General features: G+C 42.9%; 1 protein-coding gene across 1 annotated transcript; it reads left to right on the top strand.

Annotated features, from left to right (window-relative positions):
- Positions 1-2,016: 2,016 nt before the first annotated feature.
- On the top strand, positions 2,017-58,806 carry SDC1 (syndecan 1). Its single transcript, XM_082248873.1, has 5 exons — positions 2,017-2,119; positions 51,649-51,730; positions 52,866-53,968; positions 54,387-54,504; positions 58,631-58,806. Exons 1-5 carry the CDS (start codon positions 2,063-2,065, stop codon positions 58,795-58,797), a joined length of 1,527 nt encoding a protein of 508 aa, XP_082104999.1. The 5' UTR covers positions 2,017-2,062; the 3' UTR covers positions 58,798-58,806.
- The last annotated feature ends 85,373 nt before the right edge of the window (positions 58,807-144,179 follow it).

The raw sequence follows: 144,179 nt of genomic DNA on the forward strand, positions 1-144,179 counted from the left end.
ACCTTTATTCACTTAAGAGGACTTCACTTATTTATGTTTTTAGCACTGTGCACTTCACATGGTTGTTTCTTCATTATTTGTTTTTTGAGTCTATGAATTTTTGTATGAAATTTTTGCAAGCGCTGTTTTTTCTTGACTACAAACTTTTAGCACTGATTACTGTAGTAATGTCACTGGTCCCCCCCAAAAGTTTCAAAAAGGTCCGATCTGTCCGCTGCAATGTCTCAGTCCCACTAAAAATCGCAGATCGCCGCCATTACTAGTAAAAAAATAAACAAATAAATAAAAATGACATAAATCTTTCCCCTAGTTTGCAATCAAAATACGCTTCGTTTTTTTTTTACAAAAAATATGTAGCACAATACAAATTGGCCTAAAAGAATGAAAAAAATGTGATATTTATATTTTTTATTTATTGGGAATGTTATATAGCAGAATGTGAAAAATATTGTTTTTTCAGAATTGTCAGAATTTTGTTTATAGCGCAAAAAAAAATAAAAATCGCACAGGTGATCAAATACCACCAAAAGAAAGCTCTATTTGTGGGAAAAAGGGACATCAATTTTATTTAGGGTCCTTTCACACGAATGATCCGATCTGATCCGCCTGTCAGTTTTTTAGGCGGATCTGATCGGATGCTCCATGCATCCCTATGGGGCAGCAGGTGTCAGCGGTGACATGTCTGCTGACACCCACTGCCATCCGATCCAATCCTGTCCGTGAAATCCGGATGGATGGAAACCCTATTTTCCATCCATCCAGGGGATCGGATCGGATGAGAGCGGACAGGCAGTCTGTTCTCATCCGATTCCCCCATAGAGATGCATGGGGCTCTGACATCTCTCTATCTGCACACAGAGCGGAGAGGGAGCTGTCACCTTCCTGCTCAGCGGGGATCTATGTATCGATCTATGGAGGCGGACCATGTGAAAGAAGCCTTAGGTACAGTGTCGCACGATAGCGCAATTTTCCATCAAAGTAACGCAGTGCCGAATCACAAAAAATGGCCTGGTCATTAAGGGGGCAAATCCTTCCGGTCCAGAAGTGGTTAAAGAGGTCTAAGTCCCGGTTCACACTAGGGCAACCTGTGAGGCGACCTGGTCGCCTCACAGGTCGCCGCAGGTCGCCTCCCATAGGGAAGCTGCGGACCCGTTCTAATAGGAGCGACACAAGTCGCTCCGACCTAGAAAAAGGGTCCGGAGCTTCTTTGGGGCGACCAGGAGGCGACCGCCATAGACTTCAATGTTATGAACTCCGTGGCGGCCGCTCCGAGGTCGTGGCGCGCTGCTCGCACAGCGACCTCGGAGGTCGCGGTGCGAAGTAACGTCGCCCCTATGTGAACGGGGCCTTATTCACACAGGTTCTCTGTTATGTTTGTGTCCACTAATAAAGATTTTAGTGTTTTTAGTGAAAATATTGTCTTGATATATTTGGGGGGGGGGGGGCTGTACGGGGCCCCGTGGTTTCTAACAGCAGCCCTGTGTGCATGTATACAATGTACATAGTTGTAGCATGCTAGTTCGGGGTCCAAGGGGTTAAAGCAGGCTGCGCAGAGGTGATACAACGCCTTTCAAATGCTCTCTGAACAGCGATTCCAAAGCGGAACGCTCTTCAGAGACTAAAGCATATGTGAATGAGGCCTTACATTTTCATTTCCTACTCTAGGTAGGTGGAGAAAATAAAAGATGGAAGCTGATTGGTTGCTATTGACAACAGCACCAGCTGACCTAGACCTATCTCACTGATTGTGACTGAGCCCTATGATTGCAGGCAAACTATTGCTCCTGAATTGTAATAAAAGAAACTCCTTGTTAATGCTGATATTTTATATAGAGGAGGGAGCCGAGGCACTGCATGGTGCACTACCAGCCCCAGCCTGCCCTGTGTGCGGGGACTCAGTGAGCACACCTGTGTGCACCCTGCAGGTGGCGCTGTGCGGTTGCTGTAGGCAGGCTGGGGGTGTGCCCGGTGGGAAGTCTTCCCTCCTCCTTGGACGGTAAAGGAAGGGATTGGGATCGGCAGTGTGAGCGGAGAAGAGCCAGGAGGAGGACGGAGCGCAGACATGGACCTGTTAGCATTGCTCTATATACTGGGGATCAGCACCTCATTATCCTGGGGGGTAAGAATCGGCTCTATTACTGGGGGGAGAGAGGGAGGAGAGCACTGAGTTCTGGAGGGAAACTTCACAATGGTGGGCTCACCTGGGAGAGGGGAGGGGGGAGCTCCGCTACTGCACCTGTGTGCGCCATCCCCCATCACTGGGCTCCCCTAATATGTAATCTACATCACCCCACCCGGGATGGGAAACTTTATATCTCTATTCGTTTTATTAGACTTTTATATTGTATGGAAGTGTGCAGTCTATGTACTCTGTGCATTATTTATTGTGTGTATAGGAAATGGGTCCGGGGGGTGCTTTATTATTATTATTATTATTATTATTGTGTTTTGGTCCCCCCTCTTTATGGTGTGTAGACACGAAAGGGGCACACTATTTTATTGTCATTCTTTTAGAAGAGAGAATGCTTTACTTTATCCTTTTAGAAGGGCTTAGCATTCATTTTATGTATTTATTTCTCACTGAGATATATATATATATATATATATATATATATATATATATATATATATATATATATATATATATATATATATATATATATATATATATATAATTGAAAGGGGCAAGCGTTGCTTTTTACACACTAATATATATATATATTGTATATCTCCACACAAAATTAGGTTTCCCCCTTCTAAAAGGATAGTGTGTGTGTGTATGTATGTATGTGTGTGTGTATATATATATATATATATATATATATATATATATATATATATATATATATATATATATATATATATATATATATATATATATATATAATCTTTTTAGAAGGGGGAAACCCTAATTTTACTGTGTGGATATATATATATATATATATATATATATATATATACACACACACCTCCACACAATAAAATTAGGTTTCCCCCCTTCTAAAAAGATTATGTGTGTATATATCCTTTTAGAAGGGGGAAACCTAATTTTGTGTGGAGATATATAATATATATATTAGTGTGTGTAAAAAGCAAGGCTTGCCCCTTTCCAAATGTGTGTGTGTATATGAGAAAAAATTAGAAAGGGCAAGCCTTTCTTTGTGTGTTTTTTTTTTTTTTGTTTTTTTTGTTCTCCTCTTTGTTTATTAATAATAATTTAAAATTGGCAAGCAAAAAGTTTTTTTGAATGTCGTGTAGTTCTGCTGCACGTGGTGCCTCTTAGCCCCCCTGCTCTGTGATAGAGGGAATAATGGGGATCAGTGGGGATGGCATAGATGTGCCGTGTGATGGAGTATTAGGAAATCTTCCAGCAGTCACTTGTCTGCCTCTTGCTGAGGGTGGTCTGGGTCTGTGGAGGGTCGTTAACCTCTTCTGTGCAGGATAAGTGTAGCAAAACCTACTCTGCAAGTGCTAAATTAGGCATGGACCCCCCCTATATTGCTGGATGGGCATATATTTCCATTTTGTGCTGGATTTCAGTGGGGAAGTAATAGAAAGTTGGATTAATGTATATGAATGTTTACTGTGCTATGATCAGAGTATACTGTGCTATGATCAGAGTATACTGTGCTATGATCAGAGTATACTGTGCTATGATCAGAGTATACTGTGCTATGATCAGAGTATACTGTGCTATGATCAAAGTATGTTGGTGTTTTGCTGTTGTACTGGTGCAGCTCCTTATTGTATGCTCGGTGTGCCAGCATCTGTCACGAATGGTTTCCATCCTCACCTGCTGAACAATTAAGAAGTCATTAAGAATCTTTTGTGGTGTGGGTTTTTTTTTTTTTTCTCTCCTTTTACCTTGTTTTAGGTGTGCGGGGTGTGTTTGTTTGTTTTTTTTCCTGCCTATTTAGCCATTCCTTTGTAAATGACCTGACCATCCTATGATTGTCTTTACGTTAATTTTTTTTCACTAGACACTTGCCATTGGTGGTGTTTTTTTGTTTGGAGACCTCACGCGGTTGAATGCTGTGTATAATTCTCTATGGAAAGACTAAAGCATATCCATCTGCTTTTGGGAATCCTATTTTGCCGGATCTGGCATGTGTGCTGATACTGCTATTCTCGGAAGGGAAATGGTGGAATAATTTCATGCGGGGCCAGCTGTTCTTTCTGTGTGTGGCCTTAAATCATTTTGTGGCATGGATTACCTGTATGTGTCCAGATGTGGGGTATTTGTTGACCATGATCTTGGTTGCCTATGGTAAAAAGGGTTGATCCTTGAAGTACAGGTGAATGCTGGTGGTCTTAAGGTGACCATATAAGTATCGTATTTTCCGGCGTATAAGACGACTGGGCGTATAAGATGACCCCCCCCTAACTTTCATCTACCAGTAATACTTATACTTAGGTTACCTTGGAGATATTATACTCGGCGTATAAGACGACCCCCCCCCCCCCCCCCCCATTTTTGGGCGATTTTTTTTTTTTTTTTTTTTTTTTTTTTTTTTTTTTTTTTTTTTTTTTTTTGTTCAAAAGTAGTCTTATACGCCAGAAAATACAGTACAGTAAAACCTTGGTTTGAGAGTAACTTGGTTTAAGAGCGCTTTGCAAGACAAGCAAATTTTTCAAATAAATTTTGACTTGGTTTACAAGCGATGTCTTGATATACAAGTAGCCTCAAGTCACAGCTGAGTAGAAAAGAGAAGAGAGGCGCCTCTAAGTGTAGCAATATGGTTAAATTTAATGAAGGTACAAACTTTAGCAACTCAGATGGTTGATGATTGGAACAGGCACATCTAAGGATGCAGGCATCCAGGCTAAAGCTGTCCACATAGACCATCCTCCGCACCGCCATCTACGTCATCCCTTCCATGCTGCCCCTCGCTTTCAGATCGCTTTACTGCAGGGTGGTCTTCCCGGTCAGGATTACAGACTGGCAGCCGGCGGTGCAGAAGATGGTCTATGTGGACAGCTTTACCCCGGATGCCTGCATACTTAGATGTGCCTGTTTTATTCATCAACCATGTGAGTTAAATGGAACCATATTGCTACACTTAGAGGCGCCTCTCTTCTCTTTCATACTCTGTAGCTCCTGCTGGATTTTGCTTCTAAATAAAATGTGGAAGCGGCTATTTGTGGATGGACATTTTATGGTTATATAACCTCTCGCAATGCTATAATCTTTTTATATGGACTATAAACTGAAGGACTTATGAATAAATGGTTGTGGAACGAATCATCTGAGTTTCCATTATTTCTTATGGGGAAATTTGCTTTGATATAAGAGTGCTTTGGATTACAAGCATGTTTCCGGAACGAATTATGCTCGCAATCCAAGGTTTTACTGTAGTTATTTGGAACGATCCCAAACAAGAGATTTATCCTCAATATAAAAGCTTCAACAAGGCAACATACTTGGTATTCTGTATTTTGGTCTGTGAAATAATTGATCAGTTATAAAGGTAATCAAATAGATGATTGGTTCTCCCAAGAACAGAGATTTGTGCAATCAATCAAAAGTGATGATCAAAACTCCACCACAGCGGATATCTTGCTAGTCTAAATCGAAAGCTTACTAAATCAGTTGAAGGGAGACTCTTTGGTTTTGATATTTTCATTCATGTTGCTCATTTTTCGCTGTTGATCATTTTTCGCTGTATCGGATGACTATATGGTAATGTTTTGTGTAGCCACCTAGTTCACACTGCTGTTATTCGATTTGACTTTCAGTGTGATTTAGTGCTACTTGGCTGCAACTTTGATAAGGCTTGTGTATTCTATGGGGGCAAAATCCCACTGAAATTGCACCAAGTAGTACAGGAGTCTCTTCCTAAACTGCTCTATGCTGGGTCGCATTGATGTGAATGGACAGCATTAAAAACAATGTGATTTCCATTGTCATGTGATTCTCTGATTCTCTGCAGCTCAAGTCACATCTTAAATGACACTAGTGTGAACAGAGCCTTCACCAGGGACCCGAAGGCTTTTATGAAATGTCCAGTGATGGAATCTAAGGTTTCTCCCTGACTTGGTGAACTGATCAATGCAGCCAAGGGCTGGTGACTGAACTTTGATGAGCCCTTCTGATGCTTATAACTGCATGCATGTGCTTTAATTGTTGGGCCCCGTAGATGCTGGCAGATGGGTTTGGCCAGCCTCCATGTCCCTGATCACCTTGGGTTTGGCCCAACCTTTCTGCTTGAAGGAGTTTCTTCAGTTGCCCCGCAAACAAATTAATAGAATTGGGAGCCATTCTGTCCAACCAAGGCGCCATCTTCCCTAACAATTATAACATCCAAAGTTAGATGCCTGCTGTAACTTTTGAGCAGCATTGGCTACTTGGTGCCTGGGATTTGTCCAGCTTTGATCCATAGAAATGGTGTCCTGTCCCGGTGTCCTTGGTTCCTTTCTGGTTAAAGTGATGCTAAACACATGCTTTTTAATTTAATCGCCCCTTACATTTCTGTATGTGGTTGATGTTGCTGTAATTATGTTAATAAAGAAGAGAAAAATCAAAGTAACTTTTTCATATGTGTACAGCCGTCACATGACCCAGCGCCTCTGCAGGGAAACCCAAGTAGGAGGAGCTGCTAGTGCTTTGCTGCTGGTCACATGGTCAAAATAAAAACAGCATTTCGATTGGCATACAAATAATTTTAAAATGTAGTAGATGGCTTAAAATTGTCAAACATACAAATTTGAAATCCAAACCTTTTATTATTTTTTGGCAATAACATGGTGTGGGTGGCTTTCTGCCAGTCACAGCCCCCCCCCCAAGCCTGTGTCTTGGAATAAGAGGGAGGTGAAGCCACCATTGATCTACATGTAATCCCTCCCCCCCCCCCCCCATTGCGTTTTGCTGGTGTGTGGGCTATCCTTTACCATTTTGTATACACCCACATGTGAGAAATAGTTACATGGGCTGATCAGATGTGGTAGGAAGGAAATGCTCAGCTTGGAAGCTCACTGAAAACGGAGCATTTGCCACCACAGCTGCAAAATCTCTAGCTGCATTGGGGACATGAACAGAAGGGGGAGATGGGAGAACAACATTTATTGATAGGGGTTTTTTTTTTTTTTTTTTTGTAGATTTAATGAGTGAAATAACAAAAATGGTGAAGAATGTCTGTCTGTTTTTTGATTGCCATGACAGGCTGGCCCCTGGGAGTTATTGGTTGGCTTTGAGCACGTGGTGGGTAGTTTGTGTAAAGCAATTAAAGCGCACGTCTTTCCTCTCTGGTGACTATCTGGCTGCTTTGTGTAGTCAGATGACATTAGATGAGGCTTTAGATAATCTCATTGGTGAGGATAATTTAATTACTAATCTCGTTAGACGTCAGATAATCGCATTGTTGTGGTTAACTTGATTAGTTATCCAGGTAGACCACAGCTGATCTTCAGCTGGTTTAAACTCTGCACTATACTGGTTTTAGCTCTTCTGCATATTTTCCCCTAATCTCAACTGGCATGGTTGTGTTTTCTGCTGTTTGTGTGTGGTAATCCAGTAGCAAAAACACTTTGTATATAAAATATACATGTCACTGAACTGTATTGTTCACCATGTGATCTTTTGTGACTGTTCAGAGTCACCTGGAAAATCCCCAGTTTGGATGTAAATGTGTCTTTTTCATGTAAATAAAACTGTCTGGTGGGGGAGGGGACAAGGTCGTCTGTTATTGTGGAGCTGACTTGTATGGCGGTCTTGGGTTTAGGTTCAGAGCTTTAATTGGGCATCCACTTCGTAATGGGTGATCTAATTTGTCCAAAACAAACTTTCTTTTGAACGTAATTTTGTTTTTTACATGCTTTCATGCCCTTTTTTTTTTTTTTTTGTAACTGCCTAGATCCATATTGGGGAGACTTCCTCTCCCTTCTTGTCCTCACACCCCCCCCCCCCAAACGAAAAACAAAGTTGGGCTATTTAACTAAAGTAAAAAAAAAAAAAAAAAAAATTACTGACTTAAGTGGGGTACACACACCAGTAGAAAATTCCCGTACGAGGTAAAATCGTCCGATTTTCGCCTAGTGTGTACACAACTTTCAGCAGCCGATGCCGACATTTTGAACGAAAAAAAAAACGGAGGGACAAACACCAAAATTTTTTTCGTCCGTCCCCAGACGACCGATTTTCGTTTAATGTGTTTTCAGCACGTCCGTGAAAAATTGGATATGAAAGACCGCGCATGATCTGAAGTTGCTGACAACCCGGAAGTCTAGGAACAAATGTGCCAAAAAAAAAGAAAAATCGGCCGAGAAATTTCATGAACATTTATGCACTGTCAACTATAAACGGTTATGAACGCTGAGAAGACAGAGAAAAATCTGAGGATATTTTGTCCAATTTTCGTCAAGTGTGCACGGCCCTTTAGGGTTTGTACGGGTGCCCCTTTTACCAGTGTCCTCCTAGTCTACATCAGTGTCTCTCAATTGGGGTTCCTTGAGTGAAGAACAATTTCTGTGTCTCAGATAAATCAGTTATGTCAGTGGGAACTTATTGGGTAATTCTTCCCAATGACCACAAGTGTACGGAGCACTCTTCCCACTGGCCATCACACTAATGTATCCCGAGTTGTAGATAGTCATTTTTAGCAGGGGTTCCCTGAGACCGGAAAGTTAATTCAAGAGTTCCTCTGTGTTGAAAAGTTTGGTGTTTTTTTTTTTTTTTTGGGGGGGGTGGGTCTACATGCTAGGCCAGTGATGGTGAACCTTGTCACCCCAGATGTTTTTAGAACTACATTTTCCTTGATGCTCGACTAACTGCAGCGTGCATGAGCATCATGGGAAATGTAGTTCCAAAACATCTGGGGTGCCAAGGTTTGCCATGCCTGTGCTGTGCTGTTTCAAACTCCCAAAGAAAAGTGAATGAAGACCATCATAATCCATGTGTCTGATTCATTTTGTATTGTCCCTGCCCAGTATGCCCAGTTCTGTCATGTGTACACACCTACACTTCTCCATGCTTGAGGGTACAAATGTGGGGAGGAGGAAATGGTGGCTATATTGATGGTACATTGGAATCCATATGAACTTTCTTCAGTGTGGGCTCATTTGAGGACTCGGAGTTGCTTTGTTTGTGGGCACATGTAACAGAGTTGGTGACACACCTGCACATGTTTTTGTTCTCAGGTTGAATGAAGGCCTCTGATAAACTGATGTCTAGAACATGCCGGACACTCTGTTTTATCCCATTTTAAAATGAACAGCTTTTGTGTTCTCCCATCCTGTGATCAAGGCCAAAAAAACTCTAGGCTACTATGGCAAAATTTTCCTCCAGTCCCACCAGAGGTCCATGTTTATGGGTTGGCACCATGAGTTTGTAAGTGAGGATACCATGTAAGGCCTTGTACATGCCGGCTTCAGCTTGTACATTAGCCGTACAAAGCCAGATTTTGAAGATTTTTAAACAGCGTTAAAATGGAGGTGTTGACCGTTACTTTATATAAACTGTTAGCCGGCTTTAGGCATGCTTGGGGGCAAAATCGGACCTCTCCAGTGCAACGGGGAACCTGCAGCAACACGCATGCGCTGTAACTGTTCTAGGGCAGTGCACAGTAATCTAATGTATAGTCAGTTAAAGAATCCACCTTGGGCTGCAGACAAATGGGATGGTGTGGTATATAAATTTAATATAGTGGAAACAAACTGTTTGACTTCTTCATACAGCCTTAAAGAGGTTGTAAACCCTCTTGTATAACTTTTACCTATAGGTAAGCCTATATTAAGGCTTACCTATAGGTGCTATAAATATCTCCCAAACTTGCACCGTTTAGGAGATATTTACAGCGCAAACTGCCGATGACGTCATCGGCGCAGGCGCTCTGAGGGAACGGCCACCCGTGCCGTTCCTTCAGAGCTCAGTGCCGTGAACGGCGGCTCCCGCGCGCATGCGCGGGAGTGATGTAATCGCACCTCCGGCCAATCAGATGTCCGGAGGACGCGAACCCGGAAGCAGGATGGCAGGACATGTCGCCGTCCTGTCGCTGAGGTAGCGGCACGGCGGGGGCTTCGTTTTAAGGTAAGTACTACATAATGAGCTAGTATGCGATGCATACTAGCTCATTATGCCTCTCTCTTTACAGGGCTTTTTTTTTCTCAGGTTTTTTTTTTTTACTTCCTCTTTAAGGAAAACCATGTAAGGGCCGGTTCACACTAGAATCGCATTAACAGATTCCTTAATCCATGCTATGCAGCATGAATTGATGAATCCCAAATGCTGACTGAAAGTATCGGCCACAAACTTGCCAATATTGCTTCAAGTGGTTGTATCGGCAGATTTGAATAAATAAAAAATGACCATATTCAGACCAACCAAACTGGGCGTTTTGAATGCTTTTAAGTACAGAAGAGGGGTTTGGAGTCTTACAGACTCCAGATCCCTCCATAAAGAGTACCTGTCACTGCCTAGTACTGTCACAAGGGATGTTTACATTCATTGTGACTGCAATAAAAGTAATCAAAAAAATTAAAGGACAGAGTAAAAATTAAAAAAAACTTTAAATGTGCAGAATATCGGCCTGAAGGGTGGCCGAAAAATCGGTATTGGCCCTGAAAAAAAATTGGTCGATTCCCTAATGTATAATTGAACTGGTTCTGATATCAATGTTTTACTAATCTGACAGCTGCTTATTTCATTTTGTTTTCAAACCTTAAAAGATTAATAATTTCTTACATTTAAAGAGCACCTGTCATTTCAGATCCATCTGGGCAGCGCCTGTTAGCAGGCATCCACTCACCTGCTGCCGCCACGTCTCTGACTTTCAGCATAACCAGCCGTCCCGTTAAAGTAAATGTCAACAGTGGGACAGAGATGACCGTTGCTCTTTAAACATTTGATTTTAAATCAAGCCTTTTACTAGTGCTTTAAATCGACTTTAAATCCAATCCACACTGGTGGGCGGCAAGCCTGATGAACGGCACACATTACTGTAAATGGGAAAGCCCCGCAAACTCCCCACAACTGCGCGCAATGCATGAGGTTACTGCGCACTGGTTGGCAAATATAGGGTTAAAACGGGCAGTGAGGTGCTGTCACTTCCTCAGTCTTAGTTGCCTCAGAAGCATGATCCCAATGCTGATAAGTTTCAGAGGGAAGGGAGATTTAGATAAGTCCCCTTAAGTTATTGATCATGCCAGCATGATGCATTGGAGCAGTCTGAATGGGCCCATAAACTTATTTTAACTTCTATGCTGAAAGTGGCATGTTCAGTAAGGATGCTGATTGCATGGTCTTGCCTGAAAAAGGCACTTTAAATCTATGAAATGCTCATCTACAGACATCAATGCCATTGACTTGAAGCACATGCTGAGAATACCTGAAGGTTTCCCTTTAACTAGGTAAAGTGAGCCAGGGATTGTGGCATGGGGTGAGACTTGTAAGGGTATTATTTCAGTGTTGGTAGGGATCTAATTACATCTGTTGTCTTTGCGCTCCACTTGTTCTCCAAATATATAGAGCTGATCGGACAGGGAGGGATTTGCGCAGGTCGCTGGTGATTTATACCGCAGTTCCATCCTTTGACCACGCAGTCAGCACTTGCCTCTCGCCCTCTCCGGGGCAGGATGTTTGCTCTCTGATTACAAGGCAGGCCACAGGTCCTGTTTGTTTTCAGGTGATGTGCAGAGAGCGTCTGTTCTGGAGATTGGGAACTGGAACATTCCCTGTTGGTATGAAATACAAGTGATCTTTTGATGTTGGCCCTGCAGAGCTAAAACACTTTCCAGTAACATGCCTACTTCATACTGGAGCTCAGTCAGGATAGTCCCCGAATGATTGCAGCAAGGCCTGTAAAACGAAACTTCTAGGAAATGTTCAAACACTTATAAACGGCTAACAATAATGGCCTCTTAAAGCGGTATTCAACCCAAAACCAGGAATGTAATATAGGGCAGCTTACCAACACCTTGGATGTGGTGGATGTGTTCATTTTTTGTTTGGAGCCACACCATTTATTTGAATGGGCCTCCCTCCGCACCAAAGAAGCTCAAGTAGCAAATCTTGGTACAGAGCCAGGAGCATTCTGCATTGTGGGGTGTTTTTTTTTTTTTTTCTGCAATTTTAGCATGTTTTTGTCACTTGACAATCGTGGCAAAATTGTGCCATGATTGGGGTGCCATTAAGAAAGAATAGCACTGCAAACTATTCAAAGGTGTCAATGGAGCCTCCCTCTGTCAAGCCAGGAACACGCCTGCCTGTATTGGAGTGCCTCCACTCTGGATGAAAGAGAGCACCTTTGGACAGCAGCATGTCAGTCTGGGGGGGGGGGGGGCGGCAGCGGAGTGTTAGATGTACTAGCAGATCTAAAGCAGCACCAGTTTTTTTGTTTTTTTTTTTTTTGGAATAAATGTTAAAGCAAATAATTTTTAGGCACCTCTGTCAATAATGGAAATGCAACAAGCAATGTGGCGCTAATCCTAAAAACATCCCAAAATAGCTGGACTGAAAAGTCTGTGAAATGTCCCAAACCGCCATAAAAGGTGCAAAGCTGTGCATCCGGGAAACCACCACCAGACACCCTGTTCACACCGCCTCTTACCAGATGGGGATGATCCCCATAACAGAGATCGAATACGCCCAAATCTTAAAAGAGCCCAAGGCGATCCTCCTCCCGATAAACCAGGATTCAGAAATATAACCATGGATTGGTGTGGGACAAAAAAAAAACGCCATCCTAGCGCAGACCGTATTATTTTTAATCATAGCACATAAGGATTAAGAACACTTACAAATTAGCAGATAAAATCGAGCATCTCAGCACATTTCCAGTGCTCCTCTCCGTATGTCCCGCTAGGCTCCACAAAACCACCCAAAAGATGGCCACCACGTCTCCTCCGTGTAGGCGTGCGTGAAGGTGAGCACCGCCCGATGTACATTTCGTCGTAATCAGACGTCGTCCAGGGGTGTACTGACCTCTGTCAGTACTAAATGGGTTTCTCATCCCTGTAAACTGATACATCTGGAAGAAAGGTTGTTCATTTTTGAAAAACAGACTTACTGGCTGGATCATTACATGAAAATGGAGAGCATAAAAAAAAAAAATGCATCCATCACATCTAAGCATTAGTTTCAGTATAGTATTTGCTTTTGGGTTTACTGCATTAAGAGACTGTAACTAACTTGAGATAATAAACCGTCAACATTCTTTAGCTTAGACATAGAGCACAATTTAAAAGAATAATCTCCAATGCATCTTTTTAAATGATCAAAACTGCGGGTGGCTCCTTCTGTCAGTGCTGCTCCCCTGAATGTCTGGTCTGTACAAGTTAACAGTGGACAGTGCAGTCTCCAGTCAGTCTGTCAGCATTAAGAAGGGAGGAGCAGAGGAGTGCCTTACCTCCTAAGCTATGGCTTAGCTTCTGTTGATGCACACTGTGTAGACACAACTCTAGTCCCTGCATGGAAGGGTGGCTCCATAGAATGGTGCAAGAGAAAGGAGTCACCCTAAATCGGGAGACCTGGGGCAGTGATAATGGCATCAACTTAAAGCGGAACATAGGAAAGGATTAAAAGATCAGGAAGCTGCATACTCCAGTAAGTGATTAAATCGGCTGCTGAAAGGGCTTAAAAACTGAAGATTTAATCTAGCTTTAAAAAAAATAAATAAATAAAAACTGCTGTTTAAGGTACAGGATATTTTGGTGCTTTTTACAAGATTAACTTCCACCTCGCAGTGAAACTGCCCTTTATTTTTTCCAAGTACTTTTTGATGTACTGCAAAAACTATTCTAAGCCTGGCATTGCACACCAATCTCCTGCTAGAGGTCCTGTCCCATGCCACCGTCTTGTGCTCATAGGGGACCTGGCTGTCACTTTCTAGCTTTTGCAGCTGACCATTTTGCTTATGTTGCCATCCTGCAAAATTTCTCAGCAGTTTATGAATGGTGGAAAGTAATCCCTCATGGGCTATGTGACCGCGGTAGCCCGGGAGGCAGCAGGGCTATGTGACCGCGGGAGGCAGCAGGATAGTGCGCATGTTACTCACCTAGGCAAAGAATGAGGAAGTGGAAGGGCACTAGAAGAAACGGGGGAGAAGGGTATTTTTAATTTATAAAATATCTGTCAGTATTTGGTAAGGGAGAGGAATAATGGCAAGTCTACATTATATTTTTTGCAAAATTGGGTAATTTTTCCCCTGTAAAATGTTTTGATCTTGGCATAAAAAATAATCGGAGGCAGTTCCCTAGCACAACCCATTCCCTCCTTGCATTTCAAAGCTTTCCTCTACTAAGAGTGCCTATTTAGTCTGTGCTGGCCCAGCTCCTTACTCCCCTCCCCTTTTTTTTTTTTTTTTTTTTTTATTATCTAGCTACCAAGGGGGGAATGAAGCGGAATACTATAGTGTTACTTGAGTGACAGCTCAAAGCCTGTTCGGACTTTGGGCAGAACGAAGAAGAGGAGCTTTCTGTTCTGACTATGCAATGTTAGTACAGCAATCTTCTCCCCACTGAGCTGATGTGTACTGACAGGTGGAACTGCTTCCCTCCCAACCAGAACACACTGGTCAGCTCTTTACAGCCATTGGCTGCCAGCACTGCTCAGGTGCTGGTTTTCCAGACTGATGTACACACAGCCCGTGTGTGAAAGTGTATGTAAACTCCATTCATGAAGTTTGACCTGGGCACTTATATCTGTAGTGTTTACTTATCTCACTTCAAAGTCCTAAGTCCTGTAGCTTTCTCCTGATCAGGTCTTCTGTTCTCAGGATAACTTCTGACAAGTTCTCTGTCAACTGTGATAAAACCAGGCTGAAATTTGTGTCGGGGTGGATGGTAAAGATTTCCAGAGAGCTGGTCTATTCACAGCACAGCTCTGCATGTTTTTCTTACTCTGCCTCTGTGGAGGAGGGTGTGTGCCTTTCCTCCAATCGTCTGTCTCCGTGTATGGCAAGACTACACTCCCAAGACCGCACATATACAAATAAAACTTATGCAGGGAGATTTGTTTAATCTGTGTATCATCTAAGGCTGTTCACTTCACTGGGGTATAAGGGCTCTTTCAGACGGCCGCTCCGTGGAAAAAAAAAAAGTCCCGCAGCGGACACAACAGCGGAGCGGCCGTCTGAAAGAGCCAATTTGTGTCATCCGCTCCGTATACCCGCATATCATCCCATCCGTTTGCGGATGATATGCGGACATAATGTAAGTCTATGGCATTGCGGATGTCAGCGGATGACACCACTGACATCAGATTTTCCTTCCTTTCCGTTTTTTGAACGGATGAAAAAATAGGATTCTGTTCCGTTCCAAAAAACGGAACAGAACTGAAAGGAAGAAAATCGGGTGTCAGCGGATGGTATTCCGCTGACATCCGCAGTGCCATTGACTTACATTATGTCCGCAAATCATCCGCAAAAAAATAGGATGATTTGCGGACAAGCGGAGCGGCCGTGTAAAAGAGCCCTAAGGGTTTACATCCATTTTAAGAGAAGCTTTGACAGGTAAATGCCATGCCTAAAATTATTAAATGCATATATGACCTTATGGGAAACTTTTTTTTGTTGAAATGGTCTGGCGACAGGGTCTCTTTAAGGGGGGGAAAAAAAAAAAAAGTTGCTGTTCTCCACCCTGAGAAGACCAAAAAAAGTCAGGAAAGTCAGGAATCAGTCTTTTTTACATCTGTGTGCATGAGGCCTTATTTTCATAAACCACTTGTCGCCCGTCATATAGCAAAATGACGGCAGCAAAGTGGTTGCCCTATCCTGAGTGGGTGTCATATGACTTCCAGCAGGATAGACCGTTCTGCGCGGCGATCGGTAGTGCGGTGTGTCACTAACACCGCATCTCTGAACCCAGTAAAGAGCCTACGTCTTTATGTGACCAGCTGTGTCCAGGTGCGAGTAGAGGGTAGCCGATCGGCGGCTCTCCTGACGGGGGGGGGGGGGGTCTGTGCTGGTAATCGGAGCATTGATTACCAGTGCAGACCCTTGGGGGGATGCCACTAGAGCCACCAAGGATTGCCCACACCCATGGCCACCAGGGATTGCCGATCAGTTCAGGGAGCCTGCCATTGCCCATCTATTAATGCTGCCCATCAGTGCCCACCAATGCTGCATATCTGTGCCTGTCAGGGGGGCCTCATTGGTGCAGGAAAAAGCATTTATTTACAAAATGTTATAATCTAAATAATTTTTTTTTTGTTTAGAAAAAGAAAAAAACCTTGCAGTGATCAAATACCACCAAAAAGCACTATTTGTGGGGGAAAAAAATGACCTAAATTTGGTTTAGGTACAGTGTTGCATGACCACGCTGTTGTCATTCAAATTGCAACAGCGCTGAAAGTTGGCCTGGGCAGGAAGGGGGTGAAAGTGCCCTGTATTGAAGTGGTTAAAATGGTCTCCTCCTGTGCCCTTTCTCTCTAGTTGCAGGCAGCTTGATGTGGTAGGGTGTCCTGCATGGAGAAGTCCTTTTATTTCGTGAATTTAAAGGCCAACTTTACAATGACTTACTGAGAATTTTTTGTTCTTTTCAGTGTGGGGATCCTCCCTTTGCCTCTCCCAGAAGTCCCTGACATGTATGTGTAGATCCTGAATTGCAGGGTGTGAAGTCGGTGATTCACATGGCTCGACAGAACACGTCATGTGGCCGACTGAGTGAAACTTTCCCATGTTTGATAAGATTGTGATGGCAATATTGTCCGCCCTTGGGCTTTCTCTTTAGTTGTGTTCTGTGTACCAGCGTCCATTTACTGCTGAATGACTAAAACTCCTAGCCTTTAGGCTGATGTCACAAGGCTGATCTGGATGCTGGCGCCAAATGGAGATCCTACCTGCCCCTATGGAACCGATCCTTTGATCACTGAGCCACGTAGATTTTGTTCCAAGGGTATGTGACAGGGGGCGCTCTTGATGGTGCCCACAGGCATTCTGAACAGAAGTTTGTACAGTATATAGCTGATCTCCCGTAGTATGTCAAGGATTCGTTGAATACTCTTATGTCTGTGGCTTGGAATTTATTTTCAGCGCTCGGCATATTGCGATGTTGTTTTATAGCAGATTATAGAGATGTACAAAGACTAAGTCCCGGTTCACACTACCGCGACTGGGCAGCCTGACATGTCGCGGTCCATTCTATGCTACAGGAACCGTTCTAATAGTGACACAAGTCGCTCCGACTTAGAAAATAGTTCCTTTACTACTTCGGGGCGACATCGGAGCGACTTGCATTGACTTCCATTATGTGAAGTCCGTGCAAGTCGCGGTGCACATGACTTCACAGGTAGCCCCCCCGAAGTCAGATCGCCATAGTGTGAACCGACACTTAAATGGTTTCCCTTTACTGGTTTGTCCACTTTCTCATAAAGCCGTAAACTGCAAGCTTCTAAATGGCTGCCAATGTGATCGGACATTCGCAAGCTGCCTGCCTACTACTGGCAGGTGAAACCCAAAAGGAAAAGTTCTTTCAGGGTGAGTGATGGCATGGAAACGAGAAGAAATGGGCACTCTGATCTATAATCCTGTTGACCTGCCTAGTTTTCCGATATGAACATTTTGAAATCTTTTGGGCAAATGGCTGAATGTGTAATTTTTAAAATTAAACGTATGTGAACTAAATTAACTTGCCAATTGCAAAACTTGTAATTGTGGAGAAGCCTTGATCTCTCTAGAGCAGTGGTCTCCAAAATGCAGCCCAGAGGCCAGATGTGGCCCTTTGCTTGGCATTCTCCGGCCCGCTGGGGCCAGCCCTGCCTCCCGCAAGTCAGGCAATAAACTGGCCCTTTGTTTAGAAAGTTTGCAGACCCCTGCTCTAGAGGTTTGACATGCCCCATAGCCAGAGCTCTCCAATCAGGGGGAGCTTAAGCATTCCTGATCGCTGAGCTATAGTTCTGACTCAGGAGGGGGTGTGTTGGACCTCTGCAATTATGAGACCACTGCGTACTCGGAGAGCATCGGTCCTACTCTGCAGCTGCTGGCAGGGGGCAGACTTTTCTTCTGCATCTGTGGCTAGTTTAGAAGAACACCTAACTGGTAGATGTGTTTTGTTGCTCCTGGCATGAATTTACAGTAGCTGATTTAAAATGACGGTTCATTACGGCTTTAAGAAAAAAATCCCCTTCTTTAAATCTTCCTTTCCCCTGCATCTTATTGACATACTGTAGAATGTCAGGCGTCAAATGACTTCTCCGTCATTTTGGACAGACTTGGGACAGTTCTGCAGAAACTCCCTGTTAGTTGTTCCTCACATGATACCACTGTAAAAGGAACCACTTGGCTTTCAGATTTTATAAGCTATTTTATTTGGTAAAAAGTAGGAAATGCGTTCTTTCAAATAATGCTTTTGTTGTCGAGGTGGCCAGAATCTTTAGTGAAAAAAGGAAGTAATGCACGCTCTGGCTAAGTGAGGCTGTGTGCATCAGCATTTTGGAAAAAGCATGAACTCTGGGAATTTGTTAAGTTATGTTGCAAGCTGGACTTTTTATTTATTTTTTTTTTTTTTTTCCTGCTGCACAGACCCACGCTTGTGTGTGCAGATGGGTAATAGACCTGCAAAGTAAGGCCCCTTTCACACGGGCGCACCACCCGATGCTGTCCTTTCTGCTCAGTGGGGATCGATTCGCCAATTCCCCACTGAGCAGGCGGATGACGGCTCCGTCTCTGCTCTGTGTGGGGAGACGGAGCTGTCAGATCCCTGCTGTCCTCTATGGGGAGATCGGAGGAGAATGGTCTGCCTGTCCGTTCTCATCTGATCCTCCAGACGGATGGAAAATAGGGTTTCCATGCGTCCGGATTTCATGGACAGGATTGGATAGCAGCGGGTGTCAGCGGAGATGTCTTCGCTTACACCCACTGCCCCATAGGGTTGCATGGAGCATCCGATCAGGTCCGCCTGAAAAACTGACGATCGGATCGCCTGTGTGAAAGGGGCCTTAGAGTTGAAGTAGAACTATGTCCTTCCACTAAGCCCCTGTTCACAGCAGTGTGACTTGTCATGCGGTTTCACAGTTCCAAATCGCATGACAAGTCACACCCCAATATCGCCGTGACCCATGTCACAGAACTTATGAAAGTTTCCTGCACTACTTTTTACAGATTCCATTGCAACTTGCATAGACTTCTGTTAAATCAAGCCGCAGGCCACAATGAAATCGGCAGTGCAAAACTGCAAAAGTCTTGCGTGCCCCCCCCCCAGGTGTTGCATGGACCAGTGATCCACTGAGATCCTGAGCCAGCCCTCTCTACAGCCCAGCACTTCAGTGAGGGACGGGGCAAAACGGAGCAGGTGACTGACCATCTCTGGTCCTAGTGGAGGAGAGAACTGAGAAATCTAAGTGATTGATCGCTTGTTCTCACTGCAGAGCACGAATGAATGCTTCATCCACCTAGGAGTATGAATGGGGTGTTGTTTGTTTTTTTTCTTTAGGCTTGTATCTTGTTTGTCACACAGGAGCCTTTGGTTAGACTTTTACTATGGTGCCAAAATACAGTGTAAACTCTGCTGGTCTAAACATGACAACTGGGAAAGTATTGTAAATGACCGTATACTATAATGCTAAACATTATTTTATATAGCACCGACAGTTTAGTGTAGAATTCATGGATTTGTACCCACTGGATAATCTTATGTAGTGAATGATCCTGTCATTTGTTTTAGATTTTTTTTTTTTGCTCCAAGTAATGGACTCCTATTTGGCACTTTATGAATGACATGCTGGCTTGAAAAGTGATCTGTCTAGTGCGGTGTCCTCACCTGGTGTTCTCTGTAAACAGGTCCCAGGTTCAGTATTGTTTGCCCATCAGATAAGGTTTCCCGTTCATTTCTTTCTTGTGGTGGTTGAATAGAAGCCTCCCAGCTTACAAGCTTGTCAAGCAAGGTTTACTACAAAATGTGCTATCTAATATATACGTTCTAAAGTGTATCTATACCCCACCTCTAAATGCCCCTGTGTTGTCCTATTTGTATTTGCACACAGGCTTTTAGCAGCATTTTGTGGCTGGAACTTTTTTGTAGGTAGGGAAAAAACCCACTGGCAGTGCATCCAGGAGCAGCAGAGGTTGTTTGTTTTTTTTTTTTTTTGTTTTTTTTTGGGTGGGGTACGCTTGACACTACTAAATGCTGGTGCTTGGGCAATAATTTAATTTGAATGGGCAGAATAAATTATTCTGGCCCAAGAGCTTAAAGCCTAAAAAGGTGTGTGTGTGTTTTTTTTCTTTGAAAAAAATCCTGTGTGCATGAAGCCTAAAATTGCCTAACATACTTGCCTGCTCTGTGCAGTGGTTTGGCACAGGGCAGCCTCGATCCTCCTCTTTCTTGAGTCCCCAAATGGCTCTTGGCACCTCCCTCCTGCCTAGTGGCACCATAGCAAGCACCTTGCTATGGGGGCACCCGAGCAGGCTCACTCCCGAGCTGCAACTCGGTGTTCATTCAGTGTGGTTCAGCCCCGCTCTCTCCTCATTGACTCACTGGCTGTAATTGACAGTAGTAGGAGCCAATGGCTACTGCTGCTGTCTCAGCCAATGAGGGGGAAACCCGGGAGAGCCAAGGCTCTTCTGCACATTGCTGGATTGAGGTGGGGCTCAGATAAGAATTGGGGGGGGGGAGCTGGGGCGCTGCTACACATGTGGGGTGTGGTTTTGTTTTTTTTTTTTTTTCCTTCATGCATGAAGGTAAAAAAAACCTTGAGCCTTTACCACTTTAAACCTAACCAAAGGAGCAGAATCTGTTGGAGCAGAACGTTTAGCAACAGCCCAAACATGTATCCTTGGTCAGCAGAGATGTAACGTGAGCATGAAGCTGCAGGGGTTAGTTTAATGTTTGATCGGTTTAAGGTGTAAGTGAGCTGAAACTGACTGGTAATACGTTTTTGTGTTTTCAGGATAGATTCCAATGTACACCTTACAATGACCATATATCTGCAGGCATTTGCAACTGCTCAGGAACATACTATGCCAGAGCTTGTACTTTGGTGTGACAGTCCTCTGTGACTCGAGGCTCATATGGTATTGTTGGGGTATACCTCTGTGCTGATACTATCTGATAGTGGTCTGCTAACTTCTGCCATATTTCTCACTGGCAGCGGATTGTAGATGCCATTGAACTTCTAATCTGGTCTGATGTTCTCTGTGGAAACCTTGATTCAGACTCCTATAGAGGCTCATGTGGTGCTGCTAGACCACCATGAGAAGGTATCCTGCCAGCTTCCTGTTACCACTCTATGTATTAAGATACTAATAAACTGCTCTGATGTGGTGGTCCTTGGGCAGTCTCCCTTGGTGTAATTGTCCTTTTTCATCACTATATTTCAAGGTATTTTTTTCTATGGCGGGTACTTTCTTGTAAGCTGGCTTTGCTGAATGGTCTCAGGTTTTAGTGGTCACTTGGCTTCAACATTTTATAGTGTTTTTTTTTTTTTTTTTTTTTTCTTCCCATAAAAAAAAAAAAAAAAATGTGAGCAGTTCAAGTCCTGGCAAAAAAGTACAGAATTAAAGGGGTTGTAAACCTCAGATGAAATATGAACAAGGCATACCCCTCTATAGTGTGTGCTTGTCCTAATTAGGAGCACAAAGTGTGATTTCTGTCTGCTGCTTCATTCCTCTTATCAGTGTGAATCCCTTCTGACAGGTTTTCCTTACCCTGAGAAAAATGGTGACTGGGGGGACCTCCAGATTGACAGCCTCAGCTATGTTCCTGTGTGAAGGGGGTGAGTCCCTTCCGTCCGATCGGCTCCCCTCACTGAGCTCTGCAGAGTAGCTATCAGCACCCCCCCCCTTATCTTTTTTTTTTTTGTTCTTTTCCCCCCCCTCCACCCAGACAAACATTATAAATTCTTGCCTTTGAACAGATGTAGAGAACACTGCAGATAAACAAACAAGTAAAACTTACACAGATTAAACACCTTCTCCTGCATATCACCTGAGGCCATTCACTTAGGTGACTTAAAATTTTCCAGAACAACTTTTGCAAATCAACAGGCTGGTTACCTGGGGACGGCTTGCATCTTTTGAGATGAGAGCAACAAATGGAATGTGGCCTCTTTTTATCTGGTAAGAACAGTTGCAGATATGCCTGGAAAGTTAAGTTATTTTTAATTTTGCCGTTTAGAAAGAATGAATAAAATGTTACGCTAATACCTGCCATACAGCTTTCACAAATACCCTGAAACTTTTTTTTTTTTTATTGCCAAAATATAAAATGAAATGCTGTCTCCAAATGTGTGCTTGGGTGGGTTTTCTCCCCCCTTTTTTTTTTTTTTTTTTTTTTTTAGTGTGTAAAATTGTACATGTTTTGGCTTCAAGATAGTTGTAAGGCCTTCTTCACAGCTCAATAAAACCAACATCCAAGCAAACCTATTGTCTTCATGCAAGCAAAAACCAATTCACAACATAATTGCAACCAATTCTGGTATAATAGTACCCTTTTTATAACATCCAATGTGGGGTTTGAGACCCTGCAAATCAGAAGTCAAAGAATTAAGTGCCCATAAATCTGGGACAAATCCATTTTTATGAGAGGTAGTCTCCCTCCCATCCAGGGGACAGAGTCAATGTTGACACCAGAGAATGGAGGTCATCCACTTCAGGTAGAATGTGTTCTGATTCTGTTGCACTTTAAGTGGTTTGTGCCTAATGGCGTGGTTAACTCCTGTTGGGAATTGCAGTTTGTGTCCTTGGATTCTCTGGCTTCTTGGCTAGAAGTAATATGTTCCCAAGGTGGGTTCTCCTGAATACGAGTGACTTGTGGCTTCAGTAGTTGAGATGCAGTCAGTAGCAGTATTATGCGGTCGTGGAAGCCTGCAGTCTCTGCTCTGATGAAAATGTTTGCTCTTCTACACCCCCTGTGATTTGTCTTCTTCTATACGGACATGTCTTTCTATGTAGAGTTTGCTCTGCCTTTGTGCTCTGTTGAGGTTTACATTTTCCAGTTTGTTTAGTGTGAAAAAGCCATTTACACAGTCAGTCAATCGTTGAGTAATTTGCTCAGTTCCGTAGCAGATTAAAGGGACCTGCCATTTTGGTGTATTTATCTTTGCTGTATCCTGAACCTTAACTTTAAAGGCAGAAGACCCTCCAATTAACATGTTTCACTATGTGATGGTTTGTTCATTCATTGAAAAAGTTCCCACATATCCTGAGCTCATGGGAGGCTGTGTTTACTTGACATTATTCAGTGATGGTGACCTAGTTGCACTAGCGAGTGCAGACACGATGGTGTATGAAGTTGGCTCTGTAATCTTTGTTTAAATGTTCCTCCGGAGTGCTGACATAGGGTTTAATGTAGGTGCAGTTGAAGATTTTATTTTCCTAGGCTTCTGCATTTGGATGCAAATTTGTCCTAGCTCTGGCATTTTCGTGCTGTATGTGGGGTGTGTTTGGGTTGTGTGGTGTTTTTTTTTTTTTTTTTTTTTTTTCCCCTCCAAAGCGGAACTCCATGCCAGAACTCCACTCCAGAAACTCCCCAGTTCTGTAAAATAAAACCTATGTATGCCTTTTTTCTAGCTGGTCCACTGACATGAGAGCTTCCTCTTCTTCCACAGTGGGGATGAGGGGTGGGTAGGCATTCCACCTGCACTGAGTAGCACTGCTGTAATATGCGAGGGCCACTAAGTCCTTAAAGTGATTTGTAAAGGTAATTAAGAAGGAAAAAAAACACAACGTCTATTCCCACCTGCTCTGTGCTCCTGGCCCCTCCACTCTGTCTAGTGCCCCCATGGGAAGCCACATCCCATGGGGCCACTCATGTGGGCTCTGAACCAAGCCGCACTATTTTGTGTGGCCACCATTATTTCCAGAACTGCCCTAACCCTCTTGGGCATGGAGTTCACCAGAGCTTTATAGGTTACCGCCGGAGTACTCTTCCACTCCTCCATCATGACATGACTGAGCTGGTGGATGTTGGAGACCTTGCTCTCCTCCACCCTCCAATTGAGGATGCCCAACAGATGCTCAATAGGGTTTAGTTCTAGAGACATGCTAGGCCAGTCCATCACCTTTACCCTCAGCTTCTTTAGCAATGTGGTGATTGTCTTGGAGGTGTGTTTGGGGTCGTGATCATGTTGGAATACTGCCCTGGGGCCAAGTCTCCAAATGGGAGGGGGATCATGCTCTGCTTCAGTATGTCACAGTACATGTTTGCATTCATGATTCCCTCAATGAACTGTAGCTCCCCAGTTCAGGCAGCACTCATGTAGCCCAAGACAATGACACTCCCACCACCATGCTTGACTGTAGGCAAGACACACTTGTCTTTGTACTCCTCACCTGGTTGCCACCACACATGCTTGACACCATCTAAACCAGTTAAGTTTATCTTGGTCTATTAGACCACAGGACATGGTTTAAGTAATCCATGTCCTTAAGTCTGCTTGTCTTCAGCAAACTTTTTGCAAGCTTTATTTGTGCATCATCTTTAGGAGGGGCTTCCTTCTGGGATGACAGCCATGCAGACCAATTTGATGCAGTGTGCGGCGTATGGTCTGAGCACTGTAAGGTTGACCGCCCCCCCCAAATCCCTTAAACCTCTGCAGCAATCCTGGCAGCACTCATACGTCGGTTTCCTGGATATGACACTGAGCACTTGCACTCCACTTTAGTCGACCATGGTGGGGTCTGTTTTGAGTGGAACCTGTACCGTTAAACCGCTGTATGGTCTTGCCCACCGTGCTGCAGCTCAGTTTCAGGGTCTTGGCAATCTTCTTAAAGCCTAGGCCATCTTTATGTAGAGCCACAATTCTTTTTTTTTTCAGATTCTCAGAGTTCTTTGCCATGTTGAACTTTCAGTGACCAGTATGAGAGAGTGATCACACCAAATTTCACACCGGAGACCTTGTAACGCTAATGAGTCACATGACACTGGGGAGGGAAAATGGCTCATTGGGCCCAATTCGGACATTTTCACTTAGGGGTGTACTCACTTTTGTTAGTAGTTTAGACATTAATGGCTGTGTTGTTTTGAGGGAACAGCAAATTGACACTGTTATACAAGCTGTACACTCACTACTTTACATTGTATCATTTCTTTAGTGTTGTCACATGAAAAGATATAATAAAACTTACTAAAATGTGAGGGGTGTACTCACTTTTGTGAAATACTGTATGCATTTTCCAAACCAGTTTCTCTGGGTGTTTCTGCTCCCCTTCTGAATGTGATTCTTCTGTATTCAGGAGAGGAGCTTTTGACTGCTTCTAAACTCTGCTGCCCCTAAACTCCTCCAAGAGCCAATGTGTGCACGGACAACGTTGGCTTTTGAGATGCTTTAAGGGGCTTTGGACAAAAGCCCCAAAAATGTCAGTTTAGGAACAGCAGTGTGTAAGGCCTTCTAGGAAAGCTAAATAACTTCTGCCTAACTTCCCAGGGCATGCATGTGTTCAGTCATGGAATGGAAGTTTCCATATTCAGGAACTAGGAAGTGCTTCCACTGACAATACAGAAGGTTTAAGAGGCGCCCAGCCTCCTTCCTTTTTTTTTTTTTTTTTTTTTTTTATTTTCCCCTCGATTTCATTTTCATTTGCATTTTGTTTCTCTGAATGGTAACCAAAAGCTACAGCTACTGTTTTCCCTCCTTGCCTTTACACGCTGTAAATTATGCTAGGAATTTTGGCTTGGCATATTTTTAGCTGGGTTTCTAATAATCATTTACAGTTCAGCGAAAGTTTTGCATTACATATTGATGAAAGAATTTTTATCCAATCATCCAGTTCCAATCCTGACTTCCTTAAAGGGGGGGGGGTAGTAATTATACTGGTTAAAAAGGTAAGATTGTAAAGTGACACCTTCAGGTGTTAGAGCTTTGAAGTCTGGGAAATAACCATTTGTGACTCATGATTTGACTTGGCTAGACACATTACAGTAAATCTGCCATTGGAAGGATTGGGGCCACCATTGCTGACCACCTTAAATTGCTTGCTGCTCATGTTTATCCACTAAGGCTGGCCATTCGGTATGCTGCCCTTGTTTTTAAGTGTTGCTGTAATGGGTTCAAGACTCCCCCGTGGGGCATGCAAGTGTTTGGTGTGTGTAGAGATTGATACCCAAAACATGGTTGTGGTGGCAACTGTTGGAGACAAATTTCCCCCTGTAGAGATTTTCCTGTTGCACCTCCTAGAGAAGGAAGGAAGAGAAATCTCCTCCCCAATAGAACAGATGGCAAAACATAAACTGACAGGTTGTAACCCTTCCCTGTATTACTTTTTTAAAGTGCTTTGAAACCCCCACATACCCGGTGAAGTGACTGGCCTCAGGTGATGCAGAGATGAAACAAATCCTACTTAAGTTGTATCTGTTTATCTACAGCAGTCTGTCCTCTACATTCTTTCGAAGAGCAGGATCTCTCGGCTCTGAAAAGCAGGGGGCGGAGAGCTGGTTACATCAGAGAGCTCTGAGTGTTAATTGGAGGGAAGGGACACACCCCCTTTACACAGCACTTGAGCTGAGGCTGTCAATCAGCTGGGGCTCTCTCCCTGCTGTCACTTACTTTTTTCATGACACCAAGACAAAAAAAAAAACAGATGGCTCATGCTGATAGCAGAGGAAAGGGGCAGGGGACAGAAATGACACTTGGGTCTCTTTAAAGTTTGTATGACTTGTCCTGGGACTTGAGACTGCAAGTCGCATGACAATTAGTTTCATATCTGTGCAACTTTAAAGTAGTCCCTGCACTACTTTTGTCCAACTTTGATACAACTTGAGGTCCATATAGACCTCAACATTACACAGGTATTGCTTCCAAATTGTGTGACTTACAGGTTGCATAAGGTGTGAAAGGGGCCTAAGTGCTTTGGATTGAGACAAGTACACTTTATAGAAGGATATGCTTTTATATTTCATGTCTGGGGTTTACAACTGCTTTAAATACAGGATTTATGGAGCAGAGGTGGCCCAGCTGTAGTTGGGCAAAAACCATTTCCCTAAGCATTATTCTTATCACCCCTTCCTTGAAACCAGCCTGTGGTGGTTTTATTGGGCTCTTTGGTTGTTTAGCTGGAACTGGCACATGTATTGCTTTTCCTGGAAAAGACTGTGACCCCTTGGTGCCATAAAAGACTTGGGCACTATCGCATTCAACCAAATTGTGGCTTTTGCCAGGGAAGAGTTTGGAAATGTTCAGCCAACAGTTTATTGTTGCGTGATTTTTGTGCCTAAGGTCATGACAGTGTTTTTTTTTTTTTTTTTTCCCTGCCTTCTGATGTGGTCTGTATGATAAAGCAATTATCAGGCTGCTCCTGTGAATGTAAGGCAGCCATTTATCAAGGAATTGGACCATACCATGGGATGTCTTGTGTGTATTATGGGTCGGGGCTCAATATGGCCTCCGCTTCTGTTGGCCTGCCCATCACCTTTACTTTGTATGTTGGAGCACCTGGGGTTTCAGAGCAATCTGAAAGATGGTGAAAGTTATAGGCAGGTGCTTGACAAAGCCTAAATATTTAGGCATCTACTTCTCCAAGTGATTTTTAATTTTAATATACTGCTGTTAATTTGGGCACTTTTGTGCAGCTGTTGCCTCCATGCACAGTGCTATTTGCCCATCGACCTATATATAGGATTTGCCCATCGACCTATATATTTAAGATGAGTATCTACATAGCTTTTGAAGGTCCTTTTCAAAAGTTTTTGTATTTTCTTATGATAAATGGGTCCACCAGTATTGCATGTGTCTGCAGCTGATATTGTACTGGATGCTGAAGTACCTTGTCTTTCTGCCAGGTGTTTACATTGAGGCAGCCATATTGGTAGAGAGCGGGCTTTTTTTTTCCTTGTCTTGAGTTTTCCCCACACCCTGAATAAATCTAATAAGAAAGCCGAGATCCACAAGGCGGATGAACGGGGAGATGCCACTTCAGGTACAGTTTCCTCTCTAGCGTGGCTATACAGACAGTTGTAATCACCAAATCGTGAGACTGGCAGTCAGAGGCAGCAGTGCCTTGCGTGATCTTGCACTGCTTAGGCAACATTACCTTTTCTACATGTCTACTTATTTTTTGTACTTTTTATATCTGGGGGGATTGTATGATTGTTGGTAGGAATGGCTCTGTGTACTCTTTATAGGGTTGCATGTGCTGGCACAATAGTCTTTGCATAGAAATCTTAGTGTTACACATCATACTGACTGTTAGTTGCAGATCAGTGGCAGCTTAATAGGCATCACCTGAATTTTCTGTTTGCTTTCTACGCTTGCACTTTCTCCAGAAGAAGACTGGAGTACTTTCACATTAACTTGGGTGTGGCTTAATTGTCCCCATTCTAGTCATTTGTCTGCCTGACTAATTGCCCGGTGACCTACAGGTAGCAGAAGGCAGTTATTACTGTTGCTAAAGTTGCACTTTTGGTTTATTGGAGCCCAATTACCAGTTTCTAAAGTTTTTTTAAAAACTTTTATTGCCCATTTTCTCCAAGGTTTATGCCTTAAATGCACGTATGTCATAAGCTTTATGCAGGGTCATAGACCTGGAAATAAATATGCAGATTTGGGGGGGGGGGGGGGGGCGCGCGCGACCTTCTCAAGTTGCTCGTGTCTGCTCAACTACTCCTAGGCAACTGTCTGCTCTGCTCCACCCCTCCTTCTTTTTTTTTTTTTTTTTTTTTTTTTTTTTTTAACTAATTGCTGCCAATAATGCTAAAGAAAAAAACAAACCTAAATGCTCTTTACTTGCCTAAATCCACACTCTTGTGACTTTTTTTTTTTTTTTTTTTTCCACCATTTTACAAACTTTTCTAACAGAGGGGAAAGCGACAAGCAAGATATTTTCTTATTGTACTGATTTTTCTATACTGCAGTGCACTCGTGTACATCACAAAAAGCTGCGAGGATCAAACTACAGTGCAGGGATCCTGTCTCCGACATCGGGGATCCCTCTGTGCATTCTACTTTCTAAAATTAGCTATTTGGAATTTGTAGTGTTTGAAGGTCAGGGTTTGACTAAATTAACACAGCCTCTGCCCGCTTCTAGCAGTTTGTGATCTCCAATGATTGCATGACTGCATTGCAACAAAGAGATCACCATTTCTGCCTAAAGATGTAGTAAAGACGTTGAATTAGATATGTGAATTACATTTAATGGTTAGTGTTGCCCAGGGCCTCTGATCACCCAGCTTAAAGCAATCGTTACCAGGGAGGTTGGCTGAATTTTGCACTACGAAGGGTGCAGTAGTTGGTACCAAGAGTTTGGCAATTGCAGGTGTTACAGGTACATAGACGCTGGCAGGTTGAATTTGCCACTGGCTATTTTACAGCTTGGAGAAATACTAAGCGTGTGTATTTTATGACTAATATATAAAGGCCCCATTTGGTGTTTGGTCAACCAAGCAATGTAAACAGGGAAAATGTCCTCTTCAAAAGGTTGGGGAGCTTACACAGGGAAATTTGATTAGGGTAGATTAAAGGGATTGTAAGTCTCGTGTGTGGAGTTTATTTTTTTAAACATGTTATACTTGCCTCCTCTGTGCAGTTGGTTTTGCGCAGAGTCGCCCAGATCCTCCTCCTTCTCGGGTCCCTCAATGCTGCTCCTAGCCCCTCCCCTCCTGAGTGCCCCCACAGCAAGCAGCTTGCTTTGGAGGCGCCAGAGCTGCAGCTTTGTCTATTCAGACACGGAGCTGCTGTTTTTTCCCCACCCCCCCCCCCGGTCTCTCCAGATTGGTTAACTAACTTTGACGTCTCAGAAGCCAATGGTGTCATGGCTGTGTCTCAGCCAATCAGTAAGGAGAGTCCCGGACGACCGAGGGACTTGTGGACATTGCTGGATACAGTTTGGCCTCAGGTAAGTATTAGGTGGTGCTGCAGGGGCTGCTACACCTAGAAGGCTTTATCTGTATGCATAGAATGCATTCAGATAAAAAAAACTTCTGGCTTTACAACTCTTTTTTAGGTCTATTCTGCAGCACCCCTTACATGTCATTCTGCAGCATAACTTTCAGCATGCTAAACAAAAATCTTGACAATCTCAAATAACGTACATGTCTCTAGGCTTGGGTAGAAGAAAGGTTGATCTTTCCTTTTCGTTTACATGATAAATTGTTTGGTTTGAAGTGTAAAATGGTTGCCCATGGGCTAAGTAATGTACAGTGATACCATGCTGCATCAGCAGCTGCACTAAGCTCATGATTGGACATGCACAATATAGTATAAAGTTGAAACCTATAATATTTCAGACTTTGAGACCATAGGGAAAAGGAGACACTACCTTTCACATTCTTCCTTGGGGGTGGGGGGGGCCACCTCATCAGTGAGGGGGACAAGAAGTCCCATTAGAACCATTGCTTGGGTTTCTTGTCACTTCGTTGCAAGGAATTGCTGTCCCTCCTTTCATGCTCCCTGAGTGTAAAGCAAGGCCAGGTAAATCCAGGTATTTGGGCGACTCTTTAAAGCAGTGTGAAGTGTTGGATAGTGCATTGCAGGCTAGTTATGTTAATACTGTCTGTCCGACTCCATGTGAAGCTTTGATATTTAGCACAGGCCGCATCTGACGCTCTGTGCAAAGTTTTAGGACTTAACAAAATGAGCAATAAAAATGCATGAAACGCTAAGATTAGGAGTCCTGTAAAGATCGTGCCCCTTTCACATGGGGTGGACTTGGTCCAGCAGATCCGCCTACTCAGCAGGGAATCACTCCGCTGAGGAGGCTGATGACAGGTCTGTGTCTACTCCGCTATGCAGAACGGACACCGACCCTCTCCTCAATGGAAACGGACCGCCTGTTTCTATCTGATGGTTATCCTATTCGGTTTGCCAGATTGATGGTGAAGTATCCCCGTCTGTGTTTTGTGGTGGGGTGTTTTTTTTTTTTTTTGGGCCCAGATTGGATGCTTGCAGGTGTCCGCTGACATCTGCCGCTCCATTGAGAGCAATGGATGGTCCGATCAAGTCCACCTGTGTTTTTCAGATCAGAACATTCGTGTGAAAGAGGTCTAAATTGGATCAGGCAGGAAAGTAGCCACAAATGTAAACATTTAGGGGCCAAGGAACAGGAGTGTCCATTGACTAGTCAAAAAAGCTTTAAAATGTTGGGTGCCACTGGGAAATGACTCCATGATGGTCTCAAGGGATTTCCTCAGCCCTGATTAAAAGGAGCGTGTGAGGATGGGAATGTGAAGTTGTATTTGCAGATATTTTTTTTCAAAGGGACGGGGAGATGGGCTGTCACCTTGATCTGTCTTTAAAGCCGAACTGCAGGTATGGCTTTGATTGCATGGTTACATTGGTCCATCTTGGATTAATATTCATATTTTGTACCTGTGGGTGTGCTGTGGAAACGGAGAATTGCTGTTGTGTTCGATGTTTAAACAGTGATCCCCATGATGTTCTAGGCCAGGCATGTCCAACCTGTGGCCCAGAACTGCAGGCAATTTGGCCCACTGCCCCCAGACAATTTTTTATTTTTTTGCTGGGGAGGAAGGAAGTCAGGTCGGGGACATGGCCACAGCGGCTTCCAACTAACTGTAGGCAGAGGCTGCCTCGGAAGGGATCATCCCCTAGTTGTGTTAAATTAGTGCTGGGGGGGCAGCAGCGCGGGAAGGGCGTGGCGGCGGTTTATTACTTGTATACCTCAACTATAGTATATATTTTGTATGCGGCCCGAAAATTTCTCTACACTCAATGTGGCCCAGAGAAGCCAAAAAGTTGGGCACCCATGTTCTAGGCCCTCTTCTGCCATATGTTTTAAAAGGAAAACAAGACCACCTATGATAGGACGATGTAGAAATTGTAATGTAGTTGCCCCTCCTCACCATCTCATCCAATCAGAAATAAAAAATAAAAAAAACTTTAGCATTTCACACGGGATGATTCTTAAGCATTGTACACGGGACCACTCTGAATTTCTGACACGATTGACAGAATGAAAGGGGAAGCAAATGTATTGGTTTATATTCTGTCTTGGCTATGGATGTTAACATTTTACATATTCCGAACAAGCTGTAAACCAGCTAAAGTGGCTGCTTCTTCAATATACTCATTTTGTCATGGCCAGTGAAGGAGTAACTTACTGATTAACTCATCTGTGCAAGATACTTCTTGTGTTGTGTGTTGGTGTTTTTGTTCTTTCCAACAACACTGTGCAATGTAGTAAAGGCTGGCTTGTGATATGGTCCCTTTTTTGGCTCCTAGATTTCAATTCCTATAGGTTTAGGAGTGTGTTCATTAATGCATAGAGCTGCACAATTCTGGATAAAATGAGAATCACAATTTTTTTTTTTTTTGGCTTGGAATAAAGATCATGATTCTCGGCATAACATCTTTTACATTATACAATAAAGGGATAACTTTACGGATTCGTTTTAAATTAAAGTGTGTTTTTTTTCCCCAAAAAAGCTGCGTTTGAAAGACTTCTGTGCAAATAGTGTGACATAAAAAAATTGCAACGATCGCCATTTTATTCTCTAGGGTCTCTGCTAAAAACAAATACATAATGTTTGGGGATTCTAAGCAATTTTCTAGCAAAAAATACAGATTTTTAGCTTGTAAGCAACAAGTGTCAGAAAAGTTTAGTCTTTAAGAGGTTAAACTGCCCTCACAGACTGAAGTTCATCTTTTATCTAAGTCCCGGTTCACACTTGTGCGATGCGGGAAGGCTGTGAATTCGCAGCCTGTTCCCGCATCGCAAACGCACCTCTGGCAGTTCACACTGCCATATGCGATACGCAGGGGGTGTCAATTAAATGTTAACGACACCCCCAGTTTGATCGCATATCTCAGTGCAATCTGACAGTTCTCACAGGATCGGATCGCACAAGTGTGTGTATATTGAGGAAACCTAGTTTCCTCAATATACAAGTCAGAACTTAGGCATCCCCTGCAACAAAAAATGTAATTTTGGTGAGATACTCCTAATAGGAAATGACCTCTAAAAGGATGCAGACCTGCAACTTTTATCATTAGAGCCCTGCAGGTCAGCAGCTGATTTAGAATTATGAAACCACTCCCATTAGATACTTTCCACATGGACACAGGCAAATGCACAGGGATTTCGTCAAATAACAAAAGGTAGGCATCTGCAACAAGTTTGGTAAAATCCTTGTAATGTACATGGATCACCAGAGGGTGTTTTTTTTTTTTTTTTTTTTATCCCCCCCCCCCCCCCCCCCCAACAAAAGTGGAGTTGCTCTTTAAAATTGTTGCATATGCTCTCTAAGTCTTCATAAATGTAAGGGTGATAAATGGCTCCTATGTTCTGTTTTCTATCACTTGTACAGCCTCTGCCTTTTTTGGCTGAAAGTTTTGTGGTGATGCTAAAGGGAACTAATACTGTTGTGTGCACTCAGTAAGATTACAGTTAGAATAGAAGAACTCTCATCCACTGTCCTTTGATCATCTTCATGTTAGCAGAGGAGGGATATCCTGTAGAACCCCCCCCCCCACCTTCATTTTTCTAGCTGGGAAGGGATACCCTGTAGACCCCCTTCCATTTTTCTAGCAGGGAAGGGATACTTTGTAGACCCCCTTCCATTTTTCTAGCTGGGAAGGGATACCCTGTAGACCCCCTTCCATTTTTCTAGCTGGGAAGGGATACTTTGTAGACCCCCTTCCATTTTTCTAGCTGGGAAGGGATACTTTGTAGACCCCCTTCCATTTTTCTAGCTGGGAAGGGATACTTTGTAGACCCCCTTCCATTTTTCTAGCTGGGAAGGGATACCCTGTAGACCCCCTTCCATTTTTCTAGCTGGGAAGGGATACTTTGTAGACCCCCTTCCATTTTTCTAGCTGGGAAGGGATACTTTGTAGACCCCCTTCCATTTTTCTAGCTGGGAAGGGATACCCTGTAGACCCCCTTCCATTTTTCTAGCTGGGAAGGGATACTTTGTAGACCCCCTTCCATTTTTCTAGCTGGGAAGGGATACCCTGTAGACCCCCTTCCATTTTTCTAGCAGGGAAGGGATACTTTGTAGACCCCCTTCCATTTTTCTAGCTGGGAAGGGATACTTTGTAGACCCCCTTCCATTTTTCTAGCTGGGAAGGGATACCCTGTAAGACCCCCTTCCATTTTTCTAGCTGGGAAGGGATACTTTGTAGACCCCTTCCATTTTTCTAGCTGGGAAGGGATACCCTGTAGACCCCCTTCCATTTTTCTAGCTGGGAGGGAGTGTGCAGTAGTAGGATTTTTTTGTTCTTCCAGAAATTTCTTTGTAAGATTTCATACAAATATTATTAAAAAAAGTGTAAGCAATAAAATTTGACTAGTATATTACTTTTTTACATTGGACGTTTGTATCTGCATGATTGTTGTTCCTGTAAGTCGCTGGCTTCAGAAGCTGTGTGGGAAGGGATTTGCATGGACTTGTGACTGCACCTCTGCCCCACTAAGTACATCTGTACCCATGGAAGTGTACATGTGAGCCAGAAATCTCCTGCCAGCTGTTTGCACAGAGGAGGAATGAGGTGGGGTGAGGGAGTCCTCTTCACTTTTTACACACAAGTCTTGGAAACTGTTTGCTGTACAGTCACCATAGTAACAATTTGCCCAAATCTCCTAAGTCACCCACAATTAAATACTTAAAGCCCAGTTTGTGAAAACCTAACCTTAACACAGTGAAAATTCAGATTTACATTTCTGATAGGTGCGCTCAATACATTTCATTTTGCAAAGAGCAGTGTTAGGTATTGTACTCTGCCAATCTAAATCCATCTTGAGCATGTCTACCTGTAAAGGTAATGATTGGCTGATGTGTAACTTGCTTCACTCTGGGCATTGCTGTTTAACCACTTAAAGCTCCACCCAAAAGGACTCCCTCCCCTGGCACATTTTGGCACTTTTCAGGGGGGTTATGTAAGGTACTCACTCCTGGTGATTGCAGCGGCAATCTGAGCCGGAACTCACCCCCCCCCCCCCCCCCTTGCAGTCACCATCACAGGTCCCAGAAGACTACGGAACCATTTAGCATTTAGAAGGCGCAGCACGACTCGTGCAGTAGGAAACAGGCTGTGGAGCTGCAAGGCCTCACTTCCTGTTTCCCTTACTAGTGATGGCAGCGCATGCACCCCCAAGCCAATTGAAGAATCGGGTCAGGTAAGGACATCGCTGGATCCTTGGACAAGTGTCCTTTGTATTAAGAGTTGTCAGCTACACAATTTGTAGCTGCTGGCCTTCAATTTTTTTGGGGGAGCCTGGAGCTCCTCTTTAAAGACCAATGCTGTTCTGACACTTTTTGGTTTTACAAGTAAGTCAGTAAATTTTTGCTCGAACAATTACTTGGAACCCCCAAACTATTAATTATTTATTTTTTTTTTTTCCCAGCAGAGGCCCTAGAGAATAAAATGGCAGTCTTTACATGGTTTTAATGTAACATGGTATTTGTGCAGGGGTTTTTCAAACGCTTTTTTTGATTTGAAATCTTTGAAGTCTTTGAAAGACTTGCTCCAAAGGTCGCCCCAAAGTAGTACAGGACCCTTTTTTCTATGTCTGAGCGACTTGTGTCGCTCCTATTAGAACAGGTCCTGTACTACTCAATGGCGAGCGACCGACCGCAACTTGTCAGGCTGACAAGTCGCGCTAGTCTGAATGGGGTCTAATGCTTTCCAAAAAATGTTTTTGTTTTAAATTTGCTGTGCACTTGAAGTGATGTCACTCCCAGCCTCCTAGGTCAGAGATGAGGTCCCCTCCTTCCTCTCCTAAAAGTGACCCAGCAGCTAATTATCAGCTCCAATCACTTTTAGGGCAAAAGCAGCAGCTGAGAAATTTTATTTTCCCAGTTACTCTCAGCAAGTGTTAAAATAAAACCCCACTAAAATGCTCCTAAACACCAGCACAAAAAACACTTTTTTGTTAAAAAAAAAAAAAAAAAAGTCAAATAGTGTTTTTTACTATTGGGGAATCCCGAGCAGGCGCCCTGCCCCTGCTGTATCCTTATTGGCTCACTGGCTGTGATGAGTGGGGGGCAATGTCTCCTGCAGCTGTTGTAGTCAATGAGGAGGAGAGCTGCTACTGCTGGATCAAGATAGGGCTCTGGTAGGTATTAGGGGGGCTGCTGCACACAGAAAACCTTACAACCACTTTAAGCCCAGTGTGAATGGACCCTCAAAGATTTAAACTATTCTACCACTAGAATTTGTCCAAGCCACTTCTTGCCTGACCTACATACCTTCACAAAGGTAAACCTAGTAACATAAACATTTTAGCTGTAGTGAAGATTTTTATAATTGCTCGTCTTTTCTTTCTATGCAGAGGATAAAAAATCCACACTTGAAGCGGAGCTCCAGCCCTCCACCACATAAGTCAGCAGTTACAAATACTGTAGCTGCTGACTTTTACGGTTAGGGCACATAACTGTCCAAGGACCCCGCGTTGTCTTCACCCAAGCAGTTTCTTGAATCTGTTGTCAGGTGCTGTCTCCGCCAGCTTGGGTAAGGGAAACCTTTACGGCTTCACAGCTGGTTTCCTATCGCACTGCGCTTCCTCAATGAGCCGGCTGTGGTGGGGCTAAGCTTCTGGCAGAGTAAGCCACAGAACTCCTCCTAGGGAATTTAACACTGGAGGGGAGGGGGGCAGACAAGCGGAGATTCACCTTTTGGTTAGAGCCCCTCTTTAACAACCAACTTTTTTTTTTTTTTTTTCTTTTCCCTAGTCCTGTATAAAAACTATAGTTTGGGGTATTTAATTATGACCCCCCCCTATTGAGATTGATATGTAAATTGAAGCTGTGTCCTCTCTACGTGTACGCATTGCAGAATTCCAGCATCAGACAATATCTGCTCTGTAAATTTGGTATTTCTTAAATGGAACAGTGAATGATTATTCAATTATAAAGTTAGAAAGCTATGTAAAACAAGGACATATGATCAGGGTCACAAATTTGCCTTGTGACTGCTGGTCGTCTGTGTAACTGTTTGGAAACCAGACAGTTCAAGGGCATTGCGGATTTTCTAGCTTTATTTCGTCTCCTGGTAATGCAAAGTGTATTCTTCCCTGAATACTGCAGTTTACAAGTATGGAGGAAATTAAATAGTATCCAGGACTGAGTGTATAAAAATCAAACCCATTTATGGATGTGCTCAAGTTTGAATACCCTTGGAGAATTGATGATGATCAGTGTGTATCTTTTTTTTTTTTTTTTTTCCTCTTATGGGATTCATAGAACTGTAGGCCATAACAGAACGACAAAACTCTAAAACAAAACATGGCCGCAAGTAAACAAATGCGATGACCCCTGTTCAAAAGTCTGCATCCCCCTAGTCCTTAATACTGTGCATTGCCCCCTTTTGACATTGACAGCGTGAAGTCTTTAGTAATGTTGTCTGAAGCCAAGAATTCTTGCAGGTGGTATGGCTGCCCATCCGTCTTGGCAAAATGCCTCCAGGTCATGTGAAGTCTTTGGTCGCCTTGCATGAACCACACGTTTTTGAGATCTCCCCGTTGTGGCTTGATAAGGTCAGGAGACTGTGATGGTCACTCCAGAACCTTCCCATTTTTCTGCTATAACCAATGTGTGATCAAATTGGCCTTGTGCTTGAGGTTGTCATGCTGGAAAGTCCAAGAGTATCCCTTGTTCAGCTGCCATGCAGAGGAATGGTAATTGTTTGTTTGCCAGTAGTTTCTGATAACATGCTGCATTCATCTTGCCACTTTCACAAGATTCCCCATGCCGTTAGAACTCCGACACCCCCAAAACATCTGCGATGATTCAGTGAGGAAGGTGGTATTCCACTCCAAACATAGCACTAATGGTTGTGACCATAAAGCTCTTTCTCCTCTCACCTTCCGGGATGGCAACACGAGATGAGGCTCCACCCTACAGGAAACCCAATCAGTTCACAGCTGTTAAAAGGCGCCATCCTTCTCCTTGTCCATTGTTTCTCCTACAGTGAAACATATTTTTTTTTTTTTTTTTTTTTTTTTCTGACCAGAAGACCTAGAGTCGGATGGTACTCCTGTGAGGCAGGTTCAGGAACGCCGGTGAGGGCCACACTCTACCTGCATGTCTTTTAGGCCTCTCACAGGTCGCCCCTTGTGGCACAGGCAAGTCAGACAAAGCGTAGTTGCCCCACTCAGCAGCTCGGGTCTCCTCCTGTCCTCCCCTGCAAACAGTGGGCGACACACTGTAAAAGGCCAGCCGCATAACAGCAGCAGCAATAAGAGGAGGACCCAGTACGCTCCAAGCCGTATTCTGACACCAGAACGTCCCGTCTGAACAGGGAAGAGGCTGAGCACGCACAGCGCGACCCGGGAGGGGACCTGCAAGAGGGTCTGTCAGGGAGCCTCCTGTTAAATCATGCTCCTGAACAGAGTAGTCATCAAGCCAGATCCACTTTAATGAAGTAGTGTCTTTGTTTCACAGAACAAGTCTTGGATTAGTCCTGTCAGTGGCTCTAAGAAGTGGTACAGACAGGATAGATTACGATTGCTAGATGATTTAGACAGTCAATCTTGCTAACCTACTAATTTCACAGGTTTTTCTTATTTCATCTTTAAGTTCCACTCCAGATAGGTCCTGCATCCGAAGCAGAGAAGGCGGAGACTTCGGAGGGAAAAAACCTGCTGATCAGCCTTTTGTTCCATGATATCTGCATCACTCTTAATAGAGTGGAGGTAAAACTCACTGCAAGCCTGGCATTTGGCAGTAGGATCTTGCAGGCAGTGGTCCCACCCTAAGGTAGGCCTGTGGTTTACCTTATTATCCTCTCGGGTTGCCATCCTGGAAGGGGAGAGGAGAAAACCATCCGTTAGACTTACCGTTAACGGTGTTTCTACAAACCTTCCAGGACGGCAGGCCTACTTCCCGCCTTGTTAAAAGGGTGAGGAAAGAATGTAAACAATAGGTGGTAAGTACCTAAGTGACTATTCATCCCTTGTGAATCGGATGGAGAACTACTTTTTTACAACTTGGGGACAAGGGAAGGGTGGGGCCTTGTAACAGCTGTGAACTGATGTTTCCTGTAGGGTGGAGCCTCTCATCTCTCATGTGTTGCTGTCCTGGAAGGTTCATAGAAACACTGTTACCGGTAAGACTAAAAGATGGTTTTTGGTCTCATCACTCCATAATAGTTTGCCAGAAGCTGTGAGGTGTATGAAAGTGGCGTTGGGTGTATTGTAACCTAGTTATTGGTGCAGTAAAGGCTTCCTTTTTGGCAACTCAACCATGCAGCTCATTCGTATCATCGATTGTGCTCTTTGAAGCAACCACACCGTCGTTTTCCAGAGCAGCCTGTATTTCTCCTGAGGTTACCTGTGGGTTTTTATCCTGAATAATTCTCCTGGCAGTTGTGGCTGCAATCTTTCTTGATACCAAGCCAAGGTCAGACCTAAGAGATCCGTGAATTTTCCACTTCCTAATAAATGATTGAACAGTACTGACTGACATTCAAGGCTTTGGATATCCTTTCATTTACTTTTACATCTTTTTATAAAGTTCCATTATCTTGTTAACACAGGTCTTTTGGCAGTTTTTCTGCTCCCATGGCTCAGTATCAGGACTGGTCAGTGCATGCATGTGAGAGCTAACAAACTCCTCCACTGTTTATACACAGACCCTAATTTCAATTTAAAAAGCCACAGATTTGGAAATTAACCTTTTTTATTTATTTTTATTATTGCTATTTTAATCTATGCGTTTCACCTTGTGTGTCTGAACCAAGGCCAAGCAACTGATGATCAAAGAGCAAATACTGCTCCAGGTGAAACATGTAATGTAATCCCCTTTCTGAATCACAGGGTGCCGGTCCAGTCTGTGACCTGGGCGTAGCAGAGGATATCAAAGGAGGGTTAAGTGCACTCCAAACTTCAGAAAAAAAATTAGCTTAATTGTAAAAAAAAAAAAAACCACGATACAAAGATAGCAGCATGGTTAACGCGTTTTTACAAATTTTGGAGTGCAGTCAACCCTCTGATATTCTCTGTACCAAGACCAAACAATGTCACTCCTGTGCATGCTTGCCTGAGCCCTCGGTTGCCGCACAAAGCTTTGAAGGTCCAGCAAGGTATGCTGGACCTTCGCAGTGCATGCATCGGTGATCTAACTGGCTGCATGTAGGGTGAATATCTCCTAAATGGTGCAAGTTTAGGAGCTATTCATTTTAACTACTGGTAAGCTTTCTTATAGACTTGCCTGTAGGTAAAAATCATACAAGGGAGTTTACTACTACTACTACTACTTTAAAAACTACAAGCCGAAAGCCATGTAGGGGTTTGTGTAAAGATTTCTCTTCAGCATGGAGAACCATGGGCAGCACGGGATTGACCACAACAACCTTTGGGTCTTATTGGGTGTAAATGGGGCTACTGAACAGGAATGCCTAGGCAAAATGATAAATCGCATGTCAGTAAGTGTACTGCCAAGTTGGATTTCATAGTATTGCTTGGGCTAAAAAATACTTTCTACACAATCCCTAGAACATGGCAAAGCTTTACTTTTGAGTACAGTTCTAAGTTTAAAATGGGCTTGAACCTTTTTTAAATGGGGTTTTTTTTTTTTTTTATATTTTATTTGTAGATCTTCCATTTAGTGTAGCTTTCTTTTCACTTGCCAGTCTGAGCACAGAATTTTATGGTTGAAACTTGGAACAATATCAGCAGATTGCATGTGAAGAGAACTTTTAGATTTAGTGTTTGTTTTTACATGTCCTCCTTCCACTGTATAATTACAGGTCGCTTCCTCATGGAGAAAGTGAAGGAAGAAATCATGTAGGATGTCACAATAAAATTGCATGACTCTGACAGCTATTCCGGCTTCTGCAGGTTTTAAAATGCTAAAATAACAATGCTGTGTTCCTGAAATGCTAATCTCCGATGGTGGGTGTGTTGACTGTGAGCAGCAGCAATGCCTGCAAGCCTATCTGTGCAACTTGTTGCAAATTTGTAATAAAGGAGTGGGGGGGCCTGCATTGATTTATGCAGATCAACACCTTAACGGTCATGGTGTGAACAAGCCCTAAAGCTGTACTTCCGTTTTTCATGGAAAGTCTGCTTTAAAATATGAAATGTAATATAGAGATTTTGGTAGGCTCTGACCGTTTTAGTACTTTAGGACATTAGAAGTGCCATTTCTTGAGTGTCAGTTCTCCTGCAGGGCCAGTTTGATAGTGAACGTCTCTTATGCCCCGTACACACGTGTCGATAGTTGGCCGTGAATTTACGGCCAACGTCCGATCGGCCGTTTTTCGGCTTGTTAGTAAGATGCTTTCGACAACCGACTCCAGATTTTATTCGGCCGAAAAGTCGGTGTGCAGGCTATAAAATTTTTGTTGGCCGTCAACACAACGGCCGATTTTTTTTTTTTTTTTTTTTGTAAGTCAGTACAGATTTCGCCAGACAAAAATCTGATGAGCAAGACTGGGCATGCTCAGAGAAGAAAAAACACACGGAAAGTAAACCAGCACATGACATCACTTCTGAAGTAGATTTTTGTTGGCCGAGAAAATTTGTGTGCAGTCTAGGCACATTCCAACCAACAAAACACAACTTGGACAAAAGACGGCCGATAATCGTTGCATGTGTACGAGGCATTAGTCTGAATTATGGAGATTCTATAGTGTAAGCTTCATATCGTTTTATGTGATGGTTGGGAATAAATGGAATAAAAGTTGGATATCCTAACACTAGATTTCCAAGGTTGCCATAAAAAGCTGGCTATCACAAGACCAGTAACCAAGTTTGGAGTGAAGGAGTCCTTTTTTTTTTTTTTTTTTTTTTTTTTTTTTTTTTATTGTCCAGCTGTTGAACAGACTAGAGGTGCAGGAGAGGGTTTAAGCTGGTACATTGTTGGGGGGAGGGAGGTATGAGCCAGTCTCCTAGAATTCCAGGGTTTTTATGGTCGATACTTTATACAGTAAGAGTGCCAGTTGCTCCGTCACCTGGATTTTCCCTATTATATGACGACATGTGGGGAGTGGAGCATTAATCCATGTAACCACATGCCTGAAAATCTAGTGAATGTTGCACAATTTAAAATCTGTTCATTACACCGTGCCCTGGAGTCACAACCTTAAAAGCTCATTAAGCAGTATGATGAACGAGTCTGTGTACTTAGATTGTCGTTAAGGGTTTTTATTGTGGTCCCTCCTACATGTGGGAACTGTGAACAAATAGACTTATAACTGCTCATATACTGGGAGGGGTGTGTGCTTTGGGGTCCAGGAACTAGACTGCTTTCATTTGCTGTTTTTATCTTCTCAAAAGTTTTAGACCAACTCTAACCAAACTGTGGTGGAGACTCCAGTAGAGAGATTTCCTTTTCATAACTTGCTCTCCACCTGCTTCCATAACTAAGCTGGACACCTAGTTGGCGTTTTTTGTGTGTTTTTTTTTTTTTTCTCTGTAACCCCTCCCCCAATCAAAATTTACGCGTAAACCAAATTCACCCTTATTTCTGTGAAATGCTTTGGTGCAACAATTGCCTTTTTAGACTCCCCGTTCAAATATTCTATCTGTGTGTATTTGTCACATTAGCTCAAACTAATGCAGATGTTTATGGCCTTGCCTTTTTTTGATGGTGAACATATCAAAAGCTGAACTCCAGGATCCAAAAATTGTCTAAATTTGTAATGTGTTCTCTCTTGAATCTTCGTGAGCTTTGTATATTCCAGATCTGTGCACTAATCCAGCGTGAGACTTTGCCTCTGTGTAAGAGCTTCCTGTAATAGACCTCCTTGTGCAGGGTGACTGGTCTTGTCTCTGCCCCCTCCTGTAGTTTTCTGCAGGCAGCATGTAGTGGGTGGGGCCTGCGGAGTCTCTCCCACAGCTCTGCTCTATGTACAACAGTAATGTCACCATTACTTTTGCAAGGTACTAATCTGGGTTTGCAAAAGCATTTGGTGCACACAGTGGATTTATAGCCTTTGGGTGGCTTTTGAGGGATGTGCTAGAAATTGCATCTTGCAGACCAAGCATTGATCAAACGAATACCAGTATGGGATGAAGTCCTAAGGAAGCACCTATCTGGGTTGGGTTGATTTTTTTATTTTAGGAAGCCAGACCCATATTAAACCCTACAACTTAAGCCCCATAAACGATAAGAAATTCGGCCGGGAAATTTCGTCCGACCGATCTGCTACTTAACTGATCAGATCAACATCCAAGGAGTTTAACTTGCCTAGCGGTATCCCTGAGCATGACTCGGGGTGGATTTTCCATGCTGTTATCGGTATCCCCGAGTCACGCTCGGGGTGGATGGGCAGAGCGCGGAGCAGTCTCTTACCTTCTCCTGGCGATCCGGCGATCTCCCATTGCTGAGATCGCCAGCCGTCTGAGATCCCCGCCGCTCATCCGTCCTCCGGTGTGATGACTTCCTAGTTCCGTTCCCTGCAGCAGCAATGCTGCATGGGAGCGGAACTAGGGAGGGAAATTCAAACGTTGAACATTGCACAAAACACAAACACACACAACATTTATTGTGTGTGTGTGTGTGTATGTATGTTTATATATATATATATATATATATATATATATATATATATATATATATATATATATATATATATATATATATATATATATATATATACACATATATACAGTGTACACAAACGCATGAATTATAATCTAATCAATAATCTAATTTTATTATATAATATAGTAAAATTATATTGATTAGATTATAATTGTGTTTCAAATTTATCACATCTGGGATGTCTACGAGTCTTGTTTTTGGTCAGGTTTAAGTCAGTAATTACTAAGAATTGTAGGCCTATAATACATAACGCCAAATTTCCATGCAAAAAATTGTACCGCTTTTAGTACAGAATTCCTGACCTAATCATACCGCCAGGGAGTTTAATTGACTTGATGCTATACTCTGATTTAAAAAGTGTGTCTCTTGTGGGGTTTTTTTTTTTTTTTTTTTGCCAAATTGATTTTCTGAGGTGTTTTACTGCTGCCTGTTAGAGATTTCCCCTTACACTTTGTCCAGGAGACTACCTTTTCCCCAACAGGAAGTAAGGGCAACAGACATGGAAGTAAAAGTATTTATTTTTCTTTTTTGATTACTAGATCCTCTATCGGCCTTTTTGATCGGTTTCCCTTCCTTCCTGTTCAGTAAAACACTATCCCCAGAACAGGATGTGAAGGGGAAATCTCTCTAAGCCCAGTTTTAGCATTAGAGTCAGACAGGGCTTCTTACACTTCCCATTCCATCTCGTAGCTTAGAAAATAATGGCTATAGATACATTTTAAGTTTCCATCTTGCCTAGTTGAATGTTCAGATTGTCCTGTTGTATCTGGGTACTGTAGAAACGCGTGCATGTGTGAGCTGGTGACTAATCTCCATGACCTTTTTTATGTAAAATGTTAATATTGGGGTAAAATGTCAGAGTCTGTGTTGGCAAAATGTTTCATTGCCCTACTTCTGGTACCGGATTTTACAAAGATGGGGGAACCAAAATGGCCTATTGTGTGGTTACCTCCTAGTCGGTGTCTGTAGTTACTGGAACTCCTGTTTTTGTGAACTCACTGTCTTGACCAGAGAGCTCTCTTACGCAGACCTACTTGTGCGCCTCAGGGTTGTCATGTATAATTCATTTTTATATCTCTAAACTAAATTCCCATACATTCTTTCCTCACTGTTTCAGTAATTGTAACTTGCCATGCACCCATTTTGCTTTTAAAGTGGAACGCTAGGGAAAAATATTTTTTGAACAAAATAACGAATGTGTACTAGGCTTTACATCGAAATTCCTAAAATACCACTCTAGAGGGTTGCTGTGAATGCTTAACTGCAGATGTATTATGCTACCTACCGTTACCAGCGTTAACCTGCAAGTTTGTCTGGTGTGATGTCTGCTGGTCATACGTGGGTAGTGGGTCATTCAATTCTCACTTCCTCCATTCAGAATGTCTTGTATTCTTTCCCAGAATACAAGGTGTTTGGCTGATGAACATTGCGATCTCCCTAAAGCTGGATATACACTTCTCTTCCTGCGCATTGCGGGGAAGTGACCCCCTCCACCTCCCATAAGAGAATGCAAGGTGTTATTGGGATGGCTGTACTGAACCTTGCCGAAGTGCACTGGGGTGCCAGATACATGACGTACCAACATGCAAAGGTGTGATTTAGCTAATACTTTATATAGGTGTAAAACTATAGTGCTTTATGATTGCCCCACAGAGTGACTGTGTTTTTCTAATACCTTGAGATGGTTCTTGGGTAAAGCGTTTCAGATTTTAAAACCCAATTCTCTAAAATGGTCAGAATAGATTTTAGTAAATTGTTCTCTACTTGTGTTGAAACAAAAAAGTGTTTTTTTTTTTTTTTTTTTTTTTTTTAAGGAAAAAAGTTATTTTTATCGACAAACCCCTTCTCTGGTATTGCCCTGAGGTTCTTGTACTACTTTTTTTAGGCAACAGGCATCCTGTGATTGTTTTGGTGAATTTACCAAAATCTCTCCTTGTTTTGGGGTGCCATTGCGGAATTTTTTTATCGTGCATCTCTATAAACTGCTCCTGGTTCAGGGTCCTCTCCCCGGCCCAGCCTCTCCAGCCAGTGGGGAACCAGACTCCCCATGTCCCTGAGCTGTGCCTCAGCCAGGGTTGCCCCAGTAATACTCCGGGGGAGGGCAGCAGCAGTAGGGATGACGGGCCTCCGGGGATCCCCAGCTGGACTGCACTCTGTTGGCCATGTTAGTGGTTGCTGCACTGCTTTATTCCCAGGTGGTCTTCATCCTTGCTGCGGCTACTTATTGGGTTTTCCATAATGATGTTGGGACCAAGCAGTGCTCTGTTTTGTCCGGAGGGTCTACAAGGCCTGGGCAGCCTCCACCTTGCTGGCCAAGACGCAGCCTGCCCTGCAACGGCAGCTGAGGCACCAGTCGCTGACAAAAGCCCAGTCTCCATGGCACCCAGGATTTGTGGAGCCCTGGTTTAGAGGCTGAAAAAAAATCACTTGCGCGTTCAGGAGAGGTGCATTTTTAAGCAGACAAGTGTTTGACACGCTTAAATGCATGTGAATGTGCCGGAGTTAGGTGCGTTTTTAGCCCTTGAACATTCATTCCAGTGGCCAGAATAAATTTAAACCGCTCTTCTGCTGCCAGGAAAAAAGGCATCCAGAGGAATTGACCAAATGCCCCCAGTGTACATGTGGCCTTTTTGTGAAGACTCTTTTTCAATAGGATCTTCAGATTGGTACAAAACAAATAGAACACAGATCAAGCTCAGCCTCTGAAGTGCCATGTGTACTCCTCTATAAGTCAATGGGATTTTACTGACCTGTATTTGTATTGGATTTATTTGTGCGTCCGAACATATCAAATGCAGGAAGACTGCTTCCATTTACATGAGCCCTAATGGTGATCCTAAGCCAATTACCCCCAGTTCACATAATACAGCGATGACCGACATTGCATGTGATTACAGATTGTATAGTTTGAATTTGTATCTGATTCGGACAGAACACACGACCCTTTTTATTGGGTCCGCAGCAGAATCTGATCGCATGGTGGTTAACACCAATGCGATCCAATTCATGTCCAAACTCAGTTCGCACTGCAATATGCGAACTGATCTGGTGGGGTGTCGTTAACTTTGTATTGACACCCCCAGCAGTTCGCGTATGGCATCGTGAACTGCCTGCTCTTTGAATGCGATGCAGGTTCCCACATCACATATATGTAAACCGAGCCTTACTGGAGCCTGATATCATTAGAAGGATATTTTATTTTTCTAACCAAAACCCAATAGTGGCTTATTGTTAAACACTGGTGATGAATGTGCTCGCTATAGTGGCCTTTCCTCTTCATGTCCTTGTGCGCATTCTGATTGGAATAGTACAGGATGCTCTCTGTTCTGCTTTCTGAAGGCTGTAATTAAGGTGGACTGTGTGCCAACTGAGCAAAACTGCTTGTGCGCACCTGGGGCTACCGCGGTCGTTTTTTTCTTTTAAGAGGATACTCATCGGTTTTAGCTTGGCACCTTAAAATTAACACTTACAGAAGAGATCGTTCCAGAGAAATTGATTAAAACTTATTGGCCATTTTTATTTTGACGGATTTGTTTTTTCTTGCCATTCTCATGATTTTGCAAGTTTAGACTGTTCATTTCTTGTCATTGTATTAATATCTGCTGCTGCATGTGTCTGAAGGGCCCCTTCACACCTTTGTTGCTGTTGCTGCATGTGTGTCTGAAGGGCCCCTTCACACCTTTGTTGTTGCTGCTGCATGTGTGTCTGAAGGGCCCCTTCACACCTTTGTTGCTGCTGCATGGGTGTCTGAAGGGCCCCTTAACCTTTTTTTGTATTTTCAAGTCTGCTAAAATGCACATGAAAAGGTTAACATTATAATCCATGAAGCTCATCACATCAGTGTATTGCATTTGAAATAATTGTGCATGCATTTTAATAATTACATTAGTCAATGGCAATGCATGGAAAATTAACGTCCGACATGCATCTTTTAATTGGTGCCCCCGTTTTTTTTTTTTTTTTTTATTACTGCATGCTAATTCTTTTACTAGGTATAAAGCTGACATTGGGATGTCTTGTGTTATGTCTACATTGGTTCTACTGTATATTAATAGATTAGAAAAAAACTAGCACCAGTATACCAAATGTTTGATATAAGATGTTTAGATTTATTTAGTTTGTAAATTCTGTCTCCAAACATTTCCTCTGCAAAGCTGTACTTGTTGTTGCTGGTCAGTGTGTGGGAGGGAGCCCATTGCCACCACAGGCTGGTGCAGCTAGTGTAAACCGATCGTTGTATGATCTGGCGGGGGATCAGCAGTGCAGGCACACACTTGTTGTCTAAGGAGTGTGAATTAGAGGGAAAAAAATAGATTTTTTTTTTCCTTTTCAAAAGCTCTCATTGTTCAGTGTGGAGTGCTCACGTCTCACATTCTCCAGTAGTTTGGCACACAGTTGTTGACCAAACAGGGTCATGAAAAGTCCTTCTGCGTACTGAGCTCCTGCTGGATGGGTACGGTGTCGCGCATCTGTGTAAAGCCCAACTCCAACCAGACAAAATGGATTCGTATGGCAACTATCTACCTGCCAACATTCTCTGTAGCCACTTGTCATTGCAATCGAGTCTGGAGCTCATGTGTTTTCACAATCCCCAGACTGCTCAGTGAACAATTATAAGGTCATTACCCTGGGGAGCCCCCCATATTGACTGCCTAAATGTGTGCCACTCCAGCACCAAATGCATGAAATATGTTGGGCTGACAGGACTGCGCAATAGTCAGACCCTGTGGAAATGCATTTACTGGCAATTTTGTAAAAGTTGTAATTGGTAATGTCTGGGGCAAAGCTGAAAAATCTATTTAAAGTGATACTAAAGTCTTGTGTTTTTTCTTTGTTTAACCACTTGGTTATATGCAAATATAGGCGCTCTTCCACTGCATTGTACGGATCGGTTTTGCTCAGTTTGGCGCTTTTCCACTGCATGTTACGGATTAGCACAGTTCGGTACAGCTGCGCTTTTCCACTACATGGTACGGCTCACTTAAACAGTACCACCTCGGTTGGGGTTCCAAGCAGGCCGTACCGATACCATATCCCACAATCCTTTGCATGCAGCATTGTTTGTTTGTCACTACTAGATACTGATTGGTCAGAGAATTGTTGTAATCCCACCCACTTAGTACTAAGTACTACAACAGTGAAAAAAGCAAACCAAGCCGTGTAGCGTCTATACAGCATTGAAAGGTGCTGACTCGTACCACGCAGTGGCAAAGCAAGCTGGGCCAAGCAGTGCCGAGTGGAACCGAGCCGGTACTTGCAGTGGAAAAGTGCCATATGCGGCCTCTCGGGGCCTGGGCCTTTGTGCCGAGAGGCTGCCTATTTGTGCAAGCTGAAGTCCATACTGGCACCTAACTGAAAGCCAATCATGGCGGTCACAGGATCTTTAGCCCTACCTCCTGGCATCCTAAACATTTTAAAGGACTGGGAGGTGCTGACGTTATGTTTAAAACGAACCTGTTATACTTGCCTGCTGTGTGCAGTGGCTTTGCACAGAGCAGCCTATATCCTCTTTTCGGGCTGATTCTCTTGGCCCATTTCTCCTGCCTAGTGCCTCCATAGCAAGCACCTTGCTACGGGGGCAGCCGAGCTGCTGCTCTGTCATTTGGATACAGAGCCATGGCTTAGCCCCTTCTCTCCCCATTGGTACACTGACTTTGATAGCAGCGGCAGCCAATGGCACTAAATGCTGTGTCCGCCAATCGGGAGGGAGAGTCAGTGGAGTCTCTCTCGTGCAACATCGCTGGATTGAGATTGGACTCGGGTAAGGATTGGGGGGGGGGGGGGGGGGCTGCTGCACACTGCTGCTGGTTTTTTGACTTAATGCAAATATATATATATATATATATATATATATATATATATATATATATATATATATATATATATATATATATATATATATATATATATATATAATTCTATTATCTTCTGCCTTTTTAGAACCACTTTAATTTCAGTTCAAGAGCGCACAGACTTTCCATGTAATCACATCTGCCCTGTATACGATAGTCTGGCTTCTTAGTAGGCTGTGGCCCTCTTTCCCCTAATCTCTAATCCCTTTAAATGGTCACTCAGGAACCTTGAGCCGGGCCTTTAAGTCATTCTGAGCCTTAATGTGCACAAATCCTCATCCCAGTCATTCCCTGGCTGTTAATGTCTAGTCAGACAGCAATCCTCCCAACTGTAATTTCAGTCCACCCTCCCACACCTTAATTCTTCTTTGTATCTCAAGGGCTCAGCTGTTTCATGCTTTGGGTCTCTGAATGGAAAATCTAAAAAGTACTATTGGGTTTTCATGTATTAAAGTAGTTCACCCAAAACCGAACTAACTCTAAATCTACTCGCAGCCACATTCTAATCTAAACGAATCTATCTCTGTAAAGAATAAATCGCTATACTTACCTGTTCTGCACCCGCTCTGGTTTGGTCTCCAGCGGAGGATGCTGTGTGCTGGAAGGAACGTAACCAATAGACTTACTGTACTATGGGGCTTGCGTGGTCGGCTGCCTCTCCTGCACAGTGAAGCTGTGGGACCTGAGAAGCTGCAGAAAAGGTAAGTATAGCGCTTTCTAGTTAGGCTAGATTCATTTTAGAATGTGGCTGCCAGCAGCTTTAGAGTTGGGCTATAGCTGAACTTCTACTTTCTACTGTACATCTACAGCCAAATTTTTTTTTTTTGGCAGAGCTTGGTATCGTGAGTAAAACACCTGGCATGTTTTGGGGGTCCCCCCTCTATTCCTTTCACGTGTATTGGAGAGATTTCTTCTCAGTGAAAACTGAACAAGGAAATCTTATTCTAGAGACATTTTCTGACTAAGACAGGTGTTAGAACATTTCCTCTCTTTTGACCACCACAAAACTTGGGGTTCCTCACTACTTTCTGACAAATAGTGACTCGTCCTGGTAAGCACACACCGTAATATAAAACCTTAAAGCTGTGTTAAACCCAAGAACAAAAATGTCATATATTGGATCTTACAAATCCTTTACTTGTTCTTCCAACCAGTAACACCCCCTGTACTAAGGGGGGGGGGGTGTCCACTCTGGTAGGAGGGGCAGTGGGGACCCCTTAGGACAGCAGCATTTTCTATCTGGGGGAAGGTAGTGTTGGATGTACTAGCTGATTTAGATGAACTTTACTAACAAATTAAAGTTGAATGCTAGTTTGGGCTTCTTAAGCAGTTGCAGAAAACAGGTGTTTTAATCCCCCCCCCCCCCCCCAAAAAAAAAAAAAATTATATCATGACTTTGATGTTAAATACCGGGGTTATTGCTGCAGCTAGATGCCATAACCCAGTTTTTTTCCCCTCAGGTGGCCGGCTTTCCAATAAGTTATCTCCGCAGCAAATTCAATTTTAGAAGCGGTGAAAGGTGGCCCCCCCCCCCCCCCCTCGCTGATTCCCGGGCTAAATTTACTGATCGCTGAGCCCGGGAACCATCCGGCATCTGCATTTTTATTTTTTTCCTCGAGGAGTAATGGCAAGATGGCCACCGCTCACCTCTATTCTCTTGAAGGAACGAAGCAATGCCAACGTCCCTGCTGGTTCTCGTGCCTTTTTAGATCCCAGATCTCTCCGTAAAGAGGATCGGTCATGCTGTGTTTACATAAATTTTGTGTATGTAAAGGGATGTGTACATTCCTTGCGCTTAGCAATTAAGGCGATCGCTTTTTTTTTGCGCCCTGTGTTAAATGCATACGTAGGTCATGTCCACATATGTAAACGTAGTTTGCACCACACATGTAATGTATTGCCCAGAACGTCTGAGCGAGAGCAATAATTCCAGCACTAGACCTCTTAACTCCAAACTGGTCACCTGTAGAATTTTATTTAAAGCGTCACCTACAGTTTTATAATCCAGTTAAGGTTTCATCGAACTATGAAGGAGGCAAACGGTTCTGACCTCTAATCAGGTTTGCAAATCTTTTTAGGTGTTCACTACTACAAAAGAGCTTTGTTAGTAGATCTGTCTTTTAATTGATTGTTGCAGTTCAGGGTACTGTACAGTGCGGGAAACTGGCAGATGTCAGTCTGTAATGTACAGGTGGGGAGACAAGGGGATGCAGAGGATTGGCTGTATAGCTCTGAGCTTTGAATACCAGCATGGAAGGCCTATGTGCTTGTTCTAGGTCATTGACTACTAAAGCTAGAGTTTACAGTCGCGTAGCCAGCATTTTCAAGAGGTTGCCAAAGATGGTAGAATTTTTTTTGAGTAGAAGTAAAAGCCATGTACAGGCCTCATTCAGACGCTCTTTCTAAGTTTAGAAAGTTCTAGTGTGCAAGGTGGATTAGTACTGAGGCTAAATGATTGCTTATTAATAATTAGTGCTTAATTTTTGTTTTTCAGAATATTGTGAAATCTGCTCCTCCTGAAGACCTTGATGGCTCTGGAGATGATGAGGAGGATTTTTCAGGCTCAGGAATGGAGAGTAAGTTCAGTTATTACAAAAGCTTTACTCTGTGACAGATAACCATGCCTACTCCCTTCGGTTCTTTTCACTGCTTTGCAGGAGAATTTAAAGTGCAAATCCACCTTGGTGAAACATGGTACTGTAAAGCAGCACAATTGGAAGCTTCTAAATACACTGCACTTTGTTTAGTTGTGTCCCACTCTTCGTGACCCCATGAAGCATAGCGTGCTAGGCATTTCTGTCCTCCCCTGCCTCCCGGAGCTTTCTTACTTCATGTTCATTATTTAGATGCATGTATCCATCTCGTTTTCTGTTGTCCTTCTTTTTCCTTCCATGTTCCCAGCATCAGGGTATTTTCCAAATGATTCCGCTCTTGGCATTAGGTGGCCAAAGTATTTGAGTTTCAGCTTCATTATCTGTCCTTCCAGTGGATTTCCATTTTTAGTATTGACTAGTTTGATCTTGCTTTCTAAGGGACTTTCAAGAGTCTTCTCCACCACCATAGTTCAAAAGCATCCATTAAGAGTTTAGCCTTCCTTTATGGTCCAACTTTCACAGCTATAAGTTACTACTGGGGAATACCATAGCTTTGACTATATGGCACACTGCACTACTTGGTTGTAAATTATAAAGAGCCAACGTCCTACAAAAGGCCCTTAAATGGAGCCCATGACATCCCCATAGTGCTGCTAATGTTCATTAAAATTGCTACAGAACACTATTTAAACTGTGGACACATGGCAGGGCTTGCTGGAGATCATTGACATTCCAGCCCCTTTAACAAATTGTTGCCACTTTTGATGTTTCCTACCACAAGATGCATAAAAAAAGTCAGACACATTAATGTAGGAGGTGGCCAACACAAACTTAAATGTGAATGAAATAAATGTAAATTTGACAGAGCCAAGTTTTTTTTTTTTTTTTCCTTCACAGGCCTGAGTTCTGGTTTTGGTAGGATGAAAAGTTTTTTTTTTTTTTTTTTTTTTTTTTTTTTTTTTTGCCAGTGCAGGTTCTGTGGTAGTGAAGCTGTTTCAGATATGCATATTTTGGGGGCTGTGCTAGGTGTATTTGCAGTAGAACAAGATGCTGATTTTTCTGTTTTGCATTTATTGGGTCAACACCACTTTTATTCATCAGTTTCCTCTTTTTCTAGGTGTCTTGGTAGAGGATGTCTCCTCGACACAAGTCTCTCCTCTGGCCCCTACGGTTACACAGATATCCACAGCCCAGACGCCAGATATTGCTATTGAAGTGGAAAATGCTACTCAACACACAACTACTAAATCACATGATCTCGATATTTTTGTTTTTCACCCTAATGCGAAAGAACCATTTGCTGATGAAGGTACAACTCTTGAACCTACAACCCATCAGACATCTACTGTAGAATCTGTTGATGATGAATCTGTTGATGATATAAAAAAACACCACCACCACCATCATCATCATCATCATCATCATCATACAACCACACCAGGTACATCTATTCCTGCTGAGGATGTAGTAGTTGACACCACTGCTAGTCCTACTGAAGTTGAAAAGCCTTTTGTTCCCCCCGAGGAAACTACCACAAGTACACCAGATGGGGGTGACATGGTTGATTTAGTTCAGGAAGGGACACCAACAGCTGAAGATTCAGTTCAACACGTTGACCATGCAGAAACCACCTCAGGCTTAACTAGTACTGCATATGCAGAAAATGAGGAGACTACTACGGGTCTAGTAGATATTGGTGAAATTCCAGGCTTTGTGGAAAAAACTACTGTGACAGATGAAGAACATACTCGTAAACATCATCATCACCATCCCCATCATCACCACACCACCACCATGACCACCACTGCAACCTTATTGGATGAGTCTAATGTTCTTATTGAGAGTACAACAAAAAAAGCTGACCATCTTGAGCCTGAAGAAGATCAAAACCAGCAAGGAGAAGCCAACACAACACCAGTTAGTGAAGATAAACACCATGGCCACCACCATCACAAGCACCACCATCACCATACAACTACACCAGGGCCCACCCAGTCTACTGCCTCTGAGCAGTATACAGTTCATACCCAAGAGCCAAAGGGCAGAAGGATCAATGTGCCACCTGCAGAAGTAACAACTGCAGTTCCAGTACTATCTGAAGATGAGGAACCTGTTGGCTCAACTGTCCAGTATAATCAAACCGTTAGTCCAATACAAGATGAAGATACCCCAGATTCCAGTGAGGAGGAATCAGGAGATGGCTCAATAGAACAAGTAGATGTAAGTTTAGCATTCTATGTTGAAGATTCTTTACTTTTTATACCAAATGCTGCCTATGTTAGAAATGTTAGTATTTCTTTGTCAAGTGCTTTCTTCAAACTACTAAAGGTATATTTTAAACCTTCTTTTTTTTTTTTTCTTTCTGGCTAGAGTAAGGAAGATCTTCAATGCCCGCCCCTTTTTTTTTTTTTTTTTTTTTTTTAAATTGCAACCAAGTAGAAGGTAGTAGTCTTGCCAGATTTCAGCTAGCAAATGTTTAATTCATTGTAAATATCCTTATGCAAACTTTTTTTTTTTTTTTTTTTTTTTTATTTCCAAAAGAAAATTTTTTTTGTAACCTCCATTAAGAAATTGGCTACATTTTCATATGCCTTTCTCTGAATCCTTGTTAAGAGGCTTTTTTTTTTTTCTTCTTTAGGACTTGTTTTTTGAAGTTACGGCTCCGGTTGATAAAAGTGACAGGATTGCACCTGCCCCTGGTGATGGCAGTGCAGGTGCCTCACATGGAATAATGGAAAGGAAGGAGCTTCTTGCAGGTAAATAGGGGGAGCAATGTTTTGGGTTTATGCAGAGCCATGTTTATACTTTGGGATGTGGTTTTGTTTTCAATCTAAAATTAAAAAAAATGTATAAAAATATCTATATCATTAGAACTAAATATTAAGGCTGTTTCTTACGTGGGTGTGAGTGTGTACCGTTCACTTGCTTTTATGCAGAGTAAGAACCGATTCATCTTGCATCATTTTGGTTTACGTCTGCCTTCCCAGGTCCTTAATCATGACTTATCTCCTCCCCCCCCCAATGTTGACAGCATGTGGCCTGGTATGGTTCAGTTTTATTTGGGGTTTTTTTTTCTTTTTTTACAATTGTCAGCAAGGAATTCTCCACTGGTTGTTAGGATGCTGGCAGCGCCTAACAACCAATAAACATGCAAAGGGGTATGTCCGTTTACATAGGTTTGCCTAATTCAGATCCGTTTAAATGGAACAGAACTGAGACTTGTTCAATTAAAAAAAAAAAAAAGACCTGAACAGATGTAAACTGATGATTTGTTTGCCCATAGAAATGAATTGGTGTCTGGGTTTTCATCCATCAACAGATGGATAAAATATAGACTAGGGCCCAATTCACACTGGTGCAACATAGGCTCTGACTTTAGGGCCCACAAAAGCTTGTCGGACATTGATATAGGTTCCTGCACTACTTTGGTCCAACTTCGGCCTATTCAATATCCTAAAATTTATGAGTAAAGTGATGCGTAAATGTGAACCAATAAATTCACAAATTTCAAAATGGAACTGTGTAAATAAAGTGCTGTGCAAATGTGAAGTGTTGAAAGTAAATCCACCTTGTGCATACAAAGTAAATATAGTATCCTTATTTCACATGAAAAAGACTTCCAATAAATACAATATGTAATCCTAATGATATCCAAATACAATCAGTGATGAAATAAATCCTTCGATAAATAGCAATATACCAAATCAAATGTCCGTGATTGAAGAAATGGTAACTGTGATCATATATTTGAGAAACGAATCCCAATCACCAGTGCTTGTGTGGTAAAATAAATTCTGTGGTAAACTTCCAAGAGTTTAGTTCAATGTGCCACCTCCACACTTGTGGCCCCCCCCCCATGGGTGGGTATCTCACCTTAAGGTGTGTGACCTTGTGGCTAAGCTCGGTCAGATAAAGCCTCAAACAAATCCCTATGGATCCCTGCAGGATGGATTCTTCACCGTACTGGCTCCCAGCGGGTCCGTATAGCGCTTTAGTGGCTCACATATAAGGGGAAAAACATTCCATAGTGCAAGTATTGTTTTGTATAAAACCAATTTTATTAAAAAAAAAAAATATATATATATATATATATATATATATATCACCTACATTCACTGGGTGCCTGCAGCGCCCCAAACTATACAAGTGATTTCAGATCTGTTTCTCAAGTATATGATCACAGTTACCATTTCTTCAATCACGGACAATTTTGATCTAGTTTATTGAAGGATTTATTTAATCACTGATTGTATTTGGATATTATCATTAGGATCATACATTGTATGTATTGGAAGTCATTTTTCATGTGATGTAAGGATAATTATTTACTTTGTATGCACAAGGTGGATTTACATTCAACACTTCACATTTGCACAGCACTTTATTTTTATTTACACATTTTATTGTTTACATTTTCATTTTTAAATTTTGTGAATTTATTGATTCACATTTGCGCAGCACTTACACATTTTATAACTACTTGCACACTTACCTTAAGGGGAGTGATTAGTGCTAGGGGCATACCTTTTATTATATCCATAGAAGCTCGCAGATCCTTGTGTTAATAACACTCTATCATATAATTACCGTATATACTCGAGTATAAGCCGAGTTTTTCGGCACATTTATTTGTGCTGAAAACGTCCCCCTCGGCTTATACTCGAGTCAAGGGGAAAAAAAAAGTGCGCTCCGACGGGTTTAAGCTTTAAAAATGGCGCCGCCCGTCGCATACATGTCACCGCGCACGCGCCGCCGCCCGCTCGGGAGAGGCCGGCAATAGCCGAAATTATACGAGCGGTGGCGGCGCGTGCGCAATGACGCGCCGGGCGGCGCCATTTTTAAAATTAAGGCGCCTCTGGAACAGGTAAATGAAACAGCTTCACTACCTGCCATTATGCAGAGCTGCGGGCACACTACAAGGGATGCAGTGCTGCGGGCATGGTCCACCTGTACCATGCCCACAGCACTGCATCTCCTGTAGTATGCCCACAACCCTGCATTCTCCTGCACCATGCCAGCCACCCTGCATTCTCCTGCACCATGCCAGCCACCCTGCATTCTCCTGCACCATGCCAGCCACCCTGCATTCTCCTGCACCATGCCAGCCACCCTGCATTCTCCTGCACCATGCCAGCCACCCTGCATTCTCCTGCACCATGCCAGCCACCCTGCATTCTCCTGCACCATGCCAGCCACCCTGCATTCTCCTGCACCATGCCAGCCACCCTGCATTCTCCTGCACCATGCCAGCCACCCTGCATTCTCCTGCACCATGCCAGCCACCCTGCATTCTCCTGCACCATGCCAGCCACCCTGCATTCTCCTGCACCATGCCAGCCACCCTGCATTCTCCTGCACCATGCCAGCCACCCTGCATTCTCCTGCACCATGCCAGCCACCCTGCATTCTCCTGCACCATGCCAGCCACCCTGCATTCTCCTGCACCATGCCAGCCACCCTGCATTCTCCTGCACCATGCCAGCCACCCTGCATTCTCCTGCACCATGCCAGCCACCCTGCATTCTCCTGCACCATGCCAGCCACCCTGCATTCTCCTGCACCATGCCAGCCACCCTGCATTCTCCTGCACCATGCCAGCCACCCTGCATTCTCCTGCACCATGCCAGCCACCCTGCATTCTCCTGCACCATGCCAGCCACCCTGCATTCTCCTGCACCATGCCAGCCACCCTGCATTCTCCTGCACCATGCCAGCCACCCTGCATTCTCCTGCACCATGCCAGCCACCCTGCATTCTCCTGCACCATGCCAGCCACCCTGCATTCTCCTGCACCATGCCAGCCACCCTGCATTCTCCTGCACCATGCCAGCCACCCTGCATTCTCCTGCACCATGCCAGCCACCCTGCATTCTCCTGCACCATGCCAGCCACCCTGCATTCTCACCCTGGGCTTATACTCGAGTCAATGATTTTTCCCATCTTTTTGTGCTAAAAGTAGGGGCCTCGGCTTATACTCGGGTCGGCTTATACTCGAGTATATACGGTATACTGCGCTGGTAGCCTTGTAAGGAAAAAAGCAGCCAGCACAACAGACGGTCTGTGTTATATTAAAAACAAAAAAAAAAAAAAAAAATCAATGACCTAATAACGACACAAAGAATAGATATAACTGAAGTTACTATAACCAGTTGCACATAGTGCAGCGAATAGTGGTTGGTACATAATGTGCTGATTCATGCTGTAAGTAATAACACTGAAGCGAATAGTGGTTGGTACATAATGTATTGATTCATGCTGTAAGTAATAACACTGAATCCAAGTACCATCAAAAAAATATGACCAAAGGAAGGAAAGAAGAAAGTTCACAAAGGCAGAGTCCATATTAAAGTGAAAATGTTAATCTTCAACTTGTGACCCAAGTGATGACAGATATATTTAGAAATGTGAAGGGTTGTTGGAAGAGGCCCATGTTCCATCAATATGGGAACAATGTTCTTTGGGGTGGGGGTGCCCCCAAAAATCAATACAAGTTCTTTATCTGAGCAGGCAGCTCAGGAAAGGGGTAGCGGGGGGGGGGGGGGGGGACTGCTTGCTCGTCTAATACACCCCCCCTTTTTTCTGACCTGCATACTCCGATAAAGGTCTGGTATGGATTTTGGGGAGGGGGGGGCAGCCCACGCTGGTGGGTTTTTTTCGTGGGGTTCCCCTCAAGATCCATTCCAGACTTAAAGGGCCTGGTATTGTCGGATTCAGTTTATTGAAGTCATCCGACAAGTCGAACATGAAGTTGTAGGGTAAAGTCGGGTCGGAAGTCATCAAGACTTCCATGTCAGAGCAGTGCTAACCCAGCCTAATTGAACACCACTGTGAAAGGGGCTGAACTCCCATTATCTAAGCCTAATGCAATACTTTTCATTCCAGGTATCATTGCTGGCGGTTTGGCAGGATTGGTGTTTGCTGCGTCCTTGGTGGCATTCGTGTTCTACCGCATGAAGAAGAAAGATGAAGGCAGCTACTCGTTAGAGGAGCCAAAACAGTCAAATGGGGGATACCAGAAACCACGGGAGCAGAGGGAGTTCTATGCATAGACTTCTATTGCTAAAAACGTTTTCACTTTTAGTTGCCCGAACGGCCTGTCTACTTTCTTGACCTACGCCCACAGCTTTTCCTATGTGGCCCTTGTTCGGTACAGACTCCAATAAACATTCTTAATTTAAAAGGAAAAAAGCGTCTACGAAGTCTCTTGTACAACACCATGTCCTCTTCTAGAAGATAAAGGCCGTGTTATGTTTGTTTTTTGGATCTTTCCTGCAGTCAAAGACTAAATTGGACTAAGGTGAAAGACTAACTTTGACTTCAGCTGTGTTGGAAGAAAGTACAAACTTGCGTAACATTCTAACAAGAACTTTTGATCCATGTTTGATCGTTCTGCCACAACCAAAAATTTAGACAGATTCCCCATCCGCCCACCCCCCCCCCCCCCGCCCCAAGAAATGGTTAGTCTGTTTTTTTTTTTTTTTAAAGTTTTTGACTCCAGCACTTAAATTGCAAGCTTTTGAAATGGAACACTGTGGCTGAGTTATTGATGTGTGTAGCAGCCAGATGCAGTAGATGTTTTGGAAACTTGCACTGTATGGGCAACTGTTGGAGTCTGATCGACTATAAGCTGCACAAGTTTCTCCCATCCCACCTGTTAGAAGTCAACTCAGTTAAAAGTGCACATTTCCAGCAACCTACCTTGAGTAACAATATGGAACTGTAATAAGTGTCCATTCAATGTACCTATATTCAATCTTCAGGCTGTGCCCAAGGGTATTGTAAAAAAAATATATATATAGTTCAGCTTTAAACTGCCACACATTTATTCATAGCTTTAAACAGGCCTGTGCACACAAACAGTTGACAATTCAAGCATTAACAGCATTCCAATGTGCACCTTGTTGTGTTTTTTTTTTTTTTTTTAACTTTTAAATCTATTGCACTACCCTGTCAACAGGTCTGCATTCTTTGTTTTTATTTTTTTTTTTAAATCATATTTCACTTTTTAACAGATTTTGCTTGCTATAAACTCTGTACAGGATTATTGATTTGTTTTGTGTAGACTCTACCAAGCCAAAATGTCTTCTCCTTCCCATATTTTTTTTTTTTTTTTTTGTAACCTGCCCTTTATGATTGCTGTATGAGTGTAGTGCCAACCTTTTTAATGTATAGTTTTCTTAAATGCAAGTGTATATTTCTAATGTAAATTTGGTACGAGTTAAGGGAAAGTGTAAAAATGTAGGTTAAAGAGGGTCATTTTTATTTTATTTTTTTTCCAATATGTCTTGTCCTGCTATCCTTCTAGAAATGGTTTCCTTTTTATGAACATGGTATGTATGCATGGAGAGAGGTTTGAGTCTGCAAAATAAGTTTAAATTTGGAATTGGTATGAAGAGTTTTTGGGTATATCCAAGCTTTTTTTTGTTATGGGTAGTCCGTTGTCTTGAACAACCCACTTGTTTTTCCTCTTTTAGGCACAAACCTCCCCTTACCTGATTTGCTAGCTTGTAATCCTAATGGAAAGTTTACTGATATTTCAATCTGTGTGCTATAAAAATTCAGGAGAGGCTTTCTTTGTAAGGTAACTAGTAATTCATTGCTAGTGATTTTATTGGCATAAGAGTAGCAATTCATTGTTACACATTTGAAGCCAAAAGCTACCTATGTTGTGTTATGGAAAGACTGTAGGGATTATTAGCAGGCATGTGAAGCAATGCCTTCATTACCAATTAGTCACTGCTACAGGCAACTTCTTTTGAGTAGTGCGATTGTCCTACCAAAGATCACCCGCTCTCTTCTACCTTCCCTTAGGCCATTGTACTCAGGCAACTATTCCCTGTTTAAAATGCAACGGTCACATGTTCTAATTATCTTGTAGGGCAGCTTTTTTTTTTTTTTTTTTTTTTTTTTTTGGGTGCAAATTGTATTTTAGGTTTGTTTCAATTACTATTGAGCACTCGAGCGGCCATGCAGGCATTTAGATGGCACAGTGCTGTGATGGAGCAGCGTATATATAAAAATTCAGGAGATGAGGGTTTTCCGGCAAGACCCACTGGTTTTCACTGGCTGCCATCTTTTTTTCTCTTTTTATGCCATGCCTGTGTCTGCTTGGCAAGGAGTTCATGTTTTGGTAGCCACAGTGATATGTTGTATCCACAGTGATATCAAGTGCATACAAGAGGGGATTGGCTGTGGAAAGATACTACACTCTGATGGTCCGAGAGCAATCACGACTGCACCTGATGTTACAATTGGAGACATGGACAGTGGCAGAGACCTAAAGAGATTCTAACCCTAATTATGCCAACATGTAAAGATTTGTACCCTGTAGCATACCAGGGCAGATAGAAACCTGGTTGTCATGTTTATCTAATGTCGTCAGTGCTTTCCAAATTACTGTCTAGGCACCAACACTCATGTTAGGACTGGACTCATCACGTGGATGGGGATTGGTGCCATTTAAAACCATATCTAACCTTTGCTATGCATTGTGTTTTTTACAACTTCTAGGTTTGAATGGATCCTTAAGGTAAGCCACTTCAGGCACAGTTGGCTGTTTTTAGTAAGGGATGTGTGGTTTTCTTTTTTCCCCTCTGCATGTTGGCTTTAACGAGCAGTGATCCAGAACTGCCTGCCAGCAGTGCCCTCTTCCTCACTACAAAGTAGGACAGTGCTGCATTACTTGGTGACTTTTAGAAGAGCAAATTGGAACTTCACACCTTTGAAGGCAACCAACTAATGGGACTGTCTGGGGGCATCCTGGATTGACTTGTAGAAGTCTCATTGAGAACTCCCCTAAATGTTCTAAATATATTGGTATATAACAAGACTGCCTTAACTCTGCTGGATGTTTATATCTGTAAATAAGTTTTAACATTTTTCGACACAGATTGTTTTTATTCTCGCCTTACCCCTGATAGGACTCCTTGTATGCAGTAGGTGTCTCCCCATAACAAGGGCTGCGCTTAGCCAGTCTTCTGAATACAAGGAGCAGTTTTAATTAAAGGGCTTTTGACTCAGGGACTGAAGGTGAGAAACCAGCAATAAACAGTTATGTAAACTGTGTAAATTGTATTTTTCAGTAAAAAAAAAGTCAATCTTTGTGCCTTTACAACTGTGCTATGACTTTATGCAACACATGCTGGTTTTCAATTCAATTTTTTTTTTTTTTTAGAAATGTAGCAATCTATGCCGTGTGTACAAAATGTTGTTCATCCAATCCACTTTAAGCAATGTGTTGTAAGGGTTTAATGTAATAAAATTTGGAAAATCTAATTGGTCATTGTTTGTGTCTGAAATGTTAATGTTAAAGCTGAACTCCAGGAAAAAGCTAAATGCACAGATAATTCTCAGGACTGCATAGACAGAAAACATCTTGTGCATTAATTTTAACATCTCTATCCCACAGTATAGCCCTGTCTGGTAGGGCAAGAGGCTTGATCTTTCTCTTCTGCAGTTTCCCTTTTAATTTACAGCTCTCCTCCTCAGCCGTGACTGGACAGTGAAAGTGGAAGCGGCATGCAGTTGGGCTTACACCTCTTTTCCTATCCGCATGTTGCTTGCACTGCAATGCAGCTATTTGGCTTTCAGCTGCTGCTACTTCTGTCACTGAACTGTGCTGTACAGGGCTTACAGATTCTGATACAAAGCTAAAAAGGGTATCTACACTACTTTTATTGTATTAAGAGCGCTGCATTATGCTGACCTACTGGCTTCAATGCGGCCAAGCCCTGATCTCAACTCCACTGAACACCTTTTGGGATGATCTGGAATGCGAGTTGTTGGGTCTTCTGCAAAATTGAATACCTGGGCACAAGTTCCAACAGACACTCAAGTCTTGTGGAAAGACTTTCTTGAGCCGTGGAGGCTTTTATATCCACAAAGTTAGGTGTGTATGGGGTGGGGCCCATATTATTGCCCATGCCCAACAAGCTCATATGAACTGTTAAGCGTTTTGCAAAGCTACAGACATTTGCAAAGCTACAGACATGTGAAAAAGTAAAGTTCACCCTTTCGACATTGGTGACCCCTTTCAGCATGTATGAACAGGCAGACATTGGATCTTAGCCTCCAAAAATACTTTTGGAGGGGGGGGGGAGCGCAGACAGATGTATTCTGTTAAAAGTACACCCTTGGCCTTTAGAACTGGTATTGCCTGATTTAGCAGAGATCCCCTGTTTTGTAAGAATTTTGCACAAGCTCACTAGTATGTGGGTTTTATTTGTATTTTTTTCCCAACTTTGTAATTTTTATTTGGCCTGTTCTCCATATTCCTTCAGTACCAGGATGTTCAGTTTTCCTTGCATCAACTGCCCCTTTTAGGCAACTCCCAACATTTCAAGAGATCCAAAGTTTTTGATTAGGCTAGTCCTTAATCTTCCATTTTTGTCTTTTTGAGCCAATCCTTTAACAATCTGAAGCACACTAGAAAATCCACGTTGTGTTTTAAGCATAAGTTCTAGTTTTACGTCTGCTTTCGGACAGATGACCATGTTTTCCTTAAGCAATTTTGCATGCTTTAGAATTCATAGTTTGCTGATTCAGGGCATTTCCATCTCAGTCATCTAGTAAAGTAACCCCCTAACCATATTTTCACCATCTTCACAGTTGGCATGAGTTTCTTCCCTGTATTCTGTTTGCACCAAACAAGTCCACTGTAATGATGGCCCGATAACTAAAACCTCAGTCCACACCATTTTCTTCCAAAGTCCTAGTATTTGCCTATAAGTGCATACGCAAAATCCCAGGCAATAATCATAGGCATCTGCAGTGTTCTTTCGAAGAGCCCCAATTGGTTTTGGCATGATGACACCACAAGTTTAATAGCAAAAAACAGACCCTTAATAGACTAGGTTTAAACCAGACTATTTCCACTTGTGTACTACTCCCTAAAGTGGTTTTAATCAATGGCACCTAATTTGAAATGATGGTAAATGTAGGGGTGTGCTTATGTTTTTTTCCATGTGAAAAGTCTACACACCATGTCACCTATTATCTGTAGGCCCTGTTTGAAGATTTGTTTTCGGTTTCAAAAAGTGTGCACTTTCACATGACTGTGCATAAAGTACATTGATTCCTTTCATAAAAAGGAATGTTCCACCAAGCTATATCTTTTATGTCTAATGGATAGCCTTGAGATATGTTGCCAGATGGAAATCAGACTGTACCTGTAGTTTCAATCTCTTTTCTAGGGATGCCTAGACATTGGAGAATTTGCCAATGAAAAACAAAATATTGGCATTTCATAAAATGGTCTTTCCTTTTTAAATGACAATGTTACATAGTTTAGCAATTTGGTATTTCACACTAACAGCAAGGTAGAAGTGCTCCCCCTCACTCCTCCCTTTATAAATACAATTAAAAGGAATGTCTGTAGGGGGTTGCAAGCTGCCTGGCTTTGCTTGCTAATGGAATATTCCCAATAAATGTGACAGTTCTGTACTCTTTAGACATTGCAGGCTCAGAACATGTTCAATAAATTACACCTTGTGTACACTGTTCAGTGGTTCCCACTGATCTTCTCGTCCCAAAAGAAGAGTAGAGGCAAGTGACATTGCTGTTGACATCTTGTAAACAAGTCACTGGGACCTATAAACACTGGCAGCTTCTTCTAGAAGCTTGGTGATGGATGTTAAATGAAAGCCTTGTCCAAATGTCCCTTGAAGAAACCCACCAACGGCCTTGAATTGGCTGTTTTTTGTGTAGTGATATCCAACTGTTCTTTGTCTATGGTCAGATTAAAGTGATTCACTCAAGAGATAGAAAGCTGCAATCTCTTGCCCAATAGAACAAGTCCTATTGGTCCTTCATTTGGCTGTACTGGAGCTGTTTACTCCAGGTGCTTGCACTTTACACCTGCTAGCAGCATTTTTATATCTTTATTTAGTAAAAAAAAAAAAAAAAAAAAAATTTTGCCGTATTACGCATTTCAATAAAGTGTATTTTTGTAGTAATATGTGACAACCACAGGAGGCTGCAGAAAAGTGTTCATTATGCTATTCCTACTAAGAAATTCAAAATTCTGAACCATTTCATTGTGGCCTGTTAACAGATCACTTGGGTGGTGGTCCTTATTTTTCATAAGGTTTAGCACCCCTGTTCTAACCCAGCTTGTGCGTGAACAAGTGAGGGTGACTATGTTCTTGCATGCAGTGAGGCCATGGAGAACGAATGCAACCACCCTCTAGCAGCAGGCATCTTTTTTGAATAAGAATATTAAAAATCATCACCCTTGTTAAGGGTCCTCATGTTTTGAGTCCTAAAACCCTTAAAGTCCAAAAAAACAATGTTATCCCAGACCACCTTTTATGAAACCCTCTGAACTCTAACAGCAACATAATGAATTGCAAAGAACAGGAAATTAATTTGTGGATGCACAATGCTTGTGAACCAGCAAGCAATAAACAATAGAGCATAATATAATTGATATAAAAAATAAGTAAAAATCTAACCTTGTATAGCAAGATTACTAAATTCAACAAGAAAATGCAAGCTTTGTTTAGGCATGATCTAATCTATATCTTTTGTGATATATAATATGGCGTATTAATTTTGGCTACAAGAAGACTGCTTAAAGCGGGGTTCCACCCACAAGGTTCTCACTTTTCAATGTCCCCTGGTGTACATTTCTAAATGGAGATATATACACACTGTTTAAAAAAAAAAATTAAAGGAACACTTTGAAAACACATCAAATCTCAATGTGGAAAAAATATCATGCTGGTTATCTATACTGCTATGGACTGGGTAATGTGTTAGGAACAAAAGGATGCCACATCGTTTGAAGGAAATTGAATTCAGCCCGCTGTAGGTTGATGATTTTAAAGACTTCATGAAAATCAAAGTGAAAAAAAAGATGAAGCATACTAGTCGATTTTGCTGAAATTTCATTGCAGCAACTCAAAATGGTACCGAAACATAATATCTCAGAGGTGTTCTATTGGATTTGGGTCAGGTGAGTGTGGGGGCCATTCAATGGTATCAATTCCTTCATCATCCAGGAACTGCCTGCATACTCTCGCTACATGAGGCTGGGCATTGTCATGCACCATGAGGAACCCAGGACCCACTGCACTAGTGTAGGGTCTTATAATGGGTCCAGGCAATTTATCCAGATACTTAATGGCAGTCAGGGTGCCATTGTCTAGCCTGTAGAGGTCTGGGCGTCCCTCCATGGATATGCCTCCCCCATACCATCACTGACCCACCACCAAAAACCGGCCATGCATAATGTTACAGGCCATTTCATATCTATCACGTGCTCAGGGTGAACCTGCACTCCTCTGTGAAAAGCACAGGGCACCAGTGGCGTACCTGCCTATTCTGGTGTTTAATGGCAAATGCTAATCGAGCCTTACGGTGCACGGCAGTGAGCACAGGGCCCACTAGAGAAAGTCAGGCCACCTTGATGAATTCTGTTTCTGATTGGCTAGAGACGGTCACACCAGTGTCCTGCTGGAGGTAATTTTGTAGGGCTCTGGCAGTGCTTATCCTGTTCCTCCTTGCACAAAAGAGCAGATACTGGCCCTGCTGATGGGCTGAGGACATTCTAGGGCCCTGTCCAGCTCTCCTAGAGTAACTGCCTGTCTCTTGGAATATCCTCCATGCCCTTGAGACTGTGCTAGAATACACAGTAAACCTAGCAACGGCAGGTATTGATGTGCCATCCTAGAGGAGTTGGACTGCCTGTGCAACCTCTATAGGGTCCAGGTATCGCCTCATGCTACCAGTAGTGACACTGACCCCTAGCCAAATGCAAAACTATGGAAAAACAGTCAGAAAAGATGAGTAGGGAAACGCATGTCACTGGCCTTCACCACCCTTTAAACCATTCCTGTTTTGGAGGACGTCTTTTTATTAACACCAAAGCAGCTAAAATGGATTAACAACCCCCTCTGCTACTTAACTGACCAGATCATTATCCCAGGAGTTTGACTTGATGCTATACTCTGATTGAAAAAAAGTGTTTTTTTTTTTTTGAGCAGTGTGTATAAATACAGGGGCATCTCATAAAATTAGAATAGATATATATGTTGGCGTTAATCGCCAACAGTACCTGCGCAAATGGCAAATTTAATTAAAATGACAATAAAGCTAAAAATGAAATAAATTGTGTACCGTGTGAGTTCTATGCAGAATTATTGAATCATAAAGTGCAACATATAGGCGTGAACCATATAAAGGAGCTGCAGCTGAATCGTAGATAACGCGAGAGTGGTTTACAGGGTGGACTGACCATTTTGGGATTAGGGCACTGCCCGAGGGCCCAGGGTCAGTAGGGGGCCCCATGAGAGGGTACACACTACAGAAAGAAGCCAGGAACTTCCATGCAGGCTATGCTGTGGTAGATATTTAAATGCCCACTCTATGTGGCTGAGCTGCAATTTGTAGGTGGGGCTTGAGTGTGGACATGGGGCCCCATGAGTTGTCAGTCCACCCCTGGTGGTTTAATTACACCTATAGAGGTGTACAGAGCCGCGCTCATCTAAAGTGCACTAAGTGTAGTGTTTTAATATAGTGAACCATTAAGGGGTAATAGTATATATAAATCACTAATAATTGATATGAATATAAATATAAAGTGCATTAACAGTGGTGAATATAAAGTGCAACAACAATGAGTGAAATAAATCACATATAAAGTTCCATGCACAGTAAAATAAATATAAAGTGCAACAGCAATAAGTGAAAAAATCGCATATAGAGTCCCATGCACCAACAGACTTCAGTGCAGTCTCAAAAGGATTCTTCCACACACAACCAGATCTTCAATCCCTACGCCACATGGACACCCAATGTGTGAAAAGGCTTACCAGAAATCACCGACCCCTTAGTTATAGGGGGTCAGTGTAAGCAGAATGATATTCATCAGAAGCCAATATTCCAGAGTAGATTAGAGCCCTCCTGGAGGATCCACCTTGCAATCGCCAGTATAATATATAACTTCAGAATCCTTAGCCAGCCCCACGTTCCTCAGCAGTGTAAAGTAAAGGAATGGCCAATATAGTGAAGTACGTACAGGCAATATTTATTGAAATAAGGTAGATACACTTACATTTAGCAGGAAACAGGCATTGGATCAAACAAATGCTGGGGATATCGGGTGGCGCTTCCACATCTGAATGCGTCTCATCTGGTCCCAGAAATAACATGGCAGTGTGATTGCACTCCTCGGTCCCGACCGGATTCGATAGCACACAGGCCGTCATTGTCAAGGGTCATAGGGCTATTGCTCATCTGCATTGTTGGATCTGGTGTGTCTCATCTTCCTCTTGACCAGGGCTCGACAAATCCCAGGCCACATTGGCGATAAGAAGAGTCTGAGCACTTTGGATTTCTGCTGTCAGGCATCAGAACGCCTCTTTGCTGATCCTGAGGTTTGAAATCCCCGCTGCTCCTATCCATACTTCTCAGTGTACGGACAAGAGGCATACTAATTGGTCAGCACCGTCACATGGAGGGCGCTGACCAATCAGAACCGGCTGCCTCTTCACTTTCAACACATCCATAGGATGCACTGCTCGACTTCTGCCACTGTCAGCCTCCTTGTTGCAGTCACCCGGCACACATCTATCTGACATCGGGTAAGAGTGCCCCCCCCCCCCCCATAGACACGTGTGAGGGAGCAAAGCAGTCTGGGTGTATGTGAGGAAGGTGGAGGTGGGAGAGTGACACACTTCTGGAGGATTCCTCTGTACACACTATAGAACTGAGGGGACCTCACTGTACATATACACATCTGCCTGAGACTTTCACTATATCTCCCTCCAAATCTCCCTCCACTCTTTACTTCTCTACCCCCCCCCCCCACCACCACCACTATCTCCCCTTCTTTACCTCCCTCTCCTCCCTTTTTTTTTTTCCTCTTTCTTTTTATTTTTTCTTCCTCTTTCCATTTCTCTTATTTCTTTCTTGCTTTTTTTTTTTTGTTCTGGGCGCCAGGCAGCTGATTTGAAAAACTGGCTCCTAACTTTTTTTTAGCTGGCTAGATTCAGAGAAAATATGTTGAGCCCTGCTCTTGACAATACCCCACAGATTCTCTATGGGGTTTAGGTCAGGTGAGTATGGTGGCCAATCAAGCACAGTAATACCATGATCATTAAACCAGTTATTGGTACTTTTGGCATTGTGGAGAGGTGCCCAGTCCTGCTGGTAAAAGAAACGGGCATCTCCATAAAGCTGGTCAGCAGAGAGGAGCATGAAGTGCTCTAGAACTTCACTCTCCCTCCCACCCTCTATCTCCCTCTCCCCCACCCACCTCTAGCTCTCCTTCTATACCTCCCTCTCCTCTTTTTCTTTTTTTTTTGTGTTCCTCTTTCTTGTTTTTCTCCTCTTTCCATTACACTTTTTTTTTTTTTTTTTTATTTCTGTTCCTTGCTTTCTTTTTTTTTTTTTTTTTTTCTGGGCGCTGGGCAGCTGATTTGAAAAACTGGCTCATACATTCAAAGAAAATTTGTCAAGCCCTGTTTTTGACAATACCCCACGGATTCTCTATGGGGTTTAGGTCAGGTGCGTTTGGTGGCCAATCAAGCATAATGATACCATGATCATTAAACCAAGTAATGGTACTTTTGGCAGTGTGGGCAGGTGCCAAGTCTTGCTGGAAAATGAAATCAGCATCTCCATAAAGCTGGTCAGCAGAGGGACGCATGAAAGGCTCTAGAATTTCCTGGTAGAGGATTGTGCTGATTCTGGACCTGATAAAAACAGAGGACAAACACCAGCAGATACTATGGCTCCCCATGAACTCCAGAGTGTACTTGCTCCAGAGCTTATTAAATGAGGTAAACATTCACATTGCAAAGAATACTCACATGCAAAAAAAAAAAAAAAAAACAGCACTTTTGCTTGTATAGGATCGGATGATAGAAATCAGCAGAGCTTCCCCTCAGTTCTAGAGCAAATGCACTATATATTTGCCTTTAGTAAATCAACCTCTGTGGGACTAATTTACTAAAACTGAAGAGTGCAAAATCTAGTGCAGCTCTGCATAGAAGCCAATCGGCTTCCAGTTTTTATTGTCAAAGCTTAACCACTTCTGGACTGGAAGAATTTCCCCCTTAATTACTAGGCCATATTTTGCGATTCTGCACTGCATTATTTTAACTGACAATTGCGCTGTCGTGCGACTCTGTACCCAAATAAAATTGACGTCCTTTTTTTCCCCACAAATAGAGCTTTCTTTTGGTGGTATTTGATAACCTCTGGGGATTTTATTTTTTTGCGCTATAAACAATAAAAGAGGGACAATTCTGAAAAAAAAATTTTTTTCACATTCTGCTATATAACATTCCCAAAAAAAAAAAAAAAAATATTAAAATCAAAAATTAACATTTTAGGCCAATTTGTTTTCTGCTGCATATTTTTAGTAAAGAAAAATATAAGCGTATTTTGATTGGTTTGCGCAAAAGTTATCGTGTCTACAGGAAAGATTTAAGTCATTTTTATTGTTTTGTTTTTTTACTAGTAAGACCCCTTTCACACATACGGTCCGTTTGTCCGTTTTTCATCCATCCGTTGACGGATGAAAAACGGACATCAATGTATCTCTATGTAAAAACGGATGACAACGGATGATCATCAGTTAATATCCGTTTTCATCCTCTTCCGTCAATGTCCGTTTTTTTGAACGCATGAATGCCCTATTTTTCATCCGTCAAAAAAACGGATCGGATGAAAAACGGATGAAAAACACATAACTTAAGAAAAACAGATGACAACTGACGAAAAACGGATGACAACTGACGAAAAACGGATGACAACTGATGAAAAACGGATAACAACTGATGAGAAATGGATGGAAAACTGATACATTTTGACGTGACTGAACTGATGAACTGAACGGCCCGTATGTGTGAAAGGGGCCTAATGGTGGCGATCTGCGTTTTTTTTTTTTTTTTTGCGGGACTACAGCTGCGGCGGACAGATCGGGCTCCTAACTGACATTTTTGACACTTTTGGGGGGGACCAAACATTACTCCAGTAATCAGTGCTAAAAATATGCACTTTTACTGTAATAATGACACTGGCAGGGAAGGGGATAACACAGTAAGTGATCAACAGTGTTGGTCATCTTACTTTAAAAAAGTAATTAGTTACAGTTACAAATTACTTCTCCCAAAAAGTAATTGAGTTACTGACTCAGTTACCACATTGAAAAAGTAATTAGTTACTCAGCAAAGTAACTGCGACTTTTTTTTACTATTCTATAATGCAATTACGTTCTATGAGATCTTTAATAGTTGTGGCGGTGTGGCACACTGTGGGGGTCTGAGTCCTGAGTCCTCCTGACTGTGAGTAACTGTATTTTGTTTTGTTTTTTTGGTGCCTGGAGTGGCTGGCTGTTGGTGGTGTGGCACACAAGTGGTGGCAGTGTGGCACACTGGTGGCGGTGGTGGGGGTCTGAGTCCTGACTGACTGTGAGGTTTTTTTTTTTGGGTACCTGCTGTGCTGGGCTGGCTGCTGGCGGTGGTGTCGCCTGGCAGGCACTGGCACACTGTCCGGGTCCGTCTGGCTCCGTCCTCCTCCTGGGGCTGGCGCGCTGTGCTCTCTGCCTCTTAGGTCGCCCCAAAAGTCGGAGCGACCTAGTGTGAACCGGTGTAGCGTGAAAATTGATCTCCCAGAGAGAAGCGGTCTGCCTGCCGCAATGAGCGGTCTGCCTGACTGTGGTAATGAGTAAGCGGCCGTTTGTGCTGTGAAACGCGTCTACCTTGGACTCATCTGTTCCCGCACTGTCTGTTTGTCCTTGATGATTTTTGAAGAATAAAGACACCTTTTATTTCATCTACCTGTGTGCGGCTTCAAAACCTACTATGCATGCCTGCCGCAAATGCTCATGCGCAAGATTTCCACCGAACAAGCCGAGTGCCGAGTCCAATATACCTTGATATGATTAACCCATTATGAGATGATGGCTGCAGAGGGGCGGAGATGATTGCTGCGGAGGCGGATATGGACTGCTCTGGCTACATATCCATGGAGGGTTCTGCAAACTATGGAGATGACTACATCGGGCGGAGGCAGATCGTTTTTCATGCTACGGAGCTGCGGTATAGAGTACGGGGAGATGCACTGCTCTGGCAGAACCTGCCTGGCTAGTGGCTACATATCCATGCAGGGTCCTGCAAACGTCAGGAGTTGGGGGTTGCCATCCACCATCCAGCAACTAACTCCCATCCCACTACTAAACAGGCCCAATGCACACTCATCTGCAGCGCCCCCCCAGAGCAGTGCATCTCCCCGTACTCTATACCGCAGCTCCATAGCATAAAAAACGATCTGCCTCCGCCCGCTGTAGTCATCTACATATTTTGCAGAACCCTCCATGGATATGTAGCCAGGCAGGTTCTTCCAGAGCAGTCCATCTCCCCATCATCTCCGCCTCCACAGCCATCATCTCCGTCCCTCTGCAACCATCATCATCTGCCAAGTCTCTAGTGTCTCCTTGGCTGAGTCTCCTCTTCTACTTCCTGTACCGCAGACAGCGGTCATAGAGGAGAGGGGGAATTACAATTACATCTACTGCCATCTGGTGGCAGTAGATGTAATTGCAGTAACGCAGCCGAAAGCAGCGGCAACGGCGTTACAGGTAGGGAACGAGTAATCAGATAGATTACTCGTTACCCTCAAAAGTAACTGCGTTAAGTAACGCCGTTTACTTTAACGCAGTTACTTCCATCACTGGTGATCAAGGGGTTAAATGTGTACCTAGGGGCACGTTTCTAGCAGTATGGGGGCGTAGCTTGTGAAATTATCACAGAGACCTGTGTTCCTATATAGAAGGATCACAGGGGCTCTGTGATCATTGCAGAGATAAGAATGGGCAGCTGTGTTTACAACAGCTGACTGTTCTTCTCTCTCAGCAGGGAACGATCGCAGGTGTCAGGCAGCAATCGGAGCCGCCTGCCCCGTGCATCGGAGTCCCCGCTGAGGAGTGGGGGCTGGCACACGCTCGCCCCCTAGCTGCAGGTGCGCGACCAATGTATACCTATGTCGGTTCATGCAGGAGGGCTGCATAACTGCGGCGGGCGGTCTGGAAGCTGTTAATTGAACAAGCTGAAGTTAGAAGCTGATTGGCTACAATGCACAGCTGCACCAGATTTTGCTCTTTACAGTTTTAGTGAATCAGCCCTGCTGTGTTCTCTGATTGGATAAGGGTAGATTGTGATGCCATTTGTCCCCTCCACTCCACCCTATCCTATCAGAGAATGTTTGAAGTTTATCTTTACAAAAGTTGAACCGGAAATGGAATTTTTCAACACAACAATGATCCAAATCACTAGAAAATCCACCAAGGAATAGTTTAAAAAAAAATAAGAAATGGAGTGTTATTGATTGGTCTAATCAAAGCCCTGTTTTAATCCTATTAAAATGTGGGGGATTTAAAAACTGGCAGTTCATGCATGAAATCCACAAACTTCTTTCAAGTAAAGGAATTTTCTTGGAGGTGTCAATGTCGAGGACTGGTGGGCAGTTATGCAAAATGGCTACAAAAGTAATCTCTGGTAAACGGGGAGCTAAAGCACCTTCTGAGGCCAAGGGTGTACTTACTTTTTCCACAGTGCAACATTATATCTATTGATATTCCTGTTAAATAAATCATTGAAAAAGGAGAGTTTTCCTTATGTTCCTGTTTACGTACAGGGAGTGCAGAATTATTAGGCAAATGAGTATTTTTGAGGATTCATTTTATTATTGAACAACAACCATGTTCTCAATGCACCCAAAAAACTCATTAATATCAAAGCTGACTATTTTTGGAAGTAGTTTTTAGTTTGTTTTTAGTTTTAGCTATTTTAGGGGGATATCTGTGTGTGCAGGTGACTATTACTGTGCATAATTATTAGGCAACTTAACAAAAATCAAATATACAGTATACCCATTTCAATTATTTATTTTTACCAGTGAAACCAATATAACATCTCAACATTCACAAATATACATTTCTGACATTCAAAAACAAAACAAAAACAAATCAGTGACCAATATAGCCACCTTTCTTTGCAAGGACACTCAAAAGCCTGCCATCCATGGATTCTGTCAGTGTTTTGATCTGTTCACCATCAACATTGCGTGCAGCAGCAACCACAGCCTCCCAGACACTGTTCAGAGAGGTGTACTGTTTTCCCTTCTTGTAAATCTCACATTTGATGATGGACCACAGGTTCTCAATGGGGTTCAGATCAGGTGAACAAGGAGGCCATGTCATTAGCTTTTCTTCTTTTATACCCTTTCTTGCCAGCCACGCTGTGGAGTACTTGGACGCGTGTGATGGAGCATTGTCCTGCATGAAAATCATGTTTTTCTTGAAGGATGTAGACTTCTTCCTGTGCCACTGCTTGAAGAAAGTGTCTTCCAGAAACTGGCAGTAGGACTGGGAGTTGAGCTTGACTCCATCCTCAACTCGAAAAGGCCCCCACAAGCTCATCTTTGATGATACCAGCCCAAACCAGTACTCCACCTCCACCTTGCTGGCGTCTGAGTCGGACTGGAGCTCTCTGCCCTTTACCAATCCAGCCACGGGCCCATCCATCTGGCCCATCAAGACTCACTCTCATTTCATCAGTCCATAAAACCTTTGAAAAATCAGTCTTGAGATACTTCTTGGCCCAGTCTTGACGTTTCAGCTTGTGTGTCTTGTTCAGTGGTGGTCGTCTTTCAGCCTTTCTTACCTTGGCCATGTCTCTGAGTATTGGACACCTTGTGCTTTTGGGCACTCCAGTGATGTTGCAGCTCTGAAATATGGCCAAACTGGTGGCAAGTGGCATCTTGGCAGCTGCACGCTTGACTTTTCTCAGTTCATGGGCTGTTATTTTGCGCCTTGGTTTTTCCACACGCTTCTTGCGACCCTGTTGACTATTTTGAATGAAATGCTTGATTGTTCGATGATCACGCTTCAGAAGCTTTGCAATTTTAAGAGTGCTGCATCCCTCTGCAAGATATCTCACTATTTTTGACTTTTCTGAGCCTGTCAAGTCCTTCTTTTGACCCATTTTGCCCAAGGAAAGGAAGTTGCCTAATAATTATGCACACCTGATATAGGGTGTTGATGTCATTAGACCACACCCCTTCTCATTACAGAGATGCACATCACCTAATATGCTTAATTGGTAGTAGGCTTTCGAGCCTATACAGCTTGGAGTAAGACAACATGCATAAAGAGGATGATGTGGTCAAAATACTCATTTGCCTAATAATTCTGCACTCCCTGTATACCATCTTTATCTGCAGGCACTGTTTGAATGAAGATCGTTTGCCTGTCCAAATATGTAGAAAAAGTCAACAGTGGGGTGTACATACTTTTCACATAATTGACCATCTCTGCTAAGAGATAAGATGGAGGTTTGAGTCATTCTGCAGTTTGTGTAATCTGATCTATCCTGCCCTTCAGGTGTATTAACCAGAACAGCTGATATCTAAACCTACAGAAAGTTGCTGTTTTCATTTGGTGTCCATTCCTTCCCACCTGGCTGCAGAACTGATAAATAATATTCAATGGTTCTAAAGAAATAAAAAGGATAAGCATGAATCTGTATAGTACAAAACATACAAACAACAAGAAAGGAGAGGAAAACTCTATTAGATTGTAAGCTCCCAATCAGATGACTTTCTGTTCCCATTTTGTTGCATGATGCTAATATCGAATTCAACAATGTGTATTAAACGTATGATTTTTTTCGTACAATTCTGGAAAAGCTTCCTGGTTTCGTAGCTAGGTATCAGTGCAAAACAAAAACAATGGCAGCCAGGCTTTTTCCAGGTTATTTCCATGTTTCTGATCATGCATGGTCTTGGCTATCAATTTTTAGCGAACGCATACTGCACTGATTAAACGATTGTCGCTTGCTAGGCTATCGTACGACAAAAGTTTTCATGTTTGTCCCTTCGGATTTTGTTGGACGAAATGTAATCGGCTGTCGTAAACTGTGTACTAACGATTAGATTATTGTGCGATCAATTCGAAAGTGATTTTTTACGTACGAATATCTGATCGTGTGTACGAGGCATAACCCTCTGGTATTAAATTGTATTGTTGCTGTACTGTCTCCCTTTCTATTGTAAAGCGCTGCACAAACTGTTGGTGCTATATAAATTCTGTATATTAATATATTCTTTGATGTTCCAATTTGAAGGATCAGAATTGTCCATCTGTAGTAGAAGAAGGTAGAGCTAATCCAGTTCTTCTGATAAGTTGATCCGTGTTGAGGTCACACAGATTTTTCTACATAAGATAACCCACCAGTGTTTGTTTATTGTGAAGTAAATGCAGAATGGAAGGTCAAGGAGCTTTGTACTCTGAGATCAATAGATGACCCAGTGCCCTGGGTCCATTTACCTGCAGGACATGTCTGTTTATCTAACTACAGCCCTTTGAGCTTGCAGACCAGGTCAGCCAGTATGGAGGTTCCTGACAAGATTCTACATAACATCTGTGTTTGATTGCCTGCCCACAAACAGGAACTTTTAGGTAAAACCACACACTGTCTAATCCCTTAGAATAGGTCATTTTATGTCCAATTTGCTGATAAACCTTGTAGGTGCAGACATCTCCCACACCATAGATCATTGATGTGTCTTCTTTGTTGGATGTATCTAAACAGTACCTCATAAGGGGCATCTATATAAAATACCTAAACCACCTCAACTTGCTATTCAAGACATCAACTGTTTTGGTTCATGAATTTCCAGGATTAGGCTTAACATTTTTCTTACCCTGTAGCGTCTGATGGAGTGTGTCAAAAAAATCAAGCACTAGCTTAAGTGCTGGTTCACACTGCAGCGGCACGACTTCGGGGGCGACATGTGAAGTCGCGTGCACCGCGACTTCAGCACGACTTGCACGGACTTCATAGTCGCTCCAGGTCGCCCCGAAGTAGTACAGGACCCTTTTGTCTAAGTCGGAGCGACTTGTGTCGCTCCTATTATAACCGTTCCTGTACTACACTATGGGATGCGACGGTGTATGACTTGTCAGGCTGACCAAATCGCCTGACAAGTCGGACTAGTGTGAATGGACACTTACGGTTTGAAGTTACAAAGTGGTCTAAAATATACATTCTTACAACAGTGGCTTAAGTACTCTGTGAAGGTGCTAGTTATGAAGTGGCATTTGTGGCCAAATATCTAAATATTCTTAGGCTGGGTTCACATTGTTGGGAATTGGATGTGGGTTTTCCCCGCATCCAATTCGCATTACAGGAGACTGAGTGGCTCTCAATGGAGCCGGTTTACAAAGCTCCGTGTCGGCTGCGGAGAGGTTTTCAGAAAAGTCCTGTGTGTCTTCTGGTCCGTTTCAGGTCCAAATTTAGTCAAAAATTCTAACCTAATTCAGGCCTGAAGCGTTGCATGGGGACATGACCTCCTGCTGCAATTCGCTTGAAATTCAGTGTGAACCCAGCCTAAAAGTCTAGACCAGAGTTCTATGGAACCCTGTGGTTCCTCCTGAGGTTGCTAGGAGTTCCTTTGGCAGTGGTGAATCAATCTCCCACTTACAATGACCAGCAACAGGGTAACATTTTCTTCTGACTACCGATGTAAAGGGTTATTTCTGCACTGACCAATAATGATAGGGGATACCATACATGTGTACCTATCTGCATTTCTTTTCTAATCATACCTTTTATTCATTTCAAGATTGTTACTGAAAATAATTTTTTTACCTACAGCAGCTGGTGTTAAAGTGTCTGCCCTGGGTGCTAAATACTCTATGCACGGTGGGGTTGATTTACTAAAGGCACTTTGCAAGTGCAGTTGCACTCATTTTTCCCAGAGCTTAGTAAATGTGGTAAAGCTCTGCTGATTTCCATCTTCCAATCATGTGCAAGCCAAATCTTTTTTTTTTTTTTCCTTGCACCCGATTGGGTATTCTTTAAAAAGTGAAGCTTTTCCACATTTACTAAGAAAAAAGAGAGTGCACAGTATACAGTTAATCAACTCTATGTTCTTCATCCTCTTTTTTTTATTTTCAAGGGTTCCTCTATGACATAAAAGTTGAGAAAGGCTGGTCTAGACTCAAAATGTATGTAATATACACAGTGTTGGGGTAGTTACTCAAAAAATGTAACTAGTTACTTCTGTAAATTCTAATGAGATTACTTTACTAGTTACTGCATTTGAAAAGTAACTTCACTACTTATTACTTTACTTTTGAAAAATAATATGAACAAATTCCAATGCGCATATTTATTTGTAGTGCACAAAAAAACAATACAATATTTATTGTTTTATTTATATATATATATGACCACAGCGTGCCCCCTTTCAATGCCAGAGTGACCACAGCGTGCCCCGTTTCAATGCCAGAGTGACCACAGTGTGCCCCCTTTCAATGCCAGAGTGACCACAGCGTGCCCCCTTTCAATGCCAGAGTGACCACAGCATGCCCCCAGAGTGACCACAGCGTGCCCCCTTTCAATGCCAGAGTGACCACAACGTGCCCCCAGAGTGACCACAGCGTGCCCCCTTTCAATGCCAGAGTGACCACAGCGTGCCCCCTTTCAATGCCAGAGTGACCACAGCGTGCCCCCTTTCAATGCCAGAGTGACCACAGTGTGCCCCCTTTCAATGCCAGAGTGACCACAGCGTGCCCCCAGATTGACCACAGTGTGCCCCTAGAGTGACCACAGCGTGCCCCCAGATTGACCACAGTGTGCCCCCAGAGTGACCACAGTGTGCCCCCTTTCAAAGCCAGAGTGACCACGCCAGAGAGACCAGTGCACTTACCTGCAGTGGCGGGCGTCTTCTCCTCAGTCCTCCCGCCTCCTCCTTGGCCACACGATCCCCTGCTCTCCTCGAGTCCGTCCTCCCGCCTCCTCCTCAGCCACACGATCCCCAGCTCTCCTTGAGTCCGTCCTCCCGCCTCCTCCTCAGCCACACGATCCCCCGTGTCTCCTCGAGTCCGTCCTCCCGCCTCCTCCTCGGCCCGCGCGAGATGTCAACGGCTTGAGTAACGCAGGAAAGCGCGTTACTCAAGCTGAGTAAAGTAATGCAGTTACAAATGTTACGAATGTAACGCGTTACGTTACTACATTACCAAAAAAAGTAATGTAGTTAACGTCACGCGTTACATTGTAACTCGTTACCCCCAACACTGAATATACAGTATAAATGTATATAAACTGTCACCGGCCACTTTATTAGGTTCACCTGTTAAATTGCTTGGTAAAACCAATCACATGGCAGCAACTCAATGCATTTAGGCATCTAGACATGGTGAAGACGACTTGCTGTAGTTCAAACCGAGCATCAGAATGGGAAAGTAATGGGATTTTAGTGACTTTGAATGTGGCATGGTTGTTGGTGCCAAACAGGCTGGTCTGAGTATTTCACAAACTGCTGATCTGCTGGGATTTTCACGCACACCCATACCTAAGGTTTACAGAGATTTGTCTGAAAAGAGAAAAAATCCAGTGTTCGGCAGTGGTGTGGAGGAAATTGCCTTGTTGATGTAAGAGGAGAATAGGCAGACTGGTTTGAGATGATAGAAAGACAACAGTAACTCCAATAACCACTTGTTACAACCAAGGTATGCAGAATTCCATCTCTGAATGCACAACACATCAAACCTTGAAGCAGATGGGCTAGCAGCAGAAGACCACCCTGGGTGCCAGCTAAGAACAGAAAACTGAGGTTACAATTCGCACAGGCTCACCAAAATTGGACAATAGAAGATTGTAAAAATGTTGCCTCGTCTGATGAGTTGATTTCATCTGCGACATTCAGGTGGTGAGGTCAGAATTTGGCGTAAACAGCAAGAAAGCATGGATCTATCCTGCTTTGTATCAACGGCTCAGGCTGGTGGTGTAATGGTGTTGGGGATATTGTCTTGGCATACTTTGGGCTCTTTAGTACCAATTGGGCATTGTTTTATTGCCACGGCCTACCTGAGTATTGTTGCTGACCATGTCCATCCCTTTATGACTACAGTGTTCCCATCTTCTGATGACTCCTTCCAGCAGGATAATGCACCATGTCACAAAACTCAAATCATCTCACCACTGGTTTCTTGAACATAACAATTAGGTCACTGTACTCCAATAGCCTCCACAGTCAGATCTCAACCCAATAGAGCACCTTTAGGATGTGGTGGAACAGGAGATTTGCATAATGGATGTGCAGCTGACAAATCTGCAGCAACTTTGTGATGCTATCATGTCAATATGGACCAAAATCTCTGAGGAATGTTTCCAACACCTTGTTGAATCTATACACGAAGAACTAAGGCAGTTCTGAAGGCAAACAGAGGTCCAACCCGGTACTAGCAAGGTGTACCTAATAAAGTGGCAGATAAGTGCATATATATATATACATACAGTATCTCACAAAAGTGAGTACACACCTCACATTTTTGTAAATACTTTATTCTATCTTTTCATGTGACAACACTGAAGAAATTACACTTTGCTACAATGTAAAGTAGTGAGTGTACAGCTTGTATAACAGTGTAAATTTTCTGTCCCCTCAAACTAACTCAACACCTATTAATGTCTAAACCGCTGGTAACAATAGTGAGTACACCCCTAAGTAAAAATGTCCAAATTGGGCCCAAAGTTTCAATATTTTGTGTGGCCACCATTATTTTCCAGCACTGGCTTAAAGCGGAGTTCCGGGCACAGATCTCATTTTTTGATGAACATACCCCCGGGACAACAGAATAATAGTAGCGCTAAAAACACTATATAAGAGTTCCTAAAATAGACAGTGGATATCCACTAAAATGACAGTGTGGTGAACAGCTTGGTCCTCACAGTCTTTAGTTGACTAATACCATAAGTCTATTGACGGGTTAATCTAAAGCAACAAACTTCCTTCCAGATCTCCAATAAATATGGAAGTCCAATATTATTAACGGCGGTTGTAGGGTAGAAACTGAAAAACCTCTGTGTAGTCTGGTCGGGTCACCACAAATCCACCACCAAGTGCAGGGGGGCAATAAGAAATGGCCACTCACCGGATAGATTTGCTCACCTACTCTCATAAGTGAGCACCACTCGCTTAATGATCACAAATCCACATGTCACCATAGGATAGGTAAAATCGAGCAAAAGATGGTTCCCAATCCAGTGCAGTGTCCCTTTTTCTGCCAATGTCTTCCAGATATGTGAAAAATAAACAGATATCTCCACTAGTGCAATACGTCTCATAAGGCTTTATTACAAAGTAAAACAACACTTAATGCACTCACTTTTAGTTGGATAAATCACAGCATATCTCATAGAGGCAGTATCGGGACCCCTTCTCCTAATCCGATGTGGCTCCACGCCAGATCGGGTAGTTCCGGATGTCCTTCGCTGCCGTAAACCTCGATAGGGTGCGTCGTCTGGCCACGCCCCGACGCGTTTCGTCACTTCCTGACTTCAACTGGGGGCGCGGCCAGGACGACGCACGCTTCCTCTTTATGCTCCGCAAACATAGCGTCGCAACCAATAGTAGAGCGACCAGGTCAACCGGAAGGACGTCATATCGGCTTCCGCCGGAAGGTAAATAAACCCTAGACAATTCCCCCGTCTGTTAATGCTCACCCACCACCTCTGTGGACAGTTGGCAATATGGAAACGCCGTCCGTAGATCTAAACAACCCGAACCAACTCCTAGGAAAACTCTAGTCTGATCGGGTGACCTGTTACTCATACACGAGCGGGCACTGTTAATAATCATTTCATTACCAGACAAATAGCCCGATCTAAATGTATCATATAACCATAGTGCACACCACTGCGATATTGAGCATCACAAGATAAAGTCATAAATATGCATAACCTGTATATATCAATACAATATAATAGCATATGACATATAAAAAAATATATAAAAAATATGTAAAACAGAGTATATAAAACAGAGTATATAAAACTCAGGTTAAAATCAAATATTGAAAAGGTTTAAAAGGATTTAAACATTCAACCATGTTAAAATCTCAAACAGTATCTTAATATGAAATATTAAAAGGACTAAATTGGATAGCAGAAATAACTACTAATACCTGAAGCCATAGATAAGGAAATTCTAGGAATGAAATCTATAAACACGAGATAAAGTCAATAAATACTACGTATGATAAAATTTAAGAGTCACTAATAAAACAATTGATATCTAATTCAATGTTTAACCCCACAGGGGCAAGGGATTGGGTCAGGAATATCCACTTTGTTTCGCATTTCGAGAGCTCTCTGACCCAATTAGCCCCTCGCCATGATGGAGTGACTCGTTCAATGCCCCAGAACATTAGTTCACTTGGGTCCCTAGGGGCCAGTTCTTACGCGTGAGACGAAACTGTACATCTACTAGTGACTACTGCGACCAGGCTGAAATTCTGAGGGAGAGATTTGTGGCCAAGGGCTATGAAAGGTCTGGGCTGGATAGGGAAATTACTAAGATTCTGGAGGCCCCAAGACCTCTGAACCCTAGAGTTAGAAGTGGAGAGCCAGAGAATGACCCGAAACAGTGGAGTTTCCTCTCCGACTTTTCCAACGATTATAAAAAGGTAGAGGCTATATTTAAACAGCATTGGCCAATACTATTGATGGACAAAACCCTGGGTCCAGCCTTACCAAGCAAACCATCCTTTATTTATCGCAGGGCCCCGAACTTTGGCGACCGGGTGGTAAAAAAGGTGATAGAACCACCTAAGATTTCATTTTTCCCAGACCGCAAAGGGTCTTTCACATGTGGGCAGTGTAGGGCTTGTTCCCTAGCCCCAACTCATTTGAGGAGACGAGAGTCTTTCCCTGTCCCTGTCATTGATAAGGTTTTTAAAATCAAATCTTTTATCACGTGTGACACTACCCACGTGGTATATGGGCTCATGTGCCCATGTAAATTGGTATATATTGGGAGGACCAAATGAGCACTGAAGGTTGGGGAACACATTACCAATATTATCAATGGCAAATGGGAACATAACGTATCAGCCCACTTCAGACAGTACCACCAAAGGGACCCAAGTGAACTAATGTTCTGGGGCATTGAACGAGTCACTCCATCATGACGAGGGGCTAATTGGGTCAGAGAGCTCTCGAAATGCGAAACCAAGTGGATATTCCTGACCCAATCCCTTGCCCCTGTGGGGTTAAACATTGAATTAGATATCAATTGTTTTATTAGTGACTCTTAAATTTTATCATACGTAGTATTTATTGACTTTATCTCGTGTTTATAGATTTCATTCCTAGAATTTCCTTATCTATGGCTTCAGGTATTAGTAGTTATTTCTGCTATCCAATTTAGTCCTTTTAATATTTCATATTAAGATACTGTTTGAGATTTTAACATGGTTGAATGTTTAAATCCTTTTAAACCTTTTCAATATTTGATTTTAACCTGCGTTTTATATACTCTGTTTTATATACTCTGTTTTACATATTTTTTATATATTTTTTTATATGTCATATGCTATTATATTGTATTGATATATACAGGTTATGCATATTTATGACTTTATCTTGTGATGCTCAATATCGCAGTGGTGTGCACTATGGTTATATGATACATTTAGATCGGGCTATTTGTCTGGTAATGAAATGATTATCAACAGTGCCCGCTCATGTATGAGTAACAGGTCACCCGATCAGACTAGAGTTTTCCTAGGAGTTGGTTCGGGTTGTTTAGATCTATGGACGGCGTTTCCATATTGCCAACTGTCCGCAGAGGTGGTGGGTGAGCATTAACAGACGGGGGAATTGTCTAGGGTTTATTTACCTTCCGGCGGAAGCCGTTATGACGTCCTACCGGTTGACCTGGTCGCTCAACTATTGGTTGCGACGCTATGTTTGCGAAGCATAAAGAGGAAGCGTGCGTCGTCCTGGCCGCGCCCCCAGTTGAAGTCAGGAAGTGACGAAACGCGTCGGGGCGTGGCCAGACGACGCACCCTATCGAGGTTTACGGCAGCGAAGGACATCCGGAACTACCCAATCTGGCGTGGAGCCACATCGGATTAGGAGAAGGGGTCCCGATACTGCCTCTATGAGATATGCTGTGATTTATCCAACTAAAAGTGAGTGCATTAAGTGTTGTTTTACTTTGTAATAAAGCCTTATGAGACGTATTGCACTAGTGGAGATATCTGTTTATTTTCCACATATCTGGGAGACATTGGCAGAAAAAGGGACACTGCACTGGATTGGGAACCATCTTTTGCTCGATTTTACCTATCCTATGGTGACATGTGGATTTGTGATCATTAAGCGAGTGGTGCTCACTTATGAGAGTAGGTGAGCAAATCTATCCGGTGAGTGGCCATTTCTTATTGCCCCCCTGCACTTGGTGGTGGATTTGTGGTGACCCGACCAGACTACACGGAGGTTTTTCAGTTTCTACCCTACAACCGCCGTTAATAATATTGGACTTCCATATTTATTGGAGATCTGGAAGGGAGTTTGTTGCTTTAGATTAACCCGTCAATAGACTTATGGTATTAGTCAACTAAAGACTGTGAGGACCAAGCTGTTCACCACACTGTCATTTTAGTGGATATCCACTGTCTATTTTAGGAACTCTTATATAGTGTTTTTAGCGCTACTATTATTCTGTTGACATTGCTATCAAATATCCATATTTGTTCAAGCAGCAGCTTCAGGGGTATTATTTGATTACCAGCAGTTGCTGGTGCATCCTAAAGCGCGGAGATAGTCGCACAGTTTGGGCGGAAACTGAGGATTATTTTATTATTATACCCCCGGGACAGTCAGGGCTAGCACATTCCACAATGGCTAGCCTCTGATCTGTCCCGGTTCGCACTTACCTGCAAGAAGAAATACTTACTTTGAAAATTTCTTCCACAGCGTTTCCATCTCTCTTGTGGGCAGCTGAAGCCGGCGCGGTCCTCTTCTGTGTCTCCTTCCCTTCTTCTTCTCCCAGAATGCGCCGCACCGGCCCCTCTCGTCACTTCCGGTGCGGCGCCGCATTCCTAAACAGCTTCTGGGCATGCCCAGAAGCTGTTTAGCAGGGGAATGCGGCGTCGCCCGGAAGTGACGTGCGGGGCCGGTGCCGTCGCATTGATTCCTGGGAGCGATGACGTTCAGCTCCCAGGAATCATCGCGAGGCAGGAAGTGACGGGGTGAGCCTCGGCGCTGGAGGAGGAAGTACCCTGAGGTGAGTATTTACGATCTTCGATTACAAGGTGAGTGTACAAAAAAAAAAATAACTATCCAATTCCTTTTCAGGTTATGTGTAGCTAGCGGAGGGGCACAAAAGAAAAATACAGATTTTGTGCCCAGAACTCCGCTTTAACCCTTTTGTTCGTGGAGTTCACCAGAGCTTCACAGGTTGCCACTGGAGTCCTCTTCCACTTCTCCATGACAACATCACGGAGCTGGTGGATGTTGGAGACCTTGCGCTCCTCCACCTCCTTTTGAGGATGCCCCACAGATGCTCAATAGGTTTTAGGTCTGGAGACATGCTTGGCCAGACCATCACCTTTACCCTCAGCTTCTTTAGCAAGGCAGTGGTTGTCTTGGAGGGGTGTTTGGGGTCGTTATCATGTTGGAATACTGCCCTGCAGCCCAGTCTCCGAAGGGAGGGGATCATGCTCTGCTTCAGTATGTCACAGTACATGTTGGCATTCATGGTTCCCTCAATGGTATCAATTCCTTCATCCTCCAGGAACTGGCTGCATACTCTCGCTACATGAAGCCGGGCATTGTCGAGTACAAGGAGGAACTCAAGACCCACTGCACCAGCCTAGGGTCTGACAATAGGTCCAAGGATTTTATCCTTCCACCTAATGGCAGTCAGGGTGCCATTGTCTAGCCTGTAGAGGTCTGCGCATCCCTCCATGGATATGCCTCCCCAGACTATACCTTACCCACCACCAAACCAGTCATGCTGAACAATGTTACAGGCAGCATAACTTTCTCTATGGCTGTGATGGGAGTGACTTTGGTTGGGGGGCCCGTGGAACCCAGCTTACCTTTGAGAGCTCTGAAAACCCATTTTCCAGCTCCCCCAGACCCTCTTATGTGTAATTCACCCTGTGGCTATTAGGGGCACAGGGTGACCAAGAAAATGATGGACAGTTACTTAATGGACACTGAGAATATGGTTTGAATTACTTCAAATGGGACAGTAATATTTATCAACAATATCTCTTAAGAAATATATATGAAGACTATTCCTGGTCTGTTTGATTCTGAACATGTTCCTTGAAAGAGCTAATCACAATGGCCTCTGTTCCATGTTCTTCAATGTAAGAGACGGACAGTCTGTTACTGGTGGTCTCCTGCTGTTGTCTATGTATTGAGGTGTTATGTGTTTTCTGCTAAGTATGTCTGTCTTTTTTTAATTTAACTATTTTTTCTGTCCAGACGGGCAGGTAAATAGTTCAGGTTAGTTATGTTTCTGTATACAGTTTCATCTGCATATGATAATGTAATCAGGCTCACCTGATCTGTGTGTGGTATATATTGTGTGTGAGTCTGTTTAATAAATGTTCCATATCCTATAAAAGCTATTCTCGGCTAGAATATCTGATATCTATGTTCAAGACTGAAGGAAGCGGTATTCTGACGGAAGCCCACAAGCGCATTATAGGGTCGCGTTTCGGTTACAATGGCTTCTGCAGACCCTCTTACATCTGTCACGTGCTCAGGATGAACCTGCTCTCATCTGTGAAAAGCACAGGGAGGACCTGCCTGTTGTTCAATGGCAAATGCCAATCGAGCTCCACAGTGCCGGGCAGTGAGCACAGGGCCCGCTAGAAGACGTCGGGCCTCAGGCCACCCTCATGAAGTCTGTTTCTGATTGTTTGGTCCACACCAGTGGCTTGCTGGAGGTCATTTTGTAGGGACAGTGCTTATCCTTCTCCTCCTTGCACAAATAAGCAGATACCGGCCCTGCTGATGGGTTGAGGACCTTCTTTGGCCCTGTCCATCTCTCCTAGAGTAACTGCCTGTCTCCTGGAATCTCCTCTATGCTCTTGAGACTGTGCTGGGAGACACAGCATGTACTGATGTGCCATCCTGGAGAAGTTGGTCTGCCTGTGCAACCTTTATAGGGTCCAGGTATCACCTCATGCTACCAGTAGTGACACTGCCCTAGCCAAATGCAAAACTAGTGAAAAACAGTCAGAAAAGATGAGTAGGAAAAAAATGTCAGTGGCCTTCACCTTTAAAACCATTCCTGTTTTGGAGGTTGTCTCATTGTTGCCCATCTAGTGCACCTGTTGTTAATTTCATGAACACCAAAGCAGCTGAAACTGTTTAACAACTACCTCTGCTACTTAACTGATCAGATCCATATCCCAGGACCAGGAGTTTAATTGACCTGATACTATACACTGATTAAATAGTGTTCCTTTATTTTTTTTGAGCAGTAAAATATATATATCAAGGTGGGCCAAAAAGAGGTATACATTAATGATTAGATTATAAATTACACTTAAAGCGGAATTAAACTTCCATCCATTGTTTGTACCTATACGTGCACCGTTTAGGAGATATTTACTGTATATGCAGCCGATGACATCATCAGCGCATGCGCTCAGAAGGAACAGCCACCCGTGACATCACACGGCTCCGGCCAGTCACACAGCTGGAGTCTGCAGACCTGAAAGGAAGATGGGTGAAGATTGATGTGGCCTCCTGCGGTGACAACGAGGGCTTAGTTTGCAGTTAAGTTTTCACATAATGTGCTAGTATGTGATACCTTTACTTTTGAAGGTCAAAAAAAAGTGGTGCTTTACATTCTCTTTAAATGATTCAGATCATCAAACCACATTTAATATTACACAGAGACAACCCGAGTAAACACAAAATGCAGTTTTTAAATGATGATTTAATTTATTAAGAGAAAAAGCTGTCCAAACCTGCCTGGCCCTTTGTGACAAAGTAATTCCTCCCCTTGCTAAATCATTAATGAACTGTGGTTAACCACATTTGTTTTGGAAAGCGGAGTTAAATTTGACTTGCCACACCCAGGCCTGAATACTGCCAGACCTGTTGAATCAAGAAATCACCTAAAAAGAAGCTGTCTGACAAAGTGAAGTACGCTAAAAGATCTAAACAAGTAACACATCATGCCGCAATCTAAAGAAATTCAAGAACAGATGAGAAACAAGGTAATTGGCAGTTATCAGTCTGAAAAGGGTTACAATGCCATTTCTAAGGCTTTGGGAATCCAGTGAACAACTGGGAGAGCCATTATCCAAAAATGGGGAAAACTTGGAACAGTGGTGAACCTTCCCAGGAGTGGCTGGCCTACCAAAATTACTCCCAAGAGTACAATGACGACTCATCCAGAGGGTCTTAAAACCTTCCCGCCTCGCCTATAGCAGAACGACGGATGCACGATGGCTCCATTGTTCTGACTGGACGTCATATGATGTCCTTTAGGACAAGCCTCTGTGGGGGCATCTCCGATATCGGTAAAGAGCCTATGATGTAGGCTCTTTACCATGTGATCAGCTGTGTCCAATCACAGCTATTCACAGTGTAAATAGAAAGTTACGATTATCGGAATTCCTTTTATCGTGCTGAGAGGGCGTAAGTAGACTAGAGCCGATAAGCGCAGTGATTATCAGTGCTGCACCATCAGCAATGCCCATCTGTGTCCACCAGTGATGCCAGTCAGTGCCCATCAGTGATGCCTATCAGTGCTGCCTATCAGTGCCCATAATGGCTGTCCATCAGTCCTGCATATTAGTGTCTCCTAATCAGCGCACATCAGTGAAGGAGAAAAATTACTTATTTACAAAACCTTTTTTTTTTTATCAAAATTTTCGGTATTTTTTCATGTGTTTAGCAAAAAAACTCAGTGGTGATTAAATACCACAAAAAAAGCCCTATCTGTGTCAAAAAAAATTTTGTTTGGGTACAGCGTTACATGACTGCGCAATTGTCATTCAAAGTGCAACAGCGCTAAAAGCCTAAAATTGGCTTGGGCAGGAAGAGGGCAAGGTCAGTGTTGATTCAACAGTAAAAAAGAGAGACTGGGCAAAAATAGCAATCATGGGGGAGTTCAAAGGCGAAAGCCACTGCTGACCATTAAGAACACAAAGCCTTGTCTCGCATTTGCCAAAAACCATATTGATTATCCCCAAGACTTTTGGGAAAATATTCTGTGAACTGATGCGACAAAAGGTGAACTATTTGGAAGGTGTGTGTCCCGTTACATCTGGCATAAAACGAACACAGCATTTCATAAAAAAAACATTATACCAACAGTCAAACAAGGTGGTGGTGGTAGTGTGATGGTCTGGGGCTGCTTTGCAGCTTCAGGACCTGGACGACTTGCCATGATTGATAGAACCATGAATTATGTGCTCTAACAGAAAATCCTGAATGAGAACATCCAGCCATCAGTTTGTGATCTCCAGCTAAAGCGCACTTGGGTTATGCAGCAGGACAATGATCCGAAACACACAAGCAAGTCAACCTCTGAAAGGCTAAAAAAAACAATAACATTAAGGTTTTGGAGAGGCCTAGTCAAAGTGCACAGTTAAAATCGAATGAGATATTATGACATGACCTTAACTAGGCCGTTCCTGCCTGAAAACACTCCAATGTGGCTTCTGCAAAAAAGAGCGGGCCAAAATTCCTCCACCGCAATGTGAAAGACTCATTGCCAGTTACTGCAAATGCTTGATTGCAGTTGTTGCCTCCAAGGGTGGCACAATCAGTTATTATGTTTAGGGGCAACTACTTTTTCACATAGGGCCAGGCAGGCTTGGACATATTTTTTTTTTCTCTTAACCACTTGCCTACTAGGCACTTATACCCCCTCCCTGCCCAGGCCAATTTTCAGCTTTCAGCGCTGTCCTGCTTTGAATGACAATTATGGGGTCATGCAACACTGTACCCAAAAGACCGTAATTCTTTTTGTTCATTGATGTGCGCTGATGAGGCGGCACTGATGGGCACTGATAGGCGGCACTAAAGGGCACTGAGAGGTGGCACTGATAGGCGGCACTAATAGGTGGCAATGATAGGCACTGGTAGGCAGCACTGATAGGTGACACTGATAGGTTGCACTGGTGGCAGCAGAACTGGTGGGCACTGATTAGCAGCAATGATGGGCATGGATAGGTGGCACTGTTGGGCACAGATTGGAACCGATGTTGCTGTAACAGAAGCGGATTTCTGGCTTTCTTCTTCTATTCTCCCGTCTATCATGAGGAGAAAAAAAAAAGCAGATAACCGGCTTCTGTTTACTTCCATGATCAGCTGTCATTGGCTGGCAGCTGATCACATGGTAAAGGGGAGCTGTGATTGGCCCTTTACCCTGCTCTGTGCCAAAGGACTCGATCACAGAGCGCTCCACCCATGCGCTGCAGGGGGTGTGTGAGCAGCATGCTCACGGGAGGATGTCTATAGACGCCCTCCTGGCACTAGAAGCCTTTACTGGGGTTATCGTTGTATAAAATTTAAATTTGATTGAAGATCTGAATCATGTAAGTGTGACAAATATGCAAACAATTTTAAAATCAGGAAGGGGCAAATACTTTTTCACAGCACTGTGGGTATACATATATAAATATATATATAAATAACAATGTGGGCCAAAGGAAGCATACATTACTGATTGGATTATGACATGATTATGATTTGTTTTATTTTACTTGTTTTGAGGGCCATATGGCCCAAAATGGGTTTATAGTGCTGAATGGGTCATGTTTAATCTCTTAGGTGCCTGAAATGTCCTCCATCAAGTCATGTCACACAGTTACACACAAATTCTGGTTAGCATCAGTGTCAATGCTTGTGAGATGAAGTCCTTGAATTTTTCCAGTGTGGGGATTCCCCTCAAAAACCTTTACTGTACTATGGCCCAAAAAAAAAAAAAAGTTCATACATGTTAAATTGGGTGATTGTGTTGGCCAGCCATTGCTGCCATGTTGCCCAATCCAACCCTGTGGGAAGGTGTTATCTAGGTTCTCCCTACTGCCAAAGCAACAATTCCTAACCATATCAAAAAAATTTTTGTAGCCAGTTGTAAACATCTATGTTACATGTAGGCCCCATGCACACGGGGTGTTAGAAAAAACGTGCGTCAAAGCTAGTTCTGACACCGGAAAAAGCAGCTGTAAAAAACGTGCTTTCAGTAGCTTTTTCCATTTGCGTTATTGCACGTTTTGCCACGTCGCTTTTAGCAGCGTTTTTTCTGCCTCCATTCAAAATCAATGGTTCCCTATGGGAGCCTATTGATTTGAATGGAAGTCGCACCGCAAGTCAGATCAGGATGATCCAACTTGCGGGCGACTTGCGCTGTGAGAATCTTGAGGGGGAACTCCATGCCAAAATGGGAAAAAACGGCGTGGGGGTCCCCCCCCAGGTTCCAAACCAGGCCCTTCGGGTCTGATATGGAATTTGAGGGTAGCCCCACGCCGACGTGGGGTCCCCCCCAAAATCCATACCAGACCCTTATCTGAGCATGCAGCCCGGCAGGCCAGGAAAGGGGAGGGGACGAGCGAGCGGCCCCACCCCCCCGGACCACACCAGGCCACATGCCCTCAACATGGGGGGATGTTGGTGCTTTTGGGCAGGGGGGGCTCTGCACCCCCCACCCCAAAGCACCTTGCCCCCGTGTTGATGAGGACAAGGGCCTCATCCCCACAACCCTGGCCGGTGGTTGTGGGGGTCTGCGGGCAGGGGGGCTTATCGGTATCTGGAAGCCCCCAGATCCCGGACCCCCTCCCTATGTGAATGGGTATGGGGTACATTGTACCCCTATCCATTCACCCCATAAAAGGCAGTGTATGTGAATAACGACAGGAGACGTTTTGGAAAGTTTATTTAAAATCTTCATCCGGTCTTCTCCACTCTGGTCTTCTCCACTCTGCTCTTCTGATCTTCTCCTCTCCGCTCTTCTGCTGTCCAATCTTCTGCTCTTTTGCTGTCCGCTCTTCTGCTCTTTTGCTCTTGGCTCTTCTTCTTCCTCCGGTCCTCCTCCGACGCTGTCCCCGGTGATTATGCCGGTCTCTGGTCTCTGCAGCTTATTATATAGCCATTGTGGGCGTGGGCGCCCAATGACGTCATCGGGAGACCCCCACCCCCTTATGTCACAGATGACATGATATAAATATCTCCTAAACGGTGTTTAGGAGATATTTATAGCACCTATAGGTAAGCCTTAATATAGGCTTACCTATAGGTAAAAGTCTTTAAAGTGGGTTTACAACCACTTTAAGCAATTGCTACATGGGAAACTAGAGGAGCATTAGCTGAGTATAAGCTTGTAATGTTACAGAGATACAACCTTTAGGCCTCGTTCACAGGGGCGCACTACAGCATACTCCTGTGTGAAGGATGCAAACATTTTCTGTGCATCCCTGTACAGGCAGTCACATTCATGGCAATTGGGATGCAGCGGCTGCTCCCAATTTGACATACAGTGTACATTTAGGCTGGCCATACATGGGTCGAACTTCGCAAGAATATTCTTTCGAAAATCAGAAATTTTGTGATTCGATGGGGCCACCATTGATTTCGAAATTCGACCAACCAAGGCTTCAATTTCTCCTCATATTGCTACAGAAGAGAATTTTCGTGGCCGGAAATCTTTTTTTTTCCAGCAATTTTCTTTTCTTGCACTCATGCGCATTTCTTTTTCAATTATATTTCTCCCACGATTCTCCCATCATTGATTAGAAAATCGTTTGTTTTTCAAAAAAATTTCCAACATGCCCGATCACTCAAATTCGATGACTGCACACAAATCGGCTGTTACTGCGGCCCACTAAAGGTGCGAAATTCTAACTAAAATTCTTAGATAAGATTTTGGCCAGCCTTAGGCCCATGCACTCACACGGATGTCAAATTAGGAGCATCAGCTGTCTCCGTACAGCTGCTGCGTCCCAATTGACACGAACGGCACAGGGATGCATGGAACACCTGTGCATCCCCATATGGGTAAACACAGCCCTCGCATGGATGTAAGCTGTAGTAGGCACCACATGAACGAGCCTTAGCGGGAGCCGGGAAGTGGCAGGACTAATATATGCGCAATATATTTTAATTTCATGCAACACATTAATGAAGTTTCATGCACCACATTCGGCATATAGAACTCTGTAAGCCAATCTTTGGTAATTGCCCCAATGTGACTGCAGGAGATTATTGGAAAAATTATATAAAAATTAGTAAATAAGTAGTAAATTTACTGACTGAACCCAACTTTTCTGATTAGCAGAGTCTCAGTACAAAGTAATATCCCGCTTTCTTATCTACCTGCCGGTGCTACAAATAACCAGGGCCTGCTCATTTTCTGCCAAGTCTCGGTGCTATAGAAGGGCCTAGAGATCCGGTGAAGTGAATGTCTTTATAAAACGTGACCTCATAGAGTAATATTACATTTCTATCAGTTCCAACAATCCTATCAGTTCCTTTCCTAGTGACATGTCAACAAACACTTGGGTTACTTTCGGTTAGACTGTACCAGGCTCCAGCAAGGAGTGGTTAGACTGTAAGAAACACTTAACAATGTGATTAGTCACACATTAACCACAGCTGTGCAAACACAACTCACAGACTGTGCACCCTGCGCGTGAGAATAGGGATCCCAGTGCAGAATACTGCTGATCTATGAGATGCATAGAAGCAGGGCTGCTGATAAGGCTGTACAGCCAGCCCTCCTGTACTGGGCCCAGGCACCTGCTGAGCAGGAGGCCTGGCTGTACTGTCTTATTGCAAACACCAATCCTCTTCTGCCTCCCCCTGCAGCACTGCTAGTTTCTCTTCCTCTTTCTCTCTCTGCTGCAGGGGGATTGGTCCTAGCACATGCACCCCTTCCATCTGCTGTCCGGGCATCCATGTATGCTCCTTCCCCCCTGCAGACTGGTATTGATGTGGGTACTGCTGGCTCAGGCTGGTACAGCTGGATGCTACTGCTGGCTGCTACTGCTGGTACTGTTGACTGGTACTGTGCTGTAAGTACTGCTGTGGGTACTACTGGCTGGTACTGCTGTGGGTACTGCTGGCTGGTACTGCTGTGGGTACTGCTGGCTCTGGCTGGTACTGCTGGCTCTGGCTGGTACTGCTGTGGGTACTGCTGGCTCTGGCTGGTACTGCTGTGGGAACTGTTGGCTCTGGCTGGTACTGCTGGCTCTGGCTGGTACTGCTGTGGGTACTGCTGGCTCTGGCTGGTACTGTTGTGGGTACTGCTGGCTCTGGCTGGTGCTGCTGGCTTTGGCTGGTACTGCTGGCTCTGGCTGGTATTACTGTGGGTATTGCTGGCTCTGGCTGGTACTGCTGTGGGAACTGTTGGCTCTGGCTGGTACTGCTGGCTCTGGCTGGTACTGTTGTGGGTACTGCTGGCTTTGGCTGGTACTGCTGGCTTTGGCTGGTACTGCTGTGGGTACTGCTGGCTCTGGCTGGTACAGCTGTGAGCTTTGGGAGCTTTGTTTAAATATCAGGTGTCTAAACAGACCCCCGATGTCCCACTTTTGAGACAGAGAATGAAATTGAGGACACAGATCTCTAAGCAGTTCTCTAAGGCCTCATACACACAGGATGCTTTGAAAACTCTCCTAAAAACCTTTCCTCCTGGCAGCAGCATTTTGAAGAAAAAATACCTGATGCTTGTAAAAGTGTCTAACGTTTTTACAGGCATTCAAGCGTGTTTACAGGTGTCAAGCACGTTAATTCATTTCATTGGCCAGAATAATAATTTATTCTGGCCACAGAAATGAATTAATGCTTGATTGCTACACGTGCCTAGTGTTAACATGCATTTAACCACTTCTGGACCGGAAGATTTTCCCCCTTAATGACCAGGCCATTTTTTGCGATTCGGCACTTTGATATTTTAACGGACAATTGCGCGGTTGTGTGACGCTGTATTTATTTAAAATTGACGTCCTTTTTTTCCCACAACTAGAGCTTTCTTTTGGTGGTATTTGATCACCTTTGCGTTGTAAACACAGCTGACCATTGTTCTCTCTCAAATGATCAGAGCTCCTGTGATCCTTCTATATAGGATCACAGGTCTCTGTGGTCATTTCACAAGTCCCTTCCCCCACAGTTAGAAAACACTGCCCTAGGCTCACAATTAACCCTTTGATCACCCCTAGATTAACCCCTTCCCTGCCAGTGTCATTATTACAGTAACAGTGCGTATTTTTAGTACTGATTACTGTAGTAATGTCACTGGTACCCCCCAAAAGTGTCAAAAATGTCAGTTAGGTATCCGATCTGTCCGCTGCAATGTCGCAGTCCCGCTAAAAATCGCAGATCACTGCCATTACTAGTAAAAATATATAAATAAATAAAAATGACATAAATATTTCCCCTAGTTTGTAGACGCCATAACTTTTGCGCAAACCAATCAAAATACGCTTATTGCGATTTCTTTTACCAAAAATATGTAGCAGATAACAAATTGGCCTAAAAGGATGAAAAATTTTGATTTTAAATTTTTTTTTGGGAAATGCTATATAGCAGAATGTGAAAAATATATATATATTTTTTTTGTCTATAGCGCAAAAAATAAATATCGCACAGGTGATCAAATACCACCAAAACAAAGCTCTATCTGTGGGAAAATAAGGACATCAACTTTTTTTTTGGTACAGTGTTGCATGACCGCGCAATTTTCTAATAAATAACGCAGTGAAAAATCTCAAAAAATGGCCTGGTCATTAAGGGGGAAATCCTTCCGATCCAGAACTGGTTAAAGGAACAGGACCTTTTTTTTTTTTTTTTTCTTTTTTTATAGGGTTACAGCCTCTTTAACCCATGTGCACTAACTTACAGTGCACAGATGTAAATGAGACATGCTGTTGGGAGACAGAAAGTTTTGGATTTGTAGCCTGTGCCTGGTTTTACATACCCCCCACCTCTTGATGGCTGTACTCATTGAATCTGGAAGTAAGTGGTCAATATTACTCACTAACCATCACAATACAAACAATAAATTGAAAGCATGTATCTGGCCGTCTATAGAGTGTGTTGGAGCTGCGGTGCCTGCAGGCAGGATTACTTGTGTCAGAAACTATTTGAGAAATAGTAAAAGCACAAAAATGTTACAGCTCAGAGGAACGAGTTTAAAACAATAGTCTTTAAAATCCAGCCACAAACTGTTCTTTATCTTGCTAATTGAATTGCAATGACCTACTTAAATCTGAACCTCGGGCAAATAAAAAATACACCATTTAATTCATTTATGCATTTCTTTAAAAATCACAGAGTTTTTTTCTATACAAATTACAAATAAGCAACTCTGTCTTTGTATTAGTTTCCCATAATCCCCCTGGTCCCCACCCCTGATAAGGCTGGCCATAGACAGCTCAATTTTCTCTTGTTTAGCCCATGGGCCAAACAAAGCTAACAAGTTTTGTAAAAAAAAATTTTTTGAACATTTGATGATTGGGTTATTGACGTTCCAAAGTACGTAAAAATGTGGTTTGCTTTTACCATTTGAATTTGGAACACATATACAGTGCCTTGAAAAGGTATTCATACCGCTTGAAATTGTCGACATTTTGTCTTGTTACAATCAAAAACATAAATGTATTTTATTGGGATTTTATGTGATAGACCAACACAAAGTGGCACATAATTGTGAAGTGGAAGGAAAATGATAAATGATTTTCAAAATTTTTTACAAATAAATATGTGAAAAGTGTGGCGTGCATTTGTATTCAGCCCCTCTGAGTCAATACTTTAGAGAACCACCTTTCACTGCAATTACAGCCGCAAGTCTTTTTGTTGATGTCTGTACCAGCTTTGCACATCTAGAAAGTGACATTTTTGCCCGTTCATCTTTACAAAATAGCTCAAGCTCTGTCAGATTGGATGGAGAGCGTCTATGAACAGCACACTTTAAGCCTTGCCACAGATTCTCGATTGGATTTAGGTCTGAACTTTGACTGGGCAATTCTAACACATGAAAATGCTTTGATCTAAACCAATCCATTGTAGCTCTGGCTGTATGTTTAGGGTCATTGTCCTGCTGGAAAGGTTAACCTCCATCCCAGTCTCAAGTCTTTTGCAGACTCTAACAGGTTTTCTTTTAAGGTTGCCCTCTATTTGGCTCCATCCCCCTTCCCATCAACTCTGACCAGCTTCCCTGTCCTTGCTAAAGAAAAGCATCCCCACAACATGATGCTGCCACCGCTATGTTTCACAGTGGGGATGGTGTGTGTCTCGAGTGATGTGCAGTTAGTTTTCCGCCACACATAGCGAGTTGCTTTTAGGCCAAAAAGTTCAATTTTGGTCTCATCTGACCAGAGCACATTCTTCCACATGTTTGCTGTGTCCCCCACATGGCTTCTCGCAAATTGTAAATGGGACTTCTTATGCCTTTTTTTCAACAAAGCCTTTCTTCTTGGCACTCTTCCATAAAGGCCAGATTTGTGGAGTGCACGACTAATAGTTGTCCTGTGAACAGATTCTCCCACCTGAGCTGTGGATCTCTGCAGCTCCTCCAGAGTTACCATGGGCCTCTTGGCTGCTTCTCTGATTAATGCTCTCCTTGCCCGGCCTGTCAGTTTAGGTGGACAGCCATGTCTTGGTAGGTTTGGAGTTGTGCCATACTCTTTCCATTTTCAGATGATGGATTGAACAGTGCTCTGTGAGATGTTCAAAGCTTGGGATATTTTTTAAACCTTACCCTGCTTTAAACTTCTCCACAACTTTATCCCTGACCTGTCTGGTGTGTTCCTTGGCCTTCATGATGCTGTTTGTTCACTAAGGTCCTCTAACAAACCTCTGAGGGCTTCACAGAACAGCTGTATTTTTAAATGAAATTAAATTACACACAGGTGGTCTCTTTTTACTAATTAGGTGACTTCTCACTGAAGGCAATTGGTTTCACTAGATTTTAGTTAGGGGAATTAGAGTAAAGGGGGCTGAATACAAATGCACGCCACACTTTTCAGATATTTATTTGTAAAAAAATTTAGAAAGCCATTTTTTATTTTCCTTCCACTTCACAATTATGTGCCACTTTGTGTTGGTCTATCACATAAAATCACAAAACTAAATTTATGTTTTTGGTTGTAGCATGACAAAATGTGGAAAATGTCAAGGGGTATGAATACTTTTTCAAGGCACTGTGGTTTTTCCTGAAAGAATACCACACGCACTGTTTGAAATTCATTTGTTTTCATCCTGCTCCTTCAAATTTTCTCATCATTGCGTCAAAAACTACAGATGAATTGACTCCACTAATAATTAGAAAATCAAACAAATCTTAAAAAAAGTATTAGCGTATGGCCAGCTTAAGAGAAAATCAGTTCTGGACGAAGGAATCTCCACTGCTGAATATTCCACTCAGGCACCTGCGGCTGCCTGAATACACTGGCACTGCCAAACTGTGGCTGCATCTGATAAGATACAGTCCCTGGACAACAATTATCTGCCCAAGTCATTCAGTTTTTAAATCAACTTTTGTCCAGCCAGATAGTGCTTGCAAGGTCACCCATGGCTTGAATGTTGTCCAACTAGAAGAAGGAGAGCCAGCACTTTGAGGCTGGCATTGACTGCCTGGTAACACTAAGAGCTTGTTGATGGTATAATGTCCCTTTCACACCTAAATGTTGTGTAGCTTGAAGCTCCAAAACGTTGGAGGAAAAACATATCAAATATTCTCAATGGAGTTGGTTCACATCTCCACTCCAAGTCGCCTGAAGCTCAGAAAGGTTCTGGAGCTCTTTTGTAGCTTAAATTGGGCAGATTTGCGTATTTTTATTCCCATAGAAATAAATGGAAATGCGGCTCTACGTGTTTCGACAACAAAAGTTGTAGTCTTCTTCAGGGGTGCTACAATGTCTAGGTACAAAGATATATTAGGCTTCATTATTATATAATATTGCACAATCTACAAAAATATCCTTATGGATTTACAAGGTATAGTTACCTGTAGCAGATAGGAAGCAGTATTGAAACATGACATCCCCCTGAGGAAGACAAAAATATCCTTATGGATTTACAAGGTATAGTTACCTGTAGCAGATAGGAAGCAGTATTGAAACATGACATCCCCCTGAGGAAGACACAAATATATCCTTATGGATTTACAAGGTATAGTTACCTGTAGCAGATAGGAAGCAGTATTGAAACATGACATCCCCCTGAGGAAGACACAAAAATATCCTTATGGATTTACAAGGTATAATTACCTGTAGCAGATAGGAAGCAGTATTGAAATCAAAGGCTTTTGCTGGTTCAGTTCCCTCCTAATTCATCTAGACCATCCACAAAGCAGTGCCTTGCAAGAAACCTTGTTTATAGTGCCTGAGGGGGAGGGGGGGGGGGTAGGGGCCTGTGCTGAATGGTTCCCCAAAAGGGGATCAACAATACATTAGTCACATTGTATCAATATAAGTAATCACAGAGTAATGCAATAGATGTACTAAAGGCAGTCATCACAGAAAAAATGTATAAGTATATGTAAGTGTATCTTGTATTGGTGTCCCCCCATGTTGGTGGTATTATTTGACACGTCATATAACGAGACTGGGATGTGGATACAAGTGTAATTTATACCAGCGAGAAATGCATTAGAATATAGATACCACAGCTGTATATGCTAGCAACAGATTGCTGCCTCCTGTAGGGATAAATGTATGATATTTAATGATAGAATATATAGAGAACAAAAAATGGTGATAATGAAACTTGAATGATTGTGTGGGGAAAATAATAGAGAAAGGTGAGTACAAATGAAATAAAAAGTGATAAATAATAAATAACCCTAAACCCAACCCCTAATCCTAACCCTAACCTTAACTCTAACCCCTTACACTAACTAACTAAAAAAAATAATAATGAATGAATGAATAATACTTAAAAAAAAGAAATAAAAGATAATGGGAAAGCTAAAAAAGCTGAAAACCTAGGAACAAATGATGCAACAAATGATAGCTTTCTCTAATGGCTAATGAAAACAAAAACACCAAAGTCGCTCATAAAAACATGCAAAAAAACTCTGTAAAAGTGCTCAAAGGCGCTAAGCTCAGGTGTGGATGCAGCCTTAAAGAGCAGATTGATGATCTTTTCATTGTGCTGCTGTTTTGTCATCAAGCAGTCGGGATGCTCAGGGTAAATCAATGACCGATCTGAATTGCTTCGCTGTAGCGGAGAAAAGTAAGGTTGTGGACCTGGCTGCAATGACTGGCAGGGATACCTGAGTAGCAATCCAGTAGAAGGAGCTTGGTTTGGTGGTTCTTGTTATGCTCATCAAGCAAAAAGTAATTTTAGCTGTGGTGCGGTTTGAAGCTTTTTTATTTTTTTGCCTGAATAACTAGACTTGTTAAACAGAATTACACTTTTTTTTGCAACTATTGTGGTTTAAAGAAAAATTCTCCTCTGGATACAAATTATACGGTTATCAGTTGCTAAATCATTATTATGGACTTCACAATTTTTAGTGCGTTACCATAAAGACCATTGACATTAGTTTCCACGTTAGGAAGCATTTAGTTAGGGCACTCTATTCATTTAAATGGGCAGCCTAACATACCAAAGAGGGTGAATGTAGTTTCTTTCGGAATGCAGTGTGTGTTACCATGGGATGTAGTAAGCTGCAATACACAACCGTAGGTGAAGTGCATTGTGATACTGCTAAGGAAGAATGGCACTGCAGCACCCCAACACATACCATGCATGTTTTCACATGTTGCAGTAAGGTGTGTGTTCCCGCATTACAAAATTGTGAACCAAGCCTTACAATATGTAAATGTAAGGAACAAACATATTGGATAGAGTAGCGAGGGGAAAAAAAATAGTCAGGTTTTTTTTTTGGTCTGTGTACCATAAGGAGGTGAGTAGCTCTGTGTAATGACCCTTCTTGCAACACCAAACTCTCTGACACACCAAGACTAAAGATATTTTATTTTGGGAAATACTCAAACAATGACAAATAACAATTCTGTACACCACAAACAGTGGGAGGACCTCTGAAAGCATCTTTGTACCTCTGAACCTTGAGTCTAGGAAGGTCCAAACTAAATGGGTGGAACTGGCAACTAAAAGGCCTTTTGGTCTCTCAAAACCCTTCCCACTGAGCAGTGTACTAGTAAGCGTTGGAGCCCAATGTGTCTGCGTTGGAATGCTCAGGTTAAAATGGATCCCACGATATAGTGTGTAAATATCAAATTGTATCTCAAATTAAGGTCAGGGCCGGTGCAAGGATTTTTGCCGCCCTAGGCAAAGTAAAAATTGCCGCCCCCCCCAATATGCTCTCCCACCCCCCACCCCAAGATGCTGAAGGGGTTAAATCGTTCTTGGGGCGGCAGACGGACCTGGCCACGGACCGCCCCGTCACTCCAGAGTCCAGTCCACACCATATTTTCCCCAGGCACCAGATCACTTACTTTGTTCCGCCAGACGGCGACGGCTTCCCCCTCAGTCTCCTTTATGTCCCCTCTCGGCGGCCATCTCCTCCCTCCTCCTCCACCAATAGGATGCCTTCTCCTTTGGCCAATTGGGAAACAGTCTCGAGACCCACTTCCTGATTGGCCGGGAGGAAATCAGTGTGGCAATAGCAAATATTCATTCACTATTGTCACACAACTGGGTGGGCTCAGGACGCAGTGCTCTGCGCCACGAGCCCACCCTTTTTTGAAGCCTATTAGAGACTCTGGCTCTAATCACGTGCTTCAAAAAAGAAAAAAAAAAAGTCATTGGAGCCCTGCATGTAGATTAGGGGGCTGGACTCATGGATAGGGGGAGCAGCGCCCCTAATGGACAGGCCGCCACTGGTTAAAACCCCTTCAGTGACCTACGGTAACTCACTTACCTTGGGGCAGGCTCCGACGGTGCCCCCTACTACGTTGCGCCCTAGGCGGCTGCCTAGGTCGCCTTACTGGTAGCACCGGCCCTGATTAAGGTGATACTGTCCCTTAAAGAAGTGGGTAAGGAAGATATGACTAGCAGCCTCTCACCACCATGCAGTCTGTGAACTGAATGTCAAAGTTGTGACCCTTGGTCTCTAGCCACTATGCAGTCTGTAATTAAGCCTTCTTCCACTCTACAGCTTCAGGAATCTGTGATGTTGGTGGTGACTCAGGACCAAGTAATGGTGATCTTGCACAGCACCAGTGAAGCCCCTTTCATTCAGCTCACTGGATCTCTCCTGACAGTTGTGCCATACGTGCATATATGGCAGCCTGGTCTTTCTCTGAGACTGCAGTGAGCACTCACGAAAGGCAGCTCTCCAACTTATCAGCCCAGTCTCTGGTCACCTCTCAAATCCCATGTGAGACTACACAAAGCCTAGGCTTCTCCTTCTTTTCCCTCCTGCTACAACATTCTGTCCTCCTGGGACTTGTAGTCCCATCCAGTCCTTGGCTTGTTAGAAAACTGTCTCTTGGGGACTGCATCCCCCAGAGATCCAGGCAGCTCCCAGCAGTCTGTTTTCTCTCCCATGCTGCACAGCAGGCAATCACAGTGTTCTCTTCTGTCCCAAGCAGTGGCTGGGGCTTCCTTCTGGCTCACTATGGCTGCATGACAGCCCTTGCAGAAAATCCTCAGCCATCTCTCTCTCTCTTTTTCTCTCTCTCCTTATCCAACTCCCGGTGACTATACTTTAGACAGGGAGACAAACCTGTGTGTGTGTGGCTGCAGTATTAGAATGCAAGACCGATCCGTGTGGCAGCGGGCAGGAGCGCCATCAACCTGGGGCTTTAATTCCTGCCCCAGAGATGGAAACTCTGGGGAAAAAATAAAGGAAATCTCCAAAAGAGAGGGGATTTCCCCTCTTAAACATTGTCAGTGGAAATAGTGTTCCCTTTGGCACCTTCACCTCTTGTTCTGGTGACAACTCTAAAATATCCCTTACTTTAAGTCCTAAGATGACAATGGTCACCAATACATACAGTGGCAAGAAAAGGTTTGTGAACCTCTTGCAATTAACTGGTTTTCTGCAATAATTTGCCATAAAATGTGATCTGAGCCTCCTCTAATGCCAGCCACAGAAGGCTCGAATCTTGACCGGTTCAGTAGGAATCGGCCGAGATTAGAACCATGTATTGGCAGGCTGAATGTACCCAAGTTGATTGATCGGTCATATTGGGTACAACCAGCCTGTCGATTTTACATGCGAATATTGCTTGTGGCTGTTATAGCCGCTAGCAATAATCACAGTGTTCTCCTGGTGGGGACGGCTCTCCCTGCTCCACCCGACAGAAGAACACAATGGCTCCACTGGAGGGATTCCCCCATCAACGCTGACAGTGTTCATGTGTTAATGAGGGAATCAAGTGATTTTCTTTCTCCATTTATACTGTAGACAGTTTGTCTAATGCCCCGTACACACGTGCAGATTATCTGCAGACTTTTGTCTGCAGACTTACCTTTTCTATGTAGTGCAAGGGCCTGCCGGATTGCATACAAATTGAAAGTGTTTAGGTTTGACCTCATATTATATGGTTTTGGTAAGTCTGCAGACAAAAGTCTGCAGATAATCTGCACGTGTGTACGGGGCATAACTGTTGACTGATGGATGCCTATTGCCTAAACACTTTGAGATTGCATTGTATCCCTTTCCAGCCTTATGTAGATCAGCTACTCTTGATCGTATGTCTCCAAAGAGCTCCTTTTTGTGACGCGTGGTTCACATCAGCTGATGCTTCTTATGAACAGCAATCTTTAACCACTTGCCGACTGCCTAACGCCGATCTAAGTCGGCAGTCAGCCCCTCACAGGCAAAGTGACGTAGGGCTACGTCACTAGCTTGTGAGGGTCTAGGGAGCGAGCGCGCGCCCCCCGAGGTGCGCTCCCGCTCCCGCGTGGTCACAGGCCCCCCCACGCGTGTGACCAGCGGACCCGATGTCCGCCGGTCACTCGGCGATCGGCGGGGGAGAGGGAGAATGTCAGGCAGCTTGTGTAAACAAGCCACCTGTCATTCTCCTCGCTGTAAAGACACTGATCAAACGGATCTAGTATGTAGATCCATTGATCAGTGTCCTTACAGCTCAAGCCACAGCCAATCACAGTAGAAAGCACGCCCCTAGGGATACACACAGCCCCTCCCTCCCAAATAAAGTTAACCCCTTCACAACCAGTGTATTTTTACAGTAACAGTGCATATGTATAGCACTGATTACTGTAGAAATGTCACTGGTAACCCCAAAAGTGTCACAAATGTCAGTCAAGGGTCCGATCTGTCCGCCGCAATGTCGCAGTACCGCAAAAAAAATCGCAGATCGCCGCCATTACGCGTTAAAAAAAAAAACAACAAAAATGACAAAAATCTTTCCCTTTGTTAGTAAACGCGATAACTTTTGCGCAAACCAATCAAAATACGCTTTTTGCGATTTTTTTTACCAAACATATGTAGCATAAAACAAATTGGCTGAAATTTTTAAAAAATTTTGATTTTTACTTTTTTTTGGGGGGGAATTTCATATAAAAAAATGTGAAAAATATTATTTTTGCAAAATTGACGCTCTTTTTTTGTTTATAGCGCGTGATCAAAAAATCGCACAGGTGATCAAATACCACCAAAAGAAAGCTCTGTTTGTGGGAAAAAAAGGACGTCAAATTCGTTTAGGTACAGCGTCGCACGACCGCGCAATTGTCCGTTAAAGTCACGCAGTGCCGAATCGCAAAATACCCCCTGGTCAGGAAGGGGGTGAAATCTTCCGGGGCTTAAGTGGTTAAATGTTTGAGTGTCTTGTATTTATCAAAGTAGCTCTAAACTATCCCTACAAACTTATTTCATTAATATGATTCTTGGCATGCAAATTACTGACTCCAATTACCTTTCGTGAAGTAGTTACATGTTTCACCCTACATACTGATAGAACATGTAACATGTTCCAAAGGTGAACTTAAACTTCACACACATATTACCCACCCTGCTCCATTAACCAATAACTATATTTAAAAAAGCACTATAATATTTACCTATGCTGTTAAAATTGCTGCTCTAGTCTGCCAAGGAGCTGGTCATGTGATCATACAGTATGCCTAGGCATTGGGTCATTTATTACTAGCTGATGGAGTTTAAGAGATTATCTGGCTTTACCTAAACTTTTCCATTTATATGAGATCCTTTGAAGCACAAAGCAGAATTTTGGGAAACAAACATTATCACTGCAGTGGTTCTTTTTTAATTTTAAAAATTGTTTTAAGATTATGAATGGCCAGAATGGGGTTGTATATTTACTTTAGGCCTTGTTTGCTTGATCATGGGGGAGGCATCACTGAAGAAAGGAAACACGTTGTATGCTTTCCAGAACCCACAGAAAAAGTGTCCATGCTTCCAAGGGTTTTTTCTTTTTTTTTTTTTTTACTTTCCTCTGTATCATCGTTGGGTATAGGGTTCTGTATATGGAAGTTTTCTATTTTCTGTTTTTTTTCATTGGTTGGAATAGATGGACATTTTTCTCTTGATGGATCTAAAGTGAAATTAAATTATGACACCACAAAGCTTCTAATACACTCGCTGGTCATCTCTTGCCTCGACTACTGCAACTCCCTCCTCATTGGTTTACCTTTACATGCGCTATCTCCCCATCATGAATGCTGCTGCCAGACTCATCCACCTTACAAACCGACCGGCCTCTGCTACCCCTCTCTGCCAATCCCTCCACTTGCTTCCGCTCATCCAACAAATTCAATTCAAGCTACTAACAATAACTTACAAAGCCATCCACAACTTGGCCCCCAGCTACATCACTAAACTTGTCTCAAAATGCCAACCAAATTGTTCTCTTGATTCCTCCCAAGACCTCCTGCTCACTAGCTCCATTGTCACCTCCTCCCATGCTCACCTCCGGGACTTTTCCCAAGCCTCTCTCATCCTCTGGAACTCTCTTCCCCAATCTGTCTGGCTATCTCCTACACTGTCCACTTTCACCTAACAACTGTACATTTATTTTCTCCATCAGCCCATCCCCCACAGTTATTACCTCTTGAACCTCCCTCTTAGCAATCTAAGCAGGGTTCTCTGATTCCTCCTGTAATAACCACTTTAGCCCCAGAAGGTTTTACCCCCTTCCTGACCAGGCCATTTTTTGTAATATTCTGAACTGCGTTACTTTAACTGACAATTGCGCGGTCGTACGACACTGTATCCAAATAAAATTATTGACTTTTCCCCCCCACAAATAAAGCTTTCATTTGGTGGTATTTGATCACCTCTGGGTTGATTTTTTGTGCTATAAACCAAAAAAGAGCTTACATTTTGGAAAAAAAACAATATTTTTTTACTTTCTGCTATAAAACACTGGCAATAAAAACATATAAAAAATCAAATTTTTTCATCAATTTAGCATATATTTATGGTTTGGGCAAAAGTTTTATCGTTTACAAACTATGGGATAGCTTTTTGGACTTTTAATTTTTTTTACTAGTAAACGCGGTGATCAGCGATTTTAAGCGGGACTGCGACATTGCGGCGGACAAATCTGACACTTAAGCCCTGTACACACGCACAGATTGTTGGCCGACCGATCGGCCGTCTTTTGTCCAGTGTTGTTTGTTGGTTGAAATGTACTCTAGACTTGCACTGGACTTTTGTTGGCCAACAAAACCAACTTCAGAAGTGATGTCATGTGATGGTTGACTTTCCCTGTGTTTTTTCTTCTCTGAGCATGCCCAGTCTTGCTCATCTGATTTTTGTCTGCCGAAATCTGTACTGACTGAGGAACAATCGGCCGTTCTGTTGTTGGCCAACAAAAATTTTATAGCATGCACACCAGATTTTTTTCGGCCGAAAAGTCGCAGTTGGTTGTCGGAAGCATCATACTAACAAGCCTACAATCGGTCGATCGGACGTTGGCCGACAATTTACGGCCAACAATCTGTGCGTGTGTACAGGGCTTTAGTGACACTTTTTGGCGACCAGTGACACCAATACAGCGATCAGTGCTAAGAAAAATGCACTGTGACTCTATAAATGACACTGACAGGAAAGGGGTTAACGTCAGGGGCGATTAAAGGGTTAAGTGTGCTCCTAGGGAGTGTGTGCTCCCCAGACTTCGTGTACGAAATCATGTACAGGTACGTGATTTTGCGCATCCGGGCCGACCTGCCGCAGTATGTTTGCGGTAGGCGATCCGGAAGCAGTTAACATGTATTGTAACTGTACTGTCTACCCTTATGTTGTAAAGTGCTGTGTAAACTGTCGGCTCTATATAAATCCTGTATAATAATAATAATTATTATTTTTCAAGAAAACCTGTCCTGAAAGAAATATGCAAACCTGTTATTGCTGTCCTATGCATTATGCAGCATCGCACACTATGTGAATGACAAGATGATATGATTTAGTTTTCAAATATTTGACAGGTCAAACAGTTCTCATTTACAGTCAGACTGTTCTCATTGACAGTATGTGTTTTACCATGGCAGGCGATCAGATACAGCAGAACGGCTTGTTCTAATATAGGTAACTGTATGATTTATGGTAGCCTTGTAGCCGAAGACAAATAAAATATATTTCATCATGATAGGCAATATATCTGACAACGTAATGGAAGGACTAATATAGGGTGCCACACCTGTCTATAGGCGGGAGGCTGCTTAATGAGCCTCAGGGCTGATAGCACTTATTACAATTTTCTATAAAACCGATGCGGCCACCGAGTATTATCCCATGTGAAAGAACACCAGCGTGTTACATAGCATTAAAGTAATATGTTCTAATGCTCGTTAACTACTCATTAACGTATTTTTAACACAGAAAGAAAAACAACCCTTTAATCAATGAATTGAGGACTCCAATTAGGAATAAAATCACCTACTAAGTCACATACTATTAGGTGACATACAGTGCACTTTATACTTCATTTTCAGTGCTAGCTATAGAAGTATCAGTAATGAAGCTTCAAAGTCACTTGTTGGCTGGCGTTCAGAGGTGTGTACTCCGAAACTAGGAAATTCACCCTGGTACAGGAAGTTCAGTTCCCAGCAATGCCCTGCCTGTCACTATAACAGGAAGTAAAGGTAAGGCAGAATTTTCCTGAGCTTCCAAGTTGGTTGGCTGGGTCCGGTGAACACACACACACTGAGAAATCAGACTCGACTGTCCTGTGTGTGCCTGTTCCTGTGGAGGTGGACAGGCATTCCTGCAGTTTTGGGCTCCCCCTCCACCGCCCAAGTGGCCTGACAGCAGTGCAGGGCCGACGGGAGCTTGCCACCTGCTAAGTTCAGCGGCGGGATGCACATGGGAATCGGGACTAATGCTTGGCTGGGTCTGGGTCACTAGGCAAGTGGGGCCCCTGGGCAACTGCCCAGCGTGCCTATTCGGTAAGATGGCCCTGATTATGACAGACTTACCTTAAAATGAAGCTCTCCAGCAGCACGCTGTTATCGCTGACAGGGCTTCCATCTTCATCTAGTCTTCCTTCCAGGTTCGTGGGCTCCGGCCAATTAAATGGCCGAGCCGCGATAATATCACCGCCACGGCACAGCTTTCTCAATGGACGGCATGCTGTCCATTGAAAATGCATATGCGCCAGTGACGTCTACAGCTGCTACTAAAGTTAATACCTCCTAAATGGTGCATGTTATTATAGGCTTACGTGAAGGACTTTACTATCGCTTTAGGATCCTTGTTCATGGGTTATCTTTTGATGCCTATTATACCTTGGGAGAACACCCTCTGCACAGCAGAAGGGTCATTGGTGCTGTCTGGCCAGGACATGCACAGTAGAAGCTTCTGGCTTTCTGGGATCTAGCACTGTGCCCATCCGGTGCATGGGCAGTAGAGGGCCAATGATGCTCTGCCCTACTAGCAGCCTCTACCGATCTTGCTGGCCAGGCACAGCACCAGAGCACTGAAAGGCAGCAATCCCTACTGTACATGCACCAGCCAGGCACAGCCCTGGAAGCTCTTCTTGCGCATGCGCCCCACTCATATAGAATCAAACAAAAGAGCATGCACATTGGGGTGTTATCCTGATGACAAAGTACACACCCTTTAGGTGGAAACTCAACAGAAGAAACTTTCATAGGCTAGTATTGCTGTAAAAGACTGCACAAAACTAAGAACAGGAAGCAATGGTGAAATAAGGCATGCAGCTACATTTATTTTTTAAAAGGGTTTATTATCTCTTCAGCCACTTGAGCTTCAGAAGATTTTACCCCTTTCGTGACTAGACCATTTTTTGCTATTTAGCACTGCGCTACTTTAAATTGGTTATGCAACACTGTACCCAAATTAAATTTATATAATTTGCATCACACAAATAGTGCATTTTGGTAGTATTTGATTACCACTGGTTTTCATTATTTTTTGCTATATATAAACGGAAGAAAAACAATACTTTTTACTTTCTGCAGCAAAACATATCCAATAAAAAAAAATAAAAAAAAAATTTTTTTTCGTAAATTTTAGCCAAAATGTATTTTGCTACATATCTTTGATAAAAAAAAAAAAATTCCAATAAGTGTACAGTAAAACCTTGGTTTAAGAGTAACTTGGTTTAAGAGCGCTTTGCAAGACAAGCAAAATTTTCAAATAAATTTTGACTTGATATACAAGCGATGTCTTGATATACAAGTAGCTTTAAGTCACAGCTGAGTATAAAAGAGAAGAGAGGCGCCTCTAAGTGTAGCAATATGGTTACATTTAATGAAGGTTCAACATTTAGCAACTCACATGGTTGATGATTGGAACAGGCACATCTAAGTATGCAGGCATCCAGGCTAAAGCTGTCCACATAGACCATCCTCCGCACCGCCATCTACGTCATCCCTTCCATACTGCCCCTCGCTTTCAGATCGCTTTACTGCAGGGTGGTCTTCCCGGTCAGGATTACAGACTGGCAGCCGGCGGTGCAGAAGATGGTCTATGTGGACAGCTTTACCCCAGATGCCTGCATACTTAGATATGCCTGTTTTATTCATCAACCCTGTGAGTTGCTAAATGTTGTACCTTCATTAAATGGAACCATATTGCTACACTTAGAGGCGCCTCTCTTCTCTTTGATACTCTGGAGCTCCTGCTGGATTTTGCATCTAATCCCCTTGTGGAAGCGGCTATTTGTGGATGGACATTTTATGGTTATATAACCTATCGCAATGCTATAATCTTTTTATATAGACTATAAACTGAAGGACTTGTGGAACGAATCATCTGAGTTTCCATTATTTCTTATGGGAAAATTTGCTTTGATATAAGAGTGCTTTGGATTACAAGCATGCTTCCGGAACGAATTATGCTCGCAATCCAAGGTTTTACTGTATATTGATTGGTTTGCGTGAAAGTTATAGCGTCTACAAACATGGTATAGATATTGGAATATTTTTTTATACTACTAATGGCGGTGATCAGCGACTTATAATGGGGGTGCGATAATGTGGCGGGAGATCAAGGGGTTAAATATGTGTCTAACAATGTCTAATGTGTGCTGATTTTTACAATAGATATTTCTTGTTCCTGCTTTGCAGGGTTTAGAAACAGAGAAATTGTTTCCTCGGTACAAAGCATTGGTTGTCTGGGCTGGGCTGTGATTGGACACAGCCGATCAGCAGGTCCCAGTCATGAATCATTGGCTGGGACTTGGTGATAGACTCCCAATGTACAATCACAGTCGTCGGGGGGAAGGGGGGTGCGCATCTGCTTGCCCGAATTCTCGGAAGAAGGCAACACCTGCATGGACCGCCCATCCACATTAAAATTGTGAGGGGTGGTCCACAAGAGCTTAAAATTTTTTTTAACAATATTTTTTTCATTATCGTTGTGCAATTCAATCGACACAATCAAATCTGTAAACATTTGAATAGCCATAACTTCCCTTCAGATCAGTTTAGACTCAGATTTGATAAAATTGAATTGATCGTCAAAGATGGAATATTATCCTTCATTTTGCATCATGGCAGCCCTGAGATACTTTGTTCGCCAATACAATAATGTGTCTATCAATCAATCAGATGAGATTATATGTGAAAACAGAGATGCAATTGATAATTTATGATCATAAGTTACGACTGTATCTTAACTATCGATCAAAATGACTTCTGTGTTTGGGGCATATCGATCGAATGGGTTGTTGGCTTTGGATCGATTATCAGAAGAAATTGATTGGAAAATAAATTAATAATGTATCAAAATGTGTATGGTCATCATAAGGGTTATCCTTTAACCATTACACGCTTTATCCAATACTACAAAAAAATTAATAAAATAGAGCTCTAATTAAAAATTCTCCAACCTCAGCTTAAAGTAACCAATCCTCCTGATGTTCCTGACACTCAGAGCTGTACAATCTTTGTCCAATCTCCTTTAGATTTACCTTGTAATACGAGGACCTTTCCAAATTTCCTCATCTACTTGTATCCAATCAGGCAGGCCCTGTACTACACAGTTATTAATGGATCTAAAGTGGGGTACACACTAGTAGAAAATCCGCCGAAAAATCCCGTCCGAGGTAAAATCGTACGATTTTCGGCTAGTGTGTACACAACTTTCAGCAGCCGATGCCGACAGTTTCAACGGAAAAAAAAAACGGAGGGACAAACACCAAAATTTTTATCGTCTGTCCCCAGACGACCAATTTTCGTTTAATGTGTATGCAGTACGTCCGCGAAAAATCGGATACGAAAGACCGTGCATGATCTGAAGTTGCTGACAACCCGGAAGTCTGGGAACAAAAAAAAAATCGACGAGAAATGTTGTGAACATTTATGCACTGTCAACTAAAAACGGTTATGAACACTGAGCAAGAGAGAGAAAAATCGGAGGATATTTTGTCCGATTTCCATCAATTGTGTACGGGCCTTAAGGGAGATTGTACATTCAGACTGACTGTACCGTATGTGATAACTGTATCTGCCAGCTAATCACCTCTGTATTTGGGCCTGACATTGCTATAGGCCATGGTGGTCTTGGTTTCTTCTCTCTGACCACTAATGGCTGCCTATGTTAAGATATCTTTTTACTTTTTTTTTATACCTAATCTAAACGAAATGTGACTCTTCTTACACAACTGAGCATCATCTATCCTTCCTTGTACAGGGGAACGAGCTATGATCCAACTCTTACTGTAATACTTCTCCAAGCAGGCTGCCACTTGCTCCTCTCCTGCAAGCTATTGTACTTTGATATTTCTTCAAATTACCTTCAAACCTGCCCCGACTGGCCGGCTACATTGAGAGCAGCAGTAATAACAAAGCTTTGCACACTGTGCTCATGGTGACTAATGTATCCACCCCATATGACTAAAATACACCATTTTTTTTTCTTAATGGAGAACAACAGCTACTTGTCTGCACGTTGTGAGATTATACTGAAACTTTGTGGCCAAGTGTACCTGAAACCAGATCCTTCTGATTAGGGCCACTTTCCTGCTTCCTGGGGAAACAAGCGGCACTTTTTATAGTATTTTCTTATAAACCATGCCAGACGCATGATGTGATGGAAAAATAACACTTGAAGAAGAACATCACTCCTCCTCTTCCTCCCATTTACCTGTTAAGATGGCTTATTTTTCATCTGCCCAGCGGATCCAGCGTTGTACTGATGCTATCTGCTGTTCAGGTGTTACAGCCCAGTTCCGCAATACCATCTTGATCCCACTTGGTAATTGTGAGCCCAGTGCTGGGACAAGGTCACCTAGACCCCGGGGCAAGCATGCCAAACTGTGCCCCTCCTCCCAAGATGTATGAGCATTATGTGTCAGGAAAAAAATTGAGCACTAATCTGCATGCTTACCCCCTAAGCATAAATTCCCCCTCCTCCCAGGACAAATCCGCCCCCCTGCTGATATCCCCCCAGCACAAATCTTTGCCCTCCCTTCACCCCTCCCAGCTTAAATCCTCTCTCTCCTTAAATCCCTCCAGCACAATTTCCTCCACCCTAATAAACGACTCCTCCTAGTACAAATTCTCTACCGCTCAAATGTTTCCACCAAGTACACATCCTGTCCCCATTCCAAATCCCCCCTCCCAAATTTCCCCTCCTAGCACATATACCTCCTGATCATCCATACTAGTACAAATTCCCCCGCCCCAAAAAAAAAAAAACCCTCCTAGTACAAATCCCCCCCCCCCCCACCATATCACCTCTTCTAGCACATACCCCACAAATCCCCCCTTCTAGCACAAATCCTCTTCCCCCATCCCCCTTCCCAACACAAATTCCCCAATCAACACTCTTAGCACACCCCCCAAAATTTCCCTCATAGAACGATTCTTACCCCCTTCTGCCCTGTGTGAGACGTCTGCCTCTTCTGGGTTCAAACTAATGATATCCTCTTGGGATATATGATGGGGATATCATAAGAAAATGCAAGAGAAAGTACAACTCATTCTCAAAGCAAATGGTGGGAGAGGTCAGATAAAGAATGAAAATCAAACATGTCAAGCCCCTTATATTGTGAGTACCAGTGAAAAAGGGACAAGCTATGGTACCCAGAATTGTTCTTTGGTGACACTTTAATGGCTTTTACAGCTCATCAATTTAATGTTAACAATGAATGATGTCCCTAGAATTATTGCTCTTACTCCAATGTGCACAGCAATAGATAATATAGTATGTGTGGCAAAATCATTTTTGTACATAGATGCACTCAGTAAACGTGCATGTATGTTGGGTGGGGGTTTAAAACATTTTGGGGGGAATCTTTTTTTAACTTTAATTTTTTCAATTTTTTCACTTACAGTAATTTTATTACTGGGTAAAACATGGGGAACTGTTCCTCTCCCTTACTTTTAGAGCCTCTGCTGTCCCATATGAATAGAAAAGCTGGTTTCCACCAAATTCACAGCCACAGATGATGATGTTCCCCCTGTGGACTGTAGTGCCCATAGTGAACCATTTAATGTGTAATGCAATTTCAATATTCATTTTTTTTCAGATATGTGTATACCAGTATACATTATCATTGTCATTTGTCATCATCTGTAATGTCATCTGTCATCTTAGGATAACTGTACAATCTGTGTAACTGAAGGCAACATTTTTTTTTAGTTTTGGATAGAGTGGAGAGGGATTAGAACCTCTGTCAGGTTTTTATTGCTAGAAAACAAAGAGAAAAACAGGCGCCTCTGAGTAAGGACTGTAACATTTATAGGGCAAAGTACATTAAAAACGTATATATTAGTAAGTGAATGCAGATGTGTGGATCGTCCGGTATCCGGGGTCGACATGGGGCCACTGCTACAGGCCGACTGTATTCGCTTGTCTCCAGTTCCTGTCCGGTAGAAAATGAGATGGAATGGAAGGATGAAATCGAGGCCTGGACCGCAGGGTGAGCCACAACGTTGCCGTCAGGGATCTTCCGGCGTGCTTACGACGCGTTTCGGAGCATACACACTGCGGAGGAATACCAGCGCGCGCTCCTTTTTCAAGCTTGTGGTATTCCTCCGCAGTGCGCATGCTCCGAAACGCGTCATAAGCACGCCGGAAGATCCCAGACGGCAACGTTGTGGCTCACCCTGCGGTCCAGGCCTCGGTTTCATCCTTCCACTCCATCTCATCAGTGTTAATTTTGGCAGCAAATTTCAATTTAGTTTTAGTCTTAGTCTTAGGACTAAAATGGCATTTTAGTTTTAGTCCTATTTTAGTCTTCTGCAAGTGTTTTAGTTTTAGTCGTATTTAGTCGACTAAAACTCCAGTATATTTTAGTCGACTAAAACGCCCTACATTTTAGTCGACTAAAACTCATTTTAGTCATCTATAATCAAATGGGTGTAGTTCAATTGTAATTTGTAATGCATTATTTAAGCATTTCTCTACTATTTCCAAACTTATTATATACTACTGCTGGTCCTGGAGTGAAAAATAACTAATATGTTATTATTTATGCTTTGAGCATGCACCAGTGTTAATTTTTGGCAGCAAATTTCGATTTAGTTTTAGTTATAGTCTTTTGACTAAAATGCCATTTTAGTTTTAGTCGTATTTTAGTCTTAAGACTAAAATGCCATTTTAGTTTTAGTCGTATTTTAGTCATCTGAATTGTGTTAGTCGATGAAAACGTTTTAGTCGGTTTTAGTCGACGAAATTAACACTGCATCTCATTTCCTGCCGGACAGGAACTGGAGACAAGTGAGCACAGTCGACCTGTAGCAGTGGCCCCATGGTACCGTACAATTGACACATCTGCATTCACTTACTAATATGTAAGTTTTTAATGTACTTTGCCCTATAAATGTTACAGTCCTTACTCAGAGGCGCCTGCTTTTCTCTTTGTTTTCTTACATGTTTAGAGATTGCTTCCGCTCCCCACTAGGCTGGCCCTGAGTACAAAGACTGTTTCTCCTTACACTACAAGAACTATCAGGGCAGTCTATATGGCTACCCTATGGACTATTTATTCATTTCCTATGCTTTTTGCTGGCGCCACCATGTGTATATAGGTTTTTTATTGCTGTATGTGCCCCCTTTAGATTGATTCACCCTCTCTACTTGTCATGTTTAGCATTATCACTGAGGGCAAGAGTGAAATAAAATCTCAAACTATGAGTTGTCAACAGAACAGAAAAGGAGAGGAAATGGGGACACAAGTTCTGGTGACACCTAGGGATTCCTCACTTCCTGTTCTGGCTATGACAGGACGTGAAGGTAAATCTCCTCAATGGGACACAGATGGCAAAAAAAAAGACTGACAAGGGTTATAACCCTCCCCTACTCTTCAAGAAAACAAAATGTGCAAATATTGCAGAGATGCACAGCATATGTTTTTTTTTTTTTTGCCTTGACATACAATTTAAGCAAGGTCACAATGTACGTATTGGCTTGCCCTGTATCAATGAGTAGATCCAGTTCCTGCCACAATTTCCACCATCACAAAGCAAAAACTGGGTAGTATAAAACAACACACCACTCTTGTAAGATACAGCTATGTGCAATTTTTTTTTAATTTTACAGAATTATGGACATTCCTGAGACCAATGAGGTCTCAGCAAAATTTCATCAGGAAAATGTATTTGAAGTGGATAAACTGCCAGTTTTGCCCATTGCGCTTCTCAGGTGAAATTTGCTTTAAAAAAAAAAAAAAAATGTCTTTATTTAAATGCTGTGTTTTTGTGTTCTTTTTGTTTTTTCTTTCCTTTTTTTGTATTTGATTGTTTGTGTACTGTCACTCTAGGTTTTTGTCATTTTAAATTGACTCCCGCTGCTGTCAGTCAACTCCTGTGACAAGGGAGAGGGGGCTTTCTGTGTCTAAGGATGCAGGCATCGTGGCTCGGGATCGAGCACACAGGTGAGCCACAATAGCAGTCGGCTTCCTGTGGTGGCATGCCAAGTAGAGGAGGAGCCAGGAGCATCAGCGGGAGACTCCTCCATATTTGTTATTTAAAATATAACATTTACATTTTTGGTTATAACATAACAATATGTGAAAAATGTCAAGGGGTATGAATACTTTTTCAAGGCACTGTGTATATATATATATATATATATATATATATATACACACGGTGCCTTGAAAAAGTATTCATACCCCTTGACATTTTCCACATATTGTTATGTTACAACCAAAAACGTAAATGTATTTTAATGGGATTTTATGTGATAGAACAACACAAAGTGGCACATAATTATGAAGTAAAAGGAAAATGAAAAATGGTTTTTACATTTTTTTTACAAATAAATACCTGAAAAGTGTGGCATGCATTTGTATTCAGCCCCCTTTATTCTAATACTCCTATCTAATTTATAGTAAAACAAATTGCCTTCAGAAGTTACCTAATTAGTAAACAGAGTCCACCTGTGTGTAATTTAATCTCAGTATAAATACAGCTGTTCTGTGAAGCCCTCAGAGGTTTGTTAGAGAACCTTAGTGAACAAACAGCATCATGAAGGCCAAGGAACATACCAGACAGGCCAGGGATAAAGTTATTGAGAAGTTTAAAGCAGGGTTAGGTTATAAAAAAATATTCCTAGCTTTGAACATCTCATGGAGCACTATTAAATCCATCATCCGAAAATGGGAAGAGTATGGCACAACTTCAAACCTAATAAGACATGGCCGTCCACCTAAACTGACAGGCCGGGCAAGGAGAGCATTAATCAGAGAAGCAGCCAAGAGACCCATGGTAACTCTAGAGGAGCTTCAGAGATCCACAGCTCAGGTGGGAGAATCTGTCTACAGGACAGAGGTTCACCTTCCAGCAGGATAATGACCCTAAACATACAGCCAGAGCTACTATGGAATGGTTTAGATCAAAGCATATTCGTGTGTTAGAATGGCCCAGTCAAAGTCCAGACCTAAATCCAATTGAGAATCTGTGGCAAGATTTGAAAATTGCTGTCCACAGCATTTTTTGCTGTTGCTGTTGCTGTTGCCATCCAATCTGACAGAGCTTGAGCTATTTACAAAGAAGAATGGACAAAAATGTCACTCTCTAGATGTGCAAAACTGGTAGAGACATCCCCAAAAAGACTTGCAGCTGTAATTGCAGGGAAAGGGGATTCTACAAAGTACTGATTCAGGGGGGGGGGGGGGGGGCTGAATACAAATGCACGCCACACTTTTTGCATATTTATTTGTAAAAAATGTTGAAAACCATTTATCATTTTCCTTCCACTTCACAATTATGCGCCACTTTGTGTTGGTCTATCACATAAAATCTCAATAAAATACATTTACGTTTTTGGTTGTAACATGACAAAATGTGGACAATTTCAAGGGGTATGAATACTTTATCAAGGCACTGTATATTATATACTTTACAACCACTTTAAAGCTCATCTCCAGGCAATTGTTGTCCACCCCCCTCCCTCTCTTCCTGAAAAAACTCCCAACTGATCATGTTGCTGCCCCTCGACGTGAAATCATTACATTGCTTTGGAACCTGTGAGGACCCCATCAATGGACAGCCAATGGGAAGCGACTGTGTCACCAGGCAGAGTCTTTCCACCCTACAATAAAGAAGATTTGGGACCTGGTGCATCACATGACCAAAGATTCAGGTGAGTGTTTGGCCAAATTTGATTAAATAAATGCCCCACACTTAGTTTGGGGCTTTCCTGTGCATGGCAGTAACATGCTCTTTAATTGACATTAATGCAACTGTATGAGCCCTTAAAATCTAAGTTCCCCTGTTGCACCATGTTACATCCATATTTAGGGTGTAACAGGGTGCAGATGCCCCCCTTTCACCTTGAAACTGCCCCCGCCCTGTAACAGTGGGCAGGGGTTCCACAAATTGCTGGTGCAATGCTTTGGGGTCTCCAGTAAAAAAATAAACGCATATTTTGTTTTTCCTGCAAAAATATGCGCATTTGTTATTTTTTTCAAAGGTGATCTTAGCCTTTAATCTTAAAAAATACTGTTGCTGAAGCTACTAAAGCACCCTTGGCTGCGTTATAATGTATCTGTAAATGAGGAAGAAAACCTAAGCATGTGAAATAAAAAAAAAAAAAAAAAAGTATAATTTACTGAATATCATCACTACAGCTAATAATTTTGTACAGGTATTGAAATATACTTTTGTGGTTTTTTTAATTAGGTCAGTTTTATCTTTACAAAAAGCTGATCATTTTAGAGGCCCTTTGTGTATATATAATTCTTTATCAATGTTACCAAACTAACATGATGAGCTTCCAAAAACATTTCATTTGTGGCTACTGTATTCATATCTTTAAAACAATGGAACTACCCAGAAAGCAATCAGTTGCGGATTGTCAGCAAGAGCTGCCAGCGGCAGGTACCTACATGTCACACATCTGTCACTTGTCACCGGGTGTACAGTGCCGCGGTGGAATTGGCTGACACATGAAGGACAAGATGAAACACCTCCAACAGATTATAAGCAGATCAGCCAGGACACGTGATTTTCCATGACTTGGCTTGATTTTAGGATTGCAAATCTAAAAGCAAACGTAAAGTACAGTATATAAAAGTCAAAACTTTTTTCAGTTTTGGATATAGTGCAGAAAAACTTAAATACCTGTCAGGTTTTTACAGTGGCGGCTGGTGCCTCATGGGTCGGGGGGGGGGCGCAGACGGAGCACACCAGCCTGCACACCATACCCCCACCCCCTTGGTCGCCGGCTCACTCACCCTGAGCATGTGGAGGGCAGGCAGGCAGCAGCGGCAGCCTCTACTCAGTCTCCTGCGTCTCCTCCCTCCTCGGCCAATGGCATGGCTTCTCCTTTCTGCCAATCGGGAAACAGGTCTCAGGACCCGTTTCCTGATTGGCCAGGAGGAGGATACGTGTGACAATAGCGAATATTCATTCGCTATTGTCACACAACTGTGTGGGCTCAGGGCGCAGTGCTCTGCACCCCGAGCCCACCCTTTTTTGAAGCCTATTAGAGCCTCCTGCTCTAATCACGCTTCCAAAAAAAAAAACAAAAAAAAACCCATTGGAATCCATGCGTTTGGTGCCCTGCATGTAGATTGCTGGGCCACCACTGGGTTTTTGGATCTCTGTCTGGGGAAATTCAGTATCACCATTTGGTCTGCTGACCACCAGAAAAAGATAGGTTGAGAAGGGAAATCTTCTTTTTAGTTTAGTTAAATGGAAAATGTGGAAAGACTCTAAGACTAAAGAATCTAGAGACTATATTGAATATGAGAAAACTAACTGCAGAATATGTAAGAAATACTTAGAGGATGTGTATAATACTGGTAATAGGGGGAACAAAGGGGGGGGGGGGAGGAATAAGGTAGGGGTATATATAAAAATGTTATAAGTTTGGCAAAAGATTTAGAGTTTTCTTCTTCTTCTTTTCTTTATTAATTGTATTGTAAAATTGATTAAAATAATAAAAAATAAAAAATATTGTAAAAAAAGAAAAAAAAATCTTCCAATGAAGACACCAACAAATTTGTTGTAAGCCAAAAGTCATATGGTGATTTTTTTTTTCTTATTTTATTTTCTTTCCTCTATTATTTCTTACCCTTATTCCAGGGGTGTCAAACTAAATTTTATTGCTGGCCACATCAGCATTATGGTTGTCCTCAAAGGGCCGGTTGTATCTGTAGGACTAGATGTCCAGAGCACCCCACCCTCCCTTATATCACAGCGCATCCCCTTACCTTGTGCTGCTGCCAGAAAGAAGTTGTGAGTGGAGCTGGGAAGCAGAAAGTGCAGGGTTTGGAGGAGGACAAGAGGAGGGCTGGAGTCAGCTGTGGAAGTCTTCTGAATGTTAAAACCAGGGGAGGCAGAGATGAAGGGGTGCTGCTGTTGCACAGAGAGGTGAAGGATCTGGCAGAGGAGTTCTGTCCTCCTCTCTGATGCCAACGGCTGAGGGGGTGCCGCAGGTTCAGGAAGGGTCAAGGGCCACATGAAATGGCCAGACGGGCCAGATTCAGGCCACGGACCTTGTGTCCTAGCCCCATTGATGGTTAAGCTATGGTATACTTCTCTGAACTTCTTAGCAAGTCCTTTTTTTACATCTGGTTATAGTAAATAAAAACCTGTACATGCTGTACTGTCTCCATTTTGTACGTGTACTTTTATATGAAAATTCAATAAAAATCTCTATGGGGAACAAGAAAGTCATGGTCAAACTTTTCTAAATCTTTTCACACAAGATTCATACTTTTCCAATTAAATACCATTATAATAATGTGTGAATCCAGGGAGAAAGTTGTGTGTGTTATGAAAACATTAGCTTCATCAGCATTATCCAAAAAGAAGCCCTCCATAGACCCATCAAATCTTTTATCGAGATAGCAATCTCCAAAAACTGTGCAGGGAATGCAGCAGTACCATTTGATTATTGCTTCTGGTCTGTGCGCCTTCTCATCTCTGTCTTTCTAATTTTTAAACAGAATTAGTTGGGGCTATAGAAATTGACCAAGGGCCAGTTCACCTCTGTGTGTTGCATTTTAAGAGCATTTTACATGTGGTTTAGGTGCTTTACCATTGATCTCTATATAACAAGCGTTTTATGAATGCGTTTTAAAGATGCAGCAACAGGAATTTTTTTTTTAACGCATCACACCTAAAATGCACAGGGGTGAACAGGGCCTTTAGTCCATTCCAAAAATAAACAGAACAGGAAGAAGACCAAAGTTGTGCCACAGGCAGATGCCACCTGAGCAGGCCATTTTTGCTGCTGCCTCCCTTCCTCTGTGATTGGTTTCTAGGATGCTACTGGCCACGCAGAGTCATTGGTTTCTAAGATGCAGGTGGCAAGACCACACAGTGTCATTGGTTTATATGGTGAAGATCATCTCCTACACCATAACATAACGCTGTGCTGTCTGGAGGCTAAACATACACAAGATTGAACAATGATTGAGAATGAAGTCTTCTTAGTTCAATCCAAAAATAACCAGGACAGGAAGTAGACCATAAACAAAGAGGTCGGGCACTTGCATTTATTCAGAATTCATAAGTTCCCATAGACTCTGCACTTATGTGGGTACTGTCACCATAACCAAGCATATAATATATTATGAAAACCCAGGTAGAGGGCTGCCTGGGAGAACAAAGAGGTCAGTTTTGTGACAACCAAGTCAAAATAGGGTTTAATAAAAAACAATTGTAAGCTTTTTTCATAATTAGGTATCAAAAATTCCACATTAAAACCAGTGGACTCCCAGCATCATAGAGTCACTCAAGTAAACAAAGGCGCTGACAAAGCGGTGCATCGAAGACACACAGACATGAAACTTAAACAAAAACTTGGATGGTTGTCCGGACACCAGATATCCATACACATATGGGCTGTCAAACGATAATCATTGCTTGATTTTATCAAGCATGGTACAAGACCAAAGTAGTTTAAAGTGGCAGTCGGTGTGTGTATGGCTCTATGGGCCTGGAGCTCAAGAGTAGTAGGTGCATAACAATGTAAGGGACTGCCTATAGGTACTCAGCAGGTCATCAGGTACTTATGGTCTTAAAAAATCACCATATAGGTTGAGTCAGGTATTTTATAAAATAGCAATAAACGACATCTTCCCAGCTGGCATTATGGATAGTGATCTACCCTATGTTGCAGTCTCGATGGAATATACTGTATTTTCTGGCGTATAAGACTACTTTTGAACCTCCAAAAAATCCTCCAAAAATGGGGAATCGTCTTATACACCGCGTATAATATCTCCAAGGTTCCCTAAGTATAAGTATTACCGGTAGATGTAATCTCTCAAGACGCTGGCTGTGTGGGAACCCTGTACCGGAATACCGTATGTACCGTAGCTTCGGCTACATACAGTATATTGCGCTGAGCCAATCTCGGAGAGCGATGTATTCTATTATTGAATGCAAAGCCTGCTCGGATTGGCGGAGTAACATCAGCCCACCTCTCTGACTCTGCCAATCCGAGCAGGCTTTGCATTAAATAATAGAATACATCGCTCTCCGTGATTAGCGCAGCGCGGTATACTGTATGTAGCCGAAGCTACGGTACATACGGTATACCAGTACAGGATTCCCGCACAGCCAGCGTCTTGAGATTACATCTACCGGTAATACTTATACTTAGGGTACCTTGGAGATCTATGAGAAATCTGATGTTTTTCAATGGTGTTGCCTTGCTTCGGAAGGGAGGTAGTCTTATACTGCAAGTATAGCCCAAAACCTATGTTTTAACTTGAAAATTAGGGGGGTCGTCTTATATGCCCAGTCGTCTTATATGCCGGAAAATACGGTAATATGATAGTATAGGTTCCTTTAATAAGTTCAAAAGAGGTCCCTTTTGCTCATTGGAATCATTGAGGGGGCCGTAGTGGTCTAAGGCACTGAAATGTAATGGTGCTAGCTAAGAGAGCATATGGCGGTCACTGTGTAGTGAGGCAGCATTTGGTTTGCCGGCTGACAGTAATATCAGTGTTGCCCCAGTATGATTCCAGCATCCAACAGATCTTTTACTAAAGACAAATAGGCTGTTGACTTTGTATAGGAAGTTGCACCATGCATGGTGATTTTCCCCAGAGCTTTGTGAATGAGTTGAAATTTCACTTTGCAAAGAATACACAATTATGCACAGGGGAAATGGAAGCCACAGCTTTTTTTTGCTTACACATGAATGGATGATAGAAGTTATCATAGCGTCACCACATTTACTAAGCCCTGGGGAAAATTCCCTTTGCAAAGTGCAACTTCCCTTGCAAGGTAAACAATCTATTTTCCTTTAATAAATCAACCTCATAGTGTAAATTGTCTTTCATTGGATGATAGCCAAAACAAAGAAATGCATTGTGGTTACAAAATAAGTATAACAATGGGCATCTATGTTGTCTATGAAGTCCATGTATAGCAAAAAAATAAAAATCACAGACATGCAAAATGCAATGTACATTTTTCTTTTTGAAAAGGTTGGAAAGTACATATTGTGCATCCGGTGAACAGCACGGTGTCTCATTCTTGTATTTCATCTGTAAGTGGATCCAGGTTTCTAACGTGTGACACAGAACATATCCTGTTAGTGCTAGAGGAGCCTGGGGGAACTGGCGCTGTCTTCTGTTCCATCCTCTATGACAGAAGCGCTGACATATAAAGATGAATTATGCCACTGTCTTCTCAGGGTTATCTTGTGCCAAGAAATCACATACATGGTAATGGTTGAAGCTCTACCTGCAGATTTTTCGCCTTAAGCTCTGTAAACGAACTATGTGGGTGGTAAAATACATCCAGATTGGAAAAGGTTGATAGTTATGCCTTCCTCTAGTCATAAATGATGCAGGTGCATGATCCCTAAAGATGAACTCCAGCAAAACAGCTTAATACACATGTGTTAGCATCGGGAACTACATGCTGTGCATTTTGTATAATTAACATTTGCTAAGTGTTATAGCATGATGGTATTGCTTTCCTGTGTGAGCTAGCACCCCTCATGGCCGGAGGCCATATTTCCATATCTGGCCCCGTACCGGTAGGATGTCGTCTTTTTACTTGCCAATGACACCTGTCCTGGCACTGACTACAGAGACATTTTGAGAGATACGGCATTGAGTGCGGATTCCCTCCACCAGCTCTTTTACACGCGTAACATGATACTCTGAACTCTCTTCAACCCCAAGGCATGCAGGGAAGTTGTTGTATACTTTATGAGGCCTTGAAAAACATGGTCCAGGCCTGGTCCCTAGGAGGTTTCCATTATTCAGTGGGTCCTAATATAGAGACCCTGCCACTCCAAAAGGCAAACCATACAGCCATAAGTCCGTCTCTCCCATAGAACCACCACCTCCTCTCCAAAGCTGACTGCTCCTCTTTAACTCTCTTCAATGAAGGTTTACACCAGGGATCCTCAAACTACGGCCCTCCAGCTGTTGCAGAACTACAACTCCCATGAGGCATTGTAATACTCTGACATTGACAGCCATGACTAGGCATGATGGGAATTGTAGTTCCGGGACAACTGGAGGGCCAAAGTTTGAAGACCCCTGGTTTACACTTTATTACCCATTCACTGTAGGAGCACGCTCTCATCTTCTTCACAAGCATTTCAGACCAGACCTTGTTACTTATTCAGAACTTCCGTTACTTCAATAAACAGTATTGGGATTATTTCTTCCATTGCATTTTCATATTTCAGTCCTTTCATGGTTACATAGGCAAGGTACGTACTGGAAGGATAACGTCTTTTTCACTTGCCAATGACACCTTTCCCGGCACTGATTACAGAGATATTTTGAGAGATACAGCATTAAGTGTGGATTCTCTCCACAAGCTCTTTTACATATGTAACATGATGCACTCTACTCTCTTCAACCCCAGGGCATGCAGGGAAGCTGTTGTATACTTTATGAGGCCTTGCAAACTGTGGTCCAGGCCTGGTCCCTAGGAGGTTTCCAATATTCAGTGGGCCTTAATATAGGGGGGACCCTGCCACTCAGAAAGGCAATTCATACAGCCACCAGTTCATCTCACACTAAACCACAGCCTCCTCTCCAAACCTGACTGTTCCTCTTTCACTTACTTCTATGAAGGTTTACAATTTGTTACCCATTCCCATTCACTGTAGGAGCACACTCCTACCCTCTTCACAAGCATTCCAGATCAGATGTTTTTACTTAATCAGAACTTCCTTTACTTTAATAAACGGTATTAGGATTATTTTTTCCATGCATTTTCATATTACAGTTCTTTCATGGTTACACAGACAAGGTACGAATCAGTAAACATGGCAATTCTCATTCTTCCTTTTTTAAGTGCTATGCAGCTACTGTGCTGTACCTTGCCAATGCTGTGCTGCCCATACACTATATTACCAAAAGTATTGGGATGCCTGCCTTTACATGCACATGAATTTTAATGGCATCCCAGTCTTAGTCTGTAGGGTTCAATATTGAGTTGGTCCACTCTTTGCAGCTTTAACAGCTTCAACTCTTCTGGGAAGGCTGTCCACAAGGTTTAGGAGTGTGTCTATGGGAATGTGTGACCATTCCAACAGAAGCACATTTTTGAGGTCAGGCACTGATGTGGACGGCAGGACGGGCACCCCAGACTCAGTCATCCATGTCTTTTTGGACCTTACTTTGTGCACTGGTGCGCAGTCATGTTGAAACAGGAAGTAGCCATCCCCAAACTGTTCCCACAAACATGGGAGATGGGAGAATGTAATTGTCCAAAATGTCTTGGTATGTTGATGCCTTAAGACTTCCCTTCACTGGAACTAAGGGGCTAAGCTCAACCCCTGAAAAACAACCCTACACCATACTCCTCCCTCCACCAAATGATTTGGACCAGTGCACAAAGCAAGGTCCATACAGACATGGATGAGCTAGTTTGGAGTGGAGGAACTTGACTGGCCTGCACAGAGTCCTGACCTCAACCCAAAAGAACACCTTTGGGATGCATTAGAGTGGAGACTGCTAACCAGGCCTTCTTGTCCACATCAGTGTCTGACCTCACAAATGCGCTTCTAGAAGAATGGTCAAACAGTCCCATAGACACACTCCTAAACCTTGTGGACAGCCTTCCCAGAAGAGTTGAAGCTGTTATAGCTGCAAAGGGTGTGCCAACTCAATATTGAACCCTACGGACTAAGACTGGGATGGCATTAAAGTTCACGTGTGTGTAAAGGCAGGCGTCCCAATACTTCTGCTAATATAGTGTACCCTTAGGTTGTGTTTGTTTCCAAAAAGTAGTGGTATAGTTTTACCATAGTCATGTATCAAGGTCCCGTCATGTGGCAGTCCACTCTTTTGCGACAACATCTCCAAGTTTATGATCTCTATCCAACTCCCATGAGCAACAACTTCCCTGGCCCATCCTTCCACCGCATATAATTGTATATCTCATATACGAGAAGCACCACAGGCCAAAAAGACAAACACCACAGCACATTAACCCCTAAGTTACCAAACATTAACTCCAATTAGATCTACTGATAACATCCTAGGCACCTGCCTACAAGCTGACATACAGTACACATATGAAAACTGTTTTACCTGTAAGGTAGTTATAATTCAGAGATTAAAGTGACCAAAGCACTTCTGCCAGACAAAAACAGACAGGTCCCTGAAATTAAATTTCCATTTACGTTATTGACCAACCTATGCTGCTGATTGGATAGTCAAAGAGTAGCAGCTCACTAATGAGACTACCCTTGTACTGCCACCAGCCCTTCCTGAAAGCATATTCACAGCAAAGAACTGACATTGCACCACACAGCAGAACCTGATTGATTCAGAATGCTCGCCCTCCCTAGTACTGCGCCTACAAGCTACTGGTGAATTGCTGTGCAAACCCTTGTCAATCGCATTGTTTTGTCTCACCTATATGTATTTTTTTGTGTTGCATTGAACTGCATCAGGTTACTGTTCTGTGGTTTGATGACATTTAGTGATGGTTTTGGGCCACTACAACTTGTTTAATTATGTGATTTGGTATATCCCTATATCCTCCCCTCCTTTTTAGTGCTAGTAAACTCAGTCCTAGTTGGACTCTCCTTATTTCTTCTGTGCTCCCTCAGTCAGTGTTATTTCTTCGCAGAGACAGGACTTAGGCAAGTCATTGCTTTTTTGGTGAAGTATAATTGTGCTGGATTGAAATTATGTGTCTTGTTAAAGAGTTAAGCTGATCACAGATCAGGGTTAAGGGGAGGTCACAGAGGCCCTTTACCATGTGATCAGCTGTGTCCAATTACAGCTGATCACTTGTAAACAGACTTGCTGGTAATTGGCAGTCCTTTCCTTATGTGCTGTGTCTGTGTGTGGAAAGGAGTGCTGATAACCTGCAAGCCTGTCAGCACACTGCTTACACTGATAATCAGGGCACTGATCATCAGTGTCCTAAATTATCAGTGCAGCCCAGTGGCGGCCTGTGCATAGGGGGCGCCAGGGCGCCGCCCCCCCCCCCCTAAAAAAAAGGAAAAAAAATTACAAAATGAACAATAAAGTTTTGAAAAAAAAATCGCGTTCGCCGGCCTATGTGGTGGCTATGGGGGGGTGGGGTTTACGACCCAGAAGAGGCGCCGATTGGCTGCCTTCTGGGGGGCGTAACCTGGGCACAGGAAATAGCGCTGGGCCACCCCCACCTTCATGATATCCTGGCTGTGATTGGTCCAGTCTCCAGCCTGGACTAATCATCATCCAGGACATCTGATCGCTGACGTCGCAATGGGGGCGGTGCCGGTGCGTGCGTTAGTCACGCACCGTCACCGCTGGGTCGGGTAACCCTGAGTAGCGCTGCTGTCCGTCTCCTTGGAATAGAGTGCGATCTGGGGGTAGGTCACAGCAACCTTCTGCCTGCGTAATGCATTTTCCCCTACACAGACGCTGGAAGATAGTGTGCCCGAACTTCTCCTGAGTGCCCGGGGCTAGGCTGACAAGATCTGTGCAGGACCATTCGGAGGCCGCAGAGCCAGGAGAAGGGGGGATCCAGAGGAGGAGAAGAAGGGGGGATCCAGAGGAGGAGAAGAAGGGGGATCCAGAGGAGAAGAGGGGAGAAGAAGCTCCTGTGAGCAGGCAGGATGCGGCTGGCCAGTGTGTTGGGGTTGGCAGTGGGATTTACAGCGTTCCTGTCCTTCAGTGCCAGTCAAGGTGCCGACAAAGATGCCACCGCAGCGGACACGGTGAAGGAAGCCAGAGCCAACCGAGCCAAGAGGAGAGGTGGAGGAGCCGGAGCGGGGCATGACGTGCTGAAAGGGTGATTACTCCTCATTACTACTTCTCTTCTATATGTCCCTCTAACCACCTCATATCCAATAGATAAAGTCTAACTCTACACCCTCTGTCACATCTTTAGTCCTGCCTGTGGCCCTTTTTGGGATGCTCACTCTATCCCTTGGCAAAACTATTTTTCCTGTTTTTTATGGAGACTAGAAAGATTAGACCCTTTTTAATTGGTGCCTATGTTCCCATTGGGGAGATTCCTCCCTCCATTTGTACTGTTTTACTGGTGCCTATGTTTACATTGGGGAGATTCACACCTCAATTGTATTGTTTTATTGGTGCCTATGTTTCCATTGGGGGGATCCACCCCTTTATTTGTACCGTTTTATTGGTGCCTAGGTTTCCATTGGGGGGGGGATTCACCCCTCTATTTCTACCGTTTTATTGGTGCCTAGGTTTCCATTGGGGGGATTCACCCCTCTACGCACGCTGAACTCTGCATTGAAGGGGGCACAGCACAGTGTTCATTGCATTGAAGGGGGCACGCACGCTGAACTCTGCATTGAAAGGGGGCATATACCATCTCCTGTACCATGACCTGTGACATGCCTGTACCATGACCTGTGCCATGCCTGTACCATGACCTGTGACATGCCTGTACCATGACCTGTGACATGCCTGCACCATGACCTGTGCCATGCCTGTACCATCATCTGTGCCATGCCTATACCATCACCTGTGCCATGACTTGTGCCATGCCCCTACCATGACCTGTGCCATGCCTATACCATCTCCTGTACCATGACCTGTGCCATGCCTGTACCATCACCTGTGCCATGCCTATACCATCACCTGTGCCATGCCTATACCATCACCTGTGCCATGCCTGTACCATGACCTCAAAGTCACGCAATTTTTTACCGCGTTTTTTGCCGCGAAGCAATACCTATTACATTTTTCTTTTTGCGCCCCCCCAAAAAATTTGAGCACCAGCCGCCACTGGTGCAGCCCCATGAGTGCCAACCAGTGTCCATTATTGCTGCTTATCAGTGCCCAGTGCCAACTATCTGTGTCCATCAGTCTCTCCTATCAGTGCCCATCAGTACCACCTAATCTGTTCAGCCTCATCAATGCCAATCAGTGCTGCCTCATTAGTACCGCCTTATCAGTGCAGCCTTATAAATGCCCATCAGTGCAGCCTCATCAGTGCCCATCAGTGCAGCCTATCAGTGCTGATCAGTGCAACCTCATCAACGCACTTCAGTGAAGAAGAAAAATTACTTTTTAAAATTTTTGGTCTTTTTTCGTTTGTTTAGCAAAAGTAAAAAACCCAGTGGTGAATAAATACTGCCAAAAGAAAGCTACAAAAAAAGATAAAAATGTAATTCGGGTACAGTGTTGCATGGCCACGCAATTGTTATTCAAAGTGTGGCAGCATAGAAAGCGGAAAATTGGCCTGGGCAGGAAGGGGGTGAAAGTGCCCGGTATTGAACTATAAAAATGTGTTCAGAGGCAGCAAGCACTAAAGTTGGCCATATACTCTTAGAATTATTTGATTAGCCTGCAGGCTAAATGAAAAAAAAAAAATCGAACACACAATGTAGATGGATGATTCTCCTGATTTGCTTAAAGTGGAAGTAAACCCTTTTTTACAGTTGTACCTACAGGTAAGCCTATAATAAAGCTTACCTGTAGGTACTGTGAATATCTTCGAAACTTGCACCGTTTGGAAGATATTCACACTGTATGCAGCCGGTAAAGTCACCCGCTCATGCGCTCTGAAGGGATGGAATACCCATGCCGTCTCTTCAGAGCCCTGTGTCGCGGTCCGTGATGTCATCACGGTGTGGCTAATCAGAGGGCGGGAGGATGCAAACGCGGAAGGGACGGCATACCCATGCCATCCCTTCAGACCTCATTGCTGCAGTCCCAGATGTCAATGTGACACGGCCAATCAGACGGCCAGAAGACACGAACCCAGAAGGAAGACCAGTTGAAGATAGAAGCACCTTCAGAGGTGAAAGGCTTCATTCTAAGGTAAGTATTTCATAATGTTTGAAAGAAATATACCAATGGTACATCCCCCGCGCCAAGTGGTATGTAGTAGTAGTGTTAAGGTATTTAAGGCAAAATAGAAGCAGCTGCTATAGAAATGAGATAAAGATGTCAGTAAAGCCCCGTACACACGTACCGATGGTCGGCATACAAATGTTCCTCTTTTCTCCCCGGGATGTCGGTGTCTGCTGAAAAGTGCAAAGACAGCACAAGGACAGCACAAGAATTTTGTCCGCCGACTGCAGAAGTGATGTCATGTAATGGTTAACTTTCCCTGTGTTTTCTATTTTCTGAGCATGCCCAGTCTTGCAAATCTGCGGTCTGTCGGCCGAATTGTGTACTGACAGGCGAACAATCGTCCGTTCTGGTGTCGGCATACAAAAATTTTCATGTTTGCAAGAAAGACTTTTGTCCGCGGATTGTGCGCAGACATCTGTCGGAGGCACCATACTAACACGCGTACAATCGGCAGATCCTTCGTCCACCGACGTTTGTATGCCGACGATCGGTACGTGTGTACGGGCCTTAATAGCCTTAATTTAACGCTTGCTGAGTGATGTTTTCAACTCAAGATTATGTTCCACTGGTAAGTGTGTGACTTTTTTCAATCAATAATACAAGTGCTTAGTGCAATAAATAATAACAATAAAAATGAATAATATATACATCAAATAGTAGTGAGCTGAATAAATTCCAATCTTTCAATTTTAGAGGATGTATGCATCAATTGGTAAATAAATAACCATTTCAATGTAAATAAATATATAAATAAATAAATTGTGCAAACAAGTGATCAAGAATTATAATGTGCAGGTGTCCCAAGCAGGTTTTTTCAAGTCCATTGATAAGGTGACTGTAGTGACAAAAAAAAAAAAAAAAAAGGTAAAATACATTTTCCTTGTGCACAGTATGCTTTTCTGGTACACTCTAAGTGCAGGTGCTCAGTGTGGGTTCTTATTAATTTGCCTTGTGATTTATAAGTGGCACTGGTTCCTTTCCACTGTGGAATAGGTAAATTGGGTGACTTACCAGATTCCGTGGGTCTCAAATGCCTTACAGCACTGATACCATTTGCGCTTATTTGGCTTCCAGGCCAAGGTAGGTTCCCCCGTGGTCCTTCAATGTAAGGGTGGTAGTGGATGTCTCCTCCTCTCTCGCCGCATCAATAAAGGCCCAGGGTATAAAAGAAATGCTCCAGATAGTGTAGTATGATAAAACTGTTTATTTCCCCTCTATGGGTTAAGTAAAAACAAGCAGTAGCAGTATTCATGACAGTGTAAAAGAGAGGTACACGCTACATGCAGAGTGGCGAGTGGAGAGTTTTGGTTTGCGTTCCACCTGCGTAGCTTACAACAGAGGAGCCAAAAACTAAATTTACCTAAACCTATTAGCAACCTAACTAGGAGGGTGCTACAAGTATATATGTATATTTTCCACAACAGTTAAAAAAAAAAATGGCTATGCATACTAAAAAAGGCACTCAAAAATAAACCCAGATACATTCCCTATAGCTGGCAATACACAGATTAAACTTTGGTTATTTCTTGCTAAATTGACTGAAATCTGTTCCATGGGTGGCCCTGCCAGCACCACCCGATTCAACAAATTTCGATCTAATGCCCCATACACACGTGCAGATTATCTGCAGACTTACCAAAACCATATAATATGAGGTCAAACCTAAACACTTTCAATTTGTATGCAATCCGGCAGGCCCTTGCACTACATAGAAAAGGTAAGTCTGCAGACAAAAGTCTGCAGATAATCTGCATGTGTGTATGGGGCATAAAGATTGAAAGGACCCCTTAAAAAATGTCGGATGAAAAGTGATTGCAGCCAATCAACTGCAATCACTGTTCAGGTTTTCTGACAGCTGGGGAGGCATTATCCGACAAGACACCGGCTGTCCGAATACCACAGCCGGTAAGGGGGATTTGTCTATCCCTGCTGTGGTCAGCTTATATCTAAAAAGTATATTGTAAACACAACAATTGTTTTACATGAATAAATCTTTTTGCAATAAAACTCATATTATATCCTTTGGATGATATTGTTTATAATTTTGCACTGGCAAACTGGTGTGTGAAGGAAACCAAATCAGCATTACCAATGGTCTACTCTAAAAAAATGATCCCGCCGCTGATTGACATTTGCCAGTCACTATCTGTTGAATAAGGATTGTAAACAATAGAAATTATCTTTAGGGTCTATAGTTCCTTGTTCAATTTGATTGTTTTTGTGGATCATTTTGGTTTATCGTCTACAGAAATCAAGATTTGTCACTAGCTTTGGCCAACAGATCCCTTTGGAGTAGTTAGAGAACCATTGCTGTTATATTCCTGTACGATGAGACAGCGATAGACCTGTCTGCTTTGCCTCATCTTATAGTTCTCCAGGAACATCCTGAGTTACTCTTTAAGTTGCCACTGTGTCAAACGACATCTTGAGATGGTTGGATCATGTTTGTATGTTCATCCAATTTCTCATGTGTATGTTCAAAATAAATCTGTTAAAGTATCCTTAAAGCGGTAGTATCCCGCTTTTTGACACTTTTAACTACAGGTAAGCCTATAATAAGGCTTACCTGTAGGTACAATTAATATCTCCTAAACCGTGCCAATATTTGCAGTGCATGCAGCCGCTCACGCGAGCGGCGCATGCACTCTGAAGGTCCGGGGGGACCTTCAGTTGCGCGCATGCAAGGGAGTGACGTCATCGCGGCTCTGGCCAATCACAGCGCCGGAGCCGCCAAACCTGGAAGAGACGCCGAGGGATCATGGCAGCGCCTGCAGCGGTGTCCGGGGGTCCGTGTTGGGGCTTCGTTCTAAGGTAAGTAATACATAATGAGCTAGTATGCGATGCATACTAGCTCATTATGCCTTTGTCTTGCAGGTTGTTTTTTTTTTTCCGGGTTTACAACCGCATTAATAAGAGAGCTGAAGGATTGCACACTATGATCTCTCTGCAAGCCAAAAAAATGAAGATTTGGATAGTTTATCCATTGCAATCTACACTCACCGCCCACTTTATCAGGTACACCTTGCTACTACTGGGTTGGATCCCCTTTTGCCTTCAAAACTGCCCAAATTCTTTGTAGCATAGATTCAACAAGGTGTTGGAAACATTCCTCAGAGATTTTGGTCCATATTGAAATGATAGCATCACACAATTGCTGCAGATTTGTCAGCTGCACATCCATGATGCAAATCTCCCGTGCCACCACATCCCAAAGGTGCTCTATTGGATTGAGATCTGGTGACTGTGGAGGCCATTGTAGTGCAGTGACCTCATTGTCATGTTCAAGAAACCAGTTTGACATAATGTGAGCTTTGTGACATGGTGCATTATCCTGCTGGAAGGAGCCATCAGAAGGTGAGTACACTGTAGTCATAATGGGATGGACATGGTCAGCAAAAAATACTGAGGTAGGCCGAGGCGTTTAAAGGATGCTCAATTGAAACTAAAAGGCCCAAAGTGTGCCAAGAAAATATCCCCCACACCATTACACTATCACCACCAGCCTGAACCGTTGATACAAGGCAGGATGGATCCACATTTTTCCAATCTTCTATGGTCCAATTTTGGTGAGCCTGTGTGAATTGTAGCCTCAGTTTCCTGTTCTTAGCTGAGAGGAGTGGCACCAGGTGTGATCTTCTGCTGCTGTGGCCCATCTGTTTCAAGGTTCGATGTGCTGTGCATTCAGAGATGGTATTCTGTATACCTTGGTAGTAACGAATGGTTATTTGAGTTACTATTGTCTTTCTATTATCTCAAACCAGTCTGTCCATTCTCCTTTGCCCTCTGTCATCAACAAGGCATTTTCGTCCACATAACTGCCAATTACTGGATATTTTCTCTTTTTTCGACCATTCTCTGGAAATCCTAGAGATGGTTGTGCGTGAAAATCCCTATAGATCAGCAGTTTTTGAAATATTTAGACCCGCCCATCTGGCACCAACAACCATGCCATGTTCAATATCACTTAAATTCCTAATTCGTCACCATTCTGATGCTTGGTTTGAACTTCAGAAAGTTGTCTTCTCCATGCCTAAATGCATTGAGTTGGTGCCATGTGATTGGCTGATTAGCAGTTTGTGTTACCAAGCAATTGAACAGGTGTACCTAATAAAGTGGATGTTAAAAGTATATATGGAATCTGATTTAGACTGGAGTTCTCCTCAAAGAGAAGTAATCTCACTAGCGTGCATTGCTAACAGGAATAACTGCTTTACCGTGTGCATTTCTTTTCATGATACATGTTTTCTAAATTTAGGTCATCATTTCATGTTTTGCGTGCTTAAAATCTACATAACACAAAGGTGCTGATTCAGCGAAAGGGCACGAATTCTTGGAAGAGGCTAGACAGAGGCAAAGTATATTCTGTGCCGAGGTGATTTCCAGCATTGGCGGATTGTTACTGGCTCTATGTAGGTGATTTAACCGATAACAAATCCCGATGGCACCACCTCTAATATTATTATGGGGGTAAGAGGCTAAATAATGCCAGGAACGGGCCGGGCATTCTAGTAAGATTTAGTGGGAGACTCATGCTATAACTAATATTTCACTGAAAAATATTTTCAATGGATACAGCACGGCCATATAGAATTTCACACATAGATGTGGGCCTGTACAGGAAAGCTTTGCTCTGAGGCTTGAAAGGATCCTTTTGCCTAGGGCGACCTTAATAAGAGATTTGTTCGACTGTAAATACTAATTCAAAACGCGGCCAGTAATTTCAGCAAAGTAAATAAACAGGGGGTGTTTTTGTTGTACAGAGCCCGCTCTATGAAGTGGATGGCTGCACTGTGTTTGTCCTGCACAAGAGTCTTTTATAAAGGAATCGGTGGAGGTCATGGACGTCTCCCAACTTCAAAGTCCCGTTTTCATGCTTATATGTGAAGGGACCCGCAAGGTTCGGGCACTCTGTAGGTAACCTACATTTTGATTTATGAAGAACTAAAGGCAGTTCATTAGGCAGAGAAAAGAAAACTGTTTTCTGTAACAGAGGAGGTTAAAGAGTTCTCATGGAATACAAGCTACTGGAGATAAAAAAAATACAAGGTTCAAGAGACGCTGTCTTTAACTTAAAAAATTGCAGGTAAAGGCACAGAAAAATAAGTAAGTGTTTTAAATCCTTACTTGAAGTGTTTTACCTTTCCATGAAAAAAAAAATCACTTGCAAGGTGCCTCTGAACGTGTTAGAAAATTGAACTACTCCAAGAAGAGCCATCGGTTTCCTAGCACAGCCTGCCTCTCTCCTTGCTTGTAGGCAGGTTGGAAGTAGGTAGAGAGCCCCTTTAGAGTTGCGCCTCCCCATGGTGGAGTGCTTTGTTGGTATCTCCATGTAGACCTCTTTTGGGAAAGGGTTATGACAAATGGCCCTTGTCAAATAGGATATTGCGCTAAACCTGTGGGTAAATAAGAGAACCAGAAACTTTGCTAGGAGAAAGAGTAGGTTTGATAATAAAGTTGGCAGTGCCTTCATCCAGGACAGGTCCTTTGTAAACAGAGGGGATTCTTATCCTGGGAAATTAATCCGTAATCGAATTAAAGTAATTGAGAGCAGAAGAACTACTGCACCCAGCAGTCATAGGTGTATAAATGCACACCAGTATGGAAATAATGCAAGCTTCATATAAGACAAGATTAACGTAGAAGTCTGGGCTACAACTAACTAAGCTTAAAGTGATTGTAAAGTCTCGTTTTTTTTTTTTTTTAATAGCAAACATGTTATACTTACCTCCTCTGTGCAGTTGGTTTTGCACAGAGCAGCCTGGATCCTCCACTTTTCGGGTCCCTTGTTGCGGCTCCTAGCCCCTCCCTCCTATTGAGTGCCCCTACAGCAAGCAGCTTGCTATGGGGGCACCCAAGCCGAGCTGCAGGTTTGTGTGTCCATTCAGGCACGGAGCTGCCATTTAGCCCCGCCCCCCTCCAGATTGGCTAACGGACTTTGATTGCTAGCCGCGGGAGCCAATGGCGCTGCGGCTGTGTCTCAGCCAATCAGGATAGAAAGATCCTGGATGGCCGAGGGACTCGTGGACATCGCTGGAAAGAGAGGGGCTCAGGGAAGTATTAGGGGTGCTGGCTTCAGGGAAGTGGGAAGAGCGCTGACAACGGATGGAACGCCTAGGTCATCCAGACTTACTATTGGACATCCATTGTTGGCTGTTCCTCCTCTCCCCTGAAGCCAGCCACTGGGAGCCGATCCCCTGACAGGACCGGAGCACCCAAAGAATAAGTAAGCATATGCATCTTCCTTCTACAGGATAGTTGCAGTAGGGGATAGAGCATGGATGGGAGCAGTTTGAAGCTTAGTCAGTTCTGGCCTGAATTTCTACTTTAATAACAGTACATGCATCCAATTAACAAACAGGTATTATCAGCAAAGAGCCCAACAAGGGTCCTGGTGGAATTGTGTACGTATACCGTGGTATATATTGTTATTAAAGCAGTGTTCAAGCCTTTTCTGTGTTTATTAAAAGTCAGCAGCTACAAAAAGTGTAGCTGCTGACTTTTAATACACACACACTCACCTGTCCTATGACCCAGCATTGCTGCCGCCAGAAGCCTCAATCCTCTCCCTCTGCTCTTGGTGGTGTCGGCATCACTAGTGTTGGCACCCAGCTGTGACAGCTTGCGGTTTCACAGCCAGGTGCGCAGTGCGCATGCACAAGTCGCGCTACGCGTTTTGATCAGCCGGCAATCTTCTGGGACCTCTGACGTGTCCAAGAAGATTGCAGGGAGGGGGAGAGGAGAACTTCCGCTCAAGGCGCCACGGCGCTCCGAGTGGAAGTGGCAGTGGGTACCTGCCAAAACTAGGTATCTGCTCCCCCCAAAAAAATGACATGCCAAATGTGGTATGTCAGGTTGTTAGGAATACTTAAAGCGGAAGTCCAACTTTGGGTGGAACTCCGCTTTAATAAGGATACATCAAGATGAATGTTGCAGTAAAGTTCAGTTGCAGGGGCCCTTGAGGATGATCGTGATGGGGCATCTGTCTTTGTGTCAGAGACCTGAAGACAAGATCAGCAGTAATGGGGAGATCCTCTAAATGTTGTCCAACCAGCCTGGAAAGCAGCTTTTCACCGGCAGAAACTGTGGTGTGGTAATGTGGCAGTGGAAGGCAGAGTCACCTATCTACTCTGCCTGTAAGGCCCTAGTAGTTTCTAATCTGACATGCAACTGAACCTCCAACTACCAGAAGTGACCATCGGATGCCTAACCTGGCTCTAGCCTATGATGGTTATTGAGCCCTAAGCTAAAACTAGCTATAGAATCCCAGACCAGATGAGACAGAGTAACTAAAATACCAGGGGCTGTTTATAAACTCTATTGCAATAAACAGGTTAAAATACCAAAGAAAAAAAGATAATATATAGGGGACTTTAAATATGCACCTCAGGAGTTTTTTTAATTAACCATACAACTAAATTAATACGTATCTAAAACATGTGATTTTACTGTATATATATATATATATATATATATATATATATATATATATAATAGTGGTTAATAATAGTAAACCACTGTGGGGCTGTGTAATCTATTTGCCTGCTCATAGTAAACTTACACTGCTCTGTCAAATAGATTACACAGCCCCAACTTTTGTTAATGAATAGGTAACACTTGTGTTGTGAATGGAGGTAACCACTCTTCCTGCTGAATGGTGGCGCTTGTCTCTAGAGCACCCCTACTGCCAGGAATGACCTTTGTCAATAAGCTATAGGGATTTGTTATTTGTGTGCTCTTTGCATATAAAGTTCTAGGTAAAAGGTACCTACATCCTAAATTGCGGTAGCAAATACAGAAAAAGGAAGAAGGGGATGGAGCATTTTCATGGTACAATTAGACAGGTTTTAGGCCATAAAAAATCAATATAATTTTATTACAAAAATAACAACATAACAAAAATATTTGTGCAAAGTAAAAATGTGCATTTAAAAAGTTACACCCATTGTAATGACTTTAGTCTATTATATTCAAGCAGTATAAGATGATACTATATACCAATAGGAGCAGGAGCACAGCTGGTCAATACTCAACATGTTTCGCAGTTACTCGCTTCTTCAGGAGTTTCAGCGGTGAGAAAACAAGACAATTTTCTATAATAAGAAATATATAGTCATCAGTATGGAAACCTTTAAACATATACAATATATATATATATATATATACATATATATATATATATATATATATATATATATATATATATATATATATATACATTTAAAAGTAAGCTGCAAAAAATGACACCGGGGCACTTACCCCTGGGTGTGTGAGCAAGATGGGATAAGGACCAAAAATAGGGGCGCCAGTACCAGCCCCCCAGATGGATGTGATGGCAGACAGGAGCTACAACTACAGATAAATTTGTGGATAATCCATATATGGGAAGAGGCAAAATCTGTCACTAAGGGTGAATGTCTCATAAAAGCAAGTAGGGCACACATAGGTGGAGTTGCACCAACCCCCCTACAGTCGTCAGCCATATGTATTGTAGGGGTTTTATTGGTGAAATATTCAGCCTTTTAAATAATTCCAATATGTGGGAATACAGTTTATCGATTGTGCCCCCCCCCCCCCAAAAAAAAAAGAAGCACAGGGGATACCTGTAACATACACATAAGATACAGTATATTAACAATGTGGCTAGTGGGATCAATTTGGATGCACCAAGGATTTAAGGTGGGGATACATACCACAAATGGTGTCCACAATCCCAGAGCAGGCAGTGCCAATGGGTCAGTATGATATAATAGATGGTAAAAAGTGGTTGGATAAAGTGTAATTTCTTATGTATCAAAGGCTAAGAATGCTGTACTGGGATATCTTGTCCTATAAAAAGTAGATATAGACTTATTATTATAGTGAGCCTGTGGAACTGTAAATTAGCAAGCATGTATGTTAGTTCTTGGTGATAGAAAAAATACAAACACATGGCATCCCTTTTTTTGGCCCTTATTTTATCTTGCTTACACACCCAAGGGTAAGTGCTCAAGTGTCATTTTTTTGCAGCTCACCTTTAAATGGGTATACAAAGTATATTATATATATATATATATATATATATATATATATATATATATATTTGTATATGTTTACATGTTTCCATCCTGATGACTATATATTTCTTTTTATAGAAAAATGTCTTGTCTCAACCCTGAAACTCCTGAGGAAGCAGGTAACCACGAAACATGTTGAACATGTATTGACCAGCTGTGCACCTATTGGTATATAGTATCATCTTATACTGCTTGGATATAATAGACTGAAGCACAGTTGAGTCATTGCAATGGGTGTAACTTTTGAAATGCATATTCTTACTTTGTACAAATATTTTTGTTATGTTGTTATTTTTGTAAAAAAATTATATTGATTTTATATGGCCTAATACGTGTCTGTTGGTACCAAGAAAATCCCTGAGCCGCTTTGTCAATAATCTAGTAAGTATTTGTCTCTTTGCTAGCAGTGTGGCCTGAAAGCTGTGAGGGGTGAACTATTTACCTGCTGCATTTCTATACTGTAGAAGAGGCCTAAACTTTAATTTTGGGGAGTCATGGCATGTAGATTTGTTTAGCCTGCTCCCAAAAGTGAAGAAATAGCCCCTCTCTGTACCTGGCCCCTGGTGCTGAACTGATGGGGCCCAGGAGATTTTATTTAATTGCAGGAAGCCATGGCCAGACGAAAAGGAGAAAATTAGAGAAGTTCATGGTTGGGCCTTGTTCACACCAACCACCACCCTGAACGCACAGCCGGGGTTTTTTTTCAGCAGGAACGTGGGGGAACGCAGTTTCGGCACCTCCAGCACTGAACGTACAGTATGTAATGGCAAGGGGTGCTTGGGGGTGCTGAACGGTCTGTTGTTGCTGGCTGCTGGCTCCTATTGCTCTTGGGGGGAGAACTACTGTTATGCAGGGAGGGTCATTTGTTTCTGGGGTGGTGTCTATTGTTGCTGGTTCAGGATCCCTTGTTGTTGGAATTGGGTCAATTGTTGCTGGGCATGATCTACTTTGGAGGGAGGGTTAATTGTTGCTGGCTGCTGGAGGGTCTATTAATGCTGGCTGCTGGGAGAACTATTGAGGCTGATATGGATCTATTGCTGCTGAGGTTGATTTTCTGTTGCTGGGGAGGTATTTTGTTGCAGGGGGGTCCATTGTTGCTTGGGTGGATCTATTGTTGCTGCATGGTCTTTTGTTGCTGGGGGGTCTATTGTTGATGACTGCAGGGGATCTTTATTACTGCTTTTCTTAAAATAATTTACAAATTCCCCACAAAGGACTTAGTACCACAAAAAAGTTAGTTTTGTATTCTTCAAAAGGGGCAGAACTGGGGGGCTGGTAGGGGGCGGAACCAAGGGACAGTGCTTGGAGATGGGTAGGGGGCGTGCAAGGTAGGAGTACCTGCACCTATTCTCTGAGGAAAAAAAGCCCTACGCACAGCCATTGATGTGCACTGGGAGAAACAGCTCCAAGGCACCAATCCTGGTGCATTTCCTTTCTTTTTGGCCAAACTTTATTTAAATGTCAAAAAGTAATATTTCTTTAAAGCGGATCTTTAACCGCCCCACCAACCCCCTAATTTCTTTATTTTTTTACCCCTTTTCCTGGGTGGTCTGTTGTGCACATTTCGAGAACTCACCCACCACAGGGATTCAGTGTTGTTCCACTGAGATCCCCTTGTCTTTGGCCACTGCTCAGTCCCATGTTTCCATGTTGCTTGTGACATCATCGAGAGGGCCGTCGGGTCTACTGGGTTTAGCCGGCTCACCTACTAATGATGCGGCGCTAGGCATTCCCCCATCACAGGAGGTATAGAAGGACTATACCTCCTGGGATGTGTGGCATGCATAGCCCAGGAAGCATAGCACACACTGCGCATGTCATTCACCTAGGCGAATGCATGGGGGGGCTGGTGGGGCCCACACATTTTTTGCTAAAAAAAAGTAAATAAACAATTAAAAAAAAAGGCAACGCTATTCATGTAATGGAGGGGTGGATCTGAGGGAAGTCTGTTCAAAGAGGGATGATCCGCTTTAAGCTCTACTGGCGATGCAGCTACATGCCATACTTTATATCCAGTGCACACCGCTACAGTGCGGTGGTGTCAACTAGCAGGATATGGAACAAGGCACCTGGTGTGAATGGGCCTTTAGGCTTTACATACACTTTAAGCACATTACTTTCTTTAAAACATGTTTCCATATGTTTATTATAATACAAAGAACAAAAAAGACTGTGTAAAAAAAGACAATACTCTGGAAATAGATGGGGAAACCACCTAGTCTGTGGTAAACTGGAAGCATTATTAGCATTGTTCTCTGTTATCTGTATTAGTATACGAAGCAAGAAAGTGCTTGTAATGGAAAAACTAATAAAGCCGTTACCATAGCAACCCGGCAACACAGTTATCGTATAATACATGACTAGCAATGCACTAAGTTGTTCACACACACACACTGTTTTCCCAGTAAGGAGATTAATTTAAAAATAATAAGCTTGCTCAGTGCTGAGTCAAAAAGCAACCCTTATGGTAGATTTAGACGTGCGTCTAAATCTACCTTTCCCCTAAAGCCCGATCTGCATTTGAATCGTGCTTCAGAGTTTACTGATAGGTGGTGAGGAAGAGCTGCAACACTTGTTTTAACTTCACTTTTGCCAACAAATGAGCAACAACCACGTGTGGGGCATTTGCAGAGCTTCAATATTTTCTTGAAGGTGCAACGTTCATTGGGCTTGCCACCCGCTGATTGCTACGTGTTCGGTAAACTTTGTCGAGGGCGTTCGGTATCGCAAAGTAAAGTATCGCAACCACATCATGTAAACACCCCTGTCTCTTGCCTATTGCAGCTTAAGGAGAGATCAGTTGGCAGGTGGCAAAAATGTGCGTTACAGTTCCCCAACCGCATGTCTACATGAAGCCTTAAAGTACAACAACTGTAGCTAAATAATAGAAACTGTAAGGTCTATTCACACCAGAGGCATTGGCACATTGTTTTCAACACATGCCAACGCAAGGACTTGTGAAAAATAAGGTACGTGAAAGGGAGTAGTTCACACTCGTGTGCAGTGTTGCCAACCGTCAGTATTTTTATTGGCAGCCAGTAAAAAATGGGCACTTTTCTCCTGCCAGTAAATGCCAGTAAAAGGAAAAGGCTGCCATTAAAAAATATGGCTGTGAGGCTCAAGTCAGAACTGCGCATGCAATGTTTCAGTCTGAAGCTGGCCGAGATCATACAAGTGCCTGCTACTGGGGAAGGTCTAGCAGAGGCGGTGCCTGATCGTGTCTCGTGATGTCATGGTTCAAAGGAGCTAGCTGGGGCCCTTAATTTGGCACATAGTTTTAGGATGTGAAGAAAAAGGATATTCCCTTTTTGGTGGAAAAGTGATTTGTAGAGTTGTCCTTGATATGTGGTAAATAGATGCGAGAGGTTCCCTTTAAGATATGGAATTGAAAAAAAGAGCCACTTTGGGGGGGGATAGAAAGGTTGTAAGACATATTTCCCTTTAAATAATGAAGTTGAACTTGGGGAGCAAACTTATTCCTCAGATGGCCTGAACTTAAGTTAAAGCAGCTATAGTATTCTGCCTTGAAGGGGGTGGGTCAAGGGGTTACCTCAATCAGGTAACCTGCAGACAGTGTTCATACAACAGGAATGGCAGGCTGCAGCAATCAAAAGGCTCTGGCACATGTTCCACTGGGAAAGGTCTATGCTGAAGAGTGTCCTTGAACTAGAAGGAACTTGAATGACCATAAACATTTGCAAAAAGAGTAACATTAGGTGGGTCAGGAACCATCTTACCTGGCCCTTGTGTAATGTACTGTAGAGTGAAGTGATGAGCATCCGACTGATCTGGCTGATCCGGCTGGGGGGGGGGGGGGGGGGCCTTGTTCATTAATGTTGCGGCTGTAATGACATCTGGGATCCTGCAGCGAACAGGTCTCCACCAGTCTGCCTCTCACAGGATACCCGGCTCCTCAGTGTCGGTTGCGGCTTCTCAGCCTAACCTGGCACGGTCCAGGCCCAGATGGCTCTGCTCAGCTCTCACACACAACTCCTTGCACAACCAAAGCCTCTTTACAACTCTCCTTCATGATCCTGGGCTTTTGCTTGTATCTGCTCATGCCCCCTATTGATTGCCTCTGGACTTTCTAGTTTAGTTTCATCTCCTTTATGAGGAATAATTCTGCTTTTAGCATACAAATCCCAGCAGTTTCTGTGATCCGGTATTGGGACTATGATAAGCAGGGATGCTAAACACTGCCATCATGTGGTCAAATATAAATCTGCATTACAGTAACAGTGCACAGTGTTACACAAGGATGAAACACAGGAAGGGCAACATTAGAACCAAAATGTCTGATGAGTACCTTTAGAATTCATTGAGAATTGCTACTTCAACCATCAAACCAGATATCAATGTGTTTGTTTATCAAAAACAGTGTCAGATATCGCACTAGTTTTATGTTTTACTTTTATAATAAAAAATATTACAAAAAATTAGTTTTTTTTCACTCAGATAGGTACATTATCTATATCAGTGATCACTTGATAACTTGTTATCTGCCTGACTTTTTCTGCTCATCAGTTATCCTTATTGTTAGTGTATTTTATATGTGACTCAAGACAATTCCACTTCTTCTAATGTGGCTCAGGAGGTCAAAAGATTGAACACCCCTGTTTTAGAGTTTCACAAGACTTGTGTTACTGAAATAGTAAGGTTCAGGTTCTTGCTTTTGAATTCTGGCCTAATGTATGAGACATGTTTTTTTTTTTTTGTTCAGGACAAAGAAGGTTTTAATTTGGTGGATGATTAGGATGCTTTTATTTTTTCCAAGTTTTACTTGGAAAAATAGACTAAAAATGGCATTGTGGTTTCATTGTGCTACGTATTTTTCTTGGGCTACTTGCCCATGAATATTTTCAGGCATAAAATATGCCTTGTGTAAAAAGCAGGTTTTTCCCATGCCAGGGGAACTGCAAGTGGGGCGTACAGCCGACCATAGAAGTGAGTGGCTGTAACACCTATGTAAATGGTGAAGCTTCTGTGCATCAGCATTTATCCGTGCATGCACGTATCACATGTTTTCTAAACGTGAAAATTTCACATTCGGGAAAGTACTTTGTATGCATATGCGTGGATAAATGTTGATGCACAGAAGCATCAGCGATTACACAAGAGCAAGGGCGTACCTCTATTTACTTCTATGACCAGCTTTATGCCCCAACTGCAGCTCCCTGGGTGTGGAAAAACACTTTTGTTTTTACGCTGGGCATATTTTATTATTGAAAACATCTATGTGCATGAGGCCTTATAGAGAGCTCTGTAGCATGGCTGGAAGCCATGATTTCTGCACCAGCAACCAATGGGTTCTGCCACAGTTTTAAAAAAGCGCCTCCGTTTTTTCCAGTAAACTTTTTAAAATAGCCCCTGGGACCTTATAGTAATTCATTAAAAAGAACTCAATTCCAGAATAAAATTAACAGTAAAAATACATACATTTAGATATAACGCTCCTTTGTGGCTTGGCTTCCAAGGAATGCATCAAGATGCAGATAAGCAACTAATTGTATGACTT

This window comes from Pelophylax lessonae (assembly GCF_965119305.1).
Source record: "Pelophylax lessonae genome assembly, chromosome: 3".
NCBI classification, from domain to species: domain Eukaryota; kingdom Metazoa; phylum Chordata; class Amphibia; order Anura; family Ranidae; genus Pelophylax; species Pelophylax lessonae.

What these genes read in the sequence shown, in the direction of transcription:
- SDC1 (XM_082248873.1), top strand. Translation starts at nt 2,063, where the DNA reads ATGGACCTGTTAGCATTGCTCTATATACTGGGGATCAGCACCTCATTA. An exon ending in GCACCTCATTATCCTGGGGG is followed by an intron (nt 2,120 to 51,648) that starts GTAAGAATCGGC and finishes TTTGTTTTTCAG; the next exon opens with AATATTGTGAAATCTGCTCC. An exon ending in GCTCAATAGAACAAGTAGAT is followed by an intron (nt 53,969 to 54,386) that starts GTAAGTTTAGCA and finishes TTTCTTCTTTAG; the next exon opens with GACTTGTTTTTTGAAGTTAC.